The 144179-nt window shown below is 43.6% G+C and overlaps 1 protein-coding gene and 1 pseudogene across 1 annotated transcript; both read left to right on the top strand.

The window, feature by feature from the left end:
• The first annotated feature begins 9425 nt into the window (after nt 1-9425).
• LOC146039876 (5S ribosomal RNA) lies at nt 9426-9544 on the top strand (annotated as a pseudogene).
• Nucleotides 9545-46464: 36920 nt separating this feature from the next.
• Nucleotides 46465-114023, top strand: EFNB1 (ephrin B1). Its single transcript, XM_083159134.1, has 5 exons — nt 46465-46938; nt 88400-88677; nt 103757-103849; nt 106367-106492; nt 108540-114023. The coding sequence occupies exons 1-5, from the start codon at nt 46832-46834 to the stop codon at nt 108929-108931; spliced, it is 996 nt and encodes a 331-aa protein (XP_083015260.1). The 5' UTR covers nt 46465-46831; the 3' UTR covers nt 108932-114023.
• The last annotated feature ends 30156 nt before the right edge of the window (nt 114024-144179 follow it).

The raw sequence follows: 144179 nt of genomic DNA, 5'->3' as shown, positions 1-144179 counted from the left end.
GTGACCCAATTTCTCCCGAGTACGGCGATGTCTCGCATGTGACCAAAAAATACCATTTGGGTGCATGGCAGGACTCAGAAGGGAAGGAGTGATTTTTGGATTTTGCAGCTCAGATTCTGGTGGAATGTTGGTGGGTGCTATGTCGCATTAGCAAGACCCCCAAAGCACCAATACAGTGGAAGCCCCCCACAAGTGACCCCATTTTGCAAACTACACCCCTCAGGGAATTCATCTAGGGGTATAGTGTACATTTTAAACCCCCAGGGGTTTCACCAATTTTGATACAACTGGGCAGTGAAAATGAAAAATTAAATTTTTTTACACAAAAATGCAGTTCTGGCTCAAAATTTTTCATTTTCAGAAGGTATGAAGGAGAAAAAGCACCCCAAAATCTGTGCCCCAATTTCTCCCGAGTACGGCAATGCCTCATGTGTGACCAAAAAGTGCCAGGACTCAGAAGGGAAGGAGTGATATTTGGATTTTGCAGCACAGATTCTGGTGGAATGTTGGTGGGTGCTATGTCGCATTAGCAAGACCCCCAAAACACCAATACAGTGGAACCCCCCCACAAGTGACCCCATTTTGCAAACTACACCCCTCAGGGAATTCATCTAGGGGTATAGTGTGCATTTCAAACCCCCAGGGGTTTCACCAATTTTGATACAACTTGGCAGTGAAAATGAAAAATTACATTTTTTTACACAAAAATGCAGTTCTGGCTCAAAATTTTTCATTTTCAGAAGGTATGAAGGAGAAAAAGCACCCCAAAATCTGTGCCCCAATTTCTCCCGAGTACGGCAATGCCTCATGTGTGACCAAAAAGTGCCAGGACTCAGAAGGGAAGGAGTGATATTTGGATTTTGCAGCACAGATTCTGGTGGAATGTTGGTGGGTGCTATGTCGCATTAGCAAGACCCCCAAACAGGGCCGGCGCCACCACTAGGCAGCTCTAGGCATTTGCCTAGGGCGCCGGCCATTGGAGGGCGGTAGTCCGGAGCTGGAAACCCCCCTGGATGTAGGTGAGCGGCTAAGCTGCCCCCCCGCCACCCCCAGCAACCTCGTCGTCTCCCCCTGTCACTTCGCTTTTGACTACTTCAACCCACCCGCCCAACGCTGCTGTGGAGAGACGCGACTTCCCCCCACCCCCAGAAAACTCAGCAGCTGCCGCCGCATCACTACCCGACGCCTGCCCAACGCCGCTGTGAATCGACGTGGCAGGCACCCGGCAGGTGAGCGGGTTCCCTCCTAACCCCCCGCAAACTCGGCGGCTGCCGCTGCACCGCTCCCGCTTCCCCTCCCCCCGGAGCGATCGCATCCTCTACCCCCCCTTCCACAGCGGGCACATCATCCTCCCCAGTAACCGCGCGACGGTGGGCGCCGGGGCGACCCCCCCGCCTGGGGCGCTCCGGTGCCTAGCACCGGCCCTGCCCCCAAAACACCAATACAGTGGAACCCCCCCACAAGTGACCCCATTTTGCAAACTACACCCCTCAGGGAATTCATCTAGGGGTATAGTGTACATTTCAAACCCCCAGGGGTTTCACCAATTTTGATACAACTTGGCAGTGAAAATGAAAAATTACATTTTTTTACACAAAAATGCAGTTCTGGCTCAAAATTTTTCATTTTCAGAAGGTATGAAGGAGAAAAAGCACCCCAAAATCTGTGCCCCAATTTCTCCCGAGTATGGCAATGCCTCATATGTGACCAAAAAATACCAGTTGGGTGCATGGCAGGACTCAGAAGGGAAGGAGTGATTTTTGGATTTTGCAGCTCAGATTCTGGTGGAATGAATGGTGGGTGCTATGTGGCATTAGCAAGACCCCCGAAGCACGGTGAAATTATGAACCTAATAATCCATAGATGTGTGGTATATTTTAAAACACTCCTTTATACATAGGCCGGGTTTGTCGGGGCAAGTTTCACAGTGGAAAATAGTTTCCTTTCTTATTCCCTTTTTATAGCAAACTCTGCACCTTTTTTGTGTCCTGCCCTTTCTTGCAGTGGAGGGGATTTCGTTAGGAAAATGCTGCCCTGGTACAATACGGGGGCCAGTACTAGAAGTACTGGGGCCCTCTGCCTGCTGGTTCCCAAATATTAGGCCCTTTATGACTTCCTCTTGAAAGTGCATAAATGTCCCCCTCTGGCTGGTAGAACGGAATAGCACGTAAGCGTTATACAGTGCCATCTGGATGATATACACGGCCAGCTTCTTGTACCAGATTTTTGTTTTCCGCAGGGCACTGTACGGCTTCAGTACCTGATCTGAAAGATCCACTCTGCCCATGTACCTATTGTAATCTAGGATACAATTAGGTTTTGAGGTGTGGGTACTGGTACCTCGTACAGGGACGGAGGTGGTACTGTCTCCATGAATTGTTGTCAGTATAAGGACATCCCTCTTGTCCTTATATTTGACCAACAACATATTTTCGGTGCATATTCCCCTGCTTTCACCCCATCTCATTACTTGGGCAATGTGCGTTTTTGGGAGGCCTCTTTGGTTCTTACGCACAGTACCGCAAGCTGCTGTACCTCTTGAACCAAGGGCCTTAAACAGGGGGATGCTAGTGTAAAAGTTATCCACATAGAGGTGATAACCTTTATCCAGGAAGGGGTGCACTAAATCCCAGACAATTTTTCCACTAACACCTACGAGGGAGGGGGGGCATTCTGGCGGTTCAATTCTTGAATCCTTCCCTTCATATACCCTAAACCTGTGGGTGTACCCTGAGGTGCTTTCACACAGCTTATACATTTTTATGCCATACCTTGCCCTCTTACTGGGAAGGTACTGGCGGAATTTAACCCTTCCTTTAAAATGTATAAGGGACTCGTCGATACAAATAAATTTTTCAGGGATGTACATCTCTGCAAATTTGGCACTGAAATGATCAATGACCGGCCTGACTTTGAATAGCCGGTCAAAGGTGGGATCATCTCTGGGTGGGCACTGTGCATTATCATTGTAATGCAAAAATTTAAGGATCATCTCAAAACGAGCCCGAGTCATGGCCATACGCTAAAATGGGGTGCTGTACAGAATATCTGTACTCCAATATTGCCTAATTTCTGGCTTTTTTACTATGCCCATATGAAACACCAGACCCCAAAACGTCATCATCTCTACTGCATCTACAGGGGTCCACCTAGCAAATGATGACGTGGGGTTTTGAGCAATGAACTGCTGGGCATATAAATTAGTTTGGTCCACCATTACATTTATAAAATCATCAGAGAAAAATAATTTGAAAAAGTCAATTTCTCTGAGACCTGTGGAATCAAATTGGATTCCTGGCATGGCCAAAAACTCAGGAACCTGGGGCTCAAAATTGTCTGGTGGTGGGGTCCATACGAGATCAATTATTGGGGGGGGGGTGTCTCAGCTGCTCTACGGGGGCGTCTTTGAGGGGGTCCCTCATCACCAGAGGAGGAAGAGGAGCTTAAGACGAAGCCTTCAAATTCCCCGCTTGCCTCACTGGCTGTGTCAGAGTCAGAGGCAAGCATGGCATATGCCTCCTCCGCTGAATACATTCTTCTGGATGACTGGGATGACATTTGGGATGACATTTGGGATGACCTTTGGGATGCCATTTTTATTTTTGTGTTTCTGGTAGTGAAATGTTTCAACACGTGTATAGTGTAGGGGGGGGTACAAACTTTATTTCAACCCAGGGGGGTATGTAGTGTGTAGTGTGTATGTAGTGCAGAAAAAAAAAAATACTTTATACAGGAATTTGATCCCAATAAAAAAATAAAATTGAAGGGGTTAAAAAAAAAAAATTGAAGGGGTTAAAAAAAAAAAAAAAAAAAAGGTCCTGCGCCAAAAATTGAGCACAGATGTTGGTCAGTAACGTCCGTCACTGAACAGCGCTCAAAGGCAACAGGAATTTGATCAAAAAAAAAAAAATAGATCAACCCTGTGCCGAAAAAGCTGATCAGTGATGTACGTCACTAATCAGCGCACAGTGGCCACAGGACACCCACAAAATCACAGTGTGTGTAAAAAAAAAAATTAAAAAAAGACCCCACAGCACCCTCAAAAAAAAAAAAGGTGATCACTGATGCGACACTGATTACCAGTGAGGGGCAGCAGGTGCACAACCTTTGGTGCAACTGACAGTGCAACTGGCAGCAACTGACAGGTATATATATAAAAAAAAAACTCTGCACCCCCAAAAAGTTGCTGATCACCTCAGATATAGTGATCAGCACAAAAGGCGGGGGCAGCAGACACAAAATATAGCACTCTCTATCACTCTCTGTCACTATCTCTCTCTATCTCTCTATCTCTCACTATCTATCACTCTATGACACTGCAGCAGCAGCACTGACAGTAATATATATAAAAAATAACCCCTGCACCCCCAAAAAGTTGCTGGGGGTGCACAAAAGGGGGACAGCAGACACAAAATATAGCACTCTCTGTCACTATCTCTCTCTATCTCTCTATCTCTCACTATCTATCACTCTATGACACTGCAGCAGCAGCACTGACAGGTATTTATATAAAAATAAAACCCTGCGCCCCCAAAAAGTTGCTGATCAGTTAATTTATACTGATCAGCACAAAAGGGGGGCAGCAGTCAGTTATATAAAAAATATATAGCACAATCTGTCACTATCTCTCTATCTCTCTCTATCTCTCTCTATCTCTCTCTATCTCTCTATCTATAACTTTATCACACTGCAGCAGCACAAAATATAGCACTCTCTGTCACTAGCCCTCTCTATCTCTCTCTATCTCTCTCTCTCTATCTCTCTATCTATACTCGATGACACTGCAGCAGCACAACACAGCACAGGAAGTCACAGCAAGAAGCAAGAAGTAGCAAGATCCAGGCAGTGATCAGGTAAGTATTTTGTAAGGTTCAGGTCAGTATACTCCGGCAGCTAGGCACGGTGACCGCACTGCACGCAATTCCAGACCGGAATGGCATCTGCAGTGCAGTCACCGTTAGTTTAAACCCCCCTCCATGGCTGTGATTGGTTCGTCGGTCCGACGAACCAATCACGGCCTTTGGGGAGCGGGCGGGGTGAGGTGGGGTGACACCAGTGTCACCCTTACACCCCGCGGTGATTGGTGCTGTACTTTACAGCACCAATCACCTCCGATCCCTGTGTCACCGGCGAACGTTATTCGCCGGTGACACAGAAAACGCTGTAATTGGCTGTTCACACTGAACAGCCAATCACAGCGATCGCCGACGGGGGGGGGGCGGCATCGCAGCCCCCCCTGGGCATGCACGGACATGTCTGCTGTCAGGGACAGCAGACATCGTCCCTCTGTCACTGCGTCTCTAGACGCAGTGACAGTTTGAAGCCATGACGTATATATTCGTCATGTGTCGGGAAGTACATCCCGGCCATGACGTATATATACGTCAAATGTCCGGAAGGGGATAATTATCTGTATATATCCAGACAAGACAGCCAATGAAACTGAAGTATCTGAAATGACTTAAACACAAGCAGAGAAGACCATGGTGCAATATTGTGAAGCACTTTGGATTGTTTTATTAGAAAACTGGCAAAAAACTCGATAGTGCAATATTGTCTGGTATATAATATATAACAATATTTATTGGTGCACTCACATAGAATAAAAGGTTAAAAGCATATCACCCGTTTCGGGGTTTCCAGGATCAGGCTGGTCCAACCAGGGGCAAAGGAAAAAGATCTCTCGGAGTCCCCTCGGAGCATGATGCTTCTGAAGAAGGGCTCTATCAGCCCGAAAGCGCGCTTAAGCTTTTTGTCATCACTGAACGGTCCGGACGTGGTTTACCTGTGTGGGGACTCCGAGAGATCTTTTTCCTTTGTGCAGATTTGTGACATGCGCATATTGATGGCCCTATGTGAGTGAACTGATTAAATTAAAACAATCCAAAGTGCTTCACAATATTGCACCATGGTCTTTTCTTCTTGTGTTAAAGTCATTTCAGATAGTTCAGTTTCATTGGCTGTCTTGTCTGGATATATACAGATAATTATACCTGTGTAAGTTATATATAAAACATGTGACAAAATATAAGGGTTATTTTTTAACCGAAAAAGTATAGCAGCACAGCACCAATCTCTTTGCCTATTTCACACCTACTTTTGCTTAATGACATTTGAATATACATGGATGGGCATGTATTTGGCAGTTTCTAATGAGAAGAAAATTTTACATTAACTGATTTTAGTTTTGGGTGTATCAAAGGCATTCTTTGCCAAGTAAAGGGGCCTACACGCAGAGAGATTTTGCTGAGCGATCTACACAGTGCCGCACAGCGATGTGCCAGCGTTGTTTGCTGGTCGGTCTGTCAGGGCCAGTGTGATCTGTCAGGGCCAGTGTGATCTGTCAGGGCCAATGTTCTCTAATCTTTGCCTACCCGAAGGCCATGCAGTAACCAATTGTATCTTGCAAATGTAAAAAAACAGCAACATTGGTAGTTTGCAGATCGCCAGCACTGAGCAGCATTGGTTGCTATGTACATGTGGCAGGGGTGCTGCAGCTAATCCCCTGCCCAAAGAGTCCCAAAGGTAGGGAGTACCTACCAATGGGAATGCCTTGTGTGTTTGTGGCTGGTGGGTCGGACTTCCAATAGGAAGTCACTGCTAGTCACAATTAAGCCAGTCTCAGGGACTGCAGCTGGCTCACTGACTTTACCTGGGGAGCTGCAGGTCCTGCAGCTCATTGGTGAAATCCGCTACTGCTGAGAAGAATAGCAGCTGTCAATGCATGAATACTGACTCACTTCCTCATTTCCTCTTAGGTGACATCACGGCGTGGGCTTGGTCTAGATTTGCATCTTCCCTTGAGGCCACGCCCCCGTTTTGATGCTGTGGGGGCATTGGCCAGAGGCTCTGTGAGCACAGCATCTATCTAGGGCTGGGGGGACTCCCAACTGCGCCCCTACCCCTGCTGCGGGACGTGGGAACGTCTCCAAAAAAAAGCAGGACTTTGTCGAAGGAAGTGAGGACTAGCTAACAGCTGTGCATGGTTATATGTACTGTATTTCTCTTTGCATATAGTTATTAGTCTTTCTGTCAAGTTATTGAAAATGTATAAACAGTATTTTCATTTATATGGCTGTTTATGCACTTGTTTAGATTTTATTCATAGTTGCCCTCTCCCCTGGAATGGCTGGGGGGGGGGGGGGGGGGGGGGGGGGGGGGGGGGGCTTTTGAAAATGGCACTCCCAACCACCTGGAAAAGAGGGCAAGTCTCCACCAGGCATCAAAACCCCACCTAACCCCACAAGCTGTCCCCTGCTCACCCCTGCAGCCAACTTGCTACTGGAGAAAGAGTGGTAGAGAATCATGACATGATTCGCACTGAATCAAATATCGTAGCTCAACCTCCTCACTTACAAATGCCAGTAATATGGGTATTGTACAGCAGGGGCAGGGCTGTGATGAAGCATTTCTCATCTCCATGCCCCTAAACCACCCCTTTTCCAGAGTCACACCCTTTGTTGAGTATGATTTAATTGGATTCTGTATTTATCCCCCCCCCCTTATTTATTACCAGTTATTTATATATCGCAGACATATTCCGCAGCTCTTTACAGAGAATATTTGGCATCAGTCCCTTTCCCAGTGTAGCTCACAATTCCCTACCACGTGTACCCCCAGACACAGACATTTTAGGATTCATTTTGTTGGAAGTCAATTAACCTACCAGTATGCAGGAAACTTAATAGGATGAGTGATTCAGAAAGTGAGTTTTTTTAAAGCGGCAATCATTTACACTGTAAAACCAGTTTGATTTTGCAGTGTAAATGATTGCGCTTTAAAAAAACTGGAAATTTCGTAACAAATCTCTCACCCTATATATTTTGGACTGCGGGAGTGAACTGGAGTAACCCCATGCAAGCACTGAGAGAATATACAAACTCCGCACAGTTAGGGCCATGGTGGGAATCATACCCATGACCTCAGTACTGTAAAGCTGTAATGCTAACCATTACACCATCCGTACTGCCCCACTTGTTTATGTATGCACAGTCCATGACACCTATTACCACCACTTCACAAAGAATGCAGTCAGTGCAAACTTCTATATATATAGAACGTCATACAACAAGAGTAAATAGCAAAGGAGAGCACAGACACTGCTCTGATTTACCAATAGAGAAATGGTTCTATTGACTGTGTTCATCCTTCCATTTCGCAGTGTAACATACTGTGTGGGTCACTGGCTGCTCTCTGACCTCCCATATGGATCATTCACATGCATTAGGAACACAAAGCATGCCCCACAGGCAGTGTCCACTAGCATAGCTCATGCCTTCGCTCTCTAGGATTTGCCCAATGAACTAGAACAACAGGCCTGGCAGACGCTGTGAACAGAGTGTCATGTAACCTGGTGACACAGGTGTCACAACCAAAGGCTTAAAAAAATTACACTCCCAAGTTCATCAAAGATTAACCAAATGGCACTCGTCATTATATAAAGGTGTAATTAAATTAGGCATGAATAAATCCAAATGTCTATTATTGAAGAAGCTGAGATTTATTGGAAGTTGTATGGCTAACGGAACACTGGGATCTATATACAAATATCTGTAAGTAAGGGTGAGGTGGGTATGGGGCCCTGACAATGGGATTCCGATGGTCATTATACCGACATCAGAATCCCGACCGACAGTATTACGGCGAGCACAGAGAAGCTTGCTGTGGGCTCTGTGGCTTTCTGCGCTCGCCACAGGTTCTATTCTCACTCTATGAGGGTCGTGGACCCCCACAAGGGAGAATAGCCCTTGTCAGCCAGGATCCCGACTGGCCGGAATTTTACAGCTGTGATTCAGATGTCGGTGTACTGACAGAATCCCGACTGTCGGGACGCCATCTGGCACCTGTAAGGGTAATTGACTACCTTGTCTGGGACATGGGAGTAAAAGATCAGATAATTATGTCCAATTATGTACATTTTAAAGCTTAGTTAATTAGTCACAATTTGTAACAAATAGTGAACAGTGTGTTTCATGTACCGGCGTAACTACTGTGGGTGCAGCTGCTATGGGACTCAAGCTGTTTCAGGGCCCCTGCACTTAGTTACCAACTGCTGCCAAATCTCACCACTCTCCCAACATCACTGCCTGCCATGCCAGAGAAAGCATCTGCTGGCTTCCATAGCACCCTGTCCCAAACTCCACAAGCTGCAGAAGCGGAGCATGTAGGCCCTCCACTGTTAACAGCAACCATCTGTGTGTGACTCTATAATCCCACTCCTAATTTATAATTTGCACTTTAGATAGCATTGCAGGGTGATTATATCCAGTCAGTGCTGCTGACCAATACTAAGATTGGCATTACCAATTGATAAAATCCGTTTTATCGTGTTCAAGGCTACAGTTTAAAATATATCTCTAAATAAATAATCCTGATCATACAGGCAGTTAACCGGAGCAGCTGTCTATGACATATACCCCCGCCTATTATACCACCATACCTCACTGGTCTGCCCAAAACCCTTCCGAACTTGGAAGCCAAGCAGTGAAGGGCCTGGGCAGTACCCAGGTGGGTGACCCCTGGAGAAGTCCAGGTGTGGTATCACCTTTTGGCGGTCTTACTGTCACTAGATAAGCAGTTTTGGAGCCGCCCACTGCCTGTGTCCGAAATATTGCCAATTTAGGCATTCAGTGTATATGACGTGGGGCAGCTAATCCCCCAAAAAATTCTTACCCATGGGGATCAACTCATTTTTGCAGCCTACGGTCACTCAGGTTCATATACCTGAGATGACTATATGCAGTAAATGAAAGATAAAAGTGTGGTTTAAATTGATTTATTTGAAAAATAATAGATAAGTTCATGAGACATAACCACACTACAAAAACAATAATCATATCAATTATCATTTCTTTTGCGCCTCAATTTTTTAAGCAAGTTCATAATAAAAGCTATATTTTAAACTAACTTTAGAACACATAACCAATACAATTGTTTCTAAAAGAGTGCGCCCACAAAGCGTTTACTGTCTTTGAGTTTGCACCCTTGCAAACACAAAAAAAAACCCACTTTCAGGCTCTCCACTGTGGCAAAGTTGTCCCCAGTCTGGCTGGGTCCTGCAAGCAGAGCAGTGCCACAAATCACTTTTATTTAGGGTGGTGGGGGAGATCTAATGCAGTGAAGTGCCTTCCCCATTAGAGACTTGTGGCTGTGCTATATTCAGGTAGTGCTCACCCTGCCCCCTCTCCCTGACATATAGGGGGAAATTTACTAAAGGAATTTTGTAAAAAATAGGTGTATTTGTATCCAGAAATACACTTATTTTTGACATTTACTATCCCGAAAATACGGCAATTCGTATTCGTATTGATAGCACATCAATACGAATACGAATTGCCATATTTTCGGGATAGTAAATGTCAAAAATAAGTGTATTTCTGGATACAAATACACCTCTTTTTTACAAAATTCCTTTAGTAAATTTCCCCCATACTGTCTTTCTCTCCCTTACACACTCTCTTGCTTTATTCTCTATTCCCCTGACACTGGGCGACTGGATGTATTAATATACATCGCCGCCCGGCCGCAGCCATGCTAGCGCACGTGTATTAACATATGTGTCTAGCCTCGCAGTGCGTTGACAGAGCCCCCCCGCGATACCTGTGATGTGGTGTGCAGGGGGTCTCTGTCACCTCCCTGGGTGCCTCCTCCTCCCCTTATGCTGGAAAGCCAAAGCAGGCTGTCCCCAGCGCCACCTCCGGGTCCAGGAGGACCTGCAGGAAGGTAAGCCAGGTAGAGGGGGGTCGGCGGAGGCGGCGATAGAAGCCCATAGGCTTCCAAAGGCGACCTGTCCTGCGATGACGCGGCGTGGCCGGGTATTCATACATTGGAAAATGTACATATTTAGATTAGTACCTGCCGCCCACTGTCTCTCTACTTCTCTCTCTGGGCCAGATGTACTAAGCTTGAAAAGTGATAAAATGGAGAGTGATAAACCACCAACCAATTAGCACCTAACTGCCATGTCAAAGGCAGTGTTTAAAAAATGAAAAGAATGAGCTGATTGGTTAGTGGTTTATCACTCTCACTCCCCTCCTTTTCTCGCTCTCTTGCTCCTATTATCTTTATTACACACACACTCTCTCTCCCTGATTCCCCCTCTCTACTTTCATCCCTTTCTCTTTCTTCCTGACACCCCCTTTCTCTTGCTCCTCTCTTTCTCTCATTCCCTTTTTCCATGAAACCATCCTCCCATACATGAACTCCCTCTCCATCTCTTTCTCACTCCCTTCACTCTTGCTCCTCTAAGGCGCATTGTAGTGGCAATGGGGGGGTTCAAGATGTTGCTATGGGGTACGTCCCTGACTGCATGCAGTGCACCTTCGATATACTTGCCACCTTGGCTTGCATTGCTCAGAACAGTAAAATGTTGTATGGATTATTTCTGTAGATTACATCCAGTCCAATGATGCCACTTCATAGTAATGGACATGCTATGAAGTCTATGATTTTCATCTATCAGATGCACAGAAACTCATAACAAAACATAATTAACCAACTTACATCCTGTAAATAATTGGCAAATAGCTATGGGGAACTGTATACTTAGAAGTGGATTCAATTGTTCTTGAGCTCTCGTAAATCATAACAGTGTTATTCAATTGTTTTGCCGAAGGGTTAGAGTGCCCAACAGGCACCTGTTATTTATTGCTCATGTTGTGCCTGAATGAGGAGTAGATGTAGTGATAGCGCTATATGTGCCATTATATGTCAGGACCTACAGTACTTTGCCCATTTAAGCAGGTTCCTGTAATGGTCGCATGTATGACTATGGACTTTACCAAAGAGGGGGAGTGTTAATTCACTTGTCTAGCGATTATCTGCTTTTGGTGGTGACACTGTGCGGTGGTGGCATGCCTACTGTGCATGTGCTGGACAAATTCCAGGCAGCGGAGTCAAAGCTTGTTATAAAGAAAACAAACTTTTTTTTCTATACACAGTCCCTGGCTTTTGGAGCTAACAGCCAGAAAGTGTCGTTCCCCTGGGCAACGACACCTGCCACTGATTAGACACACAAATAGGCTAAAGTATTGGGTGCCCAAGAGCTCAACTTTGGGTGGATTTCTGCTCACTACCACTGGAGGATGCAAGCAGAAATAATAAGCACCAGGGGGCACTTGCACACATGGTCAAGATTATTTTGGGTGACCAATGTAACTGAAGTTTTTCCTTAGAAACATTTCTAGATAATACTAGTATAAAATCAGTTAGACACCAGTGTTAAACATCAGGATTTTATTGGCAGTGTTTAACAGCAAAAGTGCACATGAGAAATAATACTGACTTCTGCTTGGTCCTGCGGTTGTGATAGGTGTCCACTTGACACTGAATGCTCACTTTACATGTGTTCACTAAAGTAAATACAAGTGAGTTAGTGGCTGTAGGCTTAAATTGCAGGTCCGTTGATGGAAGCTGTAGTGAATTTGTTAATAAATTTAAAATGTGTAGGAGGTTATGGTTAGGCTGCAAGGGATTAGTATGTTGGGGGAGAAGAATTGCCCTTATTATTTGTCCAGTATACAACTTTTGAGCAATTGCTTACTATCAAATGACCCCCAATCTATTATCTGTAACCCATTTGTGAAAACAGGGGAAGAGATCATGTAAATTAAAAAAAATTAGCGGGTTCGGTTCTTAGAGAACCGAACCTCCCTGAACTTACCTGATCCGAGGCAGGCTCACGGACAGCTCACTTTCTGGATCCAGAATGAGGCTGATCGTCATCATCACACTGGATTACTAAAGGGGATTACTATGGGTGATTACTATGTGGAACATACAATGTGGATTACTATTGGGGCAGCACAAGGCACTGCTGTGAGGGACTACTAAGTGGCCACTTTATTCTTAAAAAAAGATAAAACTTTCTTCTTAAAAAAGGAATAACTTTATTCTTAAAAAAAGAAAAAACCTTATTCTTAAAAAAGAAAACTATATTCCAAAAATATACAAAAGATCCGGATCTTTTAGACGGGTCCTCGGCTCACTTTGAAAAAAGGGCTAATTTGACACTGATCGATGGCTGGGTGCAGAATCGCCATCGATGGCAACCATCTATGGCATCTGCATCGATGGCCATCCCTAGTAGCAGCAGCCTTATTATTCTTTCTTTTACTTGCAGTCGCAGCACTGTACTCAGTCTCCAGAGTTAGTTCATCTCAGCTGCCACAGGTGGCAGTTCTGAGCTCAGGCAAATGCATTGTAATGAAAATGAAACTGAAAGTAAAAGAACGACGGTTCACCTTTTTGGGATCGGCGACTCACTCGCTCTTACATGTAGGGTGACCAACTCATCCCTTTAATCCGGGACACATATTAATTACACAGGTTCTGTGGCAGTTTAAAACCAGGTGAAAGCCAGCCACAGAACCTGTGTAATTAATATGTGTCCCGGATTAAAGGGATGAGTTGGTCACGCTACTTACATGGGATCCGTCCAAAAGATCAGCTTTGTTCGCAAACCGCCCATCTCTATGCTGCAGTGGCAGCCTGTTCTCTCCACTCCTACTGCCTGGCTATCTGCAGTGGGGGAGGAGGACCCAGGCCTCTCCATCAGACATGGGCCCGGGTAAAGTGTACCCCCCCCCCCTTCTCAGTGCCACTGCCTGTGTATGGTTTTGCATATTAGGTTGACAACAGATATGAATCTAGTGTTATCTTCAGAAGCAGAAACATACACCCACACACAAAACCTGTAGCCAGGGATACATGTCTATATGGGTATGGGTCATAGTGTCAACAGTACTAAGGTCGACATGCAGTGGGTCCACTAATGGTTGACTGAAGGTCGACATGAGACGATATCGACACGTGGGAAGGTTGACATGGGCTTAGGACGACATGTCTTTAGGTCAACACAATCATTAGGTCAAATTGGGCTAGGTCAACAGTCAAAAGGTCAACATGGGTTTTTCACCTTTTTTTCCCCGAATGTCAACACAGTTGACATTGATGTATCTGTGCACCGTGTCCCTTCGCATGGCTCACTGAGCTCGCCATGCTTTGGGCTCGCTGTGCTTGCCATGCTGCCGGCACAGTGCCCCGCTACACTATTTTATTTTCCTACCATGCCCTGGTGGATGCTAGCGCATGAAATACTGCCTGTCGGCACGTCGGCTCATAAAAAGTGAAAAGCCCATGTTGACATTTTAACTGTTGACCTTACCCATGTCAACCTAATGCATGTGTCAACCTAATGACATGTCGACCTAAGTACATATCGACGTTCACCTTGGCTTGTGTTGACCTTCAGTGGTCGATGCAATACATGTGCTGTCAACCTAACGACCGTATACCGTTTACATGAGTCACAAACGACAGATCACTAAATATATGTATTTATAGCACACATATTGCTCACACCAATGGCTTCCTGATTGTGCACAAATGTGAACTTTGTTTCTGAAACTATAAGAGCCACGTATAAAGTGTTTCTAAATTCGTATTTTTTTTTGACAATTTGGGGTTAATTAAAAGTTGAGAGCAAAAAAACCCCCAAAACCTTAAAAATGGAGTTACTTTGTACCTTGACAAAACTAAGTTATACAGCAGGTGGGGTACTCTGGGGTAAAGTATGAATAAAGCTGTCCTGCTTTTGTGAGTTACATGCAAAAACAGCAAGTATTTACCCTGTATGTAATAAAAAAATAGATTAATATAGCCCTTCTGTTATTACACAAATGTATGTCCTGCTAGCCAACTACCTGGCTTATTTACTGAAATATGTATATTCCTACATATTAGAAAAGGTATCTGGCATACAGGTCTAGTCTAAGGATGGCTATCGACCATTGATGATTCACAATCATTGATGGTCTATAACCGATGTTGAATATTTGTACCATTGATGGGGAAGAACTAGATGCCTTTCTGCTATTGATATATATATATGTTTCAGTGTTGTTGCACATGCCTGCTAGATGCCAGCCGTGGACACAGTGCGGAGATGTAGAACAGATGCACATCATGGCATGCAGATTCACGACAACCTGCAGTCATGTGGCACTTGTCCAACTACATTTCCCATGGTCCTTGCAGGGTGCCAGGAACTTCTTGAATGTCTTTTTTAATAGTATCCATGTCACCTGTTCTTTTCTTCATTTAAATATGCAATTTAGCCCATATAGGACATGTAAATAAAATGAATGTATGTAATTGTACAGTCTGTACTTAATACATATTGTACTTTTTATATTGTATTTATATTATTTCATTCTGCCAATTGCAGTCTTACCCTGGTGAAGTCTCTTTGGAGACAAAACGCGTCAGTACTTCATATTCAACTTTAATCCTGTCGATGTGAAAGGGAAGATTGTATGGGAAAACTGATATCCTCTTTTACAACAAAAAAATTATAATAATAATTAATTTTTTTTTACTGTTGGACACTATTTCTTTGTATTTTTGATTGTCATTGGCCACAAGATTGTGAACCAGGTATAGGCGCAAGACCTGTGTATATATAATATTATACTTTATTAGATAAAATATTTTATTTCTCATAGAAGAGAAAACGAGAGATAAGAGTAGCTTGGAAACGAGCTAAGTTTTATGCACAAGCCCTGCATGACTGCTCTCTCAATACAATAGTTGAATGGTTAGAAAACAGTTCAATTCAATATAAACTTCCATTGTCTACAGTGTGTTGTTGAATCCACTATTGGAACACCGTGAGTCTTCCTCTTTGTTCTACATAGATGTTTTAAATGTTTTCGCATTAGGAGACACATTAGTTTAATAGCAAACATTGTGGTTTTGGCTCAGTATGCACATCGGCTGAAAAGAGAGAGAGAGAGACAGAGAGAGAGAGAGGAGGAGGAGGATACACATTAACTGCACAGAATAAAAAGGTGAACTCTACAGCAGAAACCATGGAATATAGACACACACCGACTCCTGATCAAATATCACTGTAGCATCCACAGCTAAACTTCCTCTCCACGCCTCATCTCTCCCTCTCTTCTCAGATGTCCTTTATTCCAGCAAATAACATGGTTTTAGGTTTCTTATTCCTTTTTGCTCTTCTTTCCAACCCCCACAGCTTCTGCCTGCCTATTTTGTTTGCTCCTGAGGGATAATCTGTATTTAACTTCAGAAATGTAAATACCTTAATCTGGTTTGATGTGCCAATAGGTAGGGATACCTGGGGATTTCTAAAGTGTTGGCTGCACACATGAATACCCAGAGATTATTAGCATATTCATGAATAGACAAATAGTTTCAGTAGGGTGCTGGGGAACACAGCGTAACTCAGTCCTTCAAATGGACAAAATAGGTTATAAATCAGTCACAGTAATACAGGTTAAGTATCCCTTATCCAAAATGCTCAGGACCAGAGGCATTTTGGATAACGGATTATTCTGTATTTTTTTTCGAATATTTTTATATTTGAATGAGGTACTTGAGGTATCTTAAATTTATGTTGTATACACACATCAAACACATGAAATACACACAAATATATTTTATTTGCACTTGAAACAAGGTTTTAAAACATAAAAAAGTTTGTGCACTATCTCAGACACTGAATTTGAATGCCAGGCAAACATTTTCTTGCACATATGTAGTGCCAGTTACACATCATTCCCCAGTAGTGCCAGTTACAGATGTCCCCAGTAGTGCCATTTGCATATAATGTCCCCAGTAGGTTTTAGCACAACATTTAAAAAAAATTACATTTTGGAGACTGGTTTTTGGAATAATTTGGATAGTTTATAAACTATATGTGGGATACATTTAGAAGAGGAAGTAAAAAGATAACAAATAGTAGCAGCTAGATGGACAGCCAGAAACTTCAACCACAGGGATTTTGAAGGAACCCTGCACATCCAGTAAGGTCGCCATAAACCTATATTACATTTATTGTATTTATTTAGCTATTTATATATATATATATATAATGCACAAATGACTAGCTCAGTCATTCACATCAGTGGGGCCTGCAAGCTATACTCCCTATTACATGTACACACTAGACTAGAGTTGTTGTTTTTCTCAGCCTCCAATTAACCTAATAGTATATTTTTTAAGTGTGGAGGGAAACTGGAGCACCCAGCGAAAACCAACCCAAACATGGGGAGAACATACATAATACACATCTATGGGTTATGATTGGGCTTTGACCATGATCTAATTGCTGTAAGGTAACAATACTAATCAGTTTATAAAGATAAAGGGAAGGGGAGGAGGTTAGGTTCCGCACTGAATTCTTTTTGTTCGCCTATTATATACTACTTCTGCATCCTCTTTAGTGTTTGTAAGAGTATGTGTATTTATACACTAGATTATTCTCTATTATTTTGTCTTAGTTGGGGAGTGGTGCTACCCTTCTCTAGTCGTTAGACATATAGTAGAAAAAAAGGGGGAGGGATCAGTAGAGATTGGGTAGGTGCACACTGCAGGTAGATATGTACCTATATCTACCTGCAGTGTGCACCCACCCAATCTCTACTGATCCCTCCCCCTTTTTTTCAACAATACTAATCACTATGCCATTGGTTCTGCCCCTAAATAACAGTGTTCTTTGGTTTAAAATTCCCTGTATAGACTCCTATGCAGGAAAGGATACACTCATCACAAACTCAATACTTCTACTTTAAACAGTATATAAAAATGGTTGGTACTTGTTTCCTAGCACGGCCACAATCGTATGGATCGTGTACCTTTAAGTTAAGGTACACGATCCATACGATGGACCCGATTTCCTTTGAAATCAGGTCCATTTTGCCGGCTAGGAGACAATATCGGGGGCATCGCGTCGGTCGGGACCATTAACAATGGTCCCGACGCGACCGACGCGATGCCCCCGATTTCCCCATAGGCTTCAATGTTAAAAAATATTTTAACATTGAAATCTTGTCGGGAAAGGTAAAATATCGGGGGCATCGCGTCGGTCGGGACCATTAACATTGGTCCCGACGCGATGCCCCCGATTTTTCCATAGGCTTCAATGTTAAAATATTTTTTAACATTGAAATCTTGAAAAAATGTGAAAAATGTGAAATGGGCCAATATGACCCATTTGACATTATAGATGTCCCTGTCGTCACCCCACGATAGACGCCAACCCGAAGCGTGGCGAGCGCAGCGAGCCCGCGAGGGGCGGCGGTGCGCGTCCTCCGACCTTTTCATTCCCCTACTATCCACGTCGGCGTGGAGTTGAGAATAGAATAGTGTGGCGAGCGCAGCGAGCCACCGAGCCCGAAGCGTGGCGAGCGCAGCGAGCCCCGCGAGGGGACGCGTATACCTGTGAAGTTATACGCGTCCCCTCGCGGGGCTCGCTGCGCTCGCCACGCTTCGGGCTCGGTGGCTCGCTGCGCTCGCCACACTATTCTATTCTCAACTCCACGCCGACGTGGATAGTAGGGGAATGAAAAGGTCGGAGGACGCGCACCGCCGCCCCTCGCGGGCTCGCTGCGCTCGCCACGCTTCGGGTTGGCGTCTATCGTGGGGTGGGGTGTACGCCGGGACATTTGGGGGGGTTGGGAATATTTTACATTGAATTCAATGTAAAATCGGGTCCCAGGGACCCGATTTACATTTCATTAAAAAAAAAAAAAATCGGGTCCAAAATCGGTCGGTCGCGTCGATCGCATCGCATCGCATGCGACCAAATCGCATGCGATGCGATCGACCCGATTTTTCCGACACGACCACCCCGATGTAAATCGGTGTGGCCGTGCTAGGAAACAAGTACCAAATGGTTACTTTTATAGACCCAGTGTTGGATATGAATTACCTTCCCAGATGCCCCATCTATACTGGGTGCACACAATGCACACATTTATTCAGTACGTACATGGGGGCTCTTTCGTTTAGCGCATGTGTGCTCATAAAGTCTACACTGTAGGCTAGAGACGAGGGGACCCAAATAGAGACTTCACCTAGGCCCCTTCCTTTATTAATACACCCCAGGTGGGGGCTGTATATAAGTAACCATTCAGAATGGCCATTCATGACATGGCTCCTAGAGCAGTATGTGTTTTGTCATTCTGACTTGTCACATAAGAAAAAAAGCTGGAACTTGGGCATTAAACAAGTGTGTGAGTGTTGGGGGAGATGTGATCAAATCTTGGAGATAGAGGAAAAACCTGGTACGGTTAAAAAAATGCGGAGCAGCGAATTACTCACCAATTCATGTGTTTTTATCGAAATTGGAGACTGGTTTTTAGTCATTGATTCATCAATATGTCATCCTTATGTTCAGTGACATGGGGACTCAATTTGCTTCTGTTTGTACACATAGTTTATGATCGACAGCCACCAGCGCTGGTTTTGTCTATTACTTTGACCCAGTGGTAGCTAGCTCCACCTGTAGATCCTTTAAAATGTGTCAATGAGTAATGAGTGCACCTGTGTACCTGCGGGGTGAGCTGGAGGACTGGAGTTGGCTACCCCTGCTCTGACCATAAATAATTTGAATTGGTCCTGGACCACCAACCTGTGGCACCCCTGGAAGTGTCCCAAGGCACCCCAGGGGCAGATTGGCCCACAGTTTGCCAATGGGCTGGTCCTGTCGACCCTTGGCCAGGCTGGCACACACCCAGTCGGCTGACTGGGCCCCATATTCCCTTACTCTGGTGACTGGCCATCTATCTCACACTGCTTTCCCACAGCTGTGCTCGCACACCGGAAGCTGCCTGCTACTCCTGCCACTTCCTGGCTGCAGCAGCACAGCGTAATGTGGGTGGTAGAGGACCAGCTGTTACATTCTGGGAGAGGCGGGCATGGCCTCAGCACACCCTCCTTATTTATTAAATGCTTACCTTACACATCAACATTTGGCTCTTCTAATACTTAGCAGTCTGGCAACCAATTCTTTAGAGCTATAATTGTTTGTTGTGCAGGACATACCCTGATATGATCTGTCATTACTTTAGAGGGAGTTGTATAACCTGATGTTCTGGCTGTGATTATATGCCCCTCCAAAAACAAAATTACATTACTTCAAAAGGACAAGAAGCACATAAACGGCTTCAGCGCTATAGTTTTCTGTCTTCCATGCAGGGTACTTCTGGTAAATCCAATTCCCTCCTTCTACACTATGGGGCTGATAAACATCTTTAATTCACCACAGATAACACTTTATGCAATGTAATTACCTGCAGTGTTAATGAAATAGTTATATTGTAAGAGTTTTAACTGGGATTTTTGCTTTGCCCACTCTTGGCGGCTTCATATAATTCTATCATATTATTATAATTGTGCAGATTGGTTTTCATGATTCATTTCCCATTTATTCTTTTATTTACACATCTGTACGGATTTGCTTCTATTGTGCGAATTTGGCAAAGCTGTTAACATTACACAATCTGATCTAGAAAACAAGTAGCTGCATTTATTTTTTATTTATTTATAAATACCTGTCTATTCATGCATGAACACATTATCCCAAAATTAAAATACAACGACATTCCTGCAGCCTAAGCTGATTAATTATAATGTATATCATCTGTGCATTTGGCGCAGAACAAGCCAACTATGTGCACTCAGACCTTTCATGTTTGGGATGTATGATGTCTAGTCAGCACTTCATTACTATGCTATCCGCTCACTTTCATTGAGAGGTCCCATGTCCTAACCTGTACCACCCTCCCCCTTTCCCTTAATGGATTGTTTTTCTGTTCAAAAGCACAAAATCCTGGGGACATGAAAACGCTGAAATTCATCACACATCTCTCTGGTTTCAACACCATTAATCAACTCCCGATGAAGAAGTCACAGGTCTTGATCTCTGACCCTGCAGAAAACTTTACAATGCCCAAGGTGTGGCAACCTTACTTCTTGCCACCAAAAAATTCCGCTTCTAGAATATTGTTGGATGCTACTGTGAAAAGTCATCGCTTTGTGTAGTTTAAGGTTGTTCATTCTGCAGTTCCTGGACTACAAAAATGTAACCCAAAATGATCATGCACTATGGGGGTTATTCTGGTTAACTCCTGGCAAATTCCTTCTCAAATGGACAAAACCATGTGCACTGCAGGGGGGCAGATGTAACATGTGCAGATAGAATTAGATGTGGGTGAGTTATTTTGTTTCTGTGTAGGGAAATACTGACTGCTGTATTTTTACACTGCAATATGCATAGGCGTGCGCACATTGAGTGTTAGGGGTGCACAGGCACCCCCTAATGCTGTGCCCACCATTATGAACACCTCCCGGCCGCTAACAATACCAGCAATACCTTTAATCAAAGACTTTTGCTTTTTAGAACTGTATTCCATTAAAAGAAGTGCCTACCAATTATATGTGTGTTTGCATTGTTAATTGAACTAGACCATTGTCATATCACTACACACCTGCGTCACACATATCACTACACACCTGTGTCACCCGTATATGTGTATGACTGTATTTTCATGTACTGTTACACAGAGTAATTAGAGACTTACAACTGAAATAGGCCGGATATTATGGTGCGGCTGAGAGACTTTTTATATTGTAGCAAGTGCCAATAGATGATGGAAGACACGCCTGATTGGCGGTGTTAGACACACCCAATAGGTGGAGCTATGCACACTCCTTTGACGGTGCACCCCCTAATAAAATGTGCTGCGCACACCTATGGCAATATGGATCTAACTTTGAAGTAAACCCCACCCAAATCTAATTCTCTCTGCACAAGTTACATCTGCCCCACCTGCAGTGCACATGGTTTTGTCCATCTAAGAAGGAATTTGCCAGAATGAGTGAACCAGAATAACCCCCTATATGCCAAATACTAATTCTGCTTATTTCTCTACCCTTATTTAATCTATAGTATATACATAGCATAATTGCTATGGGGCTTTGTGTCCTGGGACCTATTCCTCCACAGTTTCTCCATTTCAATTTATTTGGTTTGCAAGTGCTGATCCTGGCCCCAGTGCTGTTATTCTAAAAAAGAAAACTGAAAAGAGAAATGCCTCATAAAATAGCTACAAGTAACATTAGCAAGTAGTATTGCGAAAGCAACTTTTCAAAATGAATATAAAGTTGTATTTATGCTTGAGATTTTCCCCCTTTGCAAGGCAGACCCAGCTGCTTAACAAATGGAAATAGTTTTCACAAGTCTCAGTTTCTGTAAAGGCAGAACACGCACATATATATTTATATCACAAGCCCAGGGCTGTAAGATCAGTTTCACCACCTTGCCCCTCCCAACTTCCCCTTGCCATTTAGAGGTGGTTCGCGTAATTGATTTGCTGGTTCTTTATTACACAAGTGGCTGTGTGTAGCAGCTGCAGGGCTCTGGCTGAGGTGAGTCCCTGCTTGGTGCGGCATTACTGCAGATTAGTATAATTGTATTGCATATTATATCTCCCAACTGTCCCAATTACAGTGGGACAGTCCTGCTAATTGGAGACTGTCTCAATGTCCCTCCCATGGGTGGCAGTGTCCTGTGGGTGGGGGCAGTTGGGGGGGGGGGGCCTCACCGCTGCTCTGCTCAGCAGGGAGAGAGCATGGGGCTATGCAGTCAGCAATTTATCTGTCAGTCTATCGCAGACATTCCCAACCACGGTCCTCAAGGCACACCAACAGTGCAGGTTTTGTAGATATCCAGGCTTGAGCACAGGTGACATTATTAGTATCTGAGGGATTCTGATTAAAGCATCTGTGCTGAAGCCTGGATATCACTAAAACCTGCACTGTTGGTGTGCCTCTAGGACCTTGGTTGGGAATGCCTGGTCTATCATCTTTATCTGCCTGTAAATATCCACACATTCTCACACTGCTTGACACTAATGCCACCTTCTACCAAAAACACAGGTCCAACCCAGGTTTCTGAATGCGTTTCCATCTAGGTCACACCCTGTTTACATTTGACCTTGGACCTGGGATATTCCTACTTTAGCACAATGTACACTGAACCCAGGCCTGATCTGCATGTCACTCACAGACACTACCTTGAGGCCGTCCTCTGCATACACAGCCAATCAGCAGCTTTTAAGTTGGATAACCCAGAATGAGCTGTTTACACTGCACGTTACCTATGTCCAACAATGATGGCTACCAGGGTCAGATTTACAGGTCACTTTTACAGGAAGCTGTGACTTAGGTGGACCCAGCAAAAACCCAGGTTATTGGGGAAGCAGAAAATTTATAGAAGTTGTATATACCCTTTAGATCAGGGTGTGGTGAGATTCACTGCGTTTCGCTGGCAGATGCTTCCACTTAGAAGGTTATTTTATCCACTGCAATCTCCTATACTCATACAGTACATTCCAACATGACCCTCTCCAGGAGGAATAGAATGTTCTATTCTTGGACTTCCCTCTTAATTTATGATTACCATCACCTGTAGTGAAACACCTTTGTTTTCAATTAGCCTGTTTAAAACAGGTGATGGCAATCATAAATAAAGAGGTAAGTCCAGAAGCAGAGCACTGGGTCCCTCCTGTAATGGGTCATGTTGTGAGGCAGGTATACCCCCCAGACATATATGGGTATATTCAATGCCCTACGGCGAGCTGTGATGGCGAGCAGTGCAGATAGCTCGCCGTCACAGCTCGCGGGTTTGACCCACCCTGCACTCACCGTTTCCACCTCGCTGTTTTTATTCAGCGAGGTAGAAATGGCGAGTGTGGCTGTCTAAATGGCGAGGGTCTCCACTATAAGCTGCGGTCTTGCTGCATTAGCAGCGAACCTCAACATTTGGGGCCATCCTCTGATGGTGAGGATTCCCACTGAACATAGAATAGGGCCAGCGAGGGGGTTAGACAGAAAGAATGGCTTGTTTTTCGGCGATCTCCGCAGAAAACAATTGAATACCACTCATAGTCATGCCCTTATATTAAGGCTGAATTTTATATATATATATCTGTACTGGCTAGCGGCACTCAGGACTTGCATAAATGAAGATACAAAGTGTCGTTTAAGAGTATGCAAGAATATATGTTTTAAGCTACTGAACCTTTGGAAGGCAACTCCATCTTCTCTCTCTCTCTCTCTCTCTCTCTCTCTCTTGTCTTTCTCACAGGCTGTGCTTGGGAGAGGCATGACTGTCTCTGTTGTAATTGGCTGTGATTAATGAAGGGTGCAGTGAACATTAATGACTGGCAGAAGATGACACTGACAGATGTACTCCTCCTGGCCATGTGGGAAGGGTAGGGCAAGGGTGGAGACAAGTCTGTTCCCAAGGCCAGAACCCACCATTAAACTAAATATAATGAACTTATGTTCAGCAAAGTGGTTTTGGCTGTGTTAGTAGGCGCTGCTGAATGTTCCCCAATTATACACCTGGAGGAAAGACAGCTGCCAGTGATAAAAGAGAGGTGGTCCTGATTTTCTTTCACTTCTATGTTTTTGCTTTTATCTATATTTTACATTTAAGCACTATTATATTGTATGCATCAGTGACCTAAATGTTTGTTACATGGGGACCATCGCTCCCAAAACAAAAAAGGTCAAATCTAAAACGACATAAATGAATGATAAAATAGTGGCTGTCTCATAAGTGAGGGTTACTAGAAAAAAGGTTTCTTTGCAGCAAGAGAACAATGATTGTGTTTCAAGCTAAGCACAAACAGGACCCTACATTCCGATGCCGACTGTTAATGCTTAACATAGCGTGGACTAAATAGATTATTATGGCAGAACTGTTCTGAATTTTACCATTCTCCAACAACCTTGGGGGTCCAGTCCACTGATGTCAGGCAGGGCCCTCAGAGTAATCTGCCTTTGATAGAGGTTTACAGGTCTACCTGTATTAGAAAGGAATTTACTGATATGATCTACCTACAGATAAATGTACTTCAGCCTCCATGGAGGGAGAGAACGAAAATCAAAATCTACCCTTTAAAAATTCCTTCTTAAAACGTTATTATCTCATACGCAGTTACTTGTTTCCACCACCAAGTGGTTCACACTTGGTCGTGGTTTGCGTATAAGCATTTCTGCGCATGTGCAAACCGCGTCTGCAAACGGCCTTGGCAATTTACAATGTCATTGGGTTGTTCGCAGCAGGGAGGGAGGGATAGGGGTGGACAGGGGGTGGTGTCGGGCCATGGGAACGCCCAGCATTTCATGGGAATCCCATGCAATTGCTGGACGCTCCCATGGGGATGCCGGACGGGACGAAGTCTGCCGGGTGATGGTGGCTGATGGAATATGAACTCAGCCGACTGCCCTGTTGTCGTCCCGGCCCCTGCAAATATAAGTCAGTCTCCACAGACTTATATTTGCGAAGGCAGAAATAATCATTCGATGGTTGGCGACCATCGATTAATTTCTCCTACTGAAGGGAACATGCGAGGGGATGTGTCTTCATAACACATGCTAACGCATGGTTACGAGGGGAAACGGCAAATACAGAACTAGCAAATCCATAAAGGATGCATCTTGAAATTGGGGAATGGGCGTGAATGGTGCACCGGGCATCCCAGGAAAAAGGTGTAATTGGTAACATTCCCATTCCCTTGTTCCCATTCAATGATAAAAGGTTCATCAAATATATCCATAATGTCCAGAGGTGTTAATATGGCATAATAGTTGTAGGGTGTAGAAGGATAGTCAAACACTACATACATTGCTGCTGGCCAACTGTAACTGACCTTTTTTTTAATAAATTGGCAAAAAAATAAGACGCTCTTTTTGATGGGCCTAATAAATAGACCACAGAGTTAAGTCTGTTCTTTTCAACATTTTACAAATTTACTGACAATTTACCTTGGTATGTATGGAAAATAAAATGTTTCTAGTTTACTGATTCCTCCGACAAATCAATGATCATCGATGTACACCAATTTGGATTTTCCATCACCAATCAGTGGATCTGAGCGGAATCGACAGAAATGGCGTATGTAAATTATAGGTCAGTGTGTACTAAGTAACTGTAGAATGCAATTTCATTGTCCTGGCTTGTTTAGTGTCATGAGGGAAAAAGGGTCCACTCTGCCTTTCTCTGAAGCCCTGTACACACTAGGCAATGTGTTCTACCACCGATATCAATAATGATATCGGCATCCGTACGAGAGTGTCCGTACACACAGTACACACTGAAAGATAGCTGGAAACGATATCATCATTAACATCACCCACATCTGCATGTCTTGTTGACAATATAGTAAACAATGAGCATGCAAAACAGATGACAGAGGGGGTAATTAACAATGTGCACAAGTGAAACACATCGTCAAAGATAATGAGCATAAGTAATTTATATCGCTCACAAGGGCCAAAATGAACAATATCTTTTAAAAAGTATCTAGTGTGTATGGGGCTTTAAGGGAGCGTATCCAATGGTAATTCAAAGGCATTTGCTTAATGCTATAAAAAAAATCATAAAAAAAAGAACATGTGATATGTGGTTTACAGTCTATTGTATAGTGTTCAACTGCATTGAAATGAACCGAAGGCAATGACATAGAACAAGTAGTGTTTAGAAAGGAGCTGGAGCACTGATACAGCACATAACTGCATACAAACAAGCCAATAGCTATACTCTTACCTGGACCAATGATTTTTAGCTACAAAACTATTGATCATGAATAATAAGAATGAGCAACCAGTAAAGCAGAAATTTTGAAAGTACAGTACACTAGTAAGGAAAAGTGAGGGGGAGGCTGTCAGGTGAGGAGTAGAGAGACCACACAGAATACTCAGACAGTGACTGGAATCAGATAAAAGATATGCCGACACGCACCCACACACACCACCCTACCCTCCTGTTGCTCTAGGGGATGTGCACAGAACCATTACACTGCCAGGAAGAGCATGTCATAGGGAAGGGGGCCAGTGAGAAATGGGAGAACTGACAGCAGGAAGCAAAAGAGCATTGGTGGGACATGTACTTGGTCTCATCACACTTATAGTGCACGGCTATCTTCCCTCTGTGACTTTCACTAACAGAAGTGTCTCTCAAGTTACACAACTTTTCTTTGTAAAAGAGCTATTCCCTGTAACAAGGAGTAACTAGTAAATAATTGCTGTACTTGATGTTTTTATTATTTCCTTAAATGCTTGTCATTATGCCAAGGTGCAAGCCTATTAAAAAGGCATTACCACAGGAACATTATACAGATGATTAAATTTGTTTTTTTAAATTCATATTTAATTTGCATTACCGTCTTGTAATTGAGAGATGACTTGCTGACAACCAACCAATGAACATTCAAATGAATGCAGACAATACAGTATTGTTCTGTTGGTGTCTTTGGATAATATTACATTTTATGTTCACAGAATACCAGCACATGCACAATCTGCATTTTCCCATCAGTTATAGCATAACAAATAGCAAAGAGTGAACCCTGCAATTTATTTCTATGAAGAATGTGGGGACTATATCCTATACACCAAAAGGCTCATTCACAAACAGCAGAATAAGCAAAAGGATGACAGAAAACCACATGCCCCTACTATCCACCTAGTACATTTATTGGTGCTTGCTCGCATCACACTTTTTGGAAGTGCAACCATTTGAAAGGCCAATTTTAGCTTTCCGCTTAATATACATGTCTACACTCAGCTATGGTTGAGACATAATAATAAGGAGACGTTCTGATTCAGGAAGGTGCTGGCAACTATCCTTAGTGATTCTGGTTCAGATTTACATGATAAAATCATCCAGAAGATATATTAGCAAAGGCATAGATAGTATACTGTAGGAGGTGTGAGTGCTATGTGGCCACAGTGCACCTCTAGTCCTGCCTCCCTCTGCACCCAGCCATCACCTCACGCCACAGAATAGTGTGCCAGATGCTCCCAGCACTCCTCACATGTGCCCATTTCTCCCATCCCTGAAGGACTGCGGCACACCTACTGTCTTCCCTAAGCCCACCTAATGTCCACCCCAGCACATCAAGTCATGTGGTAAGTGTTGCTAAGCTAAGCCTGTCAGGCAACTCACAGATACTCCTCATCTTGTGACTCTGGATAGTCACTATGGTGAGTGACAGTATTGCTCAGAGCAGGCCCATGAAGGGGCTTTAGTGGGATCTGAGCTAGCATATAAAGGTGCAATGGGTGGCTCTGGACTGCTAAAGTACATACATACGGTGCCATTTGAGCTTTGAAATAAAATGGACATCGAACGCCGCATTCAGCCGCATTTGATGCTGATTCGATAATGATGTGTGTCCCCGCGGCATCAAAATCGAATAGAGAAATAGACTTTGCAGGCAAGACTATATAGTACAGATCTGGCTATATAGTCCAAATCGAAAACGTTCGATCCTGATTCGATCCCAATTTTTAGCTAGCTTCTAAACCTACTACATACTCACCTACCCTCCCAGAATGGGCAGGAGGGTCCTGAAAATCAGGTCCCCCTCCTGTCTCCCCGGAACGGTGGGCAAGCCTCTTGCATTTAGTGCAGCCCCCGCACCCCCTCCCTCTGACTGATATATACTGGCATTCGCGACCCTTTGGGGAGGGGATGAGGCTAAAATGCCACAAATTGCATCATTTATTAACACCCCCTCCCTGAAGGGTTTCATTGGTGTCCCCATGAAAACGTTGTTTTTTTCCCATGCAAATATGGGCGGGATGCTGAGGGCGGGCGGCTAACGTCACATGACATCAGCCACCTGCCCTGTCTTCGTTCCATAGCCCGCAAATATACTGTAAGTCAGTCTCCGCTGACTTATATTTGCGAGCCCAGGATAAATCATTTGATGGTTGCCGACCATCAAATGATTCCTCCTGCTGCAGCTGCATGCAAGGGGATGTGTTTCATAACACATCTCCTTGCATGGTTGTGAGGGTATATGGCGGCGGGGGTATTTTTTCAGCAGGGCGACAAGGTGGGCACTCTGGTACTAGATAAGCTGCGATCTTGACTTTGAAAATGCACCTATAAGCGAAATGCGTGAGAGGATCCATGGATACCAAGCAGCAACCTATTGTCTTTTATTTTCCTTGCGCATGATCCAGCCGCCGCTACTTACATATCGCAAGCTCGGTGACTTATGGACTACTACCACTAAACATCTATTCACCTTGCCGCTGGAGGAGAAGTTCTGCAAATTATCCGGAACGGACAGAGTTACCAATGCATTACAGGTGTCAGCAACCTGCTTACATCACCGCCCATACCTGTTCGCAATCACCAGATCCAGTAACCAGCTCTTGACCAGGGAGACACAGCGGGTGAGAGATGCCATGGACAGACAAATCACTATTATAACCCACACATCATCCACCGCAGCCACCTCTCATCTCGGGAGATGCCACGCTTCCAGACGCAGACCACCTAAGTAATTGAACGTGCAGCCAGCATTCAGGCCACTACAACCTCCGGCATAGCCGGCGCACCTATTCTCAGCTCCAAAACACTTGGACCCCATAATTAAGTATCCAGCAATTGGCAAGTAACCATTTATACTAGACTTTGAGAGAACTATTTATTTGCACAAGGAAATCCAATATATAAAACTAATATCACAACAATAATAGAACAATAACTGCCTAGAGTAGGGATAGCCAACTCCAGTCCTCGAGAGCTACCAACATTTAACATTTTCCAGTTCTCCTCACAGAATCATAAGTAAAGTAATCAGCTCCACCTGTGGATCATTTATAATGTGTCAGCCAATAATGACTGCACCTGTGCCCCAGCTAATGTGAACTGTTGGTAGCCCTCGAGGACTGGAGTTGGCTCCCACTGGCCTAGAGTATCAGGTTTTTTAGATTTTTTTATTTTAATGTACTGTATATGTTTTTTAGTATAACAAATTACATTACTATATTAATATTTACAAATATTGTCATTGTTATTAATTAACTGGTGGCCACCCAGTTTGTCTTTGCATTTTCCAAATAAAAAAAAAAAAAATATATATATATATATATTATTATTATTAGAGATGTGCGGCGGCCACTTTTTCGGGTTTTGGTTTTGGTTTTGGATCTGGATCTCCCTTCGTGTTTTGGATCTGGATTGGTTTTGGCAAAACCACCCTTGTGGGTTTTGGTTTTGGTTTTGGATCTGGATTTTTATGAAAAAATGCTAAAAATTGCTAAAATAACAGAATTTGGGCCTGTTTTTGCCCCTAAAGTATTATTAGCCTCAATAACATTAGTTTCCACTCATTTCTAGTCAATTTTGATCACTTCACAGCTTACAAAATTGTTTTCATTTACTGTAGTTGGGCCAAAAGGGTATACCGAGGTAGCTGGATGACTAAGCTAAGCGACAGCAGTCGGCATCACATACATGTGGACCTTACACTTCCAACCTGGCAGAGCGGCACTGCAGGGGCAGACAGGGTGGCAGTTTAATAAACTATCCCAAAAAAAGAGAAATGCTCCAAACAGCAAATACAAAGAGGTATCGGCCTTGTCATGACTGGTGGTAGCAGCTTCAGCACTCCCACTATTTCCTCCTCCATCATCCTCCAAAAATGTGTTTTTATTTTATTTATTACTTTTATTTATTTTTCTTACTTTACACTGGACACAGCCTGTCACACTGGACACAGCCCCTTGGACACTGGACACTGCCCCTGGACACAGCCCCTGGACACCGCCCCTGGACACTGGACACAGCCTGTCACCCTGGACACAGCTCCTTGGACACTGGACACTGCCCCTGGACACAGCCCCTGGACACTGCCCCTGGACACTGCCCCTGGACACTGGACACAGCCTTTCACCCTGGACACAGCCCCTGGACAATGGACACAGCCTCTGGACACAGCTCCTGTACACTGGACACAGCCATCACACTGGACACAGCCCCTGGACAATGGACACAGCCGTCACACTGGACACAGCCTCTGGACACCGCCCCTGGACACAGCTCCTGTACACTGGACAATGGATATATGTCACGCTGGACACTGGATATATGCCGTCACACAATGGTTAGATGTCACAGTGGCCACTGGATATATGTCGTCACACTGGACACAGGATATATGTCGTCACACTGGACACAGGATATATGTCGTCACACTGGACACAGGATATGTCGTCAGTCGTCACACAGGACAGGACACAGGATATATGTCGTGAGTGACTCGTGACACTGGACAATGGATAAGATATAGGCCGTCACACTGGACACAGCCCCTTGTATTAATGCTGCCCCTGTACACAGTGTACTACTCAGCAGCACTGCAGCCCCTGTGTGTGAGCACTGCAGCACTGAGTTAGTTAAATCACAAAAAAACACAGGGTTCAGGGCTAAATAAAATAAATCACAACACAGGGCTTAGGGCTAAATAAATCACATCAGGGCACGGGCCACAGGACAGCCCCTGGACAGTGGACACTGCAGCCCCTGCATTTGAGCACTGCAGCACCTAGTTAGTTAAATCACACTACAGGGCTCAGGCCACAAGTCTACAACACAGGTCACGGAGCACAGCACAGCACGGAGCACATGGCACGGAGCACAGCACAGGGCAGTGAGGGCAGGTCACGGAGCACAGCACGGAGCACATGGCACGGAGCACAGCACAGGGCAGTGAGGGCACAGGTCAGGTCACGGAGCACATGGCACAGAGCACAGCACGGAGCACACGGAGCTTCCCAACCACCCTCTTCCCTCTCCAAGATTGGAGTGAAGATGGCGGGCGCGCGTGCGTCTTTTATAAGATCCCGCTCCCGCGAGAATCCGACAGCGCGATGATGACGTTCGGCCTCGTTATTGGTCCGGAATTCAGGCGGAAACACCCGAGCCGGCTCGGATCTGGCCCGGATCCCCGATATTCGGATCTGTCGGATCTCGGGGATCCGGACCCGCTCATCTCTAATTATTATATATATATAAATATTTTTATATCTACTGATGCATGCGTACTCCATACATGGTGCAATTCAATTTATAACTAAATAGCGCAGTGCTTCTACATCTTTGTCTCATCTTTAGTTTTAGTTTGACCTGTAGCATGCCCTTCGGGGCACACAACAGAATTCAAAACATTCGGCATAGTGACACCACAATGCCAGAAGCCCGCTGCTGAATTATTAGAAATAAATATATTATTTGTCTGTAGAATTGTATAATTCTATTTATATAATTCTTTTCTTAATCATATAATTTTTTATATAAGCGCCTGAGTACTGTCCTTTTGTCACATTTCTTGTTTAAAACAGCAATCTTTGCGGCTTACCAAGTCAACCAGAATCAGGTCGTAAGTGCCGTGGCCAATCACCATACAGCCAGGGGTATAAAGCCAGTCCTCCAGCACTGAGGAGTGGCCAGTGCTTTGCTGTACAATCCTTGTATGTAGCCTGCTATCCTGTTCCTGGTTGTACAAAGACTCCTGTGCTTATCCCATCTATAGTACTGCCTGGCTCCGCAGCTTCCTGACTAGCTGCACCGCTGCTATCATTGGTCCAACCCAGTGTTCCCAGGAAGCTGTTGCTCTCCCATTATATCCCATTAACCAGCACTGCTGTCTGCACTATGGTGCAATCCTGGTTCCTTCACCTGCTGTGCTCTGCCACATTGGTTCAATCCCGGTAACCTGCACTGCTGTCTGCACTACAGTTCAATCCCGGTTCTTGAACCTGCTGTGCTCTGCCTCATATGTTTAATTCCTGCAACCTGCACTGTTGTCTGAATCTTGGTTCAATCCCAGTACCTGCACCTGCTGTGCTCTGCTTATCAGTACATCTTGGTAACCATCAATGCACTCTGCACTCCAGTTCATCCCGATAATCTGCACCTGTTGTGCTCTTCTTATCGGTACATCCTGGTAACCTGCATTGCTTTTCTTTCTTTGGTTCAATTCCAGTAATGTGCACCTGTTTTGCTCTGTTCATCAGCACATCCTGATAACCTGCACCTATTGTGCTTAGTTCACCAGTACATCCTGGTGACCGGCATTGCACACTGCTCTCGTGTTCAATCCAGGTAACCTGCACCTTTTGTGCTCTGCTCATCGGTACTTCCTGGTAAACTGCATTGCACTCGGCTCTCGGTTCAATCCTGGTAACCTGCACCTGTTGTGCTCTGTTCATTTGTACACCCTGGTAACCTGTAGAGCTGTCTGCTTTCAGTTTTATCCTGGTACCTGCACCTGCTGTGATCTGTTCATTTGTACATACTGGTAACCTGCATTGCACTCCACTTTCCGGTTAAATCACGGTAACCTGCATCTGTTGTGTCCGGCTCATTGGTACATCCTGGTAACCTGCATTACACTTCTTTCTCCAGTTCAATTCTGGTAACCTGCACCTGTTGTGTTCTGCTCATCGGTACATCCTGGTAACCTGCATTGCACTCCCATACCCAACAACCTGCACCTGTTGTGCTCTGCTCACCAGTACATCCTGGTAACCTGCATTGCACTTTCATTCAATCCGGTAACCTGCACCTCTTGTGCACAGCTCACGGTACATCTTGGTAACCTGCATTGCACTCCCATACCCAGCAACCTGCACCTGTTGTGCTTTGCTCACCAGTACATCGTGGTAACCTGCATTGCACTCCCAATCCCAGCAACCTGCACCTGTTGTGCTCTGCTCACCAGTACATCCTGGTAACCTGCATTGTACTTTCATTCAATCCCGGTAACCTGCACCTCTTGTGCACAGCTCACGGTACATCTTGGTAACCTGCATTGCACTCTGCTCTACGGTTCAATCCTGTAACCTGTATCTGTTGTGCTCTGCTCATTGGTACATCCTGGAATCCGCAGTGCTGTCTGCACTTTGGGATTTATCCTGGTACCTGAACCTGCTGTGATCTGTTCATTGGTACATCCTGGTAACCTGCATTGCACTCTGCTCTCTGGTTCGATACCGGTAACCTGCACCTGTTGTGCTTTGCTCATCTGTACATCCTGGTAAACTGCATTGCACTCCGCTTTCTGGTTCAACCCCGGTAACCTGCTCCTGCTATGCCCGGCTCATTGGTACATCATCCTGGTAATCGCACTACTTTTTTCGGTTCAATTCTGGTAACCTGCACCTGTTGTGCTCTGCTTATTGGTACATCCTGGTAACCTGCATTGCACTCCATTTTCCGGTTCAATCCTGGTAACCTGCACCTGTTGTGCTCTGCTCATCGCTACATCCTGGTAACCTGCAGTGCTGATTTTACTTCTTCCTACTTCATGGCAGCCATAACATTGAGTTTTAACCCCTCCTCCTCTTTCTAGACAGGTACGTTTTTTACCTAGGATCCGCCCTCTCCACTTATATAAGCATGCTCCACCCCGCAACCCTTAGTCTTTTTCCTGTCTCCTCTGGAGAGTTAGGTACAGATTTATTGTTTTAATCACGGTAGGCATGTTGCTGCTGTGAACGGACGGCGGATGGGGTTGGCGGCGCCGTACCCAATTGGAAGCCCAGGCCGGTGGTTGGGCTGAAAGCAAACAGTGTAGGTGTCCCCCCCTTTAGTCTACCGGGATGGTAGTGGGGAGGACACCGGCCGGGAGAGGCAACATGATTGCACACGCGACCGTGTATTTGGTCAGCGTGCGCTCCACTCTGCAGTATCCAGCAGTCATGTGATGAGCTTCCGAGACGGGAGCGGGTCAGGAAGCGTGCGGGCCATTCAGCCGGATATGCGTTCCAGGTGATGCATTTCCGGGGGCGCGACGGCGTCCTGAGCACGCTGGAGTCTGGTTTACTATTTAAACACAGTCCAGTGTGTTGGGGTGAGGCTGCAAGGATGTCGGTGGAGCGGGAGGATGCCTCTGCTAAGAGCAATACCGCGCTGTCCAGGTAGGTCCTCTTTGAGGACGGGATTGTTGATTTTTTTTTTCCTATGTAAACAGTTAGTTAGTCAGTTTCTTATTTATTTATTTTAGTGTGCCGTCTGGCCCTAAGAAGAAACTGGCTAAGAAAAAACATCCCTCTAAAACTTGCCTCTGATGTGATAAAGTATTTACGGCCATAGAGGAAGAGAATGTTTGTAAAACATGTGACAAGGATATTAATCCTGAAGTGGAAGCACCATTACAAATCTCTGATCTTATGTGTTGGATGAAAAAGAATTTCCTTTCTAAAGAGGAATTTCTTAGTAATGGGAAAAGATCTAAATCTCAAACTAGTATGGATCAGGATCTGGATAATTATTCTCCTGTGTTTTTGTCAGATGATGACGGTACTTGTTCTGACACTGAGTCAGGTGAAATCCTGGGAGAAGATCGTTCATTTAATCCTGAATTGGTGGAAATGGTTCTTAAAAAAACGTATAAAACCATTAATTATAAAGAAGCTGTGAAGGAGGATAAGGACACCTTATTTGAGGATAGATCATAGAAGGGTAGATACTTTCCTGTTCACAAGGTGGTGAAGGAGGTATTACAGAAGGAATGGAATAATGCAGACAAGCGTGTTGGCAATTTTAAGAGGGTTGATAAGATGTATCCCATTCAAGACAATGAATTTCTTAAATGGTGTTCAATCCCTAAAGTGGATGCGGCAGTGGCAGAGATTACTACGAAGACCACCATCCCTATAGAAGATGGGGTGTCCCTTAAAGATGCTATGGAAAAGTAAATGGAGAGTGCATTTAAGAGACTTCACATTTCGAGTTCCATAGCATTAAAATCTGGAGTAGCTATGGCATCAGTATCCAGAGCACTTAGGTTATGGTGTTCTTCCTTACAAGAGGATGTTTGTGATAGAGCTTCCAGAGAACAAATTAGTAAGAATCTTAATGCAATTCAAGTTGCGGTTGATTACATGTGCGAGGCATCTCTAGACATGTTAGATTTCTCGGTACTTGTGAGTTATCCGGGCGCCCGATTTTTTGATTGTATGCCTTAAGTTAAGGCATACAATCAGATGCGATGCGATGCGATATCGCATCGCATCGCATCGCATCGCATGCGACCATCGGATGCGATGACCCGATTTTTCCATAGGAATCAATGTTAAAATGATTCCTATGGAAAAAGGGGTCCTTTTCATACCCCTACTATCCAAGTGGGCATGGAGTTGGATATAAACCTGTGGCGAGCGTAGCGAGCCACCGAGCCCGAAGCGTGGCGAGCGAAGCGAGCCCCGCGAGGGGACGGTATTCCGTGTCCCCTCGCGGGGCTCGCTACGCTCGCCACGCTTCGGGCTCGGTGGCTCGCTACGCTCGCCACAGGTTTATATCCAACTCCATGCCCACTTGGATAGTAGGGGTATGAAAAGGACCCCTTTTTCCCACTGAATTCCATGTTAAAATGGACTCAGTCCATTTTAACATTGATTCCTATGGAAAAATCGGGTCATCGCATCGCATAGCATCGCATCCGATGGTCGCATGCGATGCGATGCGATGTCCCGATCCGACCCGATTTTGAAATCGGGCGCCCGGATAACTCACAAGTACCGATTTCTCTGCTAAAGCCATGACATCTGGTATTATAGCTAGAAGGGCATTATGGGTTAAAGCATGGCCAGCTGATACCCACTCCAAGAACCGGTTAGTAAACTTACCATTTGAAGGTTCATGTTTATTTGGAGGGAAATTCGATACCCTTATACAGAAAATATCTGGTGGTAAATCTGTTAGATTACCACAAGATAAAAAAGGGAAATTTCCCGAATATTCGAACAGACAGTATTAGAGACAGGCAAGAAGTTATAGGCCAGGTTATCTGTTCAGAGACTGATATGCTTTCGGATCAAGGGCGTTTTTTCATCAATCCGGAAGAAGAGGGTCACAAAGACAGTGACGGTGTAAGAGCCGGGGTAACAGTTCCAGTAGCGGGAAGACTCCAGAAATTTGCAGCAGTCTGGGCACAAACAATTCAGGACAGATGGGCACTGGAAGTAGTTACTCACGGTTACCAGTTGGAGTTTATGGTCAAACCAACTATAAACAGATTTTTAGTTTAAAAAATTCCTTTGGGTTTGGAAGAAAAAGTAGCTCTAGTGACACTCTTGGCATATCTCAGAAAAAGAGGTATAGCAGTCTGGGCCTATCTAGATTATCTGTTAATTACAGGAAGATCAAAAGAAGAGGTGTCAGTGGCAGCAGACAGGGTAATTCAATGCCTACAAGAACATGGCTGGTTAATCAATTTGGTCCCTGCACAAGTGATTAAATTTCTAGGGGTAATAGTGGACTCAGTGGATTTCAGATTTCACTGTCTCCAGAAAGATGCGAAAAAATTCATGACTTGATATAGTTTGTTCAGTCCCAAGATTGAATAATATTAAGAACAGCAGTAAGCCTGTTAGGAATGATGTCGTCAACTATAGACGTAGTACCATGGGCAAGATGGAGGATGCGGCCGTTCCAGATGGAAATAATAAAATATGCTCGAAAACCAATGTCTTATCATGTAAAAATTCCACAAGGAGTAAAAGAGTCTCTAAACTGATGGATCAACGAGGATCTGTCTATGAAAGCTACGTCTTTGGAAAATCCACAATTACTAAGCCTCAAAACAGATGCAAGCTCAAACGGATGGGGAGCACATATGCAGACAGGATTTTGGTCTCAACTGGAAAGTCAAATGTCCTCCAATCAGAGAGAGTTAAGATTGGTGGGCCTAGCTATAAACCATTTCCGCACAAAAATTGTAAACTCTCATATAAGAATATTTTCAGACAACATAGCTATGGTCACATACATAAACAAACAAGGGGGTAAAAGGAGCCGAGTACTTCTAAAAGAGATGGAGAACATAATGTCCTGGGCAGAAAATCATCTAAAAACTCTTTCAGCCTGTTATGTCCCAGGGAAAGACAATGTTCTAGAGGATTTCCTAAGCAGAAACGAAGGGTGAGATTTAATAGGATGAGAGATTCAGAAAGTGAAAGATTTTGAGAGAAATCTCCAGGTTTTTTTAAAGCGGCAATCATTTACGCTGCAAAATCAAACTGGTTTAGCAGTGTAAATGATTGCCGCTTTAAAAAAACTGGAGATTTCTTACCAAATCTCTCACTTTCTGAATCTCTCATCCTATTAAATCTCACCCATAGTCTTACCAGGAGAATGGGAACTGGAGCAGACCTTATTCATTCAGATAACCAAGAGGTCCTGTATACCGGAGATAGATCTGATGGCATCCTCTGCCAACAAAAAGCTCCCACAGTTCTTCTCAAAAAGCAGGGAGCAAGGGTCAGCAGGGGTAGATGCTCTATCCCAGAGATGGAACTTCAACCTAGCATACATATTTCATCCGTTTGCCCTAATTCCCAGAATCCTGAAGAAAATCAGGGAAGAGAGAACTCTGGTGATAATTATACTTCCAATTTTGGCCGCGAAGGCCTTGGTTTCCCCTTGTGCGAGAGATGGCAGTGGAAGAGCGAATACAACTACCAATTCATTCAGGGATGATACATCAGGGACCACTTCAGTATCCAGACCCGCAAAGACTAAACTTGACGGCTTGGAAATTGAAAGGAGAATATTGAAGAACAAGGGGTTGTCACCAGGAGTAATTGATGTTCTTCTACAAGCAAGAAAAAAGTGTCTTCAAAAGTATACTATAGAATTTGGGAAGTTTTTTCAAAATGGGCAGAGGACAAGTGTCATGCCCCACAGCTAGTATTCCGCACATATTGCAGTTCTTGTGTGATGGATTTTCAAAAGGTTTGGCAGTAGCCACACTTAAAGTGCATATATCAGCTCTTAGGCCCTTATTCTGGTCTGTGCGGCCGGAGCCGCATACGTTGCTCCGGCCGCACAAACCAATCCCCGCCTACAATACGGATCGCCACGGCCGTCCGTACGCGGACGGCTGGCGATCCGCATGAAAATGGTGGGGCGTACGCCTCCACCATGGTGGGAGCTGCCCCCTGCATTCGATGGTCGGCGACCATCGAAGGCAGGCCCGCACGCTCCAGCAGCTCCCGCAAGCTTAGACCACACGGACAATCGTCCGTGTGAAAGCTTGTATGGGGGCGGAGAGCTGACATCTGGCGATGTCAGCTTTCCGCCCCCATCACTGGCGTCATAGCCTCATTACCATGCATACGCCCCGCGTTTGCATGGGAACGCCCATGAAACGCTGGGCGTATTCATAGGTAAATGAGGCTATTAAGCCCCTCACGCCCCTATACGCCCCCTTTGCGGCGTATAAAATTTTTGTGCGGCGATTTCCCCTGCACATGCGCAGAGTGACCTCTGCGCATGTGCAGAGCGAAAACATCGGCGGTACGGCCGCACGCGGGCCGTACCGCCCAGATCAGAATAAGGGCCTTAGTGTGTTCCTGCATAAAAGATTAGCAGAGAACGAACTCATAAAATATTTTGTCAGGCTATCAGAAGAATGAGACCCCAAGTAAGGTCAATTGTTCCCCAATGGGATCTCAACTTGGTTTTAAATGCTCTGATGGAACCACCATTCGAACCATTGGACAGGGTCAAGTTGAAATTCCTAACATGGAAGATTGTATTTCTGGTGGCGGTTACTTCGGCTAAGAGAGTGAGTGAACTTCAGGCGCTATGGGCACAAGAACCTTATCTGAAGTTTTTTCAAGATAGGTTGGTGTTAAGAACCAATCCACAATTTCTGCCGAAGGTAGTATCCTCTTTTAATATCAATCAAGAGATAGTCCTGCCCTCTTTTTATCCAGAACCAAAGAACGCAAGAGAAGAAAGATTACATACTTTGGACATTGTCAGAGCGGTCTCTATTTATTTAAAAAGAGTTGAAAGTTTCATGAAATCAAAATCCATATTTATCATTCTGATGGGAGCCAAGAAAGGATTGTCTCCATCGAAGCAAACTATTTCCAGATGGGTAAAGGAAATGATATAATTTGCATACAAGAAAGTGGGGAGAGAAGTTCCCAATGTAATTAAAGCACACTCAACAAGGGCAATGGTGGTGTCCTGGGCAAGAGAGGCCAGAGTATCGGTTAAGGAGATCTGTGTGGCGGAAACATGGTCTTCAGTGCATACATTCACGAAACATTACGCCCTGGATGTGAAACAGAAACATTTCGGAGAGCGTATTCTCAGCCATGTAATGGCATAAGGTATTGTGCCCACCCTTTTTTGTTATGCTTTGGTATATCCCAATGTTATGGCTGCCATGAAGTAGGAAGAAGTAAATAACGGATTATACTTAAGATAATTCCTTTTCTTCGTAATACTTCATGGCAGCCTGTGATTTCCCACCCTTTGTTGTGTTTTTTCCTAGGATCAAGGGAGGAGACATTCAAAGACTGAGGGTTGCGGGGTGGAGCATGCTTATATAAGTGGAGAGAGCGGATCCTAGGTGAAAAACTTACCTGTCTAGAAAAAGGAGGAGGGGTTAAAACCCAATGTTATGGCTGACATGAAGTATGATTAAGAAAAGGAATTATTGTAAGTATAATCTGTTATTTTTTATTTTATCCTAGTAACTGCACCTGCTGTGCTCATTGGTTATCCTCGTGACCTGTGCCTTCTGTGTTCTGCTCTGCAAGTTGACCTGCAATCTCCCCAGCTTTCAAGCTTCACTTGAGGTAATACTTCCTTACAGTGTATCTGGACTGCATTCTCCCAGCACTGTGTTAACACCAACTGGCCTGCATTCTCCAAGCTCACCACCAGTACCCTTGAGCACTAATGTGACTGACCTGCATTCTCCCAGCACACCTCACAGAGCAGATCATCTCAAGTATTGTTGTATTGGTTTGTTCCAACTATTGCCAACTGTGATTTATCTTGTTATGCTTACTCCATCCATGCATGAATAACCTGTTATTAGATCCATTACATTTGTGGCCTACATCCCAAGTAGCATCCGTACTCCAGTCTTGTCTGGATCCACAACTAACCTTGCCCGTAACACAATAGACTGGTGAATAACAGTTGAAATTTGCCATGGTACAGTGGTTCAAAATTCTGTTCTAGAGACTATGTTTAAAAATCTAAGAAAATCCACAATTTCTGAGATACTGAACCATTGAATCAACTGTTATAGTAATTTAGATCACATTTTTTTTCTCATTTTGATGCTTAATTTCAAACAATTGAACCTCTTATTTATTAATAGTTATTTATATAGCGAACACATATTCTGTAGCATTTTACAGAAAAAATTTGGCCATTCACATCAGTACCTGGCCCCGTTGAGTTTGTGTACACACATTCACCCACCCCTTGAGAATGCATGCTCCATAGGCACATATACTAGAAGGCTGGAGCCTATTCAGTCCCCCAATCCATCCTCGAAGTCTGCATTGCTCAGACGTACAGTAGCATGTACAGTAGGTCACCATAACAAACATATTATATGATTGCTATGGGGTTAGCTTTTACTTTCGGTTTGTTGTTTACATCTTTTAAATGATATAGTATGTCAGTCCACAAATTAAAGCTGGGTACACATCTATACAATCCCTGTTTTCTTGCGACCGTTCGACCGACCGTAGACACGTCGGACTGTCCACAAACAACAGGCGATATGCGCGTACACACCTGTACAATTTTACTTGCGAGTCCGATGTACTCCCGTCCAAACAGTCTCAAGAAAAAGATTGTACCACTGTACACACTCTCTCTATTGTTATTGCATGATGGTTAACACCCCTGTTGCACAGGTACTTGTAGTGCCACGTAAAAAGATGTAGTCAGCCGGCAGGGTGACTAGAGACAGACATACGGCAAATAGCCGGGGTGCGCGTCTAGATGTAGTCAGCCGGCAGGGTGACTAGAGACAGACATACGGCAAATAGCTGGGGTGTGCGTCTAGATGTAGTCAGCCGGCAGGGTGACTAGAGACAGACATACGGCAAATAGCTGGGGTGCGCGTCTGGATGTAGTCAGCCGGCTGTATTGTAGGAGGAAATGGACACAAGCCCAGGGAGAATATACAAAGTCCACACAGTTAGGGCCTTACTGGGGATTCAGTATTAAATCCCGGCGGTCGGGATTCCGGCGTTCCGAATCCCGACGCTGGAATCCCGATCGCCGAAATCCCGACAAGGGGGGGACGTAGATCGCCCCCCCTTGCGGGCTCGCTGCACTCGCCACGCAGCGGGCCCGGTGCCTCGCTACGCTCGGCACACTAATTTATTCTCCCTCCGGGGGTGTCGTGGACACCCCGGAGGGAGAAAGTGTCGGGATTTCGGCGATCGGGATTCCAGCATCGGGATTCTGAACACTGGGATCCCGACCGCCGGGATTTACACTGCATCCCCTTACTTGGAATCAAACAACAGTTTCAGTGGGCAGTATTCAATGCTCCCCATTACCCTATCCCACTTGATAATACCATATAAATGTGTACGTTGAATACAACATAATGTGATGTAATTAGGGGTGAGGGTAATGCTTAATAAGTGTCTGAATAGCTTAAAATGTGTTACAGTACATGGGTGAATTGTTTTTATTTGCTAAAACCATCAATTCTCCCAGTGATTGTAGTACTGCACGATAATGTGTTCTGCTTCTTGCTCTGAATGTCTCACGCTGGGATTTCTGCTTGTTCCTTGTGTATCTTGTTGTGTCCTGCCCATACCTGATCTCCTGTACGTCCCACAATCCCAGGGGTGCCGCATTCCTTCTCCGGCTGAGAGGCCAGCTATGTGTAGGCTGCTATGTGCCATGCAGAGTATCCACGCAGGAGTCTCATGCAGTCACGCTGTAACTCTGCAATCAGCATTTTGTTTGGCACTGTTTTTGTATTACATTATAAACAGGAAGGGAAATGGAGTCTAGCAAGCAATGCAAGATCTGCTTTCACCCATAAAATATCAGAATGGGAGACTTCGAAACACGGGCCAATTACATGGACGTTACTGTCAAATTCAGCCTCTGCAGTTTGCACAGTCACCAGTAGGGGGTGCTGTTGTTCCATAAGTGAGAAAACGAAAAAGCATTTCTCTCCTGAGCAGTTTAAAGTGATAGGAAAAAAAGCCAACGTGGAATGGATGTCCCACAGCAAGTTTGTAGTGCATGACTGCACTGCAATAAATACATGCAGACACTGTACATTAATTGTTTTTCTAAACAGTACGTCTCATTCCCACACACCTATGAACAGCAGGAACATTCAATGTTTATGAAGAATTCAATTAAGAGAAGTATCCACCACAGGCTCTAGTCATAAAGGAGGTTACAATTGAAGAAATTAAGTCAACCTATACGATATCCATTCAGTAGGGAAGGGAATGAAGTGTATAGCCAATTTTCAGTTTCCTCATGTGGTGCTAAGAACAGTATACTTCCTCACTATTCTAGATAATCCCCTTTCTCAGCATACTGTAGTTCCCTTGCCCTATGGGACAGAAGTTCTGGGCTCAGGGCTTGTGCTAGGCTACGATACAAAAAGTGAAAAAGTAATCATTAACAAAAAATTTCTGAACAGTGCTAGGGAGGAAATATGGGATCTAAAAGTACCCTCATAAAACCCTTTTTCCTTAAACTATTCCGATATCCAACACACTTTTTCTCACAGACCACAAAAATGCACTAATAGGAACTGGAGATGTAGTTTATGGTGTTAAAGCATGAGCGCTGATAGCACAGAGAAACAACCAGAATTAAAAATGATGAATTATTATTATTTAAAATAGCATACACTAGAATGATGATAATAATAATCACAATAACAATACTATAATAAGAATAATATCACCAGTATCATCATTATTCTCTATTTGTATAGAGGCAACCTATTAAGCAGAACGATTGAATCAATATAGTTTGTGCACATTGTATCTTCTTGTCCCATAATGCATCAGCCCAGTGCGCTCACTCTCCACATTAATAACTACAATACATTCTATAGCTGTGCTTATTAATGTGTAATACAACACTTTAATTAGCATCATGGGTAGTGATATAAGCATACAAAGAGATTCTTCTCCTCATGAATATCCACAAATAATAGTCTATAACTGGTTAACGCTTCATCATTGATCTGTAACCTAACTCCATATTGCTGAAGATCAGAGGATCTAATCCCCATATTACTTTGAAAAGCTGGTCTTTTATTAAGCTGTTTACCTTAACACCTCACAACAGCCTGTGAGATCCTTATCTAAGACCACTAGCCAAGAGATAGCTTGTAAATCAGATAACAGAAAGGACTTCCTTCATTCATCACATACATACACTGCCTCAGCCTGAAGATATCCCCCCTTCTCTGTTCATTGCCAGAGGTGACTCCACAAATCACAACTGTGTGCTAATCTGTTTATTCAACCTTTTTAGCACTTTCTTACATTCTAGAAAGGAAAGCTGAGAGTGCATTAGGAACCTGTTTGAGGACACCTCAGTGAATTGTCTACGCTCAATAACTGATAAATAAACACAACTAAACTCACATTTCATTTAAACTCCCAACTGTAATTTAACCCAAATATTTAGGCCTATTAAGACCTGTGTCTATCTTTCACCTCAGGTACAAATTGTTTTCAATTAGCTACCACTATAAAATAACCAGTTTATTCTCATTCCCAGCTGACTGTTATACTTTTGTGTTACGCTACATTATTTACATATTGTGAAGCAACAACCCCAGATAAGGAGTATATTGATTTTATTAATGAGATAAGTTGTTTTAGGCTACCGAGAACTCCACAATGTAATGTATAATATGCAATGTACAAATGGGATATTTTTTTTGGTTCTTTTTAAGTAATCTGTTTGCTTGTTATTACTTTAAAAATATATATTTTTTACTTGGTTATATTTGGTAAATAATTGAGAAAAACTGTTTAGAAAGTGTTTTTAATCATTTGTTTTAATGGTTTATTGTTTATTTAAAATACTTTACTATTGAATTGAAATACTCCACAGTTCCTTTGGATAGGGGAAGAAAAGCAGAATTGTCTGTTTGTAATAAAAATACTTTCACTCAAACAAAACCACACAAACAAAATCCCAAGAAAATTCAGCCACCTGGATTTCAACGTATAAATCAGAGACATAAAACAGTCACGCGGGCATCTTTTAATCCCACTAATATGACCTAAAAATAAAGGAAGCTTTTAATATGCCCATAAACTTGGCATTATTAACCAATGAAACTCAGACCTCACCTTGTTTCAAACGTGTTACTGCAGATTCTTAGGGTTTTAGAAACTCCTAAAGTACATTGTTTTTTTAAGATCAAATTTTGTGAGTATAATCAGCTAAATATAAAGAGATTAATGAATTATAATCAGCAACTGCTGAAATAGTCATTTTATCAATAACTAAGAGAAAATATACAGACATATCCCTGTCATGAAAATATATTGATGCCCCACATATATATTGCTCATTCTAGCACGCTGGAACCTAATCAGTGAGGAGGGCACATTTTAATGTTTAAGGGCAATGTTATGCATGATGTATTGCTATGTATCACTGCAGCTATAGTAGCTGTAGTGATATATCATGTCTGTAATTTTGCCCTTCAAATTCAAAATATGCCCTTCTCACAGATAAAGTGCATGGTGCTAGAATGGACAGGGTGTATTTAACAAAGCTTGTAGAGGTAAAATTGTGAGAGATAAAGTACCCACCAATCAGCTTCTAGCTGCCATTTTTCAAACTGTCTGTAAAATGTAAATCATAATCTGGGTGGCTGACACTTTTTCTCTCACAAATTTATCTCTCTCCAATCCCCCTAGGTATGTATCGTGTATTGCTCATGTTGCACCATCTCAATCATTTGGGTACATGTTAATACTGTCAAATTCTGTGTGTTTTCAGAAAACTTCTTATAAGTCCTGTATGAATACTATATAAACATAAAGTTAAATGTAAATAGCATGAGGAAAGCTGGCTGTTGCCGGGAACACCTCCTTCTACGTCCACATAGTGCAATACAAGAAAGACAGCCACTAAAGACTGTTGTAATAAAATGTGAGAATTCTGGTTTCCTGGGAACTGAAAGGTGAGAGGACACATGAGAGAGATCACCGGTTGCCTATTTAGGGTGTAGAATAACAAGAAGCTAAACTAACAAGTTTACACAGAGCTGAAAAGAGCTTTTTCATTGTGCAGGGAGCAGAAAAGGAGTGAGACTGAGGGAGGGGACAATGTGCAGAAGTCAGGAGATGACCTGTCCATTGTGTAATTCACACTGGGACCTCTGTGAGGGGGAAAATGGCTGAAATAATGAAGTTTCAGTTAAAATAGACTACTTCCCCCCAGCAGTGGCACGGTCCCAGCCACAGGACAGTGCTAAAAGCAGTCAGTAAATCAGAGTATGACAGTCTGGCTTCCATGGGCGATTAGTGAGTCCAGTACATAGGGTGCAATACTGTGAGAATCTGCAGAGCAAAACCCCAGAGAGTGAGACAGGCAGGATTAGAGTGTGCACTATTAAGGACTACCAAAGTATGCAAGTGACACTGTGAGACTGCCTGTGACACAGCTTTCTGCTGAAAGACATTACTGCCCAATTAGATGGAGTGCCTGATAATGAGTGTTTGATTAGAGCTACTCCTGGGTGACTGTAGCTGCAGCTGAGTGACACCATCCACACTGTGCGCTTCAGCACATCATATGCTGAACCCCAGCAGCAGCAGCACATACTCGGGGGTCTCAGCCCCTTCGGAGGGCGGGGCTTGCCATAAGCGCCAAGCCTTCCTCGAGACGCGGGGAGGCGTGGTTTGTTCCGGGACAGTCATCGCCGCATTGTCATTGGCGAACGCCGCAATTATGCAGGCCACGCCCGCGGGGGCGGGGGTGATGCGAGCGGTGGGCGCCCTGTGTGCATCAGTCTCTGCCGGGCGGCCGGAGAGGAGAGAGTGTTGGTACTGCTGCAGATCTGTCACCGGAGCAGAGACTGTTCCCGGAGTCCTCGCTTTGCGGACGCGGAGGAGCGGGGAAAGCCCGGACAGTGGTCGCTACGGGATATCCTGACCTGGGGAGGACAATTATAAAACGGACCCTACATGGAGCCGTGAGGAGCCCCCGGGATCAGCGGAGTCAAGGGGGGATTACAAGCATCGCTGCGGAGCTAGGGGATGGGAAGCCTGGCGGATACCTGACGGAGCTTTGGGCGGGTTCGGTGCTTGGACGGGAAAAGTTCGGATACTCCGGGACAGGCACGGTAACCCGGCAGGGATTGTCATGGAAGGTGTCCGGCGGTGGCTCGGGCTCCTGCTCGCACTGTGCCGGGTGTCTGCGGTGGTCAGCAAGATCCTGGAGCCGGTAACCTGGAACTCGCAGAACCCGCGGTAAGGCTGCTACTAAGGAGCCCCGGTCCTGCAGTGTGGCCCCTGGTGCTCTGCCGCATCCCTAGCCCGGCACTCCGGGTACAGCGCCGTCAGCCTGCCCACTTCTGTGCCCGGCCACTTGCCCCTGCAGGATGGCACTGAGCTGTGGGCACCAGCAGGCAGAGCACTGCACCAGGCATGCCAGTCTCAGCACCTGCACAGGGGGAGGCATAACAATGCACAGTATAGGCGGCTGTATGATGTGTGAGCAGCCGGATGCCCGGAGTAATGTCCGCACTCTCCCACTACAGGTGTCTGGGAATACATCTATATATTGATTTAAGTGTGAGAATTGTTTTCTGTGTGAGCATGTCCTAGGAATAACCAGGTCATGTCCTGGAGATGTCCTGCCTGATACAGTGCATGCAGGAGGCACGCTATAGGAGACTTAGCCTGGGAGCTGTGTGAAGCTGCCTTGTTAGGGATAGAGTCCTGAATCTCTCATCATTGTGTGTTCAGTCACTAATGATCTGTCTCCATTTTCTAGGGAAGGTGCAGTCAGGCAGTATATGCTGTGTGTGCACATGCTGAACATGGATGTGCTGCTTCCTAGCCCCCCTCTACCACCCTTTTACCCCCATAAACCCCTTACACTTCTCTACAGCCAGGCCTCAGTCACCATCAGCCTAATGCTACTGGAAGGAATCATCTTTCCAATGAAGTTTGTGTGTGTTTTTTCCTTTTAGGCACAAGTTCAGGGAACAATGTAAAGCGTTACAATAAACTATTTAGTTTCCTTATTTAATGTCGCACAGTCTAGATAGAACATAGACACACATGTGTTTATCTCGTGTGTGTGTGTGTGTGTGTGTGTGTGTGTGTGTGTGTGTAAATTTGCCACATTTAAACCTGGTGCTCATTTTTTCATGTAGTGCCCTATTGTATAGAGGAGCATCACGGGATGACTAATGGCACATACATGTTAATGCTGCCATTACATGTCTGCCACGTGACCTTCTTATGGCCATGAAGAAAAGTGAAAATCGATGTAAATAAAATAACTGACACATTTGCATGGAATTAATGAGATGCTGTAAGTGGAAAGGAATCAAGCTGCGCTATTGGACTGTGTGTTAAGAAGTGAATATTAAAAAAAAAAAAAAGTGTAATATGTCGTCCTAAGCAAGTCTTATCAGAATTATACTTTTAGGCCACAGGCAAACTTTTACTAGGCTTACTTTATAGCATTAATGTAGATATAATGGCTGCTATTCAGTATACACACGTACAGTGTGGCTTTCCTCCATTCATGTAAGGCCTGTTTTAAAAATGCCACTGGAGAGCCAGCTACAGCCAACTTGGTAAACAATTCTACAGTATTTGCCAGCTTTATGTTAAACACTATTATAACACTAGTTGTGTAGTCGGCCCATAGACCCTGGGTACACCTCTGCCGTGTACCATATTCTAAACCGAAATACACTTACGTTGCAGGCTCAGCTGTGTTTTGAGGTTGAGACTTTCTTGTATTGAGATGTTTTAAAATATGAAGCAAGGTTTATCTATACATACATACATACATACATACTTTTAGCATTAAATTAAGGAATGCTGGCTTGTGGCATTGACTACCTGAACATGGTGATATGGCCGTGCCCTACTGTATCTTACAACCCTATAATCTCCTGCCTGTCAAGGGATAGTTGCTCTGGTGTAACCAAAAAACGCATCAATAGACTTTTTCATTTTGTAGTTAATTGAACTCTACCTTTTTTATTCTTTATTTTTCTTCTAGTTTTTATGTAGAGGTCTATGGCTGGTTATTGCGTTTTGCATTTTAAATCGTTGTATCCAGTTTTCCCCAATGTATTGGTACAAGCCTCACACATTTTATATGAGACTTGACATGATGTTGGCTCCCAATATGAAGGACATGGAAGATTTTTTTTTTTTTCATATAGATATATTTTAAAATGTACCTTGAGCCCTTGTTTAAATGTCACTCTGTGTAAACATACTGGGTGTGGCTGGGGCCTCTCCCCTGACAGGGTCTTTGTAAATAATATATTTGGAAATCAAGCCCATGGCCTGCCAGAGGGAGCTCTGAGTTGCAAAGGTGCCATTCCCAGCCCTCTGACAGCAGGCCATATTAACACATGCTATTAATGGAATAAAGTAATGTTCTGGGGGGTGCTTTTTGTTAATAATGTATTCAAAAATGTTGCCAAAGCGCAGCCATTATGTTAGGGTTTATGATCTAGCCAGGGTAGCTTATAACGTTTGTTTTGGGTACATGCAATACTAGGGATTTTCTTTTTATAGAAATGCTGATAAGTTTTTTTATATCGGCATTGCTCAGAATCACTTTTCACAATAAAAGCTTATACAAATGGGTTCCTTGCTTTTAAATTTTCTTGTGACCATTGTCACCCTAGAATTTTTGGTAATTGGAGTTGCGATCTGGTTTTGAGAAATGGTAAAATGACCATACTATGTACGCTGTAGAGGGCCCAGACCTGCTTTGAATCTTTACGTTGTTTGGAATTCTGGGATGATGAGATTTTGGTAATTTTTTTTTATATTTGGTCATGTCTGGACCGTTCATTTTCATGGAGTGAGAAGATTAATAGGCCATTAATATGCATTTTTAAATGATGCACAATATTTTTAATATGTAAAAAAACAAAAACTTTGTATAAAGTCAGCCTTGAGGTCTTCACATCATGGTTTATTAAGAATAACATGCTTCCTACTGTGAACTATAATGGATATAAGTTACCTCCGAACTCATATAAACTGCATAGAACCACTGTGTGACTTATAATATCCTATTTTACAATAGGCGGCTAAATTCCCCAATATCTTCTCTCAGTTGGAAATGATTGCACTTGTAAGTTGTTAAATGTTTAGTTACTGGGCATAAAATAATTATGGTTAGGACAGTTAAGAAAGGATAGCATGTGCTTTTTTTTTTTTTTGCCAAGGGTGCATCAGAAGAACAGCTGTAAGACTTCAAGGCCGAAGTAGTCTTTGCCTAATTCCATCATCTTTAAAGTAATTTGGGTGTCCCTACTATGCTGAATCTGATTACTGGTCTGCTCCTATTTGAATACTTTCATGACAAACAAATAGTTGTGTAATTTGTATTGTTGTCGACTATCCGTTACATATGTATTGTGGATCTAAGATATGGGGGGGGGGGGCTGCCATAATTTCTTAGCAAAAATGCCTCTTTTCCATATTGTTGAAGTTTTCCTGAAGTTTTGTAACTCCAATACAGCAGTAGTAATTTCTGCAAGGTAGTTCTCATTTTAGCTTATAAAAGTTAAGGGCTCGGACACCTTTGGAAAGCTAGACCCAGAGAGCTTGGCGTCATTTTACAATCTAAATATCGAAAGTATATTGGTGTTTGCTAACTTCCCATCTGATATTAATGTTGCCAAGGATTTTTCTGTAGGTAACTGGCATTTACATCTCAACTTTTTGGGTATAATTCTTTTTTGTGTTGATACTTCATTTGTAGGTACACATGTTCTTGTTGAATTTTCCAATATAAATGATTTACTCTATATTTACAGAACGTGTAAACTTATCACACATCGTTCCGTATTTCATTGCTTGTCAAGATAAGTGACTTGATTTAGTGCATTTGAATTGACTTTAGAGTAATGTCTGTTGCACTAGTGATTCACTGTCCTGCCTGACTTTAATCTGACAATGTTTCAGTTCTAATTCTGTGATGGTCAGCGGGCGTTTCTAGGGCCCCATGCTGCCCTCTGCGCCTTTACATGCAGCCCCAACTAATAGCTTTCTTCTCCTCCAATGTTCTCTTTCCAAGTGTCTGCTGATCTATTATTATAGATGGGTGTCTTTCATTGATTAAATATGTTGCTTTAACATAATACTGAGGTGAAGAGTAATGTTCTTCTGAAGGCAGCCCCCCAAAGTGTACTAGCGCACCTATGACTTCTCTTAATAGCTAATTGAATATTCAATTATTAATGCTGTTATCCATATAGGCAATTAAAGTTGTCCTAATACTCCATTTGTTTTGATATTTCTTTGCTTCTTCCCCAACAATAAAACATTCTGTGTAGCTGTTGCCTGTGTCTCCACCAAGGCTTGTAGAATTGTTACTGTCGTGTTGCAGCTGGTTTAGAATGGAAATTGCTCTGTTCTGCGTCTTGAAGTAATGGCTTTACGGCATGTTTCTGAAAGCTTAATGTGTGGTTTTAAAGCGCAGTTAAGTAGAAGAAATACTTTATTTTGAGACATTCTATATCCTGTGGGCTTTTTCCAAAACTTTAGGCGTGGCACTTTAACCCTTTGCTCCCTGCCGTCTATGTCACTTTCATTTGTCTTTTGAATGCCGTAATTGGTTGACAGCTGTAAACAAGGTTCGATACGGAGCATGTGGTTTTAGGAAGCGATGACATTTCTGCTGCTTCAATGGCTCTGTTACACTTGCGGTAAATAAGACAATAGCTGTCTGGTAATTACCCTGTGCTGCGTTAGCAATGTGTGGTAGAAGGATTGCAAGAGGAGTAGATCGTTCTCCTAACAAGCTCTCATTTGCAGCCATAACAATTCACTTCCCTCCACCCATATTTCACTCTGCAGCACCTGGATTTAATGGCTCCAGCTCTCATTTACAATACAGGCTTATTTTGTATAGTCTGTTTCTCCAAATGCTTTTGTAGAGCAGCTACATTTATACTGCACACTGGGACTGACAGATTAATATTCAGCATGTCATTGTTACAGGTAGCTAGTTCTGTACAATTCCCACTTGTCTTTAGAGACGAAATGCAATAAGGCACCCCAGGGGATGACGTGCCCACCTCCTCTAGCGTGATCTTCACTGAAAGAATGTGACATGTTCTACCAAGCAGACACGGTTCACCGGATGCTCAGGGGGGGTTGCAATATTGCGTGCTCCACTTGTGACTTCTGTTTAATGGAGATGAATATTGGAGCGGTGGTAGAAACAATAACTTGTTCTATGTTTCTATTTTAAACCCCCGTTTCTGAAGCACATTCAGAGCCCTTACAAGCAGTCACTCCTGACTGAAAAGCAGCGCATTTAGAAATGTACCTGCAATTAATGTGCGTTTCTGACGTACACTCTGCCGGGTCCTGTGAATGCCTAATCTCCATTGAGAAGTTTGTGCAGTAATACTATGTTCCATGCACTCCTGAATAGAACACAGCCTCTGCTAAGCCAGCACTACTTTTACATTTTGTCTTGAACACAAAACTGCTTTAAAATCCCCTATGGCAAGTTTCTGGGAATCTCTTTGCCAAGCCATTCCTTGGTAGCCATTTTCCAGGCCGCTTTGTATGAATTTCCAGTGAAGCGCAAGTAACTGGCTCTTATGTGGGCACCGCTCTAGGGATTGTAAGTGTGCATGTGGGCCAGACATTACTCAGAAGCAAATTGCTCTCCTGGTTCTGTGTGCTCCTGTTGTACTACACGTCCGTTAACCCTAAGGTTGCAGTACTGGGGCATGTCACAATATTTTTATAAGTTCGCAAAAAGAATAAGTTACAAGGGAAGTTCCACTTGTTTTTCGGGCTCGCTATGTCTTAAGGTGCGTACACACAGGGGGAGATATATTGCTCAGCCATATATTGCTAGCAATATATGGCTGAGCAATATATTGCTCAGTGTCTCCTTTTCATCAGTGACCAGAGATGGTCGCTGATGAAAAGGGACCTCTGCCAAGGAAGCCGCAGAGGTAATAAGCTGGTCGCAGGAGCAAGCTCCTGCGACCAGCGATTAGAATGGGGCTGAAAACGGGAGCGCGCACCCAGCAATTTATCACCGGGGCACACTCCCATCACTGGCAATATGGTCGCCAGCGACCATATTTCCAGCGATTTCAGCCCCTATCGCCCCCGTGTGTACACAGCTTTAGAATCATGCTCGTACAAGATCATTACAATTTTCTGCGAAAGTCAATTCCCTTTGTATCCTGGTATTCATGGAGTTAATAGTTGCATTTTGTATGTCCGCTTTAATAAATATCCTTCTAAAAATTAATTTTCTTGGCTCCTAAGAGATTCTTGTTTGAGGCAGTTTAACCCTTGTTAACCTAATGCGATAGTAACTTTTAAACAGTAATTTATCTTTTAAAAATAACAGTCTTATCAGCTGTGAAGTGCTGACCAAACACTGGTACGCTTGTCCTGGTTACAGGCTGGGGAGAATGTTTGAATGCTTTTCTAACACAATCTCTTATCCAGAATAATGTACACATTAAAATCGATACAACATGACTATCAGTCTGCCGCAGTTCTCCTCAGACATCTGTCCTAGTTTCTCTTAAGCTCTCAAGACTTCCACCCTTACCTAAAATACTGCCACCATATCAATGCAAACACTATTTTCACATAAATAATAAATGTGCACTGCCCCCCCCCCTCCCCCATTTACAAACCACACCTCAAAATATATTTTTGCAACACAGGGGTAGATTTATGAAGCTTGGTGAAGTGATATTGTCTGGTTTTTATCACCGGCCAATCAGCTCCTGCCTGTGAATTTACAGGCTTGGTTTGAAAAATGACAGGTGATTGGCCAGTGATAAAATCCAGACACTTTATCACTTCACCGAGCTTAATAAATCTACCCTTTAGTCCTGTAAACTGGAGTTTTTGATTCATACTGTTATGTTTGTATTAGCAAAACTGAGGAGCCCCTCGCTGCCGCAGATTGTCCATTATAGTGTCCCTGCTGGAGCTTCCTCACCTAACTTGCAGTAACACTGCCTGGAAGCCCTAAATGCCATTTGGAAAATCCATTAGGAAGACCGAGCTTCTGCCAAGAAAGAAAACAATAAAACAAAGCAGTGACTTGTAAACGTGTTAATTAGTCTAGGGACCCAGCAAGCTGCACCATCACAGATAATGAACTTTCCTGAAGAGTATGCTTCATGCTGCAAACTGGTCAGGAAGTGGTTAAAAAATTTTTTTTTTGCAAGGCAACAAACACTTTAAGTGCATTTGTTTATCCTTGAAGCCCGAGGGATGAGAGCTGTCTTGCAATACAGTATTTTTTGTCACAGCAAAATATTAACCACATGAATGGAATTGGCTGTGCCCTCAAATGCCCTTTTTATTTTATCCTTCTCTTCCTTGTTTTGACAAAAACTACAAAATCTTTAAAGCTGAGTCTTCAGTTACTTTAGAAGATGTATTATAAAGAATGTGGGCAATTGGTTAATGTTGGAATGTTCAATGGTATATGGGCTGTTTTCTGATCCCTCAAGGTCTTGTCTGATGTTTGTTTGCATGCCGATATTGTCATTTACATTGTTAGTGATGACGTGTATCGTCAATATTTGTCAAAGGTTCTTACAATTTTGGATGAGACAAAAATAAAAATCGGTGTTTCAGCCTTGCACCCAAATCCTCAACTACTTTCGCTTAGGGTTTAACAATTATATATATTTTTTTAAAGGTCTGTGGTCCAATTTAACATTTTGCCACAATACAACTACTTAACATTGATTTACAATATGAGCTCATAGATGTGACTTCCCCAGTTATCAAGTTTTGCATAGGGATTTTATTTTTTTAATATTTATTTATATTAACACTTTATTATATAGCGCACACATGTTCCAATCTATATTCCCTACAACATGTACACACACACAGACATTCTAGGGTTAATATTATTTATTCCCTGCACTTGGTGTGTTTGAGATATTTATGTGCATGCGCATTGGCTTCTAGGTGTTACTGAACTACAATTCCCAGCAGATTTTAGCCCTATTCGTGCTATCTGTAATTTGCAAGAGCAATAACTGTAGAGCAAAAGTTTGCTAGTCTCTCCCTGTTCACTTCTGCCATATTATCCTGCTGAATGGTGCTTAATGAGGGAAGAGACAGAGTGTATCACTCCGCATTTGTCTGCGATTTAGGATGGTATATCTGCAATAATGATTCTATAGCAGGATTTAGATTTGCTTTCCTAAATGTCCTTGATTGTTCATGGTAATTTTGTTGTAGATGTGCGGCCTTTGGTAAGCCTGTTAAAACCTCATCTATCCGTGGTTGGGGATTGTACACTTAATCCCTTTGCTGTAGAAGGAGCCAAATGGACATTTTGTGTTGCTGGCTTTTCACGGACTGCGTATACTGTGAGACACGGAATTGTTTAGAACCTATTGTTACTGGAAGCTTGCAGTTTTAAATTTATCTAAGTATATGAAACGTGTCTGGTAGCCTGAACTTAACTGTGGTTTGCAGTAGGAAAGTGCTACTGATAACTGCAAGTTTCTTAACCAGTTCTTTTTGCTCTGAAATGTGCAGCTTGTCTGTTGCGTAGTATTTATGTCCTTACCACTGTGTTTAACAAGGGTTTTGGGTCTCTGAAATTGATTTAGATCACAGGTCTTCAACCTGTGGCCCTCCAGATGTTGTAGAACTATATTTCCCAGCATGTCCTGACAGTTTTGGCATGCTCTTATAGGAAAAAATGTGGCAATGCATGTTGGAACATGTAGTTTCACAACATCTGACGGGCCATAGGTTGAAGACCCATGATTTAGATGTTACAGATGGCATTTGCTCCTCTTAAAAAACTTTTTTTTTTCATTCCGTTTGGTTTTATTTTACACTTCCTTAAATCTTTGATTGTGAAAGCTGGCATGATGTGCAGGGATATTTTTCCCTTGTCTGGTTACCTTTTAACACTAAATTCGGTACTTATGTAATATCTGGACTCCCGTTTTTCTTATGAGACCGCGTCCCCTCGCAGGGCTCGCTGCGCTCACCACGCTTCGGGCACGGTGGCTCGCTGCGCTCGCCACACTCTATAAAATCAACTCCATGCGTAGTTGGATAGTAGGGGTATGAAAAAATGGGGTGCATTTAACATGGGAGTCCAGATAATACATAAGTACCCTAAATTCAGTTTTTCATAAATGTTGTGTTATCACTCATGTGCCTTCTGGTAAATTTGTCTAAATATTTAGGTTTTTGTACCAGGAATCCTCTTTAGTTGAGAATAACTAGTTTTATTTAGATATTTTGCATCCAGCAGCTGTGTTCTATAGGATTAGCATGTTAGCGATGAGTCCTACCATTAGGCACCATCAATCCATCTCACTCCATACCAACTCATATGCAATCCTCTTCTTTTGAGAACTATTATATGTGTGTAATTGCATCATACATTTTGTATACAATTATTGCTTGGTGATACATAATATCCCCACTTATTTTTTGACCATGCACATAATGTTTGGGCCCCCAAATGATTTGTATTAAATGCGATGTGCATATATTCTGTCAGCAAACTACAGCTAATGGGGCCATTTTGAGCTCACCAAAGTGCCCACCTTGGGATAGTTCCATAGTTGTCACTGAATTCGGTTTGTACTGCTCTTCAGACTATGCTACTGGGGATAGGGGGGTTCCTGCCATTGGGTGATAACACATACTAGGCTAAATGCAGTCCTCATTGTGTCTGAGAGTATTGTCATTGTAGGATAGGTATGCGGTATTACAGTCCCAGGTGCTCTCACATTGTATTTGTGCACTATTGGGTTACAACATTAACTACTAGAGAAAGATTTAAGGTATGTATGTATGTATGTTCAGACCTTTCCTTCCATTTAAAGACCAGAATACTAAACAAGTTTCAACCATCCAACTACACAACTGTTTAATTTGTCTGTAAATGAAAACACCGCACCACACATTGAACCAGCATTTTCATCAGACTATCCAACCTCTCCAACTGTAATGTAACAGGACGAGGACACTGCCTACTACTCCTTGTGTTTAATAATGATAGACTTCAACCCAATGCTTGTTACAACAAAAATTAAAAAACTGAATGGGTTACCCCTGAATTAAGGTAAGCTGCACTAGGCATTGCCAGTCTGGGGTGCTGGAATCATAAGGGGGTTTCTGGAACATGTGAATGTTCCAGCAGTTCTCAGAGCGGAGGCATCGGGGACACGTGGGTAGCCACTTGCTGGAAGGGGGATAAGGTGAATCAGTCTGGAACAAAGGGGTGAGACGTACAATGGCTGGGAGGAGGAGGGGATTGTGCTGGGGCTTCAGATGATGCAGGTGAGGAGAAGGCAGATACCCAGGTCAGCTGCTTTCTATAAACTGCATCTTTAATTCCAAAAGAAGCTGCCTTTGTTCTGTAGATGTCTGAAATCCGAGAGGAAAGCACTGCAATGACCAGCATAGTTGTGCCATTGATTTCTGCACTAACATTACCTGATATGTAGCCAATCAGGGGCCGGAGAGCTACCAGACTGTCCGCCTACTTCTATGAAAATTGTTGGAGGGTTCAATGTATGCCAATCTTTTTTGTAAAAGTTCTGTACTGATCATCAAAACCAAAAAAAAGTTAGTGACAAGTTGCCTTCACAAAACCTTATGGGACCTAATTGAGTCACCTCAATCTTGTGTCGACAAGTCCGTATGAAAGTATGGTGGGTTAAGCTGGCTTCTGAATGACTAACTTGTGCAATAAGGCAATAAAGCTAGAACTCCTGTTGCCCCCAGCCAAGTACAGGTAGTCCAGCATCAGCTCACAGCCACGATTTTGCTGCTGCTCCTTTTAATGTTACATGTTTTTTAAATTGGGGTCAGTGTTGTAATGGTAAAATAAAGGACATGGGATATTTTTCTTGCTCTGCTGCTCCTGGCTTTAATCCTCCCCAAGACTCTGCAGATGTCAGGGAAAATCCCCTGCTTAAAGGTGGAAACTGATCTGATGATCGGAGCTGAAAATGACCTCTTAATCTTCACCTCACATCTCTGGATTATTTACGCTTCAAAACAGAACCTGTGCACATGTTCTGTCTGCAAACATCTAATGTGCGGCCAAATGATCTAATTAATTACACTGTATATGTGAGTGAATGCGCTTGGGCTTTGCTGACAGTGCTGTTTTGTATCTACATGCATGCTTCATAACTTTTGTGTGTGTTGATTGTATGTGTCTCTTATTTATTGCAATGCTTGTTAATGCAGATTAATAATAAAAAAAAAAAACTGCAATAGTTGGATGTGATTGGTGAAGCAGTTTCTTAAACTACCATCTGTGGACCTATTTCTACAAATCAGTGGGTGTGATTGGCAAAGCAGATATTGGCAGGTATTCAATGCTATTTGCGAGTGGTGACAGCGAGCAGGGCTTCCTGCTCGCTGTCGCCACTCACTCTGACAGCATTCAACACACCCTCCGCATACGCCAATTCCCCCTCGCTCCGTTTTTGAGCGAGGGGGAATTGGCAGATGCGGCTCCAGAACCAGCGAGACTCGTGGCTAAAAACTGCGAGTTTTCTGCAGTAGCCGCGGGTCTCGCTGTTTTGGGGAATTCTCGCCGTCCTGTGACGGCGAGGATTTCCCCAGTACGTTGAATAGAGCGAGCGGCCGGCGCGGGGGTTAAACAGCGAGGATCGCTGGTTTTCTGCAATCCTCGCTGTTTAAACCCCCTCGCTGGCCGCTCGCTGCAGCATTGAATACCCCCCATTGTGTGTATCATAGCCATGGACTACTGACATAAATATTGTGAAGCTGGGATACAGTCGCTAGGTTTACCAACATTAGATCGACATGGGGGGAGGTCAACAACATTCAAAAGGTTGACATGAGGTTTTTCACCTTTTTTTTGAGCCGACATGTGCCAACAGGCAGTAGTTCATGCTCTACCATCCACTAGTGCAAGGTGGGAGAATAAAATGGTGTGCTGAGCGTAGCGAGGCACCGGGCCCAAAGCATGGTGAGACATGTCCACCTTTTGACTTTCGACCTTCCCCATGTCGAAATGAATGCTTGTGTCAACCTAATGACCATGTCAACTTTCAGTCATGTCGACCTAGTTGGTGTCTATATAATGATCCATATTTGTGTAGCTTTACACTCCACTATCCTCTTTGAGACACCCAGAAAGTTAAATGAGAGTTCTACATTTAATGCTGTCAGCTGCGTTTGGAAAAATGTAAAAGCTACAGGGTAGAGTGTTTGGGAGGGAATGCATCAAACATTAGATCATTAAGTGGAAATGCCCATAGCAACAAAGTCATTCTTTACGCTGTTCTAGAGAAGGGATATCTAGAGGCTGGTCTCTATGGCTAACTTCTCCACACTATCTAATGGTGCCCATACACTAGTCCGACTTAGTCCATTTTCACCCAAATCCGATGTTGGCCGTCCCCCTCTGGTCCGACGGGTGGCCCCATGAGCATGGGACCTGAGGTCGGACCTTCTGCCCGTCCGACCTCCGACTCTGGGACCCCCCTCCCAGCAGTTGGGAAATGGGTTCCATGCGACACATTGCATGTGAAAGTACCGCATGCAATGTATTTAATGTGTTTCTGCCTCCGGGCAGCTCAGGGGGGGTTGGATGGCCATATACTGATTTGATACATCGCAGTAGGATATGACCACCTTCTATAGATCTGATGGATATACTTATTCTTGGCATATTATTGTTATGCCATCATTTGGGATAATTCTTGAAGACTCCCAAGGAGGAGATGCACTTGTGTGTTTTTCTTTTTGGGCACTCTATGTAATGGGCACTTGGCGGATCTGTTCAATTGGTCTGATTGGGTGCCCCATTACTTCTTGCATCAGGCCCAAAAGCCCTAGGTTCAGCTAAACAGTTTAAACCATAGGGCACTGTGCTAAAATGATGCCCAATAGAGGGACTTTTAAGTTTAGTGCTTGCCACCTGAGGAGGATGAGAGCAGAAATAATGGGCACTCGCATCCTATAAGAGCAACAATTGAATTGGGTGCATAGTATTTTATAGCACACTAAATGCAAAACTATTGCCTATCTCCTAAATGGTTTGTTTTTGTAGATCTGTGGAGAGTTTCTCCAAGTTTTGTGGACCTATTAAGCACTTATCCAGCTATAAAAGATCTCTTGTCTTATCTTCTGCTAAATAAAGTGCAAGTTTCCTGTGGTGTATTTCTTCTGGTTTGCACAGTATTGAATCACAGATTTTGGTACTTATGTAGTATCTGGGCGTCCGATTTAGAAATCGGATTGGATCGCTTTGCATGCGACCAAATCGTATGCGATGCGATGGTCAAGATTTTTCCATAGGATTCAATGTTAAAATGGTCTGAGTCCATTTTAACATAGAATTCAATGGGAAAAAGGGGTCCTTTTCCTTTCCCCACTATCCAAGTGGGCATGGAGTTGGATATAAACCTGTGGCGAGCGCAGCGAGGCGACACAGAATACTTTTTAAGAAATATGCGTCCCCTCGCCACGCTTCGGGCTCGGTGGCTTGCTGCGCTCGCCACGCTATATAAAATCAACTCTATGCCCACTTGGATAGTGGGGAAATGAACAGGACCTTCTTAACATTGAATCCTATGCAAAATCGCATCGCATCGCATCTGATTGTATGCCTTAAGGTAAGGCATACAATCACAAAATCGGCAGCCCAGATACTACATAAGTACCCAGATTTTTCCTGTGCATCTTTATAGTGACCTCATTACTGAGCACCTGCCCCTTCACCACACATGCACGCTCTGTGTGGGGTTTCAATGATTTACTGGCTTTTTCTCCTCTAATTGCCCTGATTCACTGCATAGGTAGGATGTTATCTGTGCTCATGAGACAGCAGAAATATAACATCATGATCTGAATGTTCACGCCTGGTACCTCACTGACTCTTTCTAAATCTGTATTCATATCATATCCCCCAGTCTATTGTTTCAATGCAGGTTGCTCATTGTCAGATTCTGACAGGGAAGTATTGTTTATGGCCATCCTAATTTCTGGAAAATGCTGTGACTAGTTGTAGTTGTAGGGAATTGCATATGAGTAACTCCATTTTAATAAATACAAAAACTTGAAAAAATGAAGTATAGTCCTCATATCATTTGTCATCCTGTGACACACATTTCCGGTTTCAATCTGTTTTGGATGACCGTCCAATACATAGATTGAAAATATCCTTACTGCTTTATGGAGAAAATATGAAGACCCTATAAACTTGTTGGTTCCCATATTTTGTAATGTACACCTTGTTAACTGCAATTTAGCAATCTGATTCCAACCATAATCTATGCGCCTGCTGTAGCAAAACAAGACGGTCTGCAAACCCTTACAGCTGACGCCAACACACGACAGGAAGAACGACATGAAGCCACCCTTGTGTTTCAAGTACTAACACAGGATGGGAGGCGACGCACGGGAAGACTCTGCCTGGGACAATAGTGTTCCATCTAAGGATCAGCTTTCATCATCTAACCCTTTCAGTGCTGAATGGCATGCAGAGCAATATGCATACGCTCTGTTTGCAATAAGTACTGCGTAAGGATTTTAATTTTCCAGTAACCCTTCGCTAAACTTCCACTTGCCCATGTACTCTGACACTTCTCTCCCATTTCCACCACTGGAACTCTATATTCCAGGTAGTAGGGTATTGTATCTATAAAGGCATTCGGACATCTATTAGGCTTGCTACCATGCCAGCTGGTGCAAATCATTTTGATTATTTGTTGTAAAAGACTAAGAAAGATGGAAGTCTCACCTAATTAATGGAACCTTGTTTTCTAATGGGCAGCATTAGAATTTTGCTCTGACATACTCCAGCACTTTGAAACTGCTGGCAGAGATATTGAATTTGCTGTTTTCTGCAGTTAGTTACTTTCGTTTTAAAAATGGGAAACCATAATGCAGTGCTTCCCAAACTGGGTGCCATGAGGGACTTGCAAGGGAGCAAAGGGTTGGTGGTGAAGGACCCCATATAAATTCTGTATTCTGTGAAAAACAGAAGCACGACCCTGTCCACCGCCACATAACTGAACCTAAAGCCCTGTAGACTATAGGCAACATTTGGGGGGGAAAAAAGTCTAGTGTGTATACTCCATGTGGATAACTGCGCTCCTGTGCCACTGAACTATATTGTTCAGGGTACACACTATAGCCTTCACCCGCAGCCACCACTGATATTATCTATATCGGCGATGCCTTGGGTTGTCTACTGTACTAACAGATCACAAGTAAACACAATTTACTTAAATCATTTCTGCTGAATAGGAAACTTCAAGCCTGGGGGTGCTAAGTAATAAAATGTTGGTTGCTGGGATTCAGAAAAGTTTGGTAATCACTGGTGTAATGTGACTTAAAAATCTTGTTTTGTGTGCAAATAGAAGATTGTAGTTGAACACATGTAGAAAGGTGGGGGAATTATGTTTCTATTTTCAGTAACTTGATCTTGGTTTACATTTCTTAAAAGTAATTAATTTGAACCTAAAGACATGTGTTACGAAGGCTGAAAAATGACACGCACCATCTGATACAAAGTTCAGAGACTATTCCACCAAATCCCGGCTACTGAATGATGGCAGACAATTCAATCACATATTTTGTGTGTCATAACAAACCCTGTTCAACCAACACATGAAGGTGTCTAATGTCAGTGCTCTGTAGTGTGGGCGATCCTGTCTGGGTCCTCAATATGTGAACTACAAAATAATGTTTCTCAGCATATAGTACCTTTTTCACAGACTAAAAATACACTTCTTGTTTTTAGTTTTCTACATTCTTTTAACACTTTAAAACATTTAAACAATATTTTTTTTTGTTTTAACCTTGATGATGATGGATTTCCATTATGTTTCAATTCAATAATTAGTAATTTGCTTAGCAAATGCTGACACAACACTTGGAAGCAGTAACCCTCCTTATGGTTTACAATCAAAGTTGTTAGTCTAAAGTCCTAACCTACAGTGAATCGGCAATGTAAACTGCAGCCTTGTTAGACATTCCTTTTTACTTCTGTTTAGGAAGATGATGGTTTTATTTTATGTTTATAGAATAAATGTAATGTACATATATTGTCGCCAATTCAGCTGGAGCATTGATTTTACTGTAAGGAATCTGAAACACTGAGATTTACGTTCTCACAATGGATAGTTTATAATTCTTTTTTTTTCCCAATGACTTTCTCCAGCAGAGGGCTGTCCAGACAACTCCTTCATGAGTTTATAAAACCTACTAAGGCCTCGTGTCCATTCTTAACTAGTTGTGTCCTTTTTCTCTTTTGTTTGCGGACCTGAGCTGTATTTACATATAAACTATCATATTTTCCTAATTGATGCATCATTCTTTTGTACTATATTTTTATTTTCCTCTTTGCTTTAACTTTTTACATTGGTTAAACTTAATTGAGAGTTTTTTTTTATTTATTTATTTTTTGTTCCCTAATTTACCAAATGTTGGGATTTGTTTGTTTTGTTTTAATTTTTTTTAAATTTTTATTTTTTATTTTTTGTGCACTGAATGTTTGTACCTTACTTGATGTCGGACGTAGGCCATCCCAAATAACAGGCTTCACACAGTGATGTTAATTTGTGTAGACTTTTTTTTTTTTTGCTAGCTCCTTGAGACTGCTGAATGAAGATTATATTTTTAGAAAGCTGCCTCCTTATTGGGATCAAGCAGTGTGTGTGTAGTTTTGTGGTGAATCCTTTCTCAATAGTGAAGCATTTCATTTCCTACTGAATGATTTACCCACTAGAGGGAGCACTTTTGGTTTTACCTGTTAGAATAAAAGATTTTGTTTTTTTTTCCCCTCATCTATATTCACCTACGTTCCTCATTGTGCACATAATCAAAATCTCCTCCTCCTTCTGATCCATTTGACTTTTAACATGGCATCCAGCCCTGGGAGAGGATCCAGGGAAATGACTGCATGTTATGATGGTGTTACAGACAGACTCCTTTCATGTTCCCTAATGGGCTTGCTCTGTATGTTAAACTCATTACCACCCTCCTCACTGATTCTCCTCTATGCTTTTCTATCCCATTGCACTCATTTCATTTTTTTTTCTTTTTTAAGCTTTTTCCCCCCTTCCTTTTTATGACCCCTTTTTGCTGTATTTTCTCCAGCAGCAATGACTGAGTTAGAACATGTACCGATAGCACAGTTGGTGAAAGCCAAGAATTGGTTTTCGTTACCTGAACATGGAGTTTTGGGCCTATTGGGAGATTTCTGGTGTGGTCCTTCACTACAAAACCCAGAATTCTTTGCTTTATTTCCATATGACCTGAAAGCCACAATATCATTTAGGTAGAATGTATTATTTCTTTCTTTAATAGTAAGCACTTTTTTTTTCTTTGCTATTCTGCGAAACGTTCTCTCCTTTTTTTTTCATAATCTATGGAAGTTTTAAAATATGGCCGCCAGTTAACATGGATACACACACAAAGTTTTCTCTGTACAATACGCCTGGTGTGAACAAATGTCTGGGAACAAATATTCTCAAAAGCTGGAAAATAGACAGAAATGACCAGATTTTCATTCCAACCTGTCAGATTGGAAAGATACACTTATAGTGTGTGTATACAGCTTTAGAGCTCTTTTTATAATGTGGGAAAAGGGAGAAATTTATAGTGTACAAAGCTTGGGGATATTTAAAAGCCTCTGTATCCTGCCATGAGACTACAGTATGCAGTATTATAAACCATTCATAGCACCCTGAATGATCATGCCTAGATTGTATGTATGTATGCTAAATACTAGTATTCTATATGGACTCAAAGTTATGCCATGTTTTTGTTCCTGACCTAATGTTTTCTGTTGTAAATCTCTTAATGGTATATGAGAGGTGAGACCCCTCCAAACATCTGCCCATCGCTCTAAGTATTTGATGGCTTCCTACTCAGAATCGGGGATTCCCAAAAGTGATCTTCAAGGCACACTAGAAATAGCTGATTACAGATGGTTAAATCTAATTGGATTGAGGTACCAATTAACCAAGCTTGTGCACAGGTGACTTAATTAGTACCTCAATCCAATTAAATTTAACCATCCGCATTCGGCCATGGATAAGCTTAAAACATGAGCCATTACAGTACCTTGAGGACTACGTTTTGGTAACCTCTGGGGTTTTCTTGATGTTACATTAAACCTAAATAGAACTTAAGTGGAAAGGGTGACAGACTGCATTTTCCCCCTTAAAGTTATTTTGCAATAAAGCGCCTGCTCCTCCTCAGTCTCCCCAGTACAGGTTTGACCTCGCTGTGGCTCAGTTATGAAGGAAGTCTCCCTCTGGGTATGGGAGTGTTTGGTCTTCCCAGGATTCTTTTTTGGCCTTGTTTTATGTGTCTGGTAATCTATCCCAGCTGGGCTGCTGTGTGGAATCTGGCCTGCTGAGCCTACTCTCCTTTCGCACTTTTGCCTCACAATTCTTTGTTCCTCCGCTTGACTCAACAGCTGAGGAGTTTTTGTTGGAAAGAGAGGGAGACGATACTGAGCACCCAAAGTGAACTCTTTCCTACCCGCTGTGTTAGGCATGTGTAGCATGTTTACTTATTAATCTATACTATTGATCTGCCAATGTGCTGTGCCAGGATACCTACGTAGGGGACTAATCTACACTACAAAGTAGCACATGTTGCTGCAGTGCTAAAGGTGAACGAACATTTTGGACAGGGTTTTGTTTTGGGATAGATGCTGTAATAATCTGAGGTATCAATGCATTTTTAATTTTGTGCTTTTAAGATTGAGAAAATTTTGTGTATGTATAGAGAGATAAAAAATATATATCTCTCACTGACTGAGATTAGAAAAGTAATCTGTCTGATTGGGGTGGGGGTGCGTCAACCCTATAGTGTGAATGGGACTTGAGTTGCTTGCTTGACCTGGGTTATCAGTTCATACTGCCCAAACACCCTGGTCTGACCCGGGTAAACTGCTTCCTTCTTTCTAACCCAGGTCAGATTGCAAAATTGCTTGACCCGGTATTTCTCAAAAGGCCCTTTCACACTGCACAGTGACCCGGATCAGTCCTGGGTTATTTGTGTGGTGGGAAAGGGGTATTAGATGGGTTTTTTCACTCCACCCACAACACACAGATAACTCTATGCAGGGCAGTGTAGCCAAATGCTAGAAGTGCACAGGGCCAGCTCAATCAAGGACCTTTTCTCCGCTTTTAACATGTTTTAAAGATGTTTATAGTGGTATATTCAATTTTCTTAAGCGAGCTGTGACGGCGAGCACTGCTTGCCGTCACAGCTCATGGGTCAGTATGGGTTTTTACAGCAAAGTGTAAACGGCATGCGCGCCGCCAAAACTGCAAGGCTCGTGGCTAAATTAAGCAGGCTCCACGCATTAGCTGCGAACCTCGCCATTTGGGGGAATCCTCGCCATCCTCTAATAGCGGGGATTCCTCCGGAATGATGAATAGGGTGAGTGGCCGGCGCAGGGGATAACCGGTGAGGATGGCTTATTTTCAGCGATCCTGCCCGAAAACAAGCAATCCTCGCCATAAAAAACCCCTAGCTGGCCGCATTGTATTGAATACACCCCAAAATAGTGGTTTTGGTCGTGTACCTCCGGATAAGCAGCAATGGCAAGTCCTATATACATTCTTACGTTTTGTTCAAGTTTTTAACTTTTGTGTTCCAAGTAATTTATCCTGCACGTGGGATGACAGCTGCTACCCTTTCTTTATAAAGATGGGGAATAATAGTTTGTACCAGGGAGACATTTTAACTCAAAAACATTTTCATGTTTAACTTCACAACCATGAACTGCGTGACTTGGATAAACGGCTTTATTTCAAAGGATGTGCCTTGTGGTCTTTTTTTTTTTACAGACCCTGGTTGGGGACTTGTAATTTGAGCTAGGCTTTATGAGATCCTTAATGTCAACCTTTACACTCCGACCTTGGAGCTGGCCTTGCTTCTGTGTCGACACAGGTGGCGGCCGTTGAGTGATGAGGACTCCCCAGGAACACCAGCGATTCCCCAGTCCTCACAGGGATCAAAGCCCTGGAATGTGTGTTGGGGTAGAGCAGAGAATGTTGTCCCTGATGGCTGCACAATGACGGTTAATGAGCTAAAGGAGCGGGGTCTGTACAGCAGATCTTTATCTTGCGTGCAACGGATATAGAATAATACAAACCTTTTAGGCCATATAATCTGTATAAATTACCACCTGTCTGTACAATGAAAAACTGAACTGTATGTTTTATGTTACCCATTTGAGTCCTATTTTAGTGCTTGAGCCGAATGCTCTTTTTCATTGATGCCCTGTCAGTATTTTTATTGGTCTTATACATATAATTACATCTTTACTAACTGTATGTATAAGCTTGAGAAAAGTGTCAGCTCGGCAGCGGTCCACTCAGCACTATTGCTTCTTACACCCTATGACAGCATTGTCTTTGGCATGTGATTAGCACAGATTTGTTTATTCACCTGGAGCTGGGAAAGGAGTGGTCATGCCTGTCTGTTACCAGTCAACACTCCATTAAGTGGGAAAATCTCCGTTCTCTTCACTGAGTCTAATAGGCTGTAATTTTAGTCCTGCTTTCACTGCTTACTCCTACTGTACACGGTAGAACCAGTTTTCAGAAATCTCCCCAGTTTTGCTTGGGTTACAGCTTTTGTAGTAAAATATATAAATCAATGACCGGTATGTTTACAGCAAGTTGATGATTACCTAGTAATGTTGAATAAAAGTAATTTTCCAATTAGTAATGGAAATGCCAGAGGGCTTTTCCTAGTGCCTATGTTTTGTGAACTGCTATAAGACTAGGTCTACAGGAATGGCTACGGAAATAACCAATTACACTCCTGCCAATTAAAGCAGGGACAGCTGCCCCTCCATGCCTACAGGCATTGAGACAGGTGCATAAAATATACAAAGGGTTAAATGACATGTGCACACATGACGCTGGATTGGAGGTCTGGGAAGCTCCTTCTAGTGTACCATTATTTTCTGCAGTGTATTTTGCTGGTACTGTATTTTGACAATTATGCCTGCCTTAGGGACTGCTCTTGAGCAGGTCAGTATACATAACCCATGTCTACGGCAGACTAGATTTTGGTCTAAGGTTTTACCCAAGGCATCATCCACTCACTTCTGTCCCAGGAGGACATGAAAGGCTCCTGCAAGATAAAAGGGATGGTTACAAATTCAGTTTTTCTGGCTTTGCTCTGTGATTTATAGACCCTTCTCCCAGTGACTTTGTCTTTGTTCCTACAGTTCTCTTTCTGTCCAAGCAGCAGGGAGGCTCTGTGGTTTGGCTTTTGATATACTCCCTTATATAACAAGGGGGCTAGTAAAGATGTGTTCTGCCTATATATCCCTCCTCATGCCATAATCTCATGTCATTCAGCTCCTTCCCATATCCCTGACGTTCACACTGAAAGAAGCACCTCCCAGCACACAATAGACAGGCACTAAGTGGATTTGAAACGCTTACATCCTTTCACAATAGCAGATGATCTGTCATGGCTAATGCTTCTCCAAAAAATAACCTCCGTCATATAAAGAATTTAGGTGGCAAACAGCCATGAGGTCCGGCTAAGATAAACTGTTGTGGCTTTACATTTCTCATTTTGAGATACTGAACTGATGCTGATGATTGGTGCGAGGGCAGAAAACAGTATCTCCAACCTAGTCTGACTTGGCTTGAATAATTCCAGAAACTCCCTCCTAGGACCATTCATTAGGCAGAAATTGGCAGCATTAAAACCCAACTGACACTGCCTATAATATGAATTGCGAGTATTGAGGACTTGTTCTATAGGTGTCCTGCAAATTAACCTGAGATAATGGTACTAATGCATTCTATCTGTTCATAGGTACATGGTACGATGGAAAGAGCACATGTTGTTGTAGTAGATGTGACTGTGTAATGGTTGTAGGAGCTAATACCTAGTTGCTCCTCTATTTGGGACCTTACTCAGGTCCTCTCGCTCCCCCGCTTCTTTGCACGGGAGAGCAATGTTTGGCATGTGCAGACGCCAGATGCGAACGGGCACAACAAACTGCAGTGCGGGTGGGGTGGCAGCTGGTGGACACGCCCATGCATTTCATGGGCTATCTAAGCGTTGCCATCGAAAAGAGGCTGTGACGCGGCTGCCCAACCTGTTCCCGTACAGTGCGCATGCAAAACAAGGCACCCAAAAGGGTCTTAGTATGCTCCAGAACATTCGATTGTCGGCATTAAAACCACATGCAGCGCTGAGAAACTCGTAGTGCTGCGAGTGAACCAGAATAACTTCCTTTAATGTGTGACCTTTTGTTGAGTAACTAATGTCTTAATATGGTAGAACATGCCCTAATTGGTATTTAGAAGACTTAACACTAGCAAACAAGGATGTTTGTGAGTTAACTGGCACAAGCAAATGAAAGCTGTCCATTTCTGCTTATGGAATTTAGCATTTTCAAGCTGAAGGCCTATACACACTGGGCGATTTTGAGCTAAAAGCAGCTCCCTTTTACCGTTGGAGCTGTTTTCAGCTCAAAAGCCACCCCGTGTTTATGGCCCGCTGCCACTCATCTACTGGTATTCTAGCATCCTGCTATGAAAAGTCATCTACCCCCACCGAAAATCGATTGGACTGGCGAATATCGCTCTGTGTATGCATTCAGCGGTTTTCAGCATCATCCCTCTGCATACCTGCTGGGCAAAAACGCCTAGTGTATGCACCTTAATGGGGCCTACACACAAAGAGATTTTGCTGAGCAATGCTAGATCTCTCAGCACACCGCACTGTATAGTGATGTGTACTGTTCGATCTTTCAGGGCCAGTGTCCGATGACCTGCAATCTAACTAGCTTTATCAGCCATACTGGATCTGCACATCGCTATGGCCCCTACACATGAAGCGATATAGGGGCATTTTCTAAGCAATCTAGTCAGATAGCATAAAAAATGCTGTGAAGTCGTGTGTGTAGTCTCCATTAAACTACCCCCCCCTTTTTTTTTATTTTCTTGGGTGTAGTTTGAAAATGCTTTATTCCAGTTAGCAGATTGCTTTTGACCTTGTTACTGCTTTTCTTAATAATGGGATGGGTAACAAGTACAGAGCTTGGTGTTCTTAGTAATCCCTTTTGAGATAGAAAAAGTTTTGTAATAATTGAAAGTAGAACATTTGCAATGCACTTACATGCTTTATAATTTGTATGTACATTATGTATTTTATACTATACTTTTGCCAGTGTGGTTCTTATATGCCCCTTTCAGACCGCACTTTTAAAACGGTAAATTGCCGTTTTTTTACCGTTTTAAAACGGTAATGTGTGCGGTCTGAAAGGTCCAGTCCCACTTAACCGGTTAGAAAATGCCGTTTTTTCTAACCGGTTAAAATGCAGGGTCCTACCCGTTTCTGAACCGGTATTTTAGCGCAAAAATCGGCTCAGAAACGGTATTTAGGACCCAGCCAATGAGCTGGGTCCTAAATTCAGCACAGTGAATACTTAATGAGCGCTCATTAAGTATTCACAGCACTGGAGCCCCCCCCCCCCGCGCGTGTCGACACCCCCCCCCCGCGCGTGTCGACGCCCCCCCCGCGTGTCGACCCCCCCGCGCGTGTCGGCGCCCCCCCCCCCGTGTCGACTTACCCCGTGCCGGTATCTCCGTTGTGGTTCCCGGCACTGCAGCTCAGTATGCTCGGAAAGCACTTATGAAAAAAGTGTCTTTCAGAAAATGGCTGCCCCCCATACGGAAGACAGTTTTTTTAAACAGGGTTTCCTATGGGGCAGCCATTTTCTGGAAGACACTTTTTTCATAAGTGCTTTCCGAGCATACTGAGCTGCAGTCCACAACGGAGGTACCGGCACGGGGTAAGTCGACACGGGGGGGGGGCGCCGACACGCGGGGTGGGGTGGGGGGGCGTCGACACGCACGGGGGGCGTCGACACGCGCGGGGGGCGTCGACATGCTCTCGGTCGACACGCGAGGGGGGGGGGGGAGCTGCACGGAGGGGAGGGCTGAAGGCTGCACTGGCTTTGACCCTGTATTTGGAAAGTTTCCAAAAACGGGTCTGCCAGTGTCAAAAAATCGGCACTTAAACGGTAATATACCGTTTAAGTGCTGCGGTGTGAAAGGGGTTTTATCTGGCAGACCCGTTTTTGGAAACGTTTCCAAATACAGGGTCAAAGCCAGTTATGCGGTCTGAAAGCAGCAATATTTATATAATTTATTTATTTTTTAATACGGTCACTGTCTATTCCCATTTTAGAGAGATTCAGCTCCTTTTGATTACTGGAGAAAGGTGTCTTTAATGTAACTTCTCCTTATTGTGCTGGGCTTGCTGACCCCTTTGGTCTCTGCTTGTCACACACATTAACCCTGTCAGCTGTTGTCCTTTCTCCATCCCGTGTTCCCACAGATGAAAGCACAGAGCAGCCGAGCTTCCTGCCGGCTAGTTTTGCTGCTGATCTCTAGCCTGAAATGTCTGCCTAATCTTTTACAGGTAACTAGGAGCTGTTCATTATACACATTTCTATCTGGACATTTTCTAGATTAACCATTCCAAAGCATGTTATACCCCCCCCCCCATTATACAAACTTTGTGTCAAATCCTGCATTGCATGTTTTCTGATTTTAACTTTATGCCCTGGCTACTTTTGCACCTGAACTCCCCCATACATTGCTTAGCTGCCCCACATCCAGCACCTCCGTTCCATGATCCCTTTCATCAGAGCCTGTCTTGTTCTTCTTTTTGTGGCTCAGTGGAAAAGGTGGGGGCTTTGTGAAATTTGTCATGGTCCCTGCACTTTATCCATCTTCTTGAAATAAAGAAATTGGAAGGGTACCGGGGGGGTGGATAATGCCTAACTCCCTCCCCCTGTCACTCTTGTTCAGAGTCCTCTCACTCTCAGTGAGTTTCTGAATAGAAATCCACAGTAATTGGATGCAAATTATACAGAGGGAGCCCGAGGCTGCCTGGAATTCCTTTGGGGGACAGGAGGCGAGGGTATAATTAAGATGGCAGGAATTAGGAAGGAGAACTTGAAGAGAGGGGTAGGGCAAGCATTCATTTTGATTTTAATCCTTTTATTGTTTAAAAGAAAAGGAGTACTTTTTGTGAGCACTGAAGTCTTTCTGTATCTAAAGGGTTAAACACCTGACGCGAAGAGAGAACTTGTCTGTTTGCCACATAACTGATCAACATGATCCATTCTGTAATCGGGAGGTCCCAGCACATCACAACAATACATCGGGGGGAGTTGCAGTTGCTGCAGCATTTATACTCCGGCAAGCAATGGCTACTGTGATTCGCCAGCAATTCAATTCCCCACCCCCACCACCATTGTGTTATACTGTAGCATGTACACTGATATTACATTAATTATAGATAGCATTTCCAGGGTACACTGCAGTCAAACGGTTTGTTTCCATTCCAGTCATTAATGAGCGAGTTGTAGCTTGAGGCTCTCTATACCGATCTGTGGAAGTGCAAACCATGTAAGTGTTGCAGTGCAAAAACCTAACCCTACCAGTGTCATCTAGCCGCCTTCCTAGTAGTAATTTCCTTATGATTGCTTTCATGACCTGTGATCCTCAAACTTGACCCTTTTTTTTTGTATACAGAAAAGACCCACTGCTCCATATGGACAAGCAGGTGATGCTGGTGATGGTATTACAAGCTGTCCTATGCACAGATCTGTTGGTTGTACAGTTCTGCACTAAGCAGACAGTGTATTGCTTAGGATAGGCCCGCACTCCTACTTGTGAGCTCATTCACACATGCACCGGAAAATGGCTTAAAACTAATTTGCACTTTTTTATTAAATGGTATTATGGTTTTAAAACCACATACACTGCATTGTTGTAACTCTGTGCAACTGACTAAATCTGTGTAAGAAGTGCTACAATATAGGATCCAACGCTTTTTCCCAATACAAGTTCCATTGCTCTCTGTACAGACTCTATCACACACAATAATAAGATGTGACAAAGTTGCATTTTTGTCAAAGACACCTGAGCAGAGGTGCCAGGCATTTTGCGCTCATATTTTGGCTAGATGTGTGGACATATCTACATACTCTCACTTCCTGTGACCTCTTCATTCTGTACCACTTGCAGATCCATGATGGTTTTGTAAAGCTCCATACACATTAGACAGTCATGGCCAATCTAGTTAACAATATCGGACACTGGTGGTCGATTTGAGTGTGCACACTGAAAGATATCGTAATGTCACCTGGACCTGCTGAACATGTGGGCCATTGGCTATATAGCTCAAATCAACCCACATGTTCAGTGGATGGGAGAGGTCATTAACTGCGATATTGAGGGTTTACTTTAGATTTATTTTAAAATCTAGCGCTCAGAAGTTCCTTTCTGAGTGATATCTTTTCAAATATACTCTAGTGTGTATGGGGTTTAAGTTCTTCAAGGTAAAATAACCCTATATTTCAGAGAGGTCTAAAGGAGCCCATACAATGATCCGATTTCACCCGATCCCGATGGATCGGGATGAGAAATTGGCCAAATCATAGGTATTTGATGTCCCCATTAGGTCTGATGTGCAGTCCCGTGTGCATCGGACCTTCTGTAAGTCCGACCTCTGACGTGGCAGCGTACGGGGACTCATGTAGTACATCGCATGTGAAAGGACAGCATATGGTCCCGGGCGGCTCAGTGGGGTCAGGTGGCCCATACACTGCTGCAATGAGCACCTTAAGATCTATATTGGATCAAGTTTTAACAATTTCCATGTTTTCGGTCCTTTTGACCGTCATACACATCCTCTGTACTTATGGTAGAGAAGACCTCATTGATGATGTCACCGTTGAATTTGGTGGCTTTGGGTAGGGTTTTTTGTGTGTTTTGGAATACTGTGCATGTCATTCTATTGTAGTCCTGATACAAGATTTTGTGTTTAAAAAAGTAAGTGATGTATGGCGTGGATCCCATGGGTGCTATGATAACTGTTGATTGACATCTAACTGTAACTTTTCATAATGCAGTAGGAAAAAGCAATTTGTGCACAAAACTGTGTAGTCTGGGTAACAGCTAAGCAATATGTCCCTGGTCCCTGTGGAAGTACGAGGTTAGGAAGGCTGGTGACCAAGCTTCTTGTGCAATACATCGATAAACACACATTATTAACCCCCTCTTTGCCGGCACTCAACACTTTCCATCTACAGCAACATAAGGGATTCTATTTCCACTAAAGGTGGGATAGTGTAGGTGTGTTCTACTAAGGGCTTATGTGTAATATATTTAATTGATGCATGAAATATAGGGCTTTTCTCTGTACATTATTTGCTTCTCCAAAGTTTTTTTTTTTTTTTAACTACAGTGGCTTACATTGGGATTTAATAGTGCCTCTCAGGTATTCAATGTCGCTTTTTACAAGTTCATTAGATAAATGCAATTCTGAGAAAGTAGTACTTAGGCACTTAAAACCTGTTGAAATTGGGGAGATGCTGACAGAAGTTAGAGGGATGAAAGTTAGTGGTGTGTGGCTAAGCAGAATATAACATTTTTGTGAGTGTTGGCTCTCCATTACTTGCATGCATATTCTCTTCTTTGGGGAAAGCGATCTTTACCAACATGTGAAGAGGTTTTCATGGTTCTAGTAAACAGATTGTATGTTCAACATGGCCTGTTTTTCTTTAGTCCACCTTCCATTATGTGTGTAGGCATCTTGGCCTGCTTTTATGCCAATATAGAACTGTGTGCCTCGCAGTACTTTTTTCTTTTTCCAGGTTTAACTATTTCTTGCTTATTACTACATTCACACGCATCCCCTTCCGGCCAGGAGCCCTGCGCTCCCACTCACTGCAGGGATTCCGGTCCCATACAGGGGATGAGGTAAGAGGGGTGGGTCACTACTTTCTTTTCTTCTCCTTGCATAGAGTGAGGGAGACAGAGAAGGTTTTTGACAGGAAATGATAGTAAAGGAACAAAAAAAACCATGAACGACTGAATGACAGGCCGAGCTTTTAATTGGCACTGGAAAGGAGACAATGAACCTCAAGTTTTGTTGTCTGGTGCACACAGGAGATCATGATGGAAGAATGGGGCCTGGAGGCCCTTAACCCCTTCAGTGTCCTAGTTCTGACACCTTGTGGGATGTGTGATATGTTCGCTGGTGATGTACCATGAACTGCACGTGTGTGTGTGTGTGTGTGTGTGTGTGTGTGTGTGTAAGTTTTTTTTTTTTTTTTATATTGAGCCTGTTGGCAGATGTACCCCTGATTTATTTTAGAACAACATTGTTCGTAGTTTTTTTTTTATATTGAGCCTGTTGGCAGATGTACCCCTGATTTATTTTAGAACAACATTGTTCGTAGTTCTATTGTGTTGTCTGTGCGGCCGTGGCCTATTATAGCTGAAAGATATATCTGCACATCTGGCTGTGTGTACGGCTGCCCGTACATCTTCTGACAGGGCCAATGTCACAGCTTGGTGTCCTGACTGACACATTGGGCCCAGTTCAGCGTGGATCGCCAGTTAGGGAATTTGCAGTGCAGGGAGCTGCCACCCATGGAAGATAATAAACCATCAGTAATGATCGGCGACTACGCCCACTTTTGTCCTTCAAATCGTTCCATGTGTAGGCACCTTTAGGCCCATTGAGCGGCCGATCTGTAAAGTGAATTACACACTATACATTTCTACCACCGATTTGCCAGTAAACGTCAGATGGCCAGGTTTTATCCTATGTGTACGGCATTTTGATGAAAACTTTTGCATTCAAACACAGACAATCGACTTTGATCCGTCATTTCAAAGCAAAAATCTCAGCCAAGATGTCCCAATATCGAGCAATGTGTGGGCGTTCATGATAACCTGCCCACATTTCCTATGTTTCCAGTTACTAGGTCATCTTCCTTGTGGGGGGACATATGCTAATGAAGTATAATGTGCCAGAAAATCAGTAATGTAAATTTTTTTTTAAAAATTACTATGTAGCTCATATTGGGGACTACATTTTCTGAAAAATAGGCTGATTTTGTCAGGCTGACAAAAACTGTGTACATTAAGAGAGGTATCCTATTACATGCGCAAATTCACTGCATGTTTTAAAAAAATGGGATTTTTAGCATTATGGCATACTTTCCAATTATAGTATGTTTAACATGCAGTTCCTGAATTATGTATTATCGCAGAAATATGTGTCTCATGGGGCTGCTTATCGGGGATTCTGCTTTGTATGCCTGAGGTAAAGCATAATCCCTGATAAGTGCTGGCTTACTGGCCTAATTGGATAGCCCTGGAGGATTCCATTAGCTGCGGTGACTTACCACAACTGTTAGGATACCCCCTTAGTGTGTATACTCACGGAGATCAGTTGCACTGGGAGCCTGACCTGTCTGTGCATTGTGTACCCAGCCTTGGGTAAAAGAAAACTTAAAACCAATTGTGAATTCTTGTTTTGGTTTCTGGGGTTCCTGTAGTAATTAGTGCAATCAGTGTGTACCACCACGTGAACTAGTGTAAACCGTTGCTCTGTCCATTAGATGGTGACTATTTGTAATTATGTGAAAATGAGGTTGGCACTGACAACTTGCACTTGTCCTTTTGGTCTGTTCATAGCATACTAGGGTTTCCTGGCTTTGTGTGTATGGTACACCTGTGCTGGGTCAGTAGACCTTCTGCTTGGATACTCATTCCATCCTGGCTGGTGGCAAGAAATTCTGCAGCTGTTCTGCACTCGGCTCTGATTTCTGGACAGAAGGAGAGTGCCATGTGGGAATGTTTTTTTTTGTTTCTCATCCTCAAACTGAGGTGAGAAGCTGCTGGTCAGGAGGACATGTGAAGATATTGAGGAATGGGGGAGAGTTAGGTTAGTAAAGGGTGAAAGGGAGCAAAGGTTACTATGGAAACCAGTTTCTGCCTCACTGGTGCATCTTGTAAATCCATTTAAAAACCAGAAAGTGGGTGTGTAGGGAGCACATCAATAGAGGCCGGTGTGTGAAAGAAGAGAGCTTAAGTGTGTCTGTAAGGGGGGAGCCCCGTGAATAAGCGCAGGGAGCAGAGGCACAAAGAGAGTTCTGGCTGTCCCTTGTGTTGGACAGTCCATTAAGAGTCACCCTTTAACCCTAGACAATAGAGCTATACTTGTCTCAAGTATATTAACTCGTTTTTCTTCTCCCCATTCTGGCCTCTGGGTGGGGTTATTTTTAATTGGCAGGGATGGGGTTTGGTTCTCACAGCAAAGATACTCTCCGCCCCAGTTGTGTACCTCTTTGGCATAAAAGATCTAGTACGACATTGCTGACATTGGATCTACAAAGTGCTGTGGCAGAGACAGCAGTCGTTTTCTATAGAGGAGCTCTTTATTTTAGCAGGTCGCTCCTTGAACATGATCAGTGCAATGATACAGATAGTCATCTATTTTTGTGCTCTTATTGGTGTTTTCTGCACTGTTTAACCCCTCCAGTACTAGACATATTTGCTTATACCATACAATAAAAGCGACAGTGTGCAAGTGCAGGTTATCATTGTAAGCAGGGCTCTGTGTTTCTTGAGAGGTGGTGGAACTCCTTTCCCTCTGCCACCTAATTTATCTCTCCCCCCCCTCCCTTGTCAACCCCCCTTAAGGCATAGACCGAGCCCGTGGTAGGGTTTTGGCACCCCCTGCAAACTATAGTGCTATTCTATAAGAATTATTGTGCAAGGCCTGAGTGGAGGTTGAACTGGTTCCACCTTACCATGGCAGGTGGTAGAGCTCGGTTCCACCCTGTTCTCCCCCCACCAGTTTAACCCCTGATGGTAAGAGTTGTCAGCTGGTGATGCTAACATGCAATGACTGCAGTAGGTGACTGATTACAATGAACACTACCTTCATCATTGGAATTTGCATCCTGACAAGAGCATGGCTAGTTCTAATTTGGTCAGAATGATGTAGAATTGAGGAATTGGCCAGACAAGACTATGGGCATAAAATGTATTGTAAATGAACATAATTTTATGAAAATGACATGAAAATGAGGACATCCCCATGTGTTGCATACTAAACACATTTATTCATGTGCCCATGGCATCTGTTGTCGCTTCCTTTTTAAAAGGAAAAATGTAAGCACAGACTAGAACTGTAAGGGATATATTTTTGTTTTAAAGATCCACTGATGAATTCTATCCATTTGCTAAGCTGTTGAAACGAACTCCATTTGCAGTTGCCATTACTGCTTGGATCTGGGAAATTAGATTTTTGCCATGGTATATGCTGAAACATTATATGGCTTACTTAAGTCATCACGGCTAAGGTCAACACAAGAATTAGGTTGACAATGACAAGGTGGACAGGCAAAAGGCTGACATGAGTGTTTCACTTTTTATTTTTTTATTAGCAGATGTGCCATCCACTAGAACGTGGAGGGAGAATAGAATAGTGTGCCGAGTGCAATGAGGCATCGTGCCCAAAGCATGGAGAGCGCAGCGATACACTTTGACGATGTTCAAGTTGACATTGGGACAAAAAAACTTGGAACTTATGCAACATTTTGACTGTCAATCTTCCAACCATGTCGACCTATTTCATACATCGACCGAAGCCATGTCGACCCAATGCATGTCTACATAATATGGACCTAAAATTCGACCTAATGACCCATTGCTATAGACTAATTTTATTTCCCTGTGTAAAGTGTCAAACTGTCTGATGGGGTCTTTCCCATTATGATTGATATAATAGTGTTATGCACAACTATATCTTGCATGGTGCAAATAAAATCCGACCCAGTACTTTTGACCTCTGGGGGTAGATTTATTAAACTCGGTGAAGTGATGATGTCTGTTTTTTATCACCGGCCAATCAGCTCCTACCTGTTATTTTTCAAACCAAGCCTGTAACTTCACAGGTAGAAGTTGATTGGCTGGTGATAAAAACTAGACATTTTGGGGGAAATTTACTAAAGGAAATGTGTAAAAAATAGGAGTATTTGTATCCAGAAATACACTTATTTTTGACATTTTCTATCCCGAAAATACGGCAATTTGTATTGATAGCACATCAATACGAATTGCCGTATTTTCGGGATAGAAAATGTCAAAAATAAGTGTATTTCTGGATACAAATACACCTATTTTTTACACATTTCCGTTAGTAAATTTCCCCCTTTATCACTTCACCAAGCTTAATAAATCTGCCCCCTGGTTTTTTATTAATTGAATTGATTGATTTAAATCTGCAATATAGTAAGTGGTATAAACATTTTTATTTTGAGGGGGGTTTTTGTCTTTATTTTCCTCTCCACATGGTTAATAAAAAATATAGAAGTCCATACGGTGGTGGTGGTGGTGGTGTTGTTGATGCTCATGTCGTGCCTTACGTGATAACATGTTATATCATAGATTGAATTGCAAAGTGCAATTTGTAGAAACACCTCACTAAAGAGTGGATTTGTTTCCATAGCACTTCTGTAAATAAGATGCTTTGAATTGTTTTGCAGAGACTGGGTTATCCCAAATATCTTTTAATAAAATACTATACCTGCATCTACCATTGCATATTTAATGTGGAAATATAAGTGCTTGGCTTACCTTGCATAGGCTGCGTCCTATCCCACACAAAGCCCGTTTAAATTAGATGACACTTTTTTAAACTCTTGGTTTAAACCTGCTGCTGATGTGCTCTTTACCAGCTATGTTAGCGAGCACAAATCGAATGCCATGAATTGTATATATGCTAGTTCAACTGTTTCATGTGGAAAGCCACTTACACAAGAGCAGGACAGATATGGGCATGGTACCCAGTATGCAACCAGTCCATACACTACTGGTTATGGACTGGCACCATCTCTCTAGATGTCAGTGGATGAAATTGTTACAGTCTTCAATGGGTATGCGGCATCCTCCATGGTTGTATATTCTTTTGACCACTACCCCGGTGCATTTGTGTTGAATGTGCGAGATCAACCCAATGCTAGTAGCAGGCTTGGTCTGGTGTCTTGGTAGGGATGGGCTTCCTGTATAATATTTATGCGGCTGTAAAGCCACTGTGCCAAGCAGAGTACAACCACTCCCAGTGTACAGTAAGAAGTTAACTAAACTTCTATATTATGTGCAGGGATTGCTTTCCCCAGGAGCACAGTGTTTTACGTTTGACCCTTGTTACAACTGCATTTCATTTATTAAAGGTTAACTGAAGTACAGAGCAAGTTACACTGTATAGATGTATATTGCATTGCGTTTGGTTACTTACGGGGGGATATTGTTTATTGCAAGCAGTTGGCTACTAGCTATGTTTTTATTGAATTCTTTCCATAAATGGTGGATAGAGGTAGATTGGTTGCTATAGATGACTTACCCTGTTAAGGTTTGTACATCTCGCCAATAGTTTCAGTGCATATGAGGGTCTTGCTAAAGCTAGGTTTGATAAAGAAAATCTTTTCCCTACACATATTAGACTTGTGTCCTTAAGCGGTTTTAAACATGAGATGATTTATTATCACAATGGTCCTTTTCAGAATTGGCCTGAATAGAAAACATGGATGGTTAATGTCACATCCATCTGCCTTCTGCGTGGGGTGTCATTGATTAGGATGCACACACTGTCAAGGGAGATGGTAGTTTCATGTAATGCCTGATAAATGCCTGGATGACTCTCTACCGGAGTAGTAAGAGACACTTGTGTTATAGGGGTACTCCTGGGCTTATCAAGCATGCAACATGAAGTGCAGCCCACCAATTAGGAAGGCTGACTACACTACAAGTGACTTAACATTGGGAAGGTGATTTTTATACTTATGTATGTGTAATAATCTTCTCATACTGGATAGCTGAGCTGTATGTGATATTATTGCCTCCTGTAAGTCTCTAGCATGGCATGAAGTAATGACCTTTGTTTGGTCACCCAGTGATTTTTGTTGTTGTGTTGGTGGTTTCATAATAATTTCTGGTTACACCGTGATACTGTTCTGTTTTCCCAAATGGTTGATGATGCCTGATAAAGCTGTCAGGTGGAGACTGATCCCTCTCTAGTAATTCTTCGAGGTTTTTGTTCTATCTTTTCTTGCCCTGTTGCCAACTGGCTTCTCTGTCCCACCCCCTCTGTGCCAGTCTTTATGCGGCTGAATGGGCAAGGAATGTAAGCCGCATTACACAGCTTTGATCGTTAGCTTCCCCACTTCATAAGGATAAGGGGAGTTGTGGGCAGTTGAGGGAGAGCTTGTTTAGACTCTCTCATATGCAAATGAAGGGTATTGAGAGCTGTGGAACGTAATGAGATAACACGGGCTTTAGAGACCCCAGCACAATCGTGGAAATCCTAAAACAAAAGCCAAAACAGGACGTGAAAGGGATTTGTCAGGCAGAGACTGGGGGGGACCCTTGTTCTCGCCCTCCCAGCGCACACACAACAGATTTTTCCCACCCCCAGTGGAGCCAAAAGCCCTAAGGATATTCAGATTTGCTGTTTTAATATTCATGAACTTGTCAGGCAGAGGTTCTTGTCTAGCAAGTTTACTACTTCTATCTTTAAGACTCCAACCCCATTGGCACAATTAAGAAACTAAATGACAAACTGAACTAGAGAAAATCTTTGTCTGAAATGATCTGCTTCCCACCGAGGGATTCGCTGTATTCTCGAACAGTAACCCATACACTGCGTAAGCAACAGTGCCTTGGAGTCCTCCTCCTCAGGGATGCTGTCAGTGACTTTTCTAGACATTTTTTCTGGTTTACACGCAGGTCCACGCATGTCAACATGCACACATTAAACACACGCATTTATCACACAGCTTGTGAATCCGGCACAGCAACAAAGCATTTCTTGTTTACCCAACTTGGAGGGATCATTTTTCAGACCTCACAAATCCCCTCTTCACCTTTCCCATCAGAAAACACCTCCCTGAACAATAAGAAAATTGGGGCCTGCCACCTGATAGCTCTCCCAAGGAACCAGGGAGAGAGGAATGTGCAGAGCTAACCGGCTCCTGTGAGACAGCCTTTGTGTTCTATGTCTGAATCTGCTGGGGGACGCCCTGCCGAGGCTTTATGCCTTTCCCTGGAGACTGCAATATATATGTTTGTGTGGGTAGACATAGATCTTCTATATAAACCCAGAAAGGCCTGAGACTTTCTCTGTCTGACGAAGTAAAACATTAACTGCTTCTGACTGCCTCTTATGACCGAATAGTGAGTCGCCAGTGCAATGCAGCCCCCAACATGCTTAAGGCCCACCTTCAATCAAAATTTTCCTTTTACAGGTAGATTGCATCACTTGTGGGAAAAACTAAATTCTTCCTTGTTTTACTCTAGAGCAGGGGTCCTCAAACTACTTTCTCTAGGACCCCATAAGACAATAAAAATGATTCAGGGACCCCAGCAAGTTACTGCAGAAGGTCATCAGATTCACATCCCATGTGTGGTCAGCAGACAGCACATCCATGGCAGCATTGTGGATGATGTAAAATAACAGAGAATTCAACAGATTTTTCAGACTCCTTAAATTACTGACTAAGAGTACCAAAGTAATCAGCCTGAAGGTCACAACATGGAGTCACGACCCCATACGGAGAAAGTCAGGACCCACAGTTTGAGAACCGCTGCTCTACAGCAGTGGTTTCCAAACTCTGTCTTCAAGAAGCACGGGCAGGTCAGGTTTTCCAGGTCTCCTGTGGATTTTGAAAATGTGACCGTTAGTGACAGTTTGCCTACATACTGACCTGGAAAACATGGACTGTTGGTTCTCCTTGGGGACTGATTTTGGGAACCACTGTTCTAGAGCACAGCCAGGCAGCTTCCGTTTGTGTAATTTAACCCCCAGTTTGACCGTCGGAGCACAATAAAAAAAGTAACATTTTCTGACATAGTGGCGTTCTGCGGGGCCTTTTATAAATGTATTTGAGACCATGTTCTGGCTTTCTAATGTGTTTCGGTAAACATCCATTTTGTTGAGGAAACATGCTTACAGTCAGGTTACGTGTACAGCATAGATCGCTATGCAATATGAGGTTGTGTCTTGTATTTGCACCTTCCTGGCTAGCTCTTGCACAGATCCATGTGAAGTTTGAGCAGGAAATCGACAAAGCGTGTTTGTGTGGCAAACAGGCTCCTAGTACAGCTTTGTGTTGAAAGAACAGTCCAAGGTGTCCTTTATTGTATCAATGTTTCTTTATCAGCACATTTTTGGAAAGTGATGGATGGTCGCTCTTTTGCAGTTTGCCCTCTGAATGTCTGCATCCTCTAATCTGACAGGATTTTCTATCACTTAAGGTTACAGTAGATTAGACTCTTCTATGACCAGCGCTGCTTAAATTTCACGTCTTGGACTGTTGAGTTATTTTCGTTTTTTTAAAAATAACCTCTCATGCTGGGAGTGTCTGTATTTATCTGGAAGATATGCAGTTTATCCCATGTAAAAATTAAATTGGTGGGATTATGAGTTGCTTTTCTGTAAAAGAGTAAGCCCTATACACACTAGAGGATATAGCAAAAGATATCGCTCAAAAAGGAATTTCTAAATTTTATCTTACACACTTTTCCCATCCATATCAACTATATGCGCTCCTGCACATCTTGAACCAAACCTCTTCCTTGTCCTGCATGCAGGGGTGTAGCTAGGGCGGAGCACGAGCTCCGGGCACCGAAATGGTGCCGTGCACTTTGCTCCCTGCTGCGCCCAGCGTCTGAGTCCGCCGCTATTTTCAATTAGTCACCTGCTGGACAGCTAGCCAATAGGCGCTTGCAGTCCAGCAGCCAATCAGAAGCCGCATTGGCTGCTGGACTGCAAGTGCCTTTTGGCTAGCGATCCAGTGGGAAACTTGAGCTCAGGCTCAGCCGGGCACAGCAGGGAGCTGGGGGAGTGGGCTGCAGTCCCCCTTGGCAACGAGCAATGTCAGCCCCCCTTGGCAATGAGCAATGTCAGCCCCCCTTGGCAAGGAGCAAAAGTGAGGTGTGGAAATTAGGAACAAGTGAGGTTTTGTGATACAGTAGTCTTGCTTTCCTTAGTATTGTCTGCTATGCCTGTCTGTTTTCCTTGCATATAACAGCAGGTAATAGTATTAGTGAGCGCCTAATTCACTGGAATGCAGTAGGTACCAGTGTTACAAAACAACTGTTAAGGGCTCTGAACTATTATACCCTTTATAATATGATGTGGTTTTCCTTCTGACATAGGAAAATGGCTTGTGCAGTGATTAATCCTACAACAGGGAGCGTTTCCCATTAACATTAATCATAGTCTTACATGTGGCTGTGGAGTCTTTAATCAGTATAAAACAGTAATAGGTTATCACATGTTTCTTATGCGTTAAGAGGAGACTGGAAATTACTGAAGCCTTGCCCGGTGATTAGTTTAACTGGCGTCCAAGCCTGTCCATTCAGCTGCCTTTCTCTTGCATTAATGATTACACTGCAGTATGTACAGAGCTACTTGACTCTATACTTTTCATACTGGTTTAGATTGCCAGAGATTGAGGAGGTGGAAACCGTTTTAATGTGGTACTGTACATAATCTTCTATGAAAAGTGCGACTATATGTAACCATTTTAAAATGGTTATATTTAGCAGAAATTTAGTTTTTAGTAAAGTTCTAGAGACGCTGTTAAATTTCACGTTGCGCAACCTGCATACAATTAACAATACATTTAACACCCTTTTAGAACATGTGAAGCATATACTCCCAGTCTTATGCCCAACATACACTGCAAATTATTTGTACCCAACCCTGCAGCATCCTAAACCTAATGTCCCCCACACAGGCAGCCTAATTCTACCCCTCCCCTAGTGCATAACCCAAACCCCCTGTGCTTCCAGAATGCGTCTGGTTTCTGACAGTCAGGAACCCACTCCCAATAGCTAGTAGTACTGTTCTTTCTGAAGCCAGTATGACTGGAAAAATCTCCATTTTATTACATAGGACAGCTATTAAATGCACTGTAGATGGCTTTAACCATTTATTGGTTAAATATTTAACTGGGTCATTTCCAATGTAAACTTGTCTATATTGTACTGTAAATCTGAAGACTTCATTATCCAAACAAACATGACTAGTGTTCCAGACCGATCAATAGGTTGATTTTGAGTATGTATGCACCAGCTGATGCCAGATCCCATTGCTAACAAGGTTGTCAGGTACATACGTCATTCAATGTCTACCCGGCTTAAATAAGGCAATGAATAAGTCACATGTTCTCAACTCTAGCTACCCTTAAACCTGACCGTCTCAAGGACCAAGGTCTGGAAACACTACCATGGCAAATTCTTCCAATAGCCAGTAAAACTATTATAAAACCTACTCTTTAAATGTTAAGAATTTCAGTTGTGTATTTTAATCCATCCTGGTGCCAATTATTAAACATGTAATGCTTTCAGCTGTGATGTTAAAATGGGCTGATATGGTACAAAAAGTCAGTCACACTGTTGCTAGTTATATGCGTTAAACAATGCAAATGTAGTCCTACAGCATCTGCTATAGCGCCTTGCATTCATGCAAATCGATGCAAGCTAGATGTATCTTAAATGCACATTTGATGATAGTGTACACAAACTATAGAAGTGACCTCTACAACTAAACTTTGTAAGGATTCAACCTGTAGCAATCAGAACAGCCATATAGTGTTCCTTGTGTGTAATGCTGATGTCTAAAATATTGGGGAATGTTTTTAGATTTGTATTTAATTTGGACACTGTTAAAAATTCGGTACTTCCTCATCTTTGCGGCCACAGCTTACACTACGGAACTTAAGTAGCGTAACCCGCACCACCCTGGGTCCACGCCACCATCTATTACTTTTTTAGTGAAGTTGTGGCGAGTGGAGCAGAGCGAGCCACCGAGCCTGAAGCATGGCGAGTGAAGCGAGGGGGCAATGGTGCTATTCTGAAAGCCGCTAACGTATCTGGCATAAGATGTGGCCTCAAAAAAGAGGAAGTACCAAAAATAAGGTACTTGTTTCCTAGCATGGCGCCCATGGTATGCCATCGCATACCACTAATTAAGGTATGCGATTTCTGGGTCATAAGAGCCGCACTGTACAATTTTAATATTGCGTCCCATCGCATGCCATTACAATGGCATGCAATGCGATTTTTAATTGCACAGGCACCCTGATGTGTGATTACTATGTTAAATGCACCCCCATTGTTAACACCACCCCCACTATCAACGCCAACCCGAAGCGTGGCGAGCGCAGCGGTACGCGTTCTCCGACCTTTTCATACCCCTACTATCCACATCGGCGTGGAGTTGATTTTATATAGTGAGCCCGAAGCGTGGCGAGGGGACGCGGAATACATGTGAAGTAATCCGCATCCCCTTGCGGGGCTCGCTGCGCTTGCCACGCTTTGGGCTCGCTGCGCTCGCCACACTATATAAAATCAACTCCACGCCGACGTGGATAGTGGGGGTATGAAAAGGTCGGAGGACGCGTACCACCGCCCCTCGTGGGCTCAATGCACTCGCCATGCTTCGGGTTGGCGTTCATAGTGGGGGTGGCGTTAACAATGGGGGTGCATTTAACATAGTAATCACCCATCAGGGTGCCTGTACAATTAAAAAATCATTTTCATTGCATGCGATGCCATCAAAACGATGGCATAAGATAGAAATCGTGGGTGCCGTGCTAGGAAACAAGTACCAAAAATTCTTATTAATGATATAATATTATGCAGACATAGTAACAATCGCTAATTTATTTAATTTTGTCTTAATCTTATGCACCGCATGTATTATTTGGCTGTACTTTATAAGGTGCTGCACAAACTTTGTGGCACTGTATAATTAAGGATGATGCCTACTCCCAGCTATAGCAATTTAAGACGACTTTCACAGTTTTGGAATTGGGACTGTCAAGACTGCAAGAACTAATGTGATGCCCCCATGTGACTGGTGCCCATTGAATTGTGGAGAGTTTATTTTAGGAGAGAAGGGAAGCTTTTTACATTGTCCTAGTGTGGTGCCTGGTTTACACTAGCGTCATATGGACAGAAATAGGGGAATTTGGAGATCTAGTGCCATTCCCAACATTCTGTGCATACTGTTCACGTCGGAAGAGAGGTTATGGGCGGATAATGCACTATGTGAAGCAGGAAAGAAATTAAGAGAGAATTGTGAATATATATTTTTAATGGGAATTGTACTGACAATTAATCGTATGTAATATTTATAACATTAACATCACATCTGAGCATTGACCCCCCCCCCATACTGTTCACGTGACAGCTCTGTACACTGCAAATACCAAGAGTCAATCTTGGTTGATATTTCTGAAACTGGTAAAAATCAGCCAGCATCTATTCTATCACGGCACTTTCTGGCCAGGAAAAAGCTAAATCTGCATTTGCAGAACCGGATGCTGAATTAGTGGCCTTTTCCATCTAAAAAGACACCAATCCATGTTTTTTCTGACTTTCAGATGGTTTCCTAACGTTGGAAGAAATTAAAAAACATTGAATAGATTGCATGCAAATTCGGTCTATTTTATGCGAAAAGCCCTTATCTTTTAAACATTTTTTTTGCGGTTTTCATTGTAGTTGATGCTTGAAATATTTTTCACTTTCTATATGCCTCTGGATATTATATATATCTCTATCCCACCTATTTTTCTCTTGTGTCTTGGACACATTTTATGCCCGGTTTCTTACAGCTACTGCTTCCCATGAAATGAGGGAACTTTTATTTTAAAAATCCATTAATTCCTCCCCCCACCCCCCCTCCTTTTTTTTTTTTTTTGTAGTTTGACTTTTACCAATTTTGTCAGATGACGTTTATTCAATGTTTAATTTAATCTTGCATCAGATCTGTATTGTCTGACTTTTTTTATTTGCCCTATAGGTGTACAATCCATTTTCATTTTATTTTTTGATACCTGTAGTGGCTTGTTCTTTTTTTTTAAATGACGTACCAGAATCTGCTCTTCTATATGTTCATACTGTAACATGCACATGTATTCACACATTATGTAGTGCAACATGCTGATGAATGTACACGTGCGCTTTCCAAACAGGAGGGGAAGCAAATTGCTGAATTGGGCTGTTATCTCCAGCATGTACAGAGCCGGAGGGTTCAGACAGGTACTAGTGATTCACACCTCTGCATGTCTGCACACACCTATAGGCTGGGCAGACTTGACATCACTATATTTTTCTTTCATAAAATGCTCCTATGCCATAATCTTCTATCAATGGATTTGGCATACACTGTAGGCACTACTTAGCCTCTTGCTATTGCAAGGAAACATCGTGAAAAATGTTCTAGTGAGACAAACCACTTTCTTACCCATTATGATTTATCTTCCTGCTTCTTACCTGACCTACTTGGAGCAGTAGTAGCAAGTCTCACTCCCACTTTTATATTGCATGCCAGCTGCCTGTAGTGGCTGCTGCAGTCACACACCCCATCTGCCCACAAGTTTTGTTCATGTTGGGTGCTATCCAAATGCCAAGCCCCAGTGAAAATGCCTACAGCAGTAGCTAGGTTTCTGGGCTGTTTGCTCCTACTTCCTTGCTGCAGGCACTTGATGATCCGATTTTACTCTGGTTTTATTTCTCAGATCTTTCTCCCTCTTTCTTCCCTCACACGTATTGTGTATCCCTGTGAATAAGCGCACAGTATGTTAGAGGATGTGAAGAGCGTGTGTTGAAATGTGGGTATTGAAATAGCACGAGGTGTGGTGGAATGTACGAAATGCCAAAAGGTGCGAGCATATGGTAACAGATGGAGCCTACAAGGTGATTACTGAAGCTGGGATAGTAGTGTGTGTGTTTAACTGTTTAGCCATCACAGTGAATTTAGGCATATTTTAATACTTTTTTTATCTTTCTTGCAGGTTTCTATCAGGAAAGGGCTTGGTTATCTACCCGGAGATAGGAGATCGTTTGGACATTATCTGCCCCAAGGGGGAGCCATCGCGGCCTTATGAGTATTACAAGCTGTACATGGTGCGCAGGGAACAGGCGGAGTCCTGCAGCACGATTATGGACCCTAACGTCTTGGTGACATGCAACCAGCCAGACAAAGAATTTCGCTTCACCATAAAGTTCCAAGAGTTCAGCCCGAACTATATGGGCCTTGAGTTCAAAAAGAAACAGGACTATTACATTACATGTAAGTGTGACTTCTGGGATGTGGCATCATAGCGGAGACACCAGCATAAGCACATGGCTCTGCTCATTCATTTGCAATAACTGCTTAGCAAGCCGCAGAGCTCAAGTTTATATATTATTGCTATATTCGATATCAGCTATTTTGAGTTTCTAGTGCCTAGCTGCGTGGACTTAGATGAACACTTGGTAAGCTATTTTGAGCAAATCACCATGGAATTCTCTATTGCCATTCAAGTATTACAGAAAATAGTCCCTAAATAGAGGTCCAAAGCAGGAAGCCTGTTCTAGAGCCTACATTCTCCTCTAATAAGTGCTTCCATATAATTAAAGTGTCCCCATTTTTCACCAGCTTTATATGAAATGTGCACACACAGCAGCGCGGAGCATATCTCAAGCATTCCCTTTAGTGGAACTTGTGGCCTGTTAAGTAGAAGGGTTTCTGCAATTTAGGGTCATAGTAAGGTTTATTGCAGCCCAGGGCGCTGCAATAAATGTACACTCCCCCTCCTCCTGCAGTAGTGATGATTGTACTCCTTAGACTGTGGGAACTGTATGAAAAGTGAATTTATTCATGAGATAAATTCCTCTCTGACTGCTTGTGGTATCATTTGGTGTGTTACACAAGATGGTGTTGGGTCTCCTATGAAATGTTCTCCACATTAACACTCTGATCACCAGTGTGGAAGTTTTTATTGTAGTGATGCTCCTTCATCATAATGTTCTCTTTTGGTCTGTGTCATTTAGTTGCACGTGGCCTTTCAAAGCTGCTGCTTCATTGTCATGGTCTACCACAGTGGTTCTCAACTTCGGTCCTATTCGGCACTGTTGGGGGTCCCTGAGGACCGAGGTAGAGAAACACTGGCCATACCAGGCATCTCATATTGGTCTTGTCACATGTTGGTGTGATCGTTAATTCAATGCATTAAAGCATTCTTGTTTTTTATTATTGTATTTAGCCCAGTCCCTTTTCCCTATTTGTGCATAGGTATCCTTTCCCATCTAGTAGTATTATTTGTCACAGGGAAGGGGTAAACATTTAGCATTTGTTTAAAAAACAAATGTCTATAAAACTTATCCTTCTACTTGCCTTTTCTGTTCAGAATTTATTTTTCTCTGTGTATTTAATATCTCAATACTTAATAATTAAATATATCTAGTGTGTCTATGTATGGATAAGTGTGTGTGACCAGGATCACATACACATGATAAAAGTTCCATGCTGCAGGTTTTTTCCACGGACAGACAGTTCATAGCAGAATGTCTCAGTAGGTGGCTTGCAAACAGAGTGTGACTTCTCTATGGACCACAATGTTCCAGGACCCCTATCAGTAACCCCTCCCCAGCCTATCACATGGGGAATAGCTCACCATCAGGAGTATGGTCTCTAGTCTCTGAAACCCTTTTGACAGCCGGCCAATCAGGCTTTTTCTTAGACTTTGTCACACAGAATACCTGGCTTGGATTCTTTCCAACCACACCCTGCTTTCCATACCAGGTACGTTCCTACTTACGCTGTAACTTTATTTTACATCTACTATCCCAGTTTTATGCCAGTAATTCCTGTGGTCTGGCTGCGAGAACAGAATAGAGTACTACTAGGTTTGCCTAATGCACCGTCAAGTGACCCATTTTGCCCTGTAGATTCAGTTCTTTGTCCAGATGGAGCAAGTAAAGCAGCTCTGCCTGTGATGGGACGTATGTGCACTGACCCAGTCTAGCTGGCCTCACTGCTGGGATTCAGAGCATGAAATAAAGAGAGCAGGACCATGCATAGAAAGTGCACTGCTTCTGGCTTCAGCAGGAGTAAAGGGTGAGCAGTTTTGCTGAGGGTGTTTTTTTTTTCTTCCTCTCAGCATTTGCAGTGCAGCCTTGGATGGGTGGAGGCAAAAGCTCCCTAGCTATTGGCTTCAACATTTTGTAGTCTTCCTACTTTCTAGACACACATCCAGCTTTTCTCCGCGTAATTGCACTTTCCAGACGTGGACTCCCCCCTCCCTTCTCATTCCTTGTATTTCTTTGTCGGTTTTTCTCTCTCAAGCCCTAGCCCCTGGCACTGGTTGGCTGGCGGGTGTGAGTGTATGGGAGAGATCTTTCACAGCAGTACACATCTGGAAGTGTTCTGTCTTCAGCTGGCAGGCGGGGTGTCCAGCAGATCCTGTGGGTATCTCTCCCTCCTTAGCGCTCATGCTTGCCAGTCTCTCTCTTGCCTTCTCCTCCACACTAGCTCCTAGAAGTCTGTTCCTGGCTGGCCTGTAGTTTCCTTCAATAAGTTAGCCATTTCTATCTCCTTCCTGGGGTTTTTTTTTGTGTTGAACTATTCCATTTGCCTTTGTTAATACTGATCTTTAGCCTTCATACTTTGTTCTGGTCAGACTGCTGGAACTCTCTGATCTGGGCCTGGAGGGTGTGAGTGCTGCAGGTCTGGACCACACATGTTCCATCATAGAACACCACTATGTTTTTTTTGTGGGCCAGACAGTCTTTCCAGCACACGGACTTAGATGTGTTCTGGGTTACGTTTTCTGTTAACACTTAAGTCCCCACAGTGGCCGGTATAATCGGTAGTATCGTAAAATGTTTAAGTTACGTTTAGTATACTATAAGTTTAGGGTGGAGAACCACTATAAAATAGTTTTTTATGTAAACACAAGACACTACAATGTGGTGTTCTGTGACTGGCAGCACATGCTATACTGTATGTCACAGATATCCAGCTATTGCTAAACAAGCTCCCATCATGGTCAGCCTGCATCTGTACAGTGCGTGTAAAGATGCAGTCACACTATGTTGAACTTCTTAGAATAGTAAGTGTGAACACGTAGCGCTTTTTCCATTTTATAGTATGACCCCCCCCCCATAGCCATGTTTTCTTGCACCCAAACTTTGTGCTCACTATAGAATTTTCCTGTGAATTGTTGCTTATCACCTTTAACTGAAGGCTCGCTCTCTCGCGCTCTCACACACACACACACACACACACACAGCTGTGCTCAGCAGCTGATGCCTTTGGGACGATGTTTAAGCCCCTGTGAAATGAAGCAACGACCTGCTGTGTGTGCACAGGAAGCAGGCAAGACACTGCATGGCCATAGCATCTGTTAACTCTACTAGATGTGGAATCGCTCATCGATACAAAGGGGAGTATGAAATGTGCCACCGCTATTTCCGACGTAGGAAATAGCGGCGGCTCCCTATTCAATGCTGTCATTAACGGCCACATTGATGCAGGATCACGGCAGAACGGGCCGTACTTCAGAAGCTGTCTGGCCCGTTCTGCCCATAACGGCCGTGGATTGTCGCAATCCCGGCCGCAGATCGACAATCCACGGCCGGTTTCGTAGCCACGATCCCTTTGCGCCAAGCGGCAGGTGGGACATTGAATCCCGTCTGTCGTTATATGGTCGATCTGACTGCAAACGGGCCAGGATCACGGCTGTCTGCAGGGATCGACAGCCGTGATCCCAGATTGCATACCCCCCAAAGTCTCATTTACGCTTCCGATTGCAGATCTACAAAACAATATGCTGCAGAATTCTCCCAGGGCTAAACACTTGTTCCAGTGATGCTTTAAGCCACAGGTCTTCAACCTGTGGCCCCCCAGATGTTGTGGAACTACATGTCCCAGCATGCCCTGACCGTTTTGGCATGCTCTTATAGGAAAAAATGTGGCAATGCATGTTGGAACATGTAGTTTCGCAACATCTGGAGGGCCACAGGTTGAAGACCCATGCTTAAGCAGAACCGGTCAGTAGACCAATGGAAGATATCGGTGTTCTGCTTATACCTCTACTTAACGTCTTCCATCTGTTCCTGATAACTGGCCTGCTTCCTTATCACTTTCTAGTAACTGCAGTGTCCAATCTATTCATAGCTCCTCTAACTATGCTTGTATGATATCTCCCACTGACTTCACTCACCTTGTGGGTTCCTGTGGAAAGAAATGAACTTTAATACAAACCAGGTTTTGCTGTGTCAGATTTGGTAGAGAAGAGAATAAAGGGGGCAACCTAAATGAATAGCCTTAATGTGTGCTTCTAGAACAGGAGAAACTACAAAAGTTAATGTTTTACCAAATACAGGTACAAAAATTGATTATCCATCACCCCTTATTGTCTGGGTGCATCAGGCAGAGTTAGGATAAGGAGGAGGGGGAGAGAGAGAGAATGTCAGGCTGTAGGAGATTTAGAGGCAGATGTTTCAAGCTTCAGAAAGTGATAAAAAGGAGAGTGATAAACAACCATCCAACTAGCTCCTACCTGTCATTTCTCCTCCGCTCCGAACTGCCATGTAACAACTGGGTTTCAAAAGGACAGGTAGGAGCTGGTTGTTTATCACTTTTGAAGCTTGATACATCTTGGCCCTTAGGTACAGATTGGTTAGTATGCAGGTGGGTCAGTTAGACTGCGGGAGGGCATGGTTATACTGTGCGACAGTTAGGCTGTGCGAGGTTTAAGGGGAGTGGGGAGGATATGTACCCCTGGTAATTCAGAGAAATTGATACTCCAAGCACAGTGCTGAAACAAAGTGTTGCTTTTTCAACCCTTTCAGGTCCAACATCTAGTCAGGCTCAACAGCCATAGCGCTAGGAGCAGATCCAATGGTTAGCCACTTTTAAAAAAAGAACATTAATATAGTTCAGCATTCTATGTAGACTATATTTTTTATTACATTTAAAAAATATATATATATACAATTATTTTAATTATTTAAACCAGAATTAACATTTTTATTTTGTTTTTCTGCTAATTATGGTGATGCTTCTTTACCGTTCTTCTCATGTTTGTCAATTTGACAAGAATAAGTGGCGCAAACTCTTTATAACTTCTAAATTACTCTTCCAAATATGTCTGTCATGGAAATTTCTCAAACACATTTCTCAATTTTTTCTATAGAATATTACAGATATAAGAATTTTAGGGGTAATGGATTACATTAATTTTAATGGGTATTTAAAAAATCTTTATCAAAATGGTAAGACACATCCCGGTCTAGTCATGAAGCAGCAAAGTTGCCATGTTTAATTATGTAAAATGCGTTTAATAAATGTTACTTGTTTCAAAGCTGATTGGATATTATGGCAAATTTCTCCACACTTTTCACTAATAGATCCCATCATATGTAAGGTACAGAAATGGTTGACAAATCTGTATCTTTAATCATACTTGCCTACGTTTGAAAACTACTTTCAGGGAGATTATAGTCGGCAGTAGAATTTTGCACACTACTTTAGGGTAGGCAACTATGTCTTTAATACGGCACAATTTGTGGTCATGGCAGTAGAAGGCTGCCATAGGAAGGCCACAATTATCCAGCTTTGAGACTGCGGAGTGACACAGCATGTGGGGTACATGATACAGATGTAGTTTTCATCATACTTGCCTACCTGACCCTCTCCATGCGGGAGAAAATGCTCTCTTCCTGTGCTTCCCTGGTAATGTATGATTGCCAGCACCTGTGGGGAGGTAGGTGAAGGTGTTTCACCACAGGTGACGGTAATCCTACATTACCAGGGGAGTCCAGGAGCAGATGGAGAGTGTCAGGTAGGCAAGTATGGTTTTCATGCATGAGTGAACACTTCATTTAGTTATTATATCAGAGATTACTACATACCACAAGGTAAACCTACTGTAGTACAAACAAAGGAATAAGAAATAAAACTTGTACCAGAGAATGTAGATATGTTAGTGACAGCATGCAAACTAATATTAACATTTGCTCTTGAGCTGGAAGGAAGGCTCTCCCAGAATGCTTTGCTTTATGATTTGGTGTTCATGTATAAAGCTCTAATTTCCTCAGTCTTGTTTCCTTAGTTTACGTGCTCTGTGTGAGGGACATGGCATGATTCCTGCTCCTAAGGGATAACATTTGGATAATTGTGAGAATGTTTCCTATAGACTCGCATTGTGTTTGCTCTTGGTCCTCACACATGGTAATGTTTTCTAGTTGCACATGGAAGAACAAGCCTTTAGAATGAAAACAGAAGCGTTTGATTTTAGGGAGGTCCCCCTCTTATTCCTCTGCTGCCACTAATAATCCTCCTTCCACAGCCGTGCTGGTTTTGCCTGCAGCCTTCAATGCTTTATTTCTTTTTGCTTTTTTTTTTTTTTTCCGCCAAACCCCATGATCCTGCTTCACAGACTGGGACAGAGGTTTAATTTCCTGTGTGGGGGAATCCTGCAGAGATTGGGAGGAGACACTACATAATGTAATCCTCCCTTGGTTGGGATGTCTCTGTAACGCTTTAAGTGCAGATAAAAAGCACTTGCTGATCTGCAGAGCAGCCATGTTTGATGACAATTTAATACTCCACTCAGCAGCCTCTACTTTAAAGGGGACAATCACCTCACACTGACGATGCATGTCACGTGGAAGCCAAATTAATACTTCTGATGGGGATGAGGATCTAGTTAACTTGCAGGTATTATTCTATTACTATTGAAAATATCAGTAATCTACTAGCCTTGCCTTTCATAATGCTGCTTTGTAGCCAGGTTTTGTGGTGTATAGTGCTTAGTCTGTTTCATGTCCCCCATTTAGCAGCCCAATGTGCCCATGTTACGTTACTATAAGTCAGTGTTTTTCAACCACTGTGCCGTGGCACACTAGTGTGCCCTGAGTTGTTCTCAAGTGTGCCCCCACATCTAGAGATGCCCAAGCCTGTTTACAGCCATCACCAGTTCAACTGTTATTTACTGGTCTCTTCTTTTCATGTAAAGGGCCAATGTATTTTATTTTTGTTACCTGTTGGGGACTAGTGTGATTGTTTTTCATATGGGGGCCAATAGGTTTGTTTTTTTTCCTGTGGGGGCCAATGTGTTTTGCCCTGTGGGGATCTCATGGTGTGCCTTGGCAATTTTAAAATCTTATTTCTCCCTCGGCCAGCAGGGGACACTGCAGTCATCACCTGTGGGATAGTGTTGGTGCTCTGAGGAGTCGGCACTTTAAGAAACTTTAGAAATGGCTGGCTCCTCCCCCCACTATCCCCAACAGACCCCAGTCTTAGTAAAAGTGCCCGGAGGAGTCGGTCTCCTGGGCAAGGGTCTCCCTGGGGAGACTCAATTTTTGGCTTTTTATTTTTATTTTTAATTCTTCAACTACAGGCAGACAGGGAGTCTGCCTGCTACGTGGGACCTGGAGGGGTCCGGTCGACACTGCACGCAGTGTTTCCTCCGGCACCCAAGCCGCCAGAGCCTCCGCTCTGGGGACCCGCCGCAGCTGCACGCGGCTAGCGTTACGGGTCCGAGGCTTCTCCCCCGCACTCCAGGAGCTGCCTGTGGGTAAGCGGCGCTGTGCGCCATACAGAGGGGGGCGGCTGTAAGGAGCGCTTCAGCCGCAGCAGAGGGGACGGTCAGGTCGCAGCATCAGGTGCTGGCGGCGCTGACAAGGCTGGGAGCAGGGCAGGCTGATTTGGATCAGCTGTCTTTTGATTTTACCGCCGTAGCACGGCGCGGAGGACGCTCGTGCAGGGGGTGGAGTTTGGCTTCACTTCTCCCTGCCAGCGCCATTGTTCGCATCAGGCTCCAGCAGTTCTCCTCCTGGTGACCCGCAGTCCTGGTTCTCCAGCACCTGTTTGGTCAGCGCTCTCCCCTGCGATCACAGGGCAACTGTGAGTCTTAAGGGGACATACTGGGATACATATACTGTATATATCCTAATAGATTGGGAGGGTTGTGGCTCCTCTCTCCCTGTCTTTAACACAGACTCCATTGCTGTTGTATTCTGCTGTCTGTCTGTGTTGGTTTGGGCTGTTACTGGTTATTCCCTGTGTGTGTGGGGTCAGAAGTATGGCAGGGCGTGCTACTTCTTCTAAGGCAGCACAGAAGGTATACACCTGCAAGGCCTGCAAGGTGCATTATACGCAGCATGTGAAGGGGGTGTCTGTCTGTGAGGCATGTTATGCTTCTTCACAGGGGCCTGCTGTTATTCAGTCCCCGGTTGTTAAACCCCCGTCACAAACCCCAGATGCTTGGCAGGCCATTCTAGCCAACCTTTCGGCTGAGCTGGCTGCATCCAAAAGGGACAGAGAGGTATTTCAGTCACAGTTGACTCAGATTTCCTCTACGGTGGTTTCCCTACAGCAGTCTGTGGCGGCCTCTGCTCAGGCTAGGCCAGCCTCACCGACTGGGAAGAGGAAGGCTTCCTCTGTTTTCTTCTCCCCTGATATTGATGATTATGCTCAGGGGGAGGTAAGTGTTCTAATTGACCCCGCTCAGGATCCCTCAGCAGACGACCCAGATGATCCAGATGAGCCGGATGTTCAGGACGCCCAGGGCGTCGAGGGACTGATAAGGGAGATTAGGTCTACCCTTAATATAGCTGATAATTCGGTGCCTTCTCAGGTGTCGATTTTTGGCCGGGTGCAAAAGCAGCCTCTTAATTTCCCGGACTCCGAGGAACTAGAGGGTCCCTTGGTTAAGGTCTGGAAGAATCCAGACAGGAAATTTCAAATGTCTAGGAGGTTTAATGCGTTATACCCATTTTCAGCAGAGTCCAGGGCTAAGTGGGAGATTCCCCCCACACCGGACGTGTCTTTATCGCGTCTATCTAAAAAGACCACTCTTCCCATTCCGGGAGCGGTGTCTCTTAAAGAGGCGCCGGATAGACGTTTAGATGGGTCCCTGAAGAACATTTACTCTACTGTGGGTGTTATTTTGAGACCTGCTCTCGCCTCGTCATGGGTGGCGAGGGCCATGGAGTCCTGGGCTGATGACTTGATCAAGGGCATTGAGCAGAATTCTCCCAAGGAGGAATTGTTATCCTTGGCAGAGTGTATCAAGGACGCTTCTACGTATATGGGTGAGGCAGCTTCTGATGTCTCTACCTTAGCAGCAAAGGCCTCTGCATCGGCCGTTCTGGCGAGGCGTACGGTGTGGCTGCGCTCCTGGCAGGCTGAGCCAGAAATCAAAAAAGCAGTTGAGGCCCTTCCCTTCACAGGAGATGTGTTGTTTGGTCCTGAATTGGACAGGCTCATTTCTCAGGCCACGGGGGGGAAGTCTACTTTTCTGCCTTCCTCAGCGCCTGCTCCGAAGAGGCCGTTCGTAGGTTCTACTTTTCGTTCCTTTCGGGGCAACGCAAGTTACAGGGGTCGTGGAAGAGGTGGTTTCTCCTCTTTCAGAGGTCGCAGAGGTAGAGGGGCCAGAACAGCCCAGACCTCTGCCGCTCCTTCTCTCAACACCAAGTCCGCTGAGAAGACAGTGGCATGACGGTCTTCCAGCTCACCTGGGGGATCCCAGGGTGGGCGCCAGACTGTTGTTGTTTGCGGAGGAATGGAGGACACACTGTACAGATGCATGGGTTCTCCAGATAGTCTTGCAGGGCTACAGGCTGGAGTTCTCCTCTCAACCTCCAGAAAAATTTTTCCCTATAGGTCTTCCCTCTTCCGCCGATTCAAGATTGGCCCTGTGTGGCGCCATACAGACTCTGCTCGAGTCTGGAGTTATTGTCCCAGTGCCGGCCCACCAGCAGGGCAAAGGATACTACTCAAGCATTTTTGTGGTTCCAAAGCCAGACGGCTCTGTCAGGCCGATCCTAAATTTAAAGCCGCTGAACGAGTTTGTTCGCTACCACAGATTCAAGATGGAATCTATTCGGTCAGTGATTGCGTCCTTGGAAAAGGGAGAATTTCTCCTTTCCTTGGATATAAAGGACGCGTATCTGCACGTTCCGATTTGGGAACCTCATCAGAGGTTTCTGAGGTTCGCGATGCAGGGTCGCCATTTTCAGTTCAGGGGGCTCCCGTTCGGCCTTTCGTCTGCCCCAAGGGTATTTACGAAGGTTATGGCGAGTATGATCACAGCTCTCCGTCTAAGGGGGATAACTATCATCCCGTACCTAGACGATCTACTTCTCAAGTCACCCACTCAGGAGAAGCTCGTGGCGGACGCCTTGCAGACTTGCAGGTTTTTAGTCCAGAATGGATGGATTGTGAATTTCAAGAAATCCCAGCTAAATCCAGCGCAGAGACTACAATTTCTCGGTCTCATATTCGACACGGTAGAGGAAAGGGTTTTCCTTCCGTTGGACAAAATCGCAACTCTGCAGGCAAGGGTCCGGCAGGTGTTACATCAGCGCAGGGTCTCGGCCCATCTGTGTACTCGCTTGTTGGGACTAATGGTGGCCTCATTCGAGGCAGTCCCTTACGGTCGGTTCCACTCTCGGACGTTTCAGGAGAGTCTGTTGTCGCAATGGTCGGGTTCCCATCTGCAGATACACAAGAGAGTCACTCTGTCTCAGAGGGCTCGCTCGTCCCTGTTATGGTGGTTGCACACTCCGCACCTTCTCCAGGGGCGCAGCTTCAGTCCTTGCACATGGACCATAGTTACGACAGATGCCAGCCTCAGGGGCTGGGGAGCGGTAACTCTGGACCGTCGATTTCAGGGGAGGTGGTCTCTCCAGGAGTCGAAACTCCCAATAAACATCTTGGAATTGAGGGCCATCAGATTAACGCTGCTGCAGGCGCACAGCCTCCTCCAGGGTCGGCAAATCAGGATCCAGTCGGACAATGCGACGGCGGTCGCATATATAAATCGACAAGGAGGCACCAAGAGCAGAGCAGCCATGCGGGAGGTCCGGCCCATTCTGGAATGGGCGGAGGCTCATGCGGTAAGCTTCTCTGCGGTATTCATTCCAGGGGTGGAGAATTGGCAGGCGGACTATCTCAGTCGCCAAGATTTCCATCCGGGGGAGTGGGCCCTCCACTCGGAAGTTTTTCACCAGCTGACACTCCGGTGGGGGATCCCCGAGATAGATCTGATGGCCTCCAGGTTGAACCATCAACTTCCGGTCTACTGTGCCAGATCAAGGGATCCTGCTGCGGTGGCAGTAGACGCTCTATCGATTCCGTGGGACTTCAAGCTGGGATATATATTTCCTCCCTTTCCGTTGATCCCAAGGGTTCTAAAGAAGGTGAAGAGGGGAGCCGCGACTGTAATCTTGATAGCTCCGGATTGGCCAAGGAGGTCTTGGTATTCGGACCTAAAGCATCTACTGGTGGACACACCTTGGCGTCTACCGCTGAGACAGGACCTTCTTCAGCAAGGGCCATTCGCCTTCCAAAACTTACGTCCTCTTCATTTGACGGCGTGGCTGTTGAGGCCGAGTTGCTAAAGCGAAGAGGCATTCCGGCAAGGGTTATACCTACGATGCTCCAGGCCAGGAAGGGAGTGACTTCGGCTCATTATCACAGAATCTGGAAGAGTTATGTCGCCTGGTGTGAAAGACGCGAGGTTCCTAAAGCAGTCTTTAGCCTCTCTAGGTTGTTGGAGTTTCTCCAGGAAGGCCTGGATAAAGGGTTGCGTCTAGCCTCATTAAAGGTGCAGCTTTCTGCATTATCGGTTTTCTTTCACCGTAGGTTGGCAATTTTGCCAGAGATACAGACGTTCTTGAAGGGAGTGTTGAGGCTTCAGCCTCCCTTCAGGTCACCTACAGAGCCTTGGGATTTGGCCTTGGTTTTGAAGTACTTGCAGTCTGATTTCTTTGAACCTTTGGATTCGGTAAGTCTAAAGTACGTTACCTGGAAAACGGTTATGCTGGTAGCATTAGCCTCGGCTCGCCGAGTGTCGGAACTCGGGGCCTTGTCTTGTCGACCTCCGTTTCTGGTTTTCCACGAAGACAGAGCGGAGTTGAGGACAGGACGAGCTTTTCTTCCTAAGGTGGTGTCAGCATTCCATCTGAACCAGCCTATTGTTATTCCGGTTTTTGCCGAGGGCTCGGCTTCATTGGATGCGGTTCGAGCATTACGTGTGTACCTTTCCAAGACAGCAGCCATAAGGAAGTCAGACAGTTTGTTTGTTCTCTATTGTCCTGAACGAAGGGGGTGGCCTGCGACTAAGAGAACATTGGCTCGTTGGATTTGCCTAACGATAAGGGAAGCTTATGTCCATGCAAAAAGGGATGCTCCTTCCAGAATTACGGCTCATTCGACCAGATCAGTCAGCACTTCGTGGGCTCTGGCAAGGGGGGCTTCTCTTTCACAGGTGTGCAGGGCAGCCGCTTGGTCAAGCTCAAATACGTTTGCCCGGTTTTATAGGTTTGACACCTTTGCCGGGCCAGAGGCGGCCTTTGGCAGGGCAGTGTTGCAGGAATCGCAGCGCTGTCCCGCCCGGGAGTAGTGCTTTGGTACTATTCCCACAGGTGATGACTGCAGTGTCCCCTGCTGGCCGAGGGAGAAATAAGGAATTTGGTACTCACCGATAATTCCCTTTCTCCAAGGCAGCAGGGGACACTGCACGCCCACCCAGCGCTTGGCTTCCTATCAGGTTGTCAGGGTTTTTGTTTCAGACATCTCATATAGATGGAAAATGTTTGGATCAGGTCAGAGGTATGACTTGATGACCGTTTGGTTATGTTGCCATTTGTGGTAAAGCTTTAATTTATGTATATATTTACAGTATGACAGGTGTGTCTCTGGTTGTTTGACCTTATGGTTTCTTCTTCGTATGTCGTAGTTCCTCCTCCTTCTGGGTTCTTGCTTTGGTCTCTCCCTATTTCGGACACAGTTTTACTAAGACTGGGGTCTGTTGGGGATAGTGGGGGGAGGAGCCAGCCATTTCTAAAGTTTCTTAAAGTGCCGACTCCTCAGAGCACCAACACTATCCCACAGGTGATGACTGCAGTGTCCCCTGCTGCCTTGGAGAAAGGGAATTATCGGTGAGTACCAAATTCCTTATTTAGTGTGCCTCAAGGTAAAAAGGTTGAAAAGCACTGCTATAAGTGCTATTCCTTGAGCCATGTGGAGGTCTGTAGAAGACTGAGCTTCAGGTATGCGGGGAAGATTGTTGTACTGCAGCCGCCCCACGTAGTGGCCAATGCGTTCTGCCACCACCACCAGGTGTGTAACTCTCTCTGTTTTGTCCTTTTCCACTTGTTGCAGCGTGCCACTCACACGTATGCATGGAGGCAAACCAGGCTCACCCCTGAGCTTTTACTTCTCATTTCCTTGCCATTTAGTCTGCTCTCCAGGTGTGTTTACACAAGGGTTGCTGTCCAACTATGTATGAATGAAGGAGTTGACTGTATTTAGTATATTATAAAACCGTGCTAGAAAACATACTCTTACTGTCCTCCCCGCAAACTGCAGAGAAAACAGGGTTTTCCAGCTGGGCATCTACTGAAGCGTTAAACCACCTATTGACTAATGTTTCTGTAGCATGTCTGCTCCATGTCTGTCACTAAGGACAGACTACTGAAGTGTACGAAGTAGAAACTAATGTATCAGATGTTGGGATACGGTCGTATTGTCGACCCGACTTGGGTCGACAGGGGACAAGGTCGACATGGGTTTTCTCACTGTCTTTTGAGCCGACATGTGCCGACAGGCCGTATTTCATGCCCTACCATCCACTAGGGCATGGCGGGAGAGTAAAATAGTGTGCCCCAAGCATTGCGAGTGGCTGCGGTTGATTTCCAACTGTGTCGACATTTGGGTAAAAAAAATTTGACCTTGCGACCTGTCGACCTTCACGCATGTCGACCTTAGTCGGGTCGACAATACGATCCACACCCCAGATGTTTTGGGTTTCCTCCGTTGCTTGTATACAAATGCTTAATCACTACTGCTGAATAAAACCAGCTTCTGCCTTTGGTCCTGGTCATTTGGTTTTTTTTTGCTCCATGACCTAGTCATGCACACACTACAAATACAGCTATATATGCCTGTGTAAATACATTTGTGGGTGTGCGGGTGCCAGGAGACTTTCTGCAGCCATGGTTGGCCTCAGCTCACCACAGCTGCTGGGAGGCATGTCCTGTGCATGGTGCTTGCACTCTCCTTATCATGAGAGCATATGCTCGCTTGTTCTTCTCGGAGTCTGCTTTTATAGAACACATGGCTTAAAAGAAATCTTAATGGGAGGAAAATGCAGTTGAATATTACAATGTGTTTTATCGATCTATAAAAATGCACAAGGAATGAAAACAAACAGAGGGTACATAGCCAGATTTATTGTAGGAGCAGTTTAGATGCTGGTTTTAATATCCCTTTTGATCTGAATGAGCAGGCTCCTCTAATTATTTGAAAAATCTATGCTCTTCCCAGGCCTGCAGGCACTGAAAGGGCGGCTCTCATTCTAGGGAGATGACTGCTTCCTACTTCTAATCCAATGACAAGTCCTAACACTCCACAAGATGTCATAATTAATGTACAGTAGTTATTCATCTATTGCACTGGTGTCTGCTTTGTGTAATGCACGTTCTCTTGGTATTCCAATCTGCAGTAAAACTATTTAGATAAAGGTTAATACTTAGTAAGAGTATATACAAATTGCAATAGAATCTGTGGTCTCTTAAGTATATGTCCCCCAATAAATGATTGTCAGATGGGTTGGCATCTTGTGACCTCACAGCACTGAGGCCTTGGGTTTGATTCTTTCCATGGCTTAATAGCTGTGTACAGTGTTTGATAAACTTAAGCTGTGTACACACGGAGCAATATATTGCTCGGTGTCCTATTTTCAAGCAATATATTGCTCAGTGTCTCCTTTTCATCAGCGACCAGAGATGATCGCTGATGAGGAGAAACTGCCGGGGGAAGCGCTGGTCACAGGAGCATGCTCCAGCAACCATTGCAGGGCTGGCCACGGGAGCGCGCTCCCGGCGATTTTATCGCCCATAACACGTGAAATCACTGGCAATATGGTTGCTCAGCGACCATATTGCCAGCGATTTGTGCTAAATATCGCCCCGTGTGTGCACATCTTTACTCCATGCTTTGCACGGGTTTCCTCCCACAATCCAAAAAATATACCTGTAGTTTAATTTGGATTCGGACCAACTATCTCTAGTTAGTCTGAATACAAGGGATCGGGAACATAGACTGTACACCGCACTGGGGCAGAGACTTCTGTGTATAGCCAAATATTCTCTGTAAAGTGATGTGGAATATGTATGTGCTGTATAAATTCATTATAATAAAATCACCAGCATACTAAGCCAGTCCGTGGCACTTGTAGTTTCACAGAGATGGCCATATCTAACATGGCTACAAAGATTTGGCTGGCATGTTTAAACCACTGCATTTAGGTTTGCTTTTAAAGTCTGAGTTTTCTTTGTTCAACTTCATTTCTTTTTTCCTTTCTTTTTAGCTACATCCAATGGGACCCTACAGGGTCTTGAGAACAGAGAAGGAGGAGTATGTCACACACGATCAATGAAGATAATCATGAAGGTCGAACAAGGTGAGTGAGCAGTACAATATGATTCATAGTTGTGTACTATGTATTTCAAAATTGAGCAGGTATTACAAGGGACAAGTCAAATGTTAAGCTCCTGTAACTGATGACAATGCTTTAAAATGCATTAAAAAGAAAATAAAGTACATATAAACATCACTGTGCATCTGTGCATGACCTTGTTTAACATGTAGTAACACTTACCTGAACAATTCCGAAACTCTACAGTGCGATTCCATTGATTTTTTTTTTTTTTAACTGTAATACAATAGTGAATAACTCACCCTGCAGCAAATTATTTACATGCTAAATGTTTGTTAGGGTACTTGTTTCCTAGAACGGCCACAATCGTGAGTGATCGTGGCTCTTAATTAAGGGACACGATCCTCACGATGTGGCCGATTTTTTAAAATTTTTTCCCTTTGAATGACAGAAATCGGGTCAATCGGTCGGTCGCGACCAATTAAAATCGGCCGCGATGCGACCGACCGATTCACCCGATTTTTCCATAGACTTCAATGTTAAAAAATCTTTTAACATTGAAATCGGGAGGATCGCGTTGGTCTTGTGCCATTATAATGGCACAAGATGAGATGGACTTGATTAAGTCCATCTCACATAGGGAAAAATGATAAAAAAGGTGAAATTGGCCAATATGACCCATTTCACATTTTTTATGTGCCCGCCATGACCCCACGATAGACGTCAACCCGAAGCGTGGCGAGCGCAGCGAGCCCGCGAGGGGCGGCGGTACGCGTCCTCCGACCTTTTCATTCCCCTACTATCCACGTCGGCGTGGAGTTGAGAATATATAGTGTGGCGAGCGCAGCGAGCCACCGAGCCCGAAGCGTGGCGAGCGCAGCGAGCCCCGCGAGGGGACGCGTATACCTGTGAAGTTATACGCGTCCCCTCGCGGGGCTCGCTGCGCTCGCCACGCTTCGGGCTCGGTGGCTCGCTGCGCTCGCCACACTATATATTCTCAACTCCACGCCGACGTGGATAGTAGGGGAATGAAAAGGTCGGAGGACGCGCACCGCCGCCCCTCGCGGGCTCGCTGCGCTCGCCACGCTTCGGGTTGACGTCTATCGTGGGGTCTAGCCCACTTCGTAACATTTGGGGGGGCAATTGAAAAAAATGGGGTGAAAAAAAAAAAAAAATCGGGTGAAAAATCGGTCGGTCGGATCGGTCGCATCGCATGCGACCAAATCGCATGCGATGCGATCGATCCGATTTTTTATCTTACGACCACAACGATCTAAATCGTTGTGGCCGTGCTAGGAAACAAGTACCTTTGTTAGTTGCAGGTCTTTAAAATGGTTTGGGCTATAAATACAAACATTAGCATGTAAGATCATTTGCTAACATGAGTTAAGATTCCACTAAGATAACCTTTTATCATTGGTTTCTCCACCAAATAGAAATTCACAAATGACCAAATACTTATCATAGTGTGAAAACAAAAAGAAAGCAGCGCTTTTGAAAGTAACTATTTTAAATAAAAAGTGAACATTATAAAAATAATTGTGTGAAATTTATTAAAATAACTATTTTATACACATTTAGGCAATAAATTCATAATACCGGCCGGTGTTCGTATAATTTTAAAACCACAACATATAGTATAACCTAATATAGTAACAAGCCCTCTCACCGCTTTATAATATATAATAAGATTAATAATGGTTAGTAATTAATTAGAATACAAAATATGGCATAATTTCAAAGTCTTGGATATATCTGTGGCCTTGATGGGCAACAGTAATGGATGATATATTCCTTTTAATGAACTCTCTCACAGTTCTGGATTTTAGTTTTCCATATTTATAAGATGTTAATGATATCAACCGGTTTCTCAATGGTTCTTAAATGGCAATCATGTTCCTGATTTAGTTGTTTAGAAATCATGCAGCATGAACGAAAAAGAAAAAATAGGAGTTTTAAAATACTCTTGAGTGGAGCTCCACTTTTTAGAGGAGGCTGTCCGTCCCTGTGATCGGCGTCCACGGGTTCCCTCCCGGCCGCTGGTGCTTTCCAGAGATGCAGCCTTTTCTGGAGTGTAGCAGCAGGGTGTGTAACTTTTTATAATTTTCACTTTTTAATTAAATAGTTACTTTAAAAAGCGCTGCTTTCTTTTTGTTTTTTGATTTACCGTTAAATATAGGGGCTGAGTACCCCTAATTTAGCAGCTGCATATTTGGAAGCAACAGTAAATCTGCGCTTTGTCTATTTCTTTGACTTATCGTAGTGTGGACGTTTTCTGGGGTCAGGGACATCTTGAGCTTTTTGTCTCTTCTGAAGTAGGCAGCTCAGGCAAAATGTCTTTGTAACTGCCCTTGGGCTAACCTTCCTTTCACTAGTATGGGCTACATTGGTACATAGAAAGACTTTCACTGGGAATATGGTCTGTTGGCACTTCACTAAGATGATTGGGACTGGTGTGTTTTTGGGATCCAGAATGAGAATTTAGGAATAGAATTTGTAGTGTTTTGCATTCATAAAATGTAACTATCTCTCTTTCAACAGACCCCAATGCTGTAGTACCAGAACACGTTACTACTAGTCGGCCAAGTAAAGAAGGTGATAATACTGGAAAACTAGCCACAGTTGGAACATGGCACAATTTTGGGGGAGAAGACCATGGGAAGCCAGGTGAGTTATAGAACTACCTCTGTTAATTATATAGTAGTGAAAGTATTGGAATGATTTTATTTATGACTTGTTTCCCAACATCCATAAAGCATCACAAGAGTACAGTATTACTACATATCTTCAAAAACTTATGAGCGATGTATAAAAATTGTGTGTGTATATATTAATATATTATACCGTTTCTTTGCCCCTGTTCCCAGGCAGGCTGCCAGAGCAGCTTCTGTCTTAACCTGTCTTGATGATTTATGCTCAAGGAGGATAATTGGAAATGACTCATAGGACAGTATTCAATGAGGCTGATTCGCCATGTTCTCCGGCGAATGTGTGCTATTTTTATGCTCCAAGGCAAATTTTTTTACTGAAGTGATTCACCCTATTCAACGTACACTATTCGCCGACTGTGAATGACAGACAATTCGACGTCTGATAGTCGCCGCAATTCGCTGTGGTTTTTTAATGGGTTTTTCAATGTAATTCGCTGTGAGTGTATTCAATGATTAGATGGCAAATTGCTTTCTAAGTGATTTTCGCCGTGTGTCAGTGAAGCAATCGCCATCTTTTTATGGTGAACTAAACTGTGATCTTTTAAAGTAAAGTTTTTTTTTTATTATTATTATTTGGTGTAAAAACAGTATTTTTTTTCTGTGAAGGGGCATGCTATTTTTATTCATGTGCTTACAGCACATGAATATATATTTAATTTTTTTTTTTTTTTTTACACATAACAGCCAGCAGGGGGCAGGGAGCCGCTCTAAAGATATTCATATATTCACTTCACACTGCTCCCGCTCATTACATATGCACGAGCGGGAGCAGTGCAGTGGCTCCCTACCCGCGTCCCCTGCCAGCTTTCCAGGGGGGAAAGCTGCTGCTGCCTGTGTCCCCGGGAGCCCTCCTTCTCCCCCACAAGTGTCCAGCTCAGGCAAGGAGGCTTCCATCTCCATGTTTGTTGCCGCCCCACGGTTAAGAATCGCCGTCAGGGGCAGTGAGCCCCTGCGGGGTTGAATAGGGTGACAGGGAGGGCTAGCAGCGAATGCTCCAGCCCTCTGGAACACGCCGACTGTGCAGCGAATCCTAAACCATTCTCATTGAATACTGCCCGTAATGTTATTAGGTAATAATAAAAAGAGAACGTTACCAGGAGTTATCTTTTGAAGAGTGCAAATTTACATTTACGGCAACTCCCTATACTGCATTAATTTCTATGGACATTATTAAAATAAAATGTTCCTTTCTGTTAAGTATAGTATAATCTTCAAAATATCACACATTGGTTCAGGTCAAGAAAGAATACGCTGTATAATTTGGTCATGCTGTGTCTTGCCCTGTTTCTTTTGGTTGGTTTATTTATTTTAGTCTGTGATACATGTTGTGGTTGTCCAGGATTGTGTGTTTAGAAGCAAATTGTTTGCAGAAAGCAGCTCCGTTTTGCCATTTGAGCCGCTTTGTGCTCAAAAGCCACCCAGTGTGTACGGCCCGGCGGTGAGTGCTAATGCTCGCTCCTACATCATCGCCACTCATCTGCAGCAGATGAGCGACTGGGTGGACGATTTTCCATAACTAAAATCCCTGCAAAACTTGTTTTGATGGGCGAAAATTACTGAGTGTGTATGCACTGAGCGATTTTTAGCCATCATCGCGGTACATACACGTTGGACAAAATCACCTATTGTCTATGCACCTAGTTACATTATTATTTGTTCTATTCTATTCAGCCAATTTTGATTGAATGTAGTTTGATTTAAAGTGTTTTGTAAATGACTTCACCATTGTGCAATCATTTTTTTAATTTTTCAAAACTTAGTGTAGTCTGATACTAGATTATGCCACCAAAACAGGGTTAGTGACTTTGTGGTGGTCTTCCAAGTATAAAATGCTGGTAGAAATGTATACATGTATGGGACTAAGCACCTCTCATCATGTGCACTGGCACAAGCCTGCTAGCTACCCATGTAATGCCCATTCATACAAGGAACTTAGTGATACCTGAACTCAAAGTATTGTTTGTTTTTGTATATATCTGACATCCGGTTGTTGTTTTTTTCAGATACTGTGAACCAGGCAGATAAACCCTCCCCTGGAGGGGGGGTTGACGGCTTCTTCAGCTCAAAGGTTGCTGTTTTTGCAGCAATAGGTGCTGGATGTGTCATCTTTATTCTCATCATCATTTTCCTGGTTGTCTTGCTTATCAAGATCAGAAAACGCCACCGCAAGCACACACAGCAACGGGCAACGGCTCTGTCCCTCAGCACCTTGGCCAGTCCCAAATGTAGTGGAAATGCTGGCACTGAGCCAAGTGACATCATCATCCCGCTGCGGACTACAGAGAACAATTACTGCCCTCACTACGAGAAGGTGAGCGGTGACTATGGACACCCTGTGTACATTGTGCAAGAGATGCCACCTCAGAGCCCTGCCAACATTTACTACAAGGTCTGAAACCATCACAACTCACCTTGCTCCCCATCGGTGGGATGGCTTATCAAGCACCAGGAGCACAGGCCAAAGGTCACTCTGCATTAAGGGACTCTGGGAGACGGAGCAATAAGACTAACTTTCCCTATGTTAGGTATTTTTATATAGTTTGCCCCATTATTCTGCTCCCTTTCCTGTCCAGGGGAGGGTGGTTTGGATCTGCTCCTGTTGCACTTTGCACACATGCAGTAGTCATCCCTTACATGACATGTGAAAGCAGTCTGAACAGTCTTCCACTATTCATCTTGTGGAGACGCAGCAAGTATCGATGGCCGTGATGTCATTATTCAGCAAAGCCATGTCCAGTACCATGTTGCAGAGGGGCTGCCATAGGTTTCTATAGCCTATGTTTGGATCGATGCCCTGATTTTTGTATGTACTGTTCCAGTATCAGTGACACTGTCTTGAGCTTGTGCTGATGGGTTATAGGGCACATAGGAAACACGCATCCTACCTTCTGTGTTTGGCTTCTGTGTGGTGCCATGTTTAACCAACTGTAACTCAGCGTGGCTCTATGAAGGTTTTGTGGTATCTCAATGCGTTTAAGAGCAGCTGTAGACAAAGAGCAAGAGTGCGTTATATGCATTCATCCACTCATGCACACTACCTGTGCACTGGTACATGGCACACATGCTACCTGTGTACACATATGCACTTAATTGCACACTTCTCTCAGTAGGCTGCATCTCCAAAACCCTGCCCATTGGTTCCATTATGATGAAGTTAGTGGATTTGTTGGGCATCATGAGTGTTGAAAGCATCACACAGTTATGTCGGAATTGTAATTGCCTTGAATCCAGTTGGTGGCAGTCAGTGTACACTGCCCAACAGGTATTCAGGGTTCTTCATAATCGCTGTGACCTAGACATGAGAGCCATGCCCAGCGCAGGCTGTACAGAGCGTAGTCTGCACAGATACTCTTCTTTTGGAAGATGTAATAGTTCAAATGTGACCCTTGCAAAGTTCTATATGGAGGTGGGCAACAATGACCAATGTGATGTGGGATTTTGTCCTGAATCGCTACACTAATATGTCCACTTCAGCATTTATGATTTTATTACTGGTGGCTTCTCATTGTTTATCCAGCATAGTTTATGAAACTTCCAGAAGTAGCGCATCGCCCATCTGTTCATCTAGGATCTGGCTCCATGCGGTGACAGTGTTCAGAGCATCTTCTTAAAATGTTGACATTGTGTGTCAGCGGCAGTCTAACTAACACTACGATGCTGTCGGAGAGGCTGTTTTTTACCCCTTACGGAGGAAGCCCACATGGAGCCTGATTGTTACTCAGTGTAAAAATAATTTGCAGGTTTAAAAGCCACCCTCGTAAATTTAGTTAAGGACACAACCATGTCCAGCATTTACTCCAGGACTGTGCCATCTTGGTGGGAACAGTTGGCATTGTGCTGGGTAAAGATATGCATAGTTACAAATCCATTCATAAACTGACCTCTGAAGTGATCTTTCATTGTGCCCCCGCTGCATTGTGTTTGAATGACTTCCAATAGAAAGCTTGTTGCATTTCAGACTGCTTAGGTCGGGTACCACAAAACACCTGCAAACATCATACACGCACGCACGCACACCTTCCCACCATCTTGGTTCACTTGTCTGAATAGTGCATACACTATGTCCATATAGATGAATACATCACTTAGACCCCACCAATGATGCTGCTTTTCCAGCACGTTTTGCTAACAATCAGCTGAGCAACAGCTCCCGTAGCATTATCCCTATGCACTATCCCTAATTCCTTTTCTTTGCTCGCACCACCAACACTATCCCTGCACATATCTGCCACCACCATTCCTCACCCTTCAGAGGGTTTAATCTTCTTCCCACTTTATCCCCATAAACAAGCACATGCCTGTCTAGTCCTGGAGTACATTAGGGCGTCATAGAGAAAAGGCTACTGCAAACTACATGCCTGCCTCATGGGTTCTTCTATTTACAGACCTTTGCACACTTATAACTGCAGTGTTCTATACAGACACATGCATGTGTTGTTTCCCTGCTCCACTCTTTACCCACCCTGTTGTAAATCCTGTTGAAGTGTTCCTACACGCTTGTCTGAGCACAGAAGCCGAGTTGGGACATGTGCTGCAAGTCTGTCTTCACTCTGCCCCACTGTGACGTTATGTATGGGACCACATTAAGACTCTCACATGGTTACTGATGTGCTTCATAAGTATATTTATTTATTCACTTTGGAGAGGCCGAGGTCAGCTACTTGGACCATTTGAAAGTTGTGTCATGGTCTTGCTTGTGAATCACAGGATTTAATCTTAATTATATTTGGTCCAGATCTTTCACATACCTACTCCGGACATAGTCTATCGATACACATGTGCAGGGTTGCTTTGTAATTCTCACCCACATTACCTGCCTTGCTAGTGGCACCTTCAGCACACCTCCCTCTTGATTTCCCCCCCGGGCAGCTCTTGTGCCCGCTCTTACTATGCAGAGTTGGATCTGGTGTCATATTTGTATTGAGGCAGATTAAGGGATTGTGTGCTCTAAAGCAGCAGCTGTCTGTCTGCTGGAGAGGGGCTGTGAGACTTTGTCTCTTGTAACAAGGAAAAAAGGCCTTAAAATAGAATTTAAAAATCACCCCACACTCAGCCTTCCACCTCATGTTTGCATTCAGTGCTGTTCTACGCTTAAGTTGATTTTTGAATTTTTACTTCAGAATGGGACCAGCTGCAAGGAAAAAGGGGCAATTACTTCAGAGCAAGGAAAAAGGGGCAAATGTTTAAGCACATGACTGAAACCATTATTCCTATCTAGGTTCATCGTTCTTTTTTTACCTTACCTTATTTTAAAGTCTCTGCTTTTGCATCCATTAAATTATAGACCGTAAACCCAATTCATTGTTTTTAAAAAAGTGTTTCAATACATTATGTAGGTAAGGAGCAGTCGGGATCCTAAATAACTGAGCCTATAAACTTGCTTTGGCGGCTTGGCTTTGTTTTAGCTGCACAAAACTCACTACCGCAATGGGCTCTTTTTTTTATTTTATATTTTTAATATTCAGAATGAACCCCCAAGAACCTTGTGGGGCAACAAGCGCCATGTACATATGTGAAAATAAAAGGTGAAATTTAAACTTATTAGCACCTTTTTTTTCATATTGCAAATTAATTTTTTCTGTACCTTAAGAGATTAACTTTGATATATTTTGTAAATAATGTGTTTTTTAAAGAATAATGTAAAGCTGTTTTTGTATAAACTCCAAATTTATTTTAATTTTTGTTTTCTTGCAAAGGTAGTTTGTTCTTCTGTTTTAGATACCCCTTACATATTCATACATAAAACCATGAATCACCCTTAAAATGTATTAACAGGATATGAAGCAGGCTTCAGTAAGGGTCACATTAGCTAATAAAGGAGTTCCAAAATATGTTGGCTGTAAAATATCACTAATGAGATGAAAGTAGGGGTAGGAAATCACTGTGTAAATGTGTGTAGCCCTAGCTAGGAACCGAAGGGTGTATGAGACACACGACAAAGGCAGCAGTTCTTCTCAAACATTGCTGGGACATTTTTACTGGTCATTCGGTGCAGGGTGCACCTAGGATGCACAAACAGGCCACTCAAATTGGTGGTTACTGACAGCATAGAGCTACTGGTGGGAAAATAAAGACCCTTTTGCTTGTGTTAAAATAGGGAACATTGCTATGCTGTTTTCACCCATTATAGCGCCTTTAAATATCTCAAATGTAGCAATAGTAACATTTTGTTTGTGTTGCACTCGACACATGGTTGCATCTGTCACTGTACATACACACCCATGATCCTGAGCTTTTTTCACAAATGGTCTTAGCTTGGCTCAGAAACCAAGGCCGTTACAGCCACAATTTTATTAAGTCTTCTGTGATGTGGTAAATGACCCACATTGTCTGTCTTCAGTATGACAAAGAGCTGATGGATAATTCAGTGGGTTCATTCTCAACGGTAACGCGAATCGTTTGTTTCCGCTGAGCATTAATCTTGCCCTGTGCTCAGTTGCAACCTGGGCACGCTGCAGGCTCTAAGATTTGATGAAACACAATTGGGAGAAGATGGTGTTAAAATACATAAGTCTTATGTACGTTGGACTGCAATATATTGTTGGTCTGGCAGCTAAAGTGGTTAATAACAAATTTATTCTATGTAGTAGCTATCAATTTGACAGTTTTATGTAAGAAAATCTGAAATCCCAAATGCATAAATCTTCTAATCTTCCTCTTAAACCACAACTTGTCCTTCTGAAGTCTGCAATGCTTTGTGTGAATGGGGCTGATATGTAATCTTGTTTCTCCTGAGTAACACAGACTGCGGCACAATCCATTCTCTGTCCCTGGTTTATTTTGTTTATGTGTATTGAGATAAAGGGTTATCATCAGGTTAAGACTCTGGCAATGTATCCACCATATTTGCTGCATCTCTCAGGCAGCGGAGAGCGGGCAACATCCCACATCCTAAAGTATCTTTGCTGTCACCTCTGTACCCTTTCAGCTTTGCAATGTCACCAGTTACAGAATATGACACAGTTTAAAAAAAAATGGTAGGAAAAACACTACTTTTATATATATATGAAAAATAGATTTTATTTTTTTGTTTTACTTTTTGAACTGTGCCTTTTAGACCCTGAATTCTCGGACGGAGCTTCTGGCTCCAACCTGCTATGCACGCCATTTCATGTCCGAGGCCTCTCAGCCAGGACGCTTGATTCGTATCGCCTGGCGCGGGAGGCGGGGTTCAACTCCATCACTTTTAGGGAAGAGATTTCCGTGCACATATTCAGTTTTCAGTGTAAACTGTATACTCAGATAACACTACTGTTCGCTCGTCATTCCTCAGGCACTCTGTATTTTATTTCTGTTTTTTATTTTTCTTCATGCCTCACTCGAGACTTAATACTTATTTCCTTTGTTTCCTGTTTGAATACATTTTACCTACAGCTCTGCAGTTTAAACTTCACCCCATGTCCATGTTTAATGCCTGGAACTCCAGTTCACTGGAGCTATGTTGGAATCCTGATATATTGTTAAATAAAGTTTTTTTCCTATGGAAATGATCTTGCGTTTTTATATTGAATAAACTGAAAAGTGCTAATCCAGTTTCTAAGAATATTGTAGAACATATCTAAAACTGCCCATTTATAGGCTATATTGCTTGTTTTGGGTTACAGTCGGCAGCCATGTGAGTTTGTGTGTACGCAATCTGGGGACCGGTTTTTATATTTAACAGTTGATTTTTGCCAAACATGATCTAATCTTGTACACATGAACAGCAAATGTGGGTGTTGGGATCCCTCCAGCCATCATGGAGTCTTGTAAGTGGTCAGATAAAGATGGCACACAGGTCAGTAGTTGGTCAGCTTTTTTTTTTTTTTTATATATATATGCTGGGTAATTTCATTCACCTTTTCGAACATTGTATTAGTCATGCGGCTACATGCCAATTTTGCTAGTACAGGTTGAGTATCCCTTATCCAAAATGCTCGGGACCACGAGAAGTTTGGATAATGGATTATTCCGTATTTCGGAATATTTTAATATTTCAATGATTTATCTTGAGGTATCTTGCATTTATGTTGTACATATACATCAAACACTTGAAATAAACACAAATATATTTTATTTGTGCATAAAACAAGGTTTCAAAACATGAAACAAAGTGTGTGTACAATCTCAGGCACTGAATTAAAATGCCAAGCAATCATTGTCTTGTACATATATAGTGCCAGTTACATATCATGTCCCTCAGTAGTGCTGTTACAGATGTCCCCAGTAAGTTTTTAGCAAAAAAAAATTTTTTTGTTCACTTTCTGGAATGTATGGTTTTCGGAATAATTCGGATAACGGATACTCTGATACGGGATACTCAACCTGTATACTTACGATGGCTTGGTTTTAATAATGGCTCTGTGACTTGACCACACAGTTGTATCCTTGCACAAAACTATAGGGATATGGAAGTGCAGACGATGAGGCAAGTGATCAAAACCCTTCCCTAAATTGAAGCCTAGTAGTTTTCCTTCTAATTTGAGGTAGATTATCCATATTATAAAGTGTCCTCATTCAGAATCTTTTGCACACAGATGTACAAGTGTTCCATATCCTGTATATTAATCAGTGCAGTCTCGTCCAAATCCAGATGTTTGTTTTGTGCAAATGAGATACACATTCTAGCCAAGGATGCTCAGCGCAAGTCACCCGGGACCTGGCTCACATAATGAGGGCTGTTTTGGGCGAGTACATCACTGTAGGAGGAAACCTCTGGTGGTTACTAATCAGAGTCTGCAGCTTGGAGAAAATACTACTGTATAAATCGATGAGGTGTTTTGAAGAGCATTGTCATTGACATGGTGACTCCGCTTTAGCCAAATACACTAAATATATTCCAAGAAATAATTTGAGTTGGTGAATGGTCATTAATGCTATGATTGCCTTGCACAATGGTATGTAGATATTGGGCTAGATGATGATCACAGATGCAGTCAAACTATTTTCATATATAACATCTGGATATGGGATATAGAATAAGCCTGATGTGAGCACTTACCTGAGAACATTTGTAACTATCGTTTTCCTATTCTTACTGAATTACACCCTTGTTATTTTACATGGGCACAGCGTGTGCGGGAATGTTTTGTAGAATGGGAAAATGAAGTGTGACTTTATAATGGTAAAAGGTTTGCAGAGTTCAATGGGAAATGTTTTCTGTCACAACACAATGACTGATTATATCTCTCACCCATGTTGGAGTGGAATTGACCAGAAGAACTGGTGTGCTTCAGACTAGGTCCATCTAGCAAAGAGATGAGACCTACTGTAGATTTATTACAGTAAAAACCAGAACAAGCAAAAGTAAGTGGTATGAAAGTGAAAATAACCCCTCCGTCTGTTTAATCTCCCTTCCGGTAACACACGAGGGTGCAGCACTTCATCAACAAAACTCACTTGCCGGTCACATGGAAGCTGCAGTACAGCTCTCTGCTCCTATATGGGAAGAGGTCTGAAAGCATGGATAGAAAGTACCAACCAATTGGCTCCTAATTAATGTTTTAAACAGTGCCTGTAATGTGGCGGGGGTGGATTTGCTGGTACTATGGGCGATTCAGGATCACTTGCAGTGAATTAGGCCTCTATCCCTACAGTGAACAGCTGCAGTGAGTTACATACTCTCAGGGAGGGCGGAGCAGGGGCGTGGCGGTGCTGGGCCATGGGAACACCTATAGTTTTATGGGCATCCCACTGAAAACGCTGGACATTCCCATGGATAAGTGGGTGGCCTGATGCCTGCTGGGGGCGGGCGGCTGACATCACATGTCGGCAGCTTGCCTTGTATTCGTCCCATCGCTTGCAAATAAGTCAGTTAAGACTGACTTTTTATTTGCGACGGCGGGACACCATTCGATGGTCTGCAACCATCGAATGATTTCTCCTGCTAGCCGCTCATGCGTGGGGTGGCATCGCAGGTGCTCAGTAAGCTGCAATGTTTGCAGCGCACTGAGCAAGCCTGAATCAGGGCCTAAATCCTCGCCACTTTATCTCTTCAAACTTTGATGCCTCCTATGGGCAGGTTCTGAAAATGACTGAAGACTACATTGGCTCTATCTGCAGAGCATTGCATACACACGTGGTTTTATGGTCCTGTATATAAACATTACTAAATTAGCAACACACGTTACACATACACTACAAAGTCCTGCTTGTGAAACAAACCAGACAGCAACATTGATTGTGATCCTGATTACATAAGGCCAGATTTAGACACTGAACATTTACATACTGAGACTTTGGTCACTGACTATTTTAGACCTACGTAGCCAAAATAAAGCTTGCAGGGTAACAATGCATCCAATATGGATATCAGAATATGCAGCACCCGGCTGTGCTACATGTCAGCCATAGGACCCAGTCATGTGACCCATGCCCTGGCTGCCCAGACATTTCGGTTTCTCATTATGCATATGGGAAATTTCATAATGATCCAGAACTGAAGCGGTTTTATTTTACATTAATGTTGGAAGGGAGAAGTCCATCCTGTTTTAGAAACCTTAATAAGCCATAATTTAATGCTATTAATATTGCTATTCGGCATATTTTATTAGACATTTTCCGTAAAACAAGTATTTTGAATTCAGCATGATTTACCTACTCCACCAATGGCCGACTGTAAAACTACTGACATGGTCCAAATGCCGACATGGTCAAAATATTGACATTTAAAATGTCAACAGGTCAAAAAATAGACCTGATTAATTTTTATTGGGTATTTTTTTTTTTGGGGGGGGGGGGGATGTCGGGGTCTATGATAACACTGTATAAGTGTACAGCGTCTTGTATGGCTCCCTGTGCTTGCCATGCTTCGGACACAGTGCCTCACTGCGCTCCACACACTATTATATTCCCCCTCCACATCCACCGGGATGGTACAGGATGAACACGTTATTTTTTTTAAAAAGAAAATCACGAAAAACTCAGGTCTACTATTTAACCTTTTGACCTTTTTTTAAATGTCGGCATTTTGACCATGTCATAATAAATGTCTGCTATTGATGTGTCTATTTTGACCATCGGTCAATGTTGGTTGGTATTTTGACTGACTGGATTTTGACTGTAGGCAAATTGACTGCATCTAATTTTTAACATCTTACTATTCCTATTGCATCTGAATATACTGTATGTAGATACTTATGCTAGGTACACACCAGAACGATCATGATTGTGAGCAGATTGTAGATTGTGAGACTATCGTACAATGGTCACATGATCTGTTGGAGCACATGATCTGCACACGATCTGTATCCAGTTGAATGGATCTTTTTACAGATCCTGACTGCATCAGGAAGGCTCTTCAAAATGATCTAAGTAATGTCACATGCAAAAGCACTGGTCAGAGAGACATGGGCGTTAAGCATTAGCATGGGGCATTCCATTGGTAAGCAAAATTTGGAATAAAAACACTAGTTTTATAGTATAATAGACTTTATCAAAAAGTCACAGCACTTTGCTCGTAATCACAGCAAAATAAAAAATATATAATTTCCTTTTAAATCCATTTAGTTTTAAACCAGCCAACCCTGCAATGGTATAATCTATATTTGGTGCAGGCTGTGCAGTGGACACTGCACTTAAATATAAATACTGTATACTTGCTTTCCCTCTGTCGGCATAGTCCCGTTTCGGCTAGTGGTCCACAGCATCAGTGATGTTCCCTATGTTCTGCACACATTCCTTCTTATGTCTTAGTGTGTGCACATGGTAAGATTTGGCTTCCGATGTTCCCGATATAGTGAACATCAGAAGCCAAATCGCATGCTTTTTTAAGGGCTTGAGTTGCCGATGCGCGCTCCCGTGTGAGCGCAAATCGGCAGCCAGATAGAAAGGGCAGGCAAGACTATATAGTGCAGATCTGCACTATATAGTGTAAATTGTGCCTCTCTAGCATGTCGTGAGATGCGAGTCCCGATGCGATCTGATCGCATCGGGACTTGCATCTCACGGCAGGATCTGCCGTGTGTACACACCTTTAACCATTTGAGTATCCAAGGGAATTTGTCAAAATAGGTTTGAAAGGTTTCTTTATACAGAACTGTAATGTTAACCTTTTTTAATATAGGAAATAAAATATTTTTTAGCATATTTTATTTATATATATATATATTCATAAATGTGAGTGACATGGCATTTTTTTTTTTTTGCGGCTATTTTGCACTTCTTTCACAGAGATGTTGGCACTGAAATGGTTAAGGGTGTTCATACGATGCGATTTTGCTTGTGATTCAATTTGATTGGGATTGACTCAGGATCAAAATGAAGGGCAAGAAAAAAACGCATTTGATTTGGACCATATAGATCTGTACTATATAGTCTTAACTGCACAGTTTATTTTTCTATTCGCTCTCGATGTCGCCCAGCCACGCACCCACGGTATCGAATGCAGCTGAAATCCGTTCGATATCTATTTGATTTGATTTTGCTTCTATAAACAAAACCAATAGAAAAATAGACCAAATCAAACCGTGTGTACAGGGCATTAAGTAATGTCTGGTGTAGCCCCAGTCTGCTGGACATCAAAAATAGAACAAAATGTACGATTAAGAAATTATAAAGAAACTGAGTGACCGAATCTGAAGGGGGAAAAAAAATCATCAGCTATTAGGAAATTAAACCTTAATGGCATGATTAAGTAAGTAATAAACGCACATGCTGGTGGGAGATGGCTCCTACATGAGGGTGTGATATCAACAGTTGGGATCCCGACTGCCCGGACTCAGACAGCGGGGGGAGCGCAATGAAGCCCCTTGGTGCGCTTGCCACGCTGCAGGCACAGTGTTTTGCTATGCTTGCCACCTATTTTATTCTCCCTCTATGGGGGTCATGGACCCCACTTGGGAGACTAGCCGGTGGCCGTCGCGATCCCGAGTGTCATGGTTTTAACAGTCGGTGTAATGACTGTCCGTCATACAGGACCCCTACATGAGAGAGTACATTTCACTATAATAGAAATATTGTGTTTGGGCAGTGCACATGCTGAGGACTAAACTACCCAATTTGAGTTTCTTAACAGATCAATCCTATTCTTTGCGTAGGGTGTGTTGTGCTGTTGCCAAAGCATTTTAATGCTGGCAACGTCCCCCAAACTCACAACCTTCACAGGCTGAAATCAACCTTAGGTTACACAAGTGCCATTGAGCACTTGTGTGTGAATTCTGGCCGCCATAAAGTGCTGCTGCAATATGCGAGATAATTGCTGATAATAGGATTGACCCCTTACTCTAGGAACAATGCCACCTTATAAAGTAACCGAAATCCTGGAGGAATATTTATTCTATTAAGACTTAAATCTAACAAAGCTCATTATTATGTCACTAGATTGGTCATCAAGCAATGTTGATTGTGAAGATCATAGCAAGATACTTGTCCCTAGAAAAGTGCTGATGCCAAAAGACCCTGACCTGCCCTAGACTTGTATTCTCTTTTTAAAAGCCACAATGTAACGTTATATTACATTGGCAAATATTTACAATCTTTGCTATTTAGTCATGGATAATTTTGTTACCTTTTCACACACACATGGAGCACTGGCCAGAGTGAGAAACAGCCAGCCAATCAGCTCCTGCCTGACATGTTACAGACTGTGTTTGAAAAATGACAGGCAGGAGTTGATTGGCTGGTTGTTTATCACTCTCAATTTTATCACTTTTAAAGCTTCGTGCATCTGGCCCATAATATTCTCAGCAAGTCAAAATTTTACCAACTGATGTGCATGCTAAAGCAAGACCACAAAGTATTTACTAAAAATATTCTATATAAGTAAGACCTTAAGCTAGATACACACTAGAAATATTTGTAACTATTTTACCGATTCCAATCAAGTCAAAATCTAAGTAATGTACGCTGGCTACAGTGACCTCCTTCGTCAGCCCATGCTGTAACATTCCGAACTCCAGGCTATCAATCGATATCCGACATATTGCTTCAGTGAGGATAAGCGATGTATGAGTTTTCCATTGTGTTCTGAGATAGTTCTAGGTCTGAGGTTCCCAAACTTTCTGAAGCCATTACAGACCGGGGTAAGAATATCCATGCTTGAGAATGGGTGACAATTTGTATCTTGGCTCAAGCATGGATATCCTTAAAACCTGGACAGTAATGGCAGAGCTTGAGAATCTTTGGTCTAGGCCAGTCATGTCCAAACTGTGGCCCTCCAGCTGTTGTAAAACTACACATCCCAGCATGCCTTGCCATAGCTTTAGCATTCCCTAAAAGCAAAACTGGAAATTCATGATGGGACCTGTAATTTCACAACAGCTGGAGGGCCATAGTTTGGACATGCCTGGTCTAGGCAATATGAGGTGGGAGTGGTAGGGATCATGGTGCCAGTAACCCTGGCTATACAATGGTGAAGATTAGTCCACATGAGCATCAATGTCAGACAAGTTCACAATGTGGATTTGTTCCCACAGCCAGCGTAGTCAGTATGCTCGCGGCAACCCGGAGCTTACGTAGTTTGCATAGTAAGTCATGTTACGCAGTTAGCGTAGTCAGTCAGCTCTTATTACATTGTGTGGGAACCATTGACCATTTTCACCTGCCTGACATGACAGGGTGAATGTGTTCCTGAAACACCCCCACTATCCACGTCAGCCTGAAGTGTTGCTAGCGGATGCGGTATGCATCCTCCTGACCTGTTCATACCTCCACGATCCAAGTCGGCGTGGAGTTGATTTTATAAAGTGTGGCGAGCTCCACGGATTAGTTGACGGTGTAATCCGCGTCTCCTCGCCATGCTGCGCTCGCCACACTTTATAAAATCAACTTCACGCTGACATGCATAGTGGGGGTATGAACAAGTCGGGAGAACGCGGACTGCGTCCCCTTGTGCGGCTCGCTGCACTCGCCATGATTCGGGCTGGCGTGGATAGTGGGGGTTTGAAATGGAGGCATTTACCAGTATGTAACATGGAGCACTGGCAAATGCATCCTTTACAAATTGCTGAGACACACAAGCGTATGAGACGCTCGTGAGTCTCAGGCAGATGGAGCGCCTCTCCACCAGTGCCCGCATGATCGCCTCTCTGCCAGCGTGGGTGATCTGGCGGTTATCGGCACTGTGTGAGAGGCGCTCACTATACTGACTACACTTGCTATGCTGCCTTACTACGACGGTGCTGGCGCTGATTGCATAGCTCTGACTACGCCCACTAGTAGACTGGAGTCAACATCTATCCCAAATGTCACCATAGGAAGGGAAGGATCATAGTTAAGCCACTAGACAATTTTCTACAGTAGAAAGAGGTGTAATCCCACCATGTTTCTGACACACTGATCAGGTGTGGATACATGGTAATCGATGTAGTGGTTGGTGGTATAGTGGAATAAGGAACATGATAGCCACAGAGACTGCTCTTGCTGTGTTTAGAAGTTAGGAGAACTCCTCACATGGACATAACCAGCCAATGGAGTTATGCTTGCTACTTTTCCTGTGCACTTTTACAGTGTACAAGGGCATATTATCTATGTTACTGGTCAATAAGTTCCTTTATCTAACTGTTCAAGAAAACTCTTTGGTCCAATTGCAGATCATTCAGTCGCCTCCTTCCGAGTCCTGCTGAGGTTTTATTAATAAAACACATTCCTGCAGTAGCTCATGATGTCACAGAAATTTCACAAGGAACCTTATTTAATTAGATGTAAACTCCCTGATTAAAATTCTAACTGAGAGAGATATCCAGTCACCTGCCACTCTACTAAAGGATAATTCATTGTAAGCACAGGTCCATTAAAATCGTGAGGCTCACAGAACACCTATAAGGACCTATATAAGAAGGAGCAATGCGCAGTTGTCATAGTGTGAGACTGCTAGGCTACAGAACACTCCAAGTTTCCCGGTGAGGAAAACAGACATTTATAAAAACTCTACATACACATTTGCAAGAGGTACTGAACGCGTGGTAACAAATATATTTCTGTTATATTTATTATGAAGGCTTATAGATGTAAGCAAATGTCTAGTTGATAACAATATAATGCTAATTACCCTCAGGGTTTGGTTACAACCGTAATGATTTTTTATGCCCGATTCATTGTTTCAGAAATGATACTCCCAACTCAATGGTATTCTTTGTGCCAATGGGTTACTCGGCTTCAGCTCCTGCCTACCCATTACCTGGATGTACGGTAGCCATCCATTTCACCATTCAGATGCTGTCAATCACATCTTCCTGACAATATAAACAGAATTCTGGTAATAAATGCTAGTGATGAATAATAAAACAAGCTTAATATCGACTTTCTTCTCCATTCTGTTTTGCGGAAGTACAGTTATAACATGGGAGTTAGTACCAGTTTTACCTTGAGGGAAAACACTCTGTAATAAATGGAAATTGTACATGAAAAAAGTGGGCACATGGGAACAGTGACTATACGTGAAGGTGACCAATAAATTGTCTATAACAAATATCTCCCACTTTACCTTTATATTGATATCAATCACACACTTAGCCAGGGTCCTGGAGAAGAAATCTGCTATTTCTCCAGCCTCATACCCCTGTGTTTCTAGCTTTATGACCCCATGGGCTTCTCCAGCCAGTCCCATAATCCTTCGTTCATTCCAGTTCCTCTTACCTGTCTGATGTTCTTCTGGTTGTCTCATCTGCTCTTTCCTCTCCACAATACAGCTCCATTAGTGATGCCTTCAGACTTTTTGCATGTAGACTATTTGAGGCTGACCTATTGATAGTCTATCTTTTACTGTAGATATATGAACCTGATAATTCCATATAAGTGGCCACAATAAACTTTATTTGAAATTGCATGCACCATTGCAAGGAAATGCCACTGATTATCCCCAATGAATATATTTAGAGAGAGAGATCTGGTGAAGACCAGCACTGAAGCAAGCATAAATGGTTGCCTTCTGCGCAGTATATGCAAATGTATGAAAGAAAGCAGCGGCACCTGGAGTATTTAACAAGTATATTTTAAAGTGACATGCACATAAAACGTATACTAAATTACTGTATCCTTAATTACTGTTACTCAATTCAGGGAGCATTGGCAAGTATGGTTTACCTTTGTAAGATTACGCCACATTGAGTTCAGGAAAATTGCGCAACATGGAAACATGGAAGCCAAATGTAAAGCTGCAGGGTCAGGATCAGTAAGATCTCATTTTGTTACAGACATTATTTATTTATTATAAGTTTCTTATATAGCGCACACATATTCTTTAGCGCTTTACAGAGAATATTTGAACATTCACATCAGTCCCTGTCCCAGTGGAGTTTACAATCTATATTCCCTAGCACATGTACACGCACACACAGACATTCTAAGGTTAATTTGTTGGGAGCCAATTAGCCTACCAGTATATTTTTGGATTTTGGGAGGAAACCAGAGTACCCGGAGTAAACCCACGCAAGCACGGGGAGAATATACAAACTCCGCACAGTTAGGGCCATGGTAGGAATCGAACCCATGACCTCAGTGCTGTGAGGCAGTAATGCTAACCATTACACCATCTGTACTGTCCCCAGCATTCCCCCATTCATGCACGAGGCGCACGTGCTAATAATTACTGAGACGCAGGAGCGTCTGAGACGCACCTGCGTCTCAGACAGCTGGAGCACCTCTCCGCCAGTGCACGCATGATCCCCTCTCCGCCAGCGCAGTCAGGGCACTTCATTTATACTGCTGTGAAGTGGGTGCGTTTAACAAAAGGGAGCAGGACAAGCCACTTTTTTTTTATTTGCTGGGTAATGTACAGTAATGTTTGTGATTTTTTTTTTCCTTGTTTTTTATGTTTAGGTACAAAGTGCAGTCAAGGTGGATATTTCCACTAATCCTGTTAATCTAGATGCATTATGACTATGAATTCTTAGAATATATGTGTATATATAATGAATAAAAGATTTCCGGCTGGGAAAACCCTTGAAATGAGAGCCCTATTTCCACCTGATGCTCATGAACACAGAGCGTTATGGAAATAAAGCAGCAGATCACCTTCCAGCATATTGTCTCCATTATTTTGCTCAGCTGCTTCTGAACAGAAGTCTTTAAATAACCCGTTTAGAACAGATGAAACTGTAAAAGACATAGGAATTTGCACAGAATATAAATTAATTCTAATTAAGCTTAAACTGAAACCTTCTCTAGAACTCATACAGTAGAAATCAATTAGTAGCAAGGACTGTGGCTTAATTGAATTAATCAGCGGTGAATAGCAATCAATGTATGGATTGAGTCTTATGGGGCCTACACACAGGGTTATGGGAGCTTTGTGCTGAGCGATCTAGCATCACTCAGATCGCTCAGCACAGATCTCTCCGCACACAGCACTGCACCAGCGATGTGTGCTGAGCCATCTGTCACTGCCTGTGTTCTCAATAGAATGAACACGGCCAAAGACTAGCTATTTCAAGCATACTTGAAATATCTAGCATGGCAATGGTGACGTGCTGGGCCGTGAATAGCCATCGCTATGGGTCCTACACACACACAGTGATTCGTGCTTAAGTTCTAAGTGATCTAGTGAAATCTAGTCAGATCGCTTAGAAAATATGCAAAAATTGCTACGTGTGTAGGCTCCATAATTCATAGTTTAGGTTTATTTGTAATGTCCAGTGTCCTGGGAATATAATATTGTTTCTTCTGATCCGGCACTTGTTAGTGTTGGTAAAACCCTGCCTATATGTGCCTATCGATGTGGGCAGAAGGTCTTACTTATAAGTACACTGTTACAGCCTAATCGAGTGACACACTCATGGATACAATCACGCAAGAACGGATGCTACAAATGTGGGACTGCACTACATGTAGATACTTACTATTTTCTAACTTGTCCATGCGGAATTTACTACATCGGAATGACGACAAGGAACTTCTGTGAACTCAAGGCTAATCATCGTTCCTTCATTAAAAGTGCACCGGCATCCTAGGTCAACGATAAACCAGTGGCAAAACATTTCCTGACACATGGGCACACTGTTGCTAGTCTACGCTGTATGCTAATTGTCCACATTGTGATACCTGTAAGGGGTGGTGACCGGGAAACTTTGCAAAGGAAAAGAGAATCGTGGATCTTTGATCTTGATACCTTGATTCTACGTGGCTTGAAATAACATTTTTTTAAATAAATTTTTGCAATAGTTTTCTATATGATTTATTCTTTTTCTGAATTAGCCAGTATGCATGTACTCTATAGCCATTGTTTACATTTGTATTGTTGCCTGGAGACCATTTTCTGGCTTGGCTGCCCTTCTTCTGGTCCCAGGGAGGGTTGTGACATGCATATGCAGTCTTTGCAGCACAATGGCCTTCTTTTAATTGGACCTAACTAATGGGGAACCTATTTTCATTTTGATATCTCACTGGTAATTATACAAACTTGCTTTTTATATTGTAGAGATGTGGCTGTATTTTGCTTCCAGAAATATACCACTTGGTATCTAAGGCACTATTCCTTACCTCCTAGCTCGAACAAAGTTGTGGGGTAAATCCTATTAGTGTTTATAACTGCACAGAAAGCCTAATACCTGGTGCAAAGATTAACCCTTTGAGTGCCAAGAGTTGCTGTGAGTGATGCTGGCATTTTTAGCGGATATTTTGAGGATCGCTCACAGCAATGTTGGTACTCAAAGGGTTAAATGGCATTGGTGGTATAGAGGGCCCATTGGTGGTGCATGGCCTAATCCTTGCAGAAAAGAAGACAATAGAGAACTTCATAATAGTTTTTTTTTTTTTTGCCTTCCATATTTGTCTCCTGCTGACAGATTCTTCTTCCTGATGCATCTACTACTGGCCTCTTCCATTATCTTCTTCCAGTTTCTCTTGTGCTGTTACTCTTCTTCATCCCCAATACTTCTACTCATGTTAATTACAGTGGCTCTTCTTTCTTCCACCCATCATTACCTTCTCTTCAAGCTACCTCTGTATAGTGAGGCTTCTTCTTTGTTTGGGAGGTCTTCCTTTCTTCCTTCTTTTCTTCCTTCTTTTCTCTCCGCAGAAGGACTGCCTGTGCACCATTCACAACAACTGGTATATGCCTACAGAATGCTCAGATTGACCCACCGTGCTATCTTCTGTTTTACAATAGTGCATCATTCTAGATTCAACATTCCCAATGCTGGAAAACAGCAAAAAACTAATCAGCTCTGGTTCGAACATCAGCAGATGGCCTTCTCCCCGGGGCCATTGACATTGATAGTTAACTCTATTGTGCCAGATAAGGAAAGCATAACTTGGGGGGCATTTTCCATTAAGCTATGTATGCACATATAAAAAAGTTGTGAAAAGGTCAAAAGCCCATTAAAGGTCCCTCTCCTGACCAGCATTTACCATTGGAAGCAAACAAAAAAAATGAGGATACTGAGAACAAGGGTATCTTTAAATAGCTGTAGTACTGGTTCTTGACCTAAACATAGAGAAACAGCTATTTCCGCATATTTTAAGATTATAAATAATCATAAATAGGTCCTTTTAAATTTTCATAGCAAAATTTCCAAAGCTGTGATGTGTCTCATAAATCTAAGAAGTTTCACTCTACTAGTTGAGGTAGCTCTGTCTCTATGATCTCACCATCTTAAATCCTATTAGTTTTAATAGTATACCTTAGCAGTGTGACAGTTTAGTGCAGGGCTGGGCAACACCGGCCCTCCAGATGTTCATGAACTACACATCCCAGGATGCTTTGCATTAGTTTTGCTATATGGCCATGCTGAAACTGATGCAAGGCATGCTGGGATGTGTAGTTCATTAAAATCTGGAGGGCCGGTGTTGCCCAGCCCTGGTTTAGTGGATAACGGATATCAGTATCCGGGGCCTGCATTACGCAGCATAAGATGTCTTGCATATGATGCAATGCCTTTGATGAGCAATGGTTTTTAAGCCCACCAAACAGAGACCATCTTTAAGAAAATGCTGCAATGTTTATAGATTGCCTATACATGGCATTTTTAGCTCACCTGCACTATGTAAGACTGCTACCGATTTCTGTTAGCTGATGGGGCTTTTAAGATTTAATGGGAGAAGAGAGATTTATGGTGTGCTGTATGTTCCATATTGATCAGTAAGCTTTGGCTTGTCCCTGTGTTTTGTGTAGTTCATTATTTGTCTGTTTAAAATGTATTGCCGATTGTCTTTATTGCTTATGTTATCTGTGATGTGTGCGAGCGCAGTGTGACTAAGCGATGGTACTTTTTTCTCTGTCTTATCTATCATGGTTGGGTGGCTAATGAGCGGAGGCAGATGCCCATGTATCTGCAAGCTAAGGAAGATAATAGTGAAGTAGTAGGTGATCTATATAGGAAAATGTACATGAAAGTGCTTCGTAATACTTATATAATAATTCAGTAATTCTCTCATCTAATATTCTCTCCTAGGCAGCACAATAAAAGCTTAAGACAAAGAAGTCCAGGTAAAATACTATGCTACTCAGTGGTAGAAGTACCATTTGTGCATCGGGCCCCCTGACAATTATGGGCCCACTTCTGTCCAGACCAGCAAAGAATTATCTCCTGGGGCCCCTGCAGACCATTTTGAGCAATGTCAGAGGAATGGACCAATGCAGAGAGAAGGGTGCACCCCAAAGCCTGGGGAATCTTCCCTTACCTTAGGGCTGTAGCGGTAGGGATGACCTTTTATATGCCAGCCATATACTACCTCTAGTTAATAGACTGCTGTATATTTCTCCCATTCACTGCTGTGTGTCAAATAATGGCAGCTCATTCCCAGAAAGTACAAAGGGCAAGGGCACCTCCCACAGACAGAGTATAGACCACTGTGTTCTTGCCCTCTGTTCTTCACACCATGCAGGACATTGCGCTTGTACCCCTGCCACCCATTGCTCCCCATCACCCTCTGCCTCCCTTTGCCTTTTGGTGTCACTGTCTTCCTCTATATGTCAACCTCTCCCTGCAATATACTGTCACCCTCTGTCTCTCCCTGCTCCTCTGTCTTCAGCTGTCAACCTCTGCCTCTCCCTGTCACCCACTGCTGTTTGGCATATTGTGAACTTGGGCTATAGTAGAGGAGGCAGGCCCAAATTAGTTTTTTTCCCTGGGCAAACAATTCACAAGTTCCATCAATGATGGTAGCCCACCTGCCATGCCTGCCCAAGCTGCAGTTTGCAACTGATATCAATGCTGCTATCAAGTATTTCTGAAGATTTAAAACAACTCTTCAAGAATGAATAATCAAATCTCATTTGCTGGATACACATTCGTATAGTCGGCAGGCATGACATTGGCACCAGTATGATTACAGTTATACTGCCGACACCATTAAAATGCATTATAACAGTGAAATATAATGGCACCTTCATACTGGTGCCATACCTCCCCAAATGACCCTCACCAGGAGGGACACAATGCTCTATTCCGCCACTTCCCTATCAATGTATGATTACCATCACCTGTATGGAGACACCTATCTTATCAATGAACCTGTTTAAAACAGTTAATGGCAATAATACATTAAGAGGGAAGTCAAGGAACAGAGCATTGTGTCCCTCCTGGAGAGGGAGGGAGGTATGTGGTGCTGATCTGCTGCATGTCAACATTATGGGCCAGATGCACTAAGCTTCAAAAGTGATAAACAGCCAGCCAATCAGCTCCTACCTGTCATGTCACAGACAGGGGCGAATTTAGGGGTCAGGCCGCCCCTAGGCACAACATTTTTGTCCGCCCCCCCCCCCCTATTTTAATATAATCATTATTAAGGTATAAGTCTATCTATCAGTCTGGACTGCTAACTGTATGGAGGACCCGGACGGAGGGAGGGTAAATTAACTTTATGTGCAGTCTCAGTCAGTCTCTCTCACACTGACTGACTGCAGGGAGGTTCGCGCTGCTCAGCCTAGCTGCTTTCCCCGCCTGCGGCAGTGAGCCAGAGCAATTCAGCTCAGCTCACCTAGCGGCGGAGCCGGACGAGCAGGGGGACCGTCGGAGATAGCCGGTGATGTACTCTGCATGGCAGAGCGGGTGGGCAACGGTGGGTGACGAGCGGCACTGCCGCTGACATATGATGAATCATGTCGGTGGCGGCGCCGCTTGTCACTTGCCGCTGCCCACCCACTCTGCCATGCTGCTATTTAAAAGAACGTCAGCCTGCTGTGCCGCCCTTGATTGGTGCCGCCCTGAGGAGGGTGCCTCACGGGCCTAGGCACAAATCCGGCCCTGGTCACAGACTGTGTTTGAAAAATGTCAGACAGGAGCTGATTGGCTGGCTGTTTCTCACTCTCCATTTTATCACTTTTGAAGCCTAGTGCATCTGGCACTGTATACCATACATAGTGGCATCCTTATAGGTGACATGTTCATTTTCACACAAAGTGTTGCATGGCTTGACAGGCACAAGGCCATGCCCTGATGTTTGCTGTATTGGGGGATGTCTCCAACATGACCCATTCCATTAGGTCCAAAATGCTCTGTTCCTGGACTCCCCTGAGAGTGGCAGTTGCAGATGTGAGCCTGCCACCTCAAACATCACTGTACTGGACTCACTGACATTTGATGTGACCCCCCTCTTTGAATTTTGGACTGTGCTGGAGCCCTACCTCTGTAACTGCCACTGGTAGGGAAGTCCAGGAACATAGCATGTTGTACCTAATGGAATGGGTCATGTTGGAGGGTCTGTGTCACTGCATACCTCCCAACCCATTCCAGGAGGGACACAATGCTCTGTTCCTGGACTTCCCTCTTAATGTATGATTGCCATTAGATCACCTGGGGTGGAACACCTTTCTGATCAGTTTACCTGTTCAGCACAGGTGATGGCAATCATACATTAAAGGTGCCCATACACGTTACAATTATTGTATACAATATCGCATCTCATCGCATCTCTGTTTTGCGATGAGATGAGATAAGTTCTAGAACAAAAAGTATGAGCAGCACATACCTTTTGTACTAGATCTCATCTCATCGCAAAACCGAAATGCGATAATGTATACAATAATTGTAACGTGTATGGGTACCTAAAAGGGAAGTCCAGAGCAGATAATTGTGTCCCTCCTGGAATGGGTCATGTTGGAAGGTACATACCCTCCAACATGACCCATTAGGTACAAAATGCTCTGCTCATGAACTTCCCTCTCATTGTATGATTGCCATCACATGTGTTGAAACAGCCTTCTTCTCAATTAACTAGCTCACCACAGGTGATGACATTTATACAATGTGAGGGAAGTGAAGGAGCAGAGCATGTTGTACCTAATGGAATGGGTCATGTTGTAGAGCATGGAGGTATGGTCCCTTGGGTAGCTGCATGGCAGTCCCTAAAATCGGGTGCTGGACAGCTCCCCGACAGTCGGGATTCCGACAGTCATTACTCCGACGTCGGAAGAATCCCGACTGCTCCCTCGTGGGAGTCCACGACCCCCATAGAGGGAGAAAAAAATAGGTGGCGAGCGCAGCTTGCCACCGTGCCCGCAGCGTGGCGAGCGCAGCAAGCCCGCAAGGGGCTTCATTGCGCTCCCCACACTGTGCAGTCGGGATTCCGACGTCTGACTAATGACTGTCGGAATGCCGACCGTCGGATATTTATACCACACCCCTAAAATCTCCCTGGTCTCCTAGCGCATTGTGGCTGCTAAGTGATCCCATCTGAGGGGGTGATACCAATATCGCAGTGCTGCTGTCACCATAGCCCACTTATGATGCCACTGTACTCCACCAGACAGTTCATGGGAAAGGGCCTGAAACATATGTCATGCTCACGCAGCACACCTAAAATAAAAGCCTTGTACATGTGATCACTGTACATGAATGGGTGCAGTCATTACACCCAGTATTGCCTCATTTTTTTACTAGTTGCAACAGGTACAATTTTCTCATTGGGCCTACTTCAGATTCAGATTTTTACAGATGGATAAAACCATGCTGCACTGCAGGTGGTGCAAATGTGTAAATATAAAGCAGTCAGTATTTACCCTGCACAAAAATAAAATAACTCTCTCTGCACATGTTACATCTGCCCCCACCTGTGGTGCAACATGGTTTTGTCCATCTGCAACAATTGCAGCCCTGCTAAAAGGTCTGACTCAGGAACATTTACCGTATCTACTTCTGCAGTCCACAAAGACCAGAACAATCAGTACACTCACTAAATCAGTGCTAATGAGGAAGCCCACCCCTACAGTAAGTGCGGCATGCTGTACACAAGTAAAATGGAAGCAAAGGCGGCCGGTGAATGGTGAAGGCGCTTCACATATCTACCCCTGGCACCTGTTACTTAGCTGCGAAGCAGTGCAATTACATGCTGTCACCAAAGTGTGCCTTAGTGTGCCATAACGTAACATTTTTCCTGGAGGGATAAGGAACCCAGGATGGAGGACCAACTGTATAGGTTAACGTGATTATATCTGTATTTGACATTTTTTCATCATTGGGTGATAGGGGTGTGGTATGGTGTCAGTATTCCGTCATCGGAGTCACGACTGCTGATATTCCAACAGGGGGCGAGCGAACTAATGCCCCTTGCGGGCTCACTGCGCTCACCACGCTGCAGGCTTGATGCGAGGGAATACAGTACAAAGAAAAGAGGTGGTATGCTGTGCTGAACAATAAAAGACTGTATAATGATAATTTAAAAATGCATAGACATTTAATAAACATATAAGAAAAAGTACATATTTAGCATGCTGTATTGATTAAAAATAAAAGTAAAACATATTAATTCCAAAAATGAGGGTAGTTTTTTAGGGTGTACAACAGTCTGTTGGTACCAACGGGATGCAAATGCCTCAAATGAGTTGCGAGGTGGCGTTCCTCCTGTGAGTTGGCAGAAGCTGGATGGTTGCAGCAGGCTGGATATGCCGGTCTCACTTTTGCCAAATAATTGAGGGTAGATTCCTGGTGCACACACCCAGTGTTGGTATGAATTTAATTGGACTATGTCGTAGTCAGCAGAAGATAGCAGGGTACTTGTGAGTTATCCGGGCTGCCGATTTTTTCATCGCGCCCGAAATCGTGGGCATCGCGTCGGTCGTGGCCGTTATAAGGAGCCGCGACGCGATGCCCGCGATTTCCCATAGACAGTAATGTTAAAAGACACGATGGACCCGATTTCTGACCCGATTTCCCATAGACAGTAATGTTAAAAGACGCGATGGACCCGATTTCCCATAGACAGCAATGTTAAAATAAAATGACAATGTGAAATTGGCCAATATGGGCATTTCACATTGGATATGTTTTAAAAAAAAATGTTTCATGGCCCCCCCCCACCGTTAACGCCACCCCGCTATTGACGCCAACCCGAAGCGTGGCGAGCGTAGCGAGCCCGCGAGGGGCGGCGGTACGCGTCCTCCGACCTTTTTATACCCCTACTATCCACTAGGGCATGGAGTGAGAATAGAATAGTGTGGCGAGCGCAGCGAGCCACCGAGCCCGAAGCGTGGCGAGCGCAGCGAGCCCCGCGAGGGGACGCGGACACCTGTGAAGCCCGCAAAGGCACGCGGATACCTGTGAAGGTATCCGCGTCCCCTCGCGGGGCTTGCTGCGCTCGCCACGCTTCGGGCTCGGTGGCTCGCTGCGCTCGCCACACTATTCTATTCTCACTCCACGCCCTAGTGGATAGTAGGGGTATGAAAAGGTCGGAGGACGCGTACCGCCGCCCCTTGCGGGCTCGCTGCGCTCGCCACGCTTCGGGTTGCCGTCAATAGCGGGGTGGCGTTAACGGTGGTGGGGGGCCATGAAACATTTTTTTTAAAACATATCCAATGTGAAATGCCCATATTGGCCAATTTCACATTGTCATTTTATTTTAACATTGCTGTCTATGGGAAATCGGGTCCATCGCGTCTTTTAACATTACTGTCTATGGGAAATCGGGTCCATCGTGTCTTTTAACATTACTGTCTATGGGAAATCGCGGGCATCGCGTCGCGGCCCCTTATAACGTCCACGACCGACGCGATACCCCCGATTTGGGGCTAAATCGCGGGCATCGCGTCGGTCGGGTGTCCTTAAGTTTAGTTAACTTAAGGACAAAATCGGCAGCCCGGATAACTCACAAGTACCGATAGCAGTGTCTGGGTGACAAGGATAATAGATAGGGTAGCACCTGTCCACTGACGCGTTTCGCTGTGTAGCAAACATCTTTTTCAAGCTTTTTTTTTTTGTGATGCGAGGGGATGCGGTACACTTTGACGGTGTCCATGTCGATAAAAAATGTGAAACACTCATGTTGACCTAGCCATTGTCAACCTCATGCTTGTGTTGACCTTCAAACCCTGTTGACTGCAGCCATGTTGACCTATGTCATGTGTCAACCTAAGCCATGTCAACCTTCTGTGGTCGACGCCATGCATATTAACCTAATATGTGACAACCCAATGACCCGTTCCCAGTACCCTATATAGCTCAGAAGGGCAGTGTGTGTGCGTACTCAATATCGGATGAAAGGTCTATGTTAGGCATGTCCAAACTGTGGCCCTCCATCTGTTGTGAAACCACATATCCCAGCATACCTTGTCATAGGTTTAGCATTCCCTAATAGCAAAACTGGGGTATGGCATGATGGGACTTGTAGTTTCACAACAGCTAGAGGGCCTTAGTTTGGACATCCCTGGTCTAGACACAGGGTGGGTGGGTACAATCGCACAAGACTGTGTGTTTTAATGAGGACATTACATACATGTGCATGTTTTAATATGTACCCTCTTTCCCATGTATGTATAATTGTGTTTTATTTTTCGCTTGTTTTAGTAATAAACTAATAAAAGTTAGATTTTAGGACGTCAGTTATTGTCTTGGTGCACCATATTGAGACAAATCTTTCCTTTTCTCTCCTTGTGTAACATCCCTGGTCTATGGTGTCTAGGAAGACAGTCAATAGACACCAAAAGGTCAACATGCAATAGGTCGACGCAGACAAAAGTTTGACATAAACTAGGTCGACAGGGACAAATGATGCAAGTAAAAGGATAACAAGGTTTTTAATACTTTACCATCCACATGGACTACAACTGGGTATGGAAAATTGTCTCACGCTACACTAATTGGGGTCCATGTCAACAGGCGTTGACACTGACACAAAAAGGTGGAAACGTGTCAACATTTCACATGTCAACCTTTTACACGTGGACCCTTTGCTTGTGTTGACTTTTTGACCATGTCAACCTATTACATGTCTGTTTTGACCTAGTGCATGTCAACCTTTTCTCTGTGTTGACTTATTGCACATCCATCTTTCATTTCTCATACATTGACTGTCTACCTAAACACTGCAGACCTTTCCAACCTTATCCGTTCATCTACCATCAGCTGCGAGCTCGTATGTGCTAAAACACGGTGCCTCCCTTTTCCGATGTTGTGTCTATTATGCGGTATGAGGTCGACCTTTTGCTTGTGTTGACCTCTTGACTATGTCATCCTTTTGACTGCCAACCTTATTAATGTCGACAAAATGATCCGCACCCTTATTATGCATAGCCATAACTGTAGTTCTGATATTCCTTGTTTTTGTGTATAGGTCTTGTGCATTCAACTGCATTTGCGTTTGTGATGGCAAAACCTAGCAATTCTGTAGCCTAGAAAATCGTAATTGCATTTGTGTTCACACATGGGTACTTATATGTTAGTTGGGCGCCCACTATAGTTACTACGCTCATACCCCCACTATCCACGTCGGCATGGAGTTGATTTTATATAGTGTGGCGAGCGAAGCAAGTGGACGTGGAAAACTAAGCAAATAGCTTAGTGGGCGCCCAACTAACATATAAGTACCCAAACAAGAATTAGGCCTGGTGCAGGTCACTATGTACATCTGATAGATAGAATAAAATAGAATTCCTTTATTCGTCTCACAATGGAAAAATTTACAATTGTTACAGCAAGGTTCAAGTACAGATAAGGGTGGTAATAGCAAATAAGATAAGAAGTCCAAACAATATAAATCTAGAATCTAAGAACATGTAGGTCTTTACAGGCCATGACCGTTGTACATTCTGATTGCAGCAGGTAGAAAAGACCTACCCAGGGGCGTAACTACCATTGGTGCAAGGGGTGCAGCTGCTATGGGGCCCAGAGCTGAGGGGGGCCCATCTTTACTGTCTAAGTAATATGTTTTACATACATTTATCACCATCAGTTGGTAAATGGGGGGCCCTTACATTCTTTTGCTATGGGGCCTACTGATATCTAGTTACGCCCCTGGACCTACCTATCTATCTATCTATCTATCTATCTATCTATCTATCTATCTATCAAAGCCCAGCTCTCTGTCTTCCAATACAATTTTCCTTTCTTTCTGGACGTAGCTATGACAGCTAAATCTGCATGAGGTTTCCTTCAGCCGACAGATGGTGTTGCAAGTGATCTGGGGCATGCCCACCATTTTTGTGGGCACGCCCATCAAATGCCAGGTGTCCACCCTGGAACGCCCCCTGGCTGTCAATCACTGTGCGAGTGCAGCAGTGAGTGAAAATCTCGCTTAAGGCGCTCGCTGCGGGGGGGTCTGCAAAGGCGCATTAGCGACTATGCACCATGCGTAGACCCTCACCATCGACAAAAGGGCCGAATTTGCTGTTCTTTGACCAGGTTCGAATCGGACCCTAAGCCTGAAGTATATCATTTCTAGAAAGTCTACAGCTACCTGCAGTAGAAGGAATATGAGATAGAAGAATGACAGGAATCTTAATGTGTGGAGAAAACGGTAAGACAACCCAGCCTGGATTCTGATCTCTGGCTAGCGAACTGAAAGAAGCGTTTGAGTCTTTCATGTGCAGCGACTGGCCACCTGCGGACTGAGCACAGCCCGGCATCTTCAGCTGGAAATGAACATTTTCTGCACAGGAAAAATATTAAGTTAACAGCTCCAGGAAATGAAGCTGAATGTGTGTAGAAACGGGCCTGCAGGTATCTAGCACAGCGTGTGATAGCAGACGTACACACTCTGGGAAATATAACTGCATTGCTGCAAGTCTAAAGAGGAGGAAGTTAACAGCAAAGTTAATATTGATACTGTTATTATGACACTCTCAAGAATTGTTAAAGGTTTTAAGCCATACAAGAGAGATAAAAGTCTAAAACTTCTAGAATCCAACATAAATATGTACTGCAAAGTCAGAAATAATTACATCCTGGAGAAAACTTTGGGGATAAAGCCATTTCAATCACTAGCATATAACAGTGTAACAGTGTATCTATACAACTATCAAACCCAAATGTGTTGGTTTTTGAAGCTTCAGACATTATAGCGGACATCTCTAACCTGTGCCCCAAGTGTTTTGCATTTTAGGTGACTTTTCTTAAAATTGCTTCAAACGCTTTTTAAGTGAGTGCACTTTTTTTTGTTGCAAAGGTGGTAATTGGGATCAGTGACAGGGCCTCTGAGCAATATATTACTTTTTCACTGGACATTGTGTGTATAATATATATAATATACACACACAATTCTCAATTTTGAAGTAGTATATTCATTTTTTACACATTATTTAAACTTTAACAGCAAGTAATCAACAATAAATAAAATAAAATAATAGCTATAGGTTTCATATTTTTTCAAATAAAAACCTAAAGCGATTTAGTTTACAATTATTTCAGGGAATAAGATATTAAGGGAAGTGTAACCACACACACACACACGCACACTCACACACACACACACACACACACATAAAGGAAAGGAAATGTTGGTATAATGGTCCTCACATAATTTTTCTGCTGAGGTAAATATCACAATGAGAATAATCCTTTTTAATTACTCAAACACACTATTTAATAACAATTTCTACAGGGACAATGCTTTCTTTAAAGTAGAGATGTGCAGGTTCTGATTTACTCTGATTTACTCTGATTTCAAACCAGGATCTTATTGGCTACCCCAAATCACATGACAGTTGTTGACAGTCGATAGCCAATAAGATCCTGCTTTGAAATCAGAGTAAATCAGAGCCTGCACATCTCTACTTTAAAGGACTGTCCCTGTGGAATTCTTCTCGACACATTGGCGGAGTCTGTCATGTTTCAGCAAGACTCCTGCACAGTGACTGACACTGCGCCATGTGCATCTCCTCAGTGCTGGACAAATACTGCAGGAGAGAAATCATAATAGCCTTCACTTCTGACAATGCCTCCATAGGCATAAAGTGACTAAACCATCAGAGCCAGATGTTGGTAATCTTTGGGACCAAGCTCCAAAAAGCTTTCCTTTTTAGGAGTTTAGTACATAAGGTGCTGACTCAGTGCCCATTCACAATAGAAAAAAAAACTTGGTTCACTGCACCGTTTGCTATCGCTGCCCCTTACCACGGTTTTCTATTCTTTCGAACATTGGATGCTCATGGTGAAGTTCACCTGTAAGTATTGCAAATAGCGGTGAAGAAATTTAGCAATCATCTCTGGTACCTAATGCATGAATGGGCAGCACTGGCTTTGCTGGACTATTATGTCCCTCTGGACATTAAAAGAAGAATGGTGGCAGCAATATGTGTTGAAGAGATGAAGGTTGACCCTTCGCCATTAATGATAGGTCCAAAAGAAGTTTCGTAGAAATTTTTTAAAGGTACGATTTGCCACTGGGCTTTCTGGACAACAATCCAAGCAAGTGGAATGAGACTGCAGCCTTCAAACAAGCTTGAGATTTTTCCAAGACTTCTTTCTTGTGAACGACGCAGCAGAGTGAGGTGTTGCCATGAATCAGGAGTACTTTGGTCAGGTAAATAAGGAATAGACTTCCAATGTGGGGGGCTCCAAGCTGAGGGCATACCATATAGACGTCTAAGGGCTTCTTACCACATTACTCTGTGTAAGGGATCCGATCTAATCCCTCCCAGAATACCCCGTGGCTGGACATGCACATGGACTACCGAGTCATAAACCTGGAAATCATGGATAAAAGCAATCTTTATGCATTTTCTCCTCATCTCCCATATATATCTCAAATCTCATCTTAGAATTTTCTCCCTCATGCCACTTTATATCTATCTTTGACCTGCAAGACTTTTCCTGGCCTACTATGCTATACAATTACAGAATTCCCAAAGTATCAGATTCTCTCATATGCTGTAAATCTGTATAACACTCTCTAAAACCCCAATAACTTTAGTATGAGTGCTTAATTGGTATTTCCTAGCATGGCGCCCATCGCATACCATTGCATACCATCGCATGCCATCGCATGCCATCGCATGCCATCGCATCCCATCGCATGCCATCGCATGCCTTAATTTATTTATTAACAGTTTCTTATATAGCGCATACAAATTCCGCAGCGCTTTACAGAGTATAGTTATGAGCAAACACACATAAATTACATCGCAAGACAGTTTAGGACAAGTACATGGTAAATATGGATAGTTGCATCAGGGGACAGGACACTGAAGCAATCATCAGGGTGGCAGTGGTTTATATATTCTAAGAAAGGCACATGAGGAGAGAAGGCCCTGCCCGTGAGAGCATGCGATGGGACCCGATTTTCGGGTCCTAAGAGCCACACTGTACAATTTTAAAATCGCATTGCATGCAATTAAAATGGCATGCGATGCGATTGATGCGATCAAAATGATGATTTAATTGTACATGCACCCTGATGGGTGATTAGTATGTTATATGCACCCCCATCGTTAACGCCACCGCCACTATTAACGCCAACACGAAGCATGGCGAGCGCAGCTAGCCCGCGAGCGGAGGCGGTACGTGTCCTCAGACCTTTTCATACCCCCACTATCCACGTCGGCGTGAAGTTGATTTTATATAGTGTGGCAAGCGCAGCGAGCCACCAAGCCAGAAGCGTGGTGAGCGGACGCGGAATACATGTGAAGTTATCCACGTCCCCTCACCACGCTTTGGGCTCGGTGGCTCGCCACACTATATGAAATCAACTCCACACCGACGTGGATAGTAGGGGTATGAAAAGGTCGGAGGATGCATACCGCCGCCCCTCGTGGGCTCGCTGCGCTCGCCACGCTTCGGGTTGCCGTTGATAGTGGCGGTGGCATTAACAATGGGAGTGTATATAACATACTAATCACCCATCAGGGTGATTGTACAATGAAATCATCGTTTTGATCGCAACGATCGCATCGCATGCGATCTGGTCGCATGCCATTCGATCAAAACGATGTAATAAGATTAAAATCGTGGGTGCCGTGCTAGGAAACAAGTACCGCTTAATCTACTCCCACATCTCACATACTGGTACACCCTCACACCGGTCCTAATCCCCACTCTGTTCCCCACTCTTCTATTCTTGTCTTAGCTGTTCCCTGTTCCCATTAGATTGTATGCCCACTCATGAGCAAGGCAATCCCTACTCTTTGTTTTCATGTGTGTATTTATTTGTATACCCTGTATATCCTTATGTAATGTGCAACATTTTCTCCATTTTCTGAAGCTGTGGAATGCTGCTGTCTCACAAATCAACAATAAAGCAATACAACTAGGCCTTATAGAAACACAGATTATTAGGGGATATAACAAGAGCACACACACACACACACACACACACACACACACACACACACACACACACACACACACACAATAACATAGTAAATTATCCTGAATTGTTATATTTACAAGTATGACACAGCATCATGTCCTTTAAGGCTCTATAGCTATTAACCCCTTCTGCTAATACCCACCACCCCCACAGACTGTATTAAGTGGTCTAGTCTTCTAGCAATGCAAGCATGTGGCAGCACTGGCTGCAGCACAAAGCCCTAGTGTTGTCCAAGCAGGGTGCTGATGGAACAGGTCTTGTGATCCTTTGTGTGATAAGCGGATGGTGGGTGGCACGCTGCCCTGACATTGCAACGCAACATATGCCAGAAAAGCATGCTGAGGTGTAATGTGCCACCCACATGGGTAAATTGTATGATACACGGAACCCTATTTCTTACCTTGTATTCTACTTTCACACTTTTCTCTCTCCATAAGTCTAGTGTTGCCTTCTGCTGCATTGCCTCACACTTCATTTATATTCTCTCACACATATTTCTTCCTCACATTAACAGCTATGACTCCCAACAGGTACAGCTCCTAACACTGCGCTAATATACACAAGTTGCCACAAGCTGGAATCTCACACAAAAACACACTCCTTGTAAATGAATAAAATGCTTTGTATGTGGTTTCTCTAAAATATCATTTACAGTTTAGTCCTATTATATGGGTATATTTATTAATGGGACATAAGCCTGTTTTCACCACAGTTATGGCTTCTTCCAATCTTTAAAAAGGTTAACGCTGGTGATAGAACCCAAATGAGAAGTATTTGATGGGTTTCTCAGACAAATGCACCTGTTTTACAAATGTACATGTACCACTGTAATCCTCTTAATAATGTAGTCATATCAGGATGGTGCTAGCAGGTGCAGCACGCAGATAAAATGTATTCTTTGTTCTGTCAATCAGTATTGCTGGGGAACTGAGGATCACTAATTGCAGGCAACATTTTATTAGCAAATTGTGTGGCTAAATGATCTTCTAATGTGATAGAATATCAGCCTGATCTCTGAAAATAAATACTTATGCTTTGAAATATAAATTAATTTGTGCGACATCTGGTCTCATGAAGGAGAGTGAAAGATGCATATACAAATATGATGCTATTGCTGTCCATATGCAGGGGCTCCAAAAGCTGTGCCTGGCGCAGGTAATTGGATGGGGGTGGCTAATACAGAGAGTTGTGGCCAGCCTCCCCTCCTTAGGAATCTTAGTAATTGTGTGGCTGCACGTGATGCACAGGCTGAACCAGCATAAAGGCTGAGGGGCTTTAGAGGTGGCCAGCAGGTGGTCGATTGACTGCCACCCCCACACCTGCACACAGGCCTGGATTTGCCACTAGGCCTGTGAGCCCCGGGCGTCACATATTATGAGTGGCAGCAGGCAGCCATGGGCTTGAACTGGCTGCATTGATCCAGCAATTCAGCCAGGAGCCGTCAGCAGTGGGAGCAGGCCCAGATTTGCTACTAGGCTTCTGCAGCTGCCACTTTCCCCAGCGCAGCACACAGTAGCAGTCACTGCTCTCTCTCCCCGCAGTTTGCAATGGGAAGGAGGGGCAGCGGGACCCGGGACCCTTCAACAGGACCAGCCTGGGTAAAAAGTACCTGCTCCCTAATCCCTCTCGGAGCCATTGCTGTAAACCACCCAAAATCATCAGAATTAGAGAAATCGGGATTAACTGGATGTATTTTTCCAGTTGTTTAGTTGCAACTGAAAGTGGCATTACCATGGCCCATGTGCTGTCTTGCTATAGAAAAATATGCATGAACTACTTTGGTAATTTGAATAGTGCCGCCTCTACTTCCAGCAATACCCAATGGTTGCATTTGGCTTTTATTGTAGTGCATTTTTGCTGGATGCAGCTTCACATCAAGCTAATTCCAGAACCTAACACCCTCCCAGGGTTGGACTAGTTAGTCCAGTTATACAGGGTAAAGCCCCAGTGGGCCCCACTTCCTGAGGGCTCCAGCCCCTTGTCTAAGGGTTAGTAATAGGGATGTCAATCCCAGGATTGGATTCAACTGGATCTGGGATTTAGGCCAATGCTGAGATTTCAAAATTGAAATGTGCATGTGCATTTTATCCCTGCCGGGTAGCACTGAGCACCAGCAATGCTTTGATCAGAGGCTCCCCTGTAAATTATGTTGTGCGGCTGCAAAGCGTGATGTTAGAGGTCACACTGCACAGCCACGCACTGGCTGTCTCCACTCTGCTGTATCCACTGGACCCCACCCACCCTCTCCCACTTGCATCTGCCCACTCTCCCCACAGCGTGATGTAAGAGGTCATGCTGTGCAGCCATGAACTGGCTGCCTTCACCCGCCCTCTCTGCTGTATTTGCCGTCCCCCATGGTGCAAGTACAACTATCAGGAATTCCATGAGTAATGTCTGTGTAAAGAGCCTGTTCATGTTTGTAATAAAGCAAAAAAGCAAGCAACTAGTCAAAAACCATGCTGCCCTGCAGGTATGAAGGATGTAACATGCAGAGATTTAAATGTGGGTGGGGTGCGTTTGTTTGTGTGAAACCAAAATTGCAGTGTAAAAATTAGGCTTTCTAACAGTGTCTGCAGCGCACACTTTACATGGGGGATTATCACATGCTGTAAGACTGTAGAAGCCAGCTTGTCTGGCTGAAAACAGCATAAACTCACCTGGCTATTGGCAGGAATCCTCAGCTCACACACTTGATCTGGGCCCGGGGGTGCGGCTTATCTTGATTGACGGGTTGGCTGATTTGAATGATGGTTCAGGATAGGCTGGTTGAGGTCAGAGGTGGAGATTGATGGGGTGATGTTCTTGCTTCCAGAAGATTCTGTCTCTTGCTTCAGGAAACGTTGCCCTCCCGCCCGCCCCATTTATTAGTTTGAATTAGTTTTTTGAGAAGTCATTTGCATTTAGTCGTTTAGTTGTTGTCGGCTTATTTTGTCTTGGCGGAAAGAACGGTAGTTAAATTAGAGCTGTATTTACACTTAGCTGGTGGTTGATGTCGAGATGTGGGCATCACCGATCCAGGTGGGCCCGCAGCTGGACCTTAACGATCATCTACTTCGGATAGCGAAAATTCTTGCGGACATTTGTAGTTTAGGGCAGGTGGCCCAATTTTTTGATGACTCGGGCAGAGTGGTGAGCTCTGCCTTAGATATATTTGCGAGGGCAGGGGCAGAAGCAGAAGGTCAACCCCCTGACCCTAAGGGCAATTGGCCCCCTTTTGAAAAGTCCGCTTCATAATTGAGCCGTTGTCTTGGACGCTGGCAGTTGGCCGGTCCTTGGCAATTAAGGGCAGGTGGCCCTTAGATCCGGAGTTTGTTATTTTTATTACTTTGTTATTTTCCAGCAATGTTATTTATTCTTGCATGCCGTTCTTTGCCCGCCACCTTAGTTAGAGCAGGGACATAAATTTTAGTTAGATTCAAATAGGCCGCCCCTGCTCAAAATAAATAAGCCGTCCCCTTTAAGCCCATTCAGTTGTACGCGTCTTTATTTCTTAGATAAGTGGTGTGAGTGTGGATGAATGCCTATGTCTGTGTGGAGTTTATGAACATGCAGCTATAAATTACCTAGCGCTGCTGATCCCCAAAGACAGGCAACCAGAACATATATTATATACATAGCATGTATGTTTATATATGTTAACTACCCGCCTGCTAAATGCAAATTGTGGTGTGTGCTGTAGCCACGACTGCTGTCTAACATTTGGGGCTACATGCAACAGCAGCCAATATTTACCCTGCACAGAAATAATATAACTAGGGGGGTGCACACAGCGGCGTAACTATAGCACTGCAGCCCCCGCCACCGCGGGGGGGCGCTGTGCATGTGGGGGCGCCGGGGGCTGCGGTGCTATAGTTAAACCCCCCCTCAATCCCCCGCAGACTTACCTATCGCACTGGTCCCGGCGGCTCCGTTCTTCTGCTGAGGACCACCACAAAATGGCTGCCCCCATATAGCACACAGTTCTCTGAAACTGTCTGCTGTATGGGGGCGGCCATTTTCTGGTGGTCCTCAGCAGAAGAACGGAGCCGCCGGGACCAGTGCGATAGGTATGGCTGTGGGGGATTGAGGGCGGGTTTGCATGGGCGGCAGGGTGGCGGGGAAGGGGTGCTTGGCGGGGCGGCGACGGGGGGGGGGTAGGCGCCCCCCCTAACGGCGGGGGGGCGCCCAAAACGTAGCTACGCCACTGGGTGCACAGGCTACTTTTCGGGTTTTGGGTCTGTATCTCCGGCCTTATTTTGGATCTGGATCTGTTCCAAAACATTACCCTTTTC

Source organism: Crinia signifera, chromosome 9, assembly GCF_055691185.1.
Source record: "Crinia signifera chromosome 9, ASM5569118v1, whole genome shotgun sequence".
NCBI lineage: Eukaryota > Metazoa > Chordata > Amphibia > Anura > Myobatrachidae > Crinia > Crinia signifera.
The sequence above is the reverse complement of the archived record's forward strand: the minus strand, read 5'-3'. Positions and strand labels throughout refer to the sequence as shown.

Coding starts and splice junctions, on each gene's coding strand:
- EFNB1 (XM_083159134.1), top strand. CDS start 46,832: ATGGAAGGTGTCCGGCGGTGGCTCGGGCTCCTGCTCGCACTGTGCCGG. Junction 46,939..88,399: donor TGGAACTCGCAGAACCCGCG/GTAAGGCTGCTA, acceptor TCTTTCTTGCAG/GTTTCTATCAGGAAAGGGCT. Junction 88,678..103,756: donor ACAGGACTATTACATTACAT/GTAAGTGTGACT, acceptor CTTTCTTTTTAG/CTACATCCAATGGGACCCTA.